Source organism: Lonchura striata, chromosome 13 (genome assembly GCF_046129695.1).
Source record: "Lonchura striata isolate bLonStr1 chromosome 13, bLonStr1.mat, whole genome shotgun sequence".
NCBI classification, from domain to species: domain Eukaryota; kingdom Metazoa; phylum Chordata; class Aves; order Passeriformes; family Estrildidae; genus Lonchura; species Lonchura striata.
Window position 1 is genome coordinate 14,771,954 of NC_134615.1, and position 128,246 is coordinate 14,900,199.

At 38.9% G+C, this 128,246-nt stretch overlaps 1 protein-coding gene and 1 long non-coding RNA gene across 3 annotated transcripts; both read left to right on the plus strand.

The window, feature by feature from the left end:
- The first annotated feature begins 14,290 nt into the window (after positions 1–14,290).
- Positions 14,291–116,538, plus strand: SMPD3 (sphingomyelin phosphodiesterase 3). Of its 2 annotated transcripts, none has more exons than XM_021535247.2 (8): positions 14,291–14,508; positions 80,726–82,348; positions 94,111–94,186; positions 100,450–100,605; positions 104,688–104,777; positions 105,585–105,648; positions 111,015–111,177; positions 112,009–116,538. In XM_021535247.2, the coding sequence occupies exons 2-8, from the start codon at positions 81,017–81,019 to the stop codon at positions 112,108–112,110; spliced, it is 1,983 nt and encodes a 660-aa protein (XP_021390922.1). In that variant the 5' UTR covers positions 14,291–14,508; positions 80,726–81,016; the 3' UTR covers positions 112,111–116,538. The 2 variants fall into 2 exon arrangements, with proteins under 2 accessions (XP_021390922.1, XP_077642462.1); XM_077786336.1 differs by lacking the exon at positions 14,291–14,508 and adding an exon at positions 64,281–64,302.
- On the plus strand, positions 31,299–41,139 carry LOC144247064 (uncharacterized). Its single transcript, XR_013340757.1, has 3 exons — positions 31,299–31,311; positions 35,590–35,658; positions 36,994–41,139. It is a non-coding gene; the product is annotated as an uncharacterized LOC144247064 (long non-coding RNA).
- Positions 116,539–128,246: the final 11,708 nt, after the last annotated feature.

Genomic DNA, 128,246 nt, shown 5'->3' on the forward strand with positions numbered 1-128,246 from the left:
AGGCTTCCAGCTTGTTGTGGAGGCAAAAGCTTTCTAATAATTCTTAAAACCCCACAACATTAATGCAGTTAAAATCATACTAAAGTGTACAAAAAGGCAAAATTCCGTTCTGTGTTAAAACTAGAAAAAATTCTATGTCAGCTTAGAAGTGACTCTCTTCTAGAGGGCACTGAAGTCTCAACTATTCTCAACTATTTAGCAATTCTGCTTCTAGATGCTGGGAGCAATATTTTACAGATCACAAGATGGCCTGGGACCCTACTGAAGGGAGGAGGTAAAGTGCTCTATTGGATTTGTGGTGGGAGACAACTCCATGGCATGTTTAACAAGCCCTGCAGAGCCCAGTCTGAATGAACACAGAACAGTCACAGCTGCAAAATAACAAGGAAGGTTTCACAGGAAGTATATAGAAAAGGCAGTCCTTTTGAAATTGAAAAGTGAGGATGTAAAACAAAGTCTGAGGTTCTGGGCATGATTTTGATCCTCCTTAGGCTATAATCATTGTAATACAACAGCACCAAGTTCTCAGATCCATATTATGTGAAAGATACCTACATTATTGTCTCGGTGAAGTCAACACTAGGAGCTTAAATAATGAACTTCTAAAAGAACTGCTCTAAGTGCTAATTTCTGTGAAGACTTCAGACCTCAAACCTCTTTTTTCATGATGTTTATAAATTATTCCCATTTTCTGCATATGAATTTCCCAAACCTATGACCTCATTTTAAGACACTGGAGAAACTCAATTAATTTCAGTTTTCTACTTTCACTGATAGTAAGAGGTAGGCTAGATTTCCTATTACATTGTATAAGCTATATTTGGATACATTTACCATGCTCTATAACTCAGTCTTTCATCTTGATCAAACAAGACCCTAGGAAGACCCCAGAAGACCCCAGGATTGGAGAAACGTATTAGTTTGTTATACCAAGTAAATTCAGAGTGCATATGAGCAAAGGGAGGGTGAACATCAAGGTGAACATCTTAATAATTTGTGAAGGTTTCTGGTTCTACAAGTAATATAGCCACTTATGTATTTGAAATTAGGTGTTTCTTGTGAATTCTTGTAGCAGCTGCTAAGATCCCTGCTGCAGGTCATGCATGACAGTACAAGAAGAGTAAACAAAATCAGGCATAGCTTGTCCCAGCAAAAGAAGATGGGAACATTTTGCACAGAGGTTGCATTTTTATTTTATTAAAACTTCAGCACTGTTCATGGCATTAAACCATTTAATTAATTTACTGGAAGATTAGTTTCAATACTATGCCTTTTAAAAGAAACTTAACCTGCAAGCTGAAGTGAGCAAGACAACCAGCATACTTCAAATACCAAAGTAATTCTTATTTAACAAAGCATATACATAATTCTAGAACAATCCCATAAAAATCTACTGACAGCAGGAACACTCTAAATTAGTCAGAATAAAAAGAGGAGTTGCTATCAAAAGTGAAGCTGGCAGAGTATTGTTTTTCCTATTCATCAGTGCTTTGACAAGAAAAACAAATCCATTGCAGATCACAATGAAATAGAAGTTTTGTATGTGTTCATGGAAGTATAAGAGGGAGCTCTTTTCTCAGGTATTCACTGTTAAATTCAGATCCAAATCCTTGTCTTAGCTGATTCAAACCTGCTGATAACATCCAAGCTACTGCCCATCCATCCAGACAGCAGGTTTGCCTCAGCACTTCCTTGATGATTTCATACCTGAACAGATCAGCAAAGAAACAAATACTAAGAGCTGCACCCTGAAAGCAAACCATTTAGAGATGAGAGCTCAAATGCAAACTAGCAAATTCAGAAAAGAGATTATATTTCTCCATGTGTTGTTGACAATGGCTGTTCTTAATTTTTGGCTCACAGCTAGTAATTTTCAAGAAATAATGAGAATTTGTTGTGTTCCAGCACATCTTCTGCACCCAGAAGCCATGAAAATACAATGTTGTCAAGATTCACACAGTAAGAAGGAATGAAAAGAAGGATATTTGGCAGAAAGATATTTGTCCTCTGAATTGCAAGACAAGCTATATGTCTCCACATTCCCTTTGTTAATAAATATGAATAAAAGGACTTGACAACTGTGCAGGGCTCCTTTACATATGTGGAGAGCATATAAAAACACACATGCTTTTTAAATTTTCTGCCTGAAACAATGTACCAAATATCAAGTCCTTGTACTTGCTAGTTCATTCTTAAATACATTCCATACCAAATAATTTTAAATGAGAGTGAAGGAAAAAAAACCACCACCAAACTTTAATTCTGTTCACTACCTGTGACTAAGAAGTGTTTCCATAGGACTCCAAGTGAAGTGTATTTCAACATTTTTTATTTTAGTCTCCTGATTGAAAATTAAATTCCTCTTGGGCCTCTTATTAGCAGATGATGCCTAATGACAACATTCTGGTGTTTTAATAACAACAAAAAGAACAGCTATCTTATTTAATGACTTATGATTGGTTCTGCACCTCTTCTATATTACCATTATATTAAATGGCAAGTAAATATATTTCTTGACAAGTTTTAATATTAAGTGACACTGGATTGTGCATAAATAAATGCAACAAATGTTAACCAACTAAGCAAATAATGATCCAGTGTCACAGCATACAGCTTTTGAGAATGGTGATTATTATCATGAACAGTTAAATAAAATAAATCCATTTTATCAGATTCATAAAATAGAGAAATGGTTAAGGTTGTATGCAGTGTCCCAGCTGACTTGCAAGAACCACTGTCGCCTCTTGGTAGCTTACCTCAGAAGAGCACAGCTCATGCCAAAAGGAAGAGGATCAGGCACAAAGAAATGTTTGGGGTTTTTTTAATGAGGAAATAAATGTGGAAAGGAGAATCAATAGTGTTAAGCTAGTTTAGGTTTGAAATGAAAGTCAGATAATTCAAAGTTAAGATTCTCATAGTTAGAAATTGCATTTCCCCTCTCCTGCCATGACTCTGCAAAGCACCTGCTTACAGGAGCTCCACAGCAAACAGATGAGGATCTTCTGCTCCAGAACCCACCTGTGAACTCCCAAACCAGAAGATAATGTTATGTCTTTTATTTGTTGAGCCTTGCTGGGATGCAAGGAAGACTGAAATGTACTGTTACAGTAAGAGGTGATACAACTTAATCCAGCTGGAGCATTTACCCACTGTAACCTTTTGTTTAGATGAGCTCTTGAGGGCTCAGGCTTCTCTCCTGGGTGAGTGAGTACTGAGCACAAATGTGAAGTGATGGTCTAGAGCAAAGCCTGTGGGTGTGTCTGGGCTTTGTGCAGAGGTCTGTTTGTAGAATGCAAAGGTTTCGTGCTGCCTGTCTTGGCTCTGAACTTCTGCTATGTTCAGCCCCTGAGGAAGTGACCTGGAAAGAATGAACTTGCAAGATTTGGGAAATAAAGATGCAAAGCACATAGCATTAACAAAAGCAGAACTGCCAGGTGGTAAATAAGCTTAATGAAAAAATCCTACATATCTTGACAAAAATCTTATGGACACAATGTACAAGAATAAACAATGAATATCCCAATGGTCAGTCCACCTCTTTTGGCTAATAGTGAGCCTGCTGTCATTAAGAACAAACTTTTAAAGTAAACCCTACACTAAAAGTTTTAAAGCCCTATTATATGAGTTAATGCTTCTTATCAGTTCTCATTCCCTCTCCCAGGAGAAATTATCTTCATACTGCATTCAACAAATATGCATAAGCATGATCTAAATTGTATATATTATTTATTTCTGCATAAGTTGCAGAATTCCCTTGCTTACTTGGGCACTCTAAGCATTTGAAAATGAAAGATATTTCACTCATCTGCCAAAATAGGTGACAGAACCTTTGACACCAATGATCTAGGGGGATGCACAACATAAATTAGGCAGGCCAGTTACAACAAATTGACAAATTGCTTTTACAAAAGTGCTCAGCCCCAGATGGTATACAGTAATTAGCAGAAGAGGTTCCTAGCACCTCATCAACATGAGGAAATTCAACACTGCCCATGTCACTGCCCATGGCAGGGGAGTTGGACTAGACAACCTTTAAATACCCCTTCCAACCCAAACTATTCTATGAGTAAAATTTTTTTCTAAAATTGAAATATTGTATAATGAAATGTCTACATTTTAAGTATACAATTTGACATTGTAAAGCTTGATTTTAGCAGGAAATATTCCAATAGCAATGGTGATTAAATGGCTTAAAATTTCTGGCACTTCTGCCATCATATCCCTTGAACTGTTAACTTGCTACTTTCCCAGAGCACATGTCTTTATGGAAACCATTAGTGAAGGATGGGACAAAAGTTTCCTTGGAGGAAATTGTGCCCCATTCCTCTTTCCCCTCACCCTCCTTAGCCCCTCAATTCAATTCTTGATTCCTATTTCAGTGAAGATACAATTTTTAAAATGAAAAAATCATTGAGGAGAAATGAAAAATGATTTAAATGGCTTTAAACAAAACCACGTTTCTGTTCATTCTCAATTTCACATCTAAATAGCTTGTGGCAAATGCTCAGCATAGATAAAAGGTCATAATCCTTTTAATAACAATTTCCCTGCTGCTTAAATTCATTTTATTTTTTGGTTAACTGAAGACATTTTGGAAAGTATCATAAAATCATAAGAACCAATTATATTGTTTGGTTGGCACAATCAATTTTTTATGTCACAGGGTGTGAAACTGCTAAAATGCTAAAACTGGAAATTCAAGGACAAAGCCACACAGAAAAAGAACTCTGAGAAATAAATTAGGGTGTTAAGTGTCATCTTCATATTCTTTTAGTTAGCATTGGAGAAAGGAAGTATTTAGCACAGAAATCCAGTCTGAAGCAAGTCTTCAGCCTTCAGCCTGAGCAGTGGTCTGAGGGTGAGATGATCTTGCACCTATTGTACAGTTTGAGGTACTTCTGCACCTATCACAGTGAGCACTTTCAAAAAATGCACTCAAGTGCCTGCAGGAGATAAGAGCAAGGAGCTTGGCAGTCCATCAGGTGAAAAAGAAATCTCTCGGATAGTAGAAACCAAAAATATTTCACTGGAGGTGAACACTATGTCATATCAGAAAAAAAAAAAAAAATGAAAAAACTCTCTTAAATTCTGAGTCAGCAAGTCACTGAGATGTCTACCAAATTAATGTGTTCAGGTTCACTCTTGCTCCTGATTCACCTGTTGCATTGTCCTTAGAGGAATAAAGGATTTAAATAATCAGTAAGTTTTTAAAACCAACTACCTAGTGGGAATATCTTAAATAAAAAATCATAAAACATGTAGCTCTAAACACTAAAATATTTCCTTCAAATCCTGAAAGAATCACACAATAGAGCCAACTAGAAAGATCACCCCAAGTAGCCACAAATATCTTCAAATTCTTGCTTGTGGATTTTTTTGCTTTGGTTTTCTGTTTGTTGTTTTCCACCAAGAAAATTAGAAGGAAATAGAGAAGCTGTTCAATTCTAGAATTTGTTCTGATCTTTTTGATTTGTTTTATTTCACAATGTGTTCATTTTGTTTCATCTTTTTAATATTTTTTCTCAGAGGTTTCTGTTTTAGCAGACATTGAATTTGTTTCATAAAGCTCATTAAAATTTCTCCTATTTATTGCAGTAATTTTTTCAATAGATAGGCAATATATGCCTTCAGTATGGACTAATACTTAATAAATCTTGTTTTAATCAGCTTAATTCTTTCCCTCGTCCTGTACTACTTAATAATCTATATTCAGATCAAATATTCTTGAAATAATCTGTTATTCAATGTTAATCTGAGAATCAAAGTCAATTTTTTTACTAGAACCTAATAAGGCAAACTGTTTATGGCAATTATTCAATATTAAACCAATTTGAATTACAAAGTATTCTGAAATTTCCCAACTTGGATGTCCAAATGTAGGCAGCTTGATCTACACTTAGGAATCCAAATTAATGGTCTGGCTTTTCAAAAATGCTAAGCAATTTTTTTTTCCCTCTAATAAGGCTTAACTAATTAAATCTAGCCCAAATTTAGTATTTTTTAAGGATTATGAAAGGGGAAAATACTTGGTTTTCATTTCACAAATAGCTTACAAAATTAATAATGGTATTTTAATGTTTTTATACTAAAAAGTGCCATGATAAGTGGCTTTCTATTCCAACATAAATAAAACATTAAACAAAACAGCAAAACTATCCATAACATCAATGGAGTTGTCTTCTAAAAACCAAAACATCCAATTCAAATGAATAATGAAAGGCTTCAGCACAGTTTTTACGCTTACAGTATTTACTTATAGATCATCTAATTTCCTCCTAAGGCTAATGTGGAAACTGGAAGCTGCTACCATACACAATCAATAATCCTCTTAGAAGCTTAGTGTGAGATACAGGAGACATTGCCAAAAGTAGTCGGCCAGAAATTAAATTCATTTCAGTTTTGTTGCTGTTGCTGTTGTTTTAAGCAGAAAGCAACTCAAACCCAGCATCTCTCATTTTGCTTACTGACTTTTTCTTGCAACGGATGATGTCCAAATATTCTAAAGCTTTGTCTGACTGGCTGGACCTTATTGACACAATTTGAACTTGGAGAAAAAGCAACAAAACATTTTGTCTGATGAAAGGCACACACATTCTTCCTAGGGACAGCAAGAAGCAGAGCCAAGTGGAATCAAGTGTACAAGAGGTTGCACACTTTAACTATTTTAACTGTTCTTAGACAATATCAAAAACCCCAATGCTCTGTGTGGATTGTCGTCTTGCACACTGCAAGAAAGAACCCATTTCAGGTCAACATGAAAAAATCCAGTTATGCAAAGAAACTTAACTGAACCTCTGAATTTAACTATAATGTCAGCAGTATTTTCCAGTTTGTGCTCTTGAAGTCAGGCCTAGAGAGCTACTCTTCTATAAGTGATCCAGCCTCACTCATTAAAATGATAACATTTTCAGAGAATTATTAGAATGGTCCACCATAAAATAGCTGCATCAGGCACTCCCAACGAATGAAGCATTCAAAAGCATTCAAAAGAATTATCTGTTTCCTCTAGAGTCACTTAAATGTCTAAGTTATTAAAATATTCATCCCAAGTGTTGAGTGATAGATCTGTAGGCACATTTAAGTTTTCCCACTACTGGGCCATCCAGAAAAGCAAACATTAAGCATGATTTGGAGAGATTTCAAGTCAAATATAAGAACAAATTCTTAGATTCACTGAAAAATTGTTGCTTTAATGTTATTTTTTCAAGCTTTGAACAAAAGCTCTGCAAGCCCCTTGTCTCCACAAGGGAAATTCAGACACTAAGAACTGAAGGAAAATAATCAATACAATGTGAGTTTTAAGGAGAATGTAGTCTATTAGTTGTTGTCTGTAATCTTCAAAACTTGGTAATGCTTTGCAAGGGGGGAGAACTGCCAAAAATCAAGTTAGGAGATTGCACATACTACTTGGTATTACTTTCAATTCTGATTAAGTGGCAAACCCAAAAATCAAGAAAGGACAAGCAGTTCAAAAAAATCAACATAAACTAGTAATCACTCAAAGTACAAAGGACTAATCAGAAAAATCCTTAAATTTAGTAACTGAGATGTAAGAGTATTTTGTGCACTGTGCTGATTCTGGCTTGCTTCTGTTTTTTAAATCAAGGTTCCTCTTTACTGGGGACCTTTATATATTATACAACTCCAGTAATGAAGGAATGTGTCTGCATTCCCAAGGATGGGCAGTGAACAAGAAGGAATACAGATGAGTGCACAACTCCATACAGAAAGATCAAAAATCAGAGACATTTTTATTTGCCCAGATAAATCTGGTCTGTAGTGTTTATTACATGTTATTAAAACTGTTCACACGACAAGGGTTGAGATGTCCTGATGTTTCTGGTTATTAAGACAAGACTAAAAGCAATCATCATCCTCTATTGCTCAATTGGAAGCTACAATTACCCTGGCCAGTAGGACTTGAAAAAGGATACCCATTCTCCCAGAAATCTGAAGCATAGTCTACTAGTCTGGATAATTACACTGCTTAAATTGCAGATCAAACCCTAATTATTCAATTTGCTGAGCAACAAAAAGATCTGAAGGTGGGAATAAACATTTGGCTCCTGCTTTGCTGTCTTTTGTACGTTCAACCTAGGAACATAAGAATGGATTGTGTGTCTTCAGCCTAAGCTTATGTGTTTTTCTGAGTGACTGTCTAAATTCACTTTTACATTTTCTTCCATTGGGATCTTTCTAGATCTCAAGATATCTGTCAGATGAGCCTTAAGATGAGATTTCTTAGACTTCTAATGTAAAAATAAGAGAAATACAGGTCAAGAGAGAGAAAAAAAAAAAGAAAAATTTCAGACTGCTTTCTGATGAGGTAAAAACAACTTACCTACAAACTTCAGAACATCTTGTTCCCTGAAGATATCCAGATACTGGATAAATCATTCACTCTCATTACCTTATAAGAGGTAACAAAACCTCTTACAATTTTGAACTCAATACATTTTTTTGGCACCAGATCTGTGATGATAGCTAACTAAGTTAAGTGTAATATTTCTGTTTTGAATTTAAACTCTGAGAGTTGAAAGAAATATGAGGTGAAAAAAGTACAAGAAAGTTGTTTTAATTATGCTATTTTTAACTCTCAACATTTTCTAAATGCAATCTGCTCTATGGAGTTGATTTCACCACAATTTATAGTAATGAAACATTTCAAGAGCACACTGCTTTGCAATAAAAAGCTTGTAGTTATAAGCACAACACTGATTAAAATGAAGGTTTTGGTGGTATTCTGAAGAAAGTTTTGTTGGGTTGCGCCCAGTAACTGAGAGGGGTTGTGATATTTTTTTTTTACCCCTGCACAGAAATAGAAATAACCTGTCATGGTTAAAAAATATCTCAGATCAAGAGTATTGCAATTTTTTTTTTCCTTGTTAGGGAAAGATAATTCTCACCCATACCCATAAAAAATTCCATCCATAAATAATAGGCAGCCTCAAGCTATAGTACCATAAATACCAAAAGAGAATACTCACTGTCAACTACCAGATGTCTTAATGTCTTAATCTATGGTAAGTTGCCTTCTGGTTGTGTGGTCCAACAGGTGAGTTAAAATACATTTTGTAAGGCTGCAATAGTGGTTTTGTACACTACATTACTTCAGCTCTTGATGGGAAGCTGAATTTAGAAGTAATTGCTACTCTCTTGTAAAGCAAATCCAAGTAATTTTGAAAGCCAGGGTTTATTGGAATTATTCTCATGGTATTTAGGAAGATGAATGAAATAATTGTACTTTTAAGGATTCAGTGTTTAATTAGCACACTTGTTTTACTAAACTAAGTTGTAGGGACATGCAATGTTTGCCTGCCTCTTGGAAACTGACACTTGAAATGCTACTCTGCTAGAGAAGTTTAAAAGTACAGCTGGAGATAAAGCAAACTTGCTTTTGGGGACCATGTCAGTAAAATATTTTTCGTTATCAATACAACACTATTAATGAAAAACCTACCTAACTTTACTCTCTGGATCAAGTTTTACCTTCTACTACCTTCAGATGCAGTTTAGTCATTATGAGACCCTTTATCCTTCCTTGGTGGCAGCAGGACAGTCAAAATAATCCATTCTCTTTTCTTTACAGCTGCCTTATGATGAACAAGACATAGATTTTTTTCCTCATAGAAAAAATGTTCCTGCTTCAAGTTTCTTTCTGTTCAGGTAGGCTTCACAGTGAGGGTGTCAGAAGCCACAGCATAAAGTCAGACTGGGAAAATTATTTTCCCACTGTGGATACTAATAAATGGAAGTATGCAATTAAATCATATAATATCTAAAAAATGTCTCTTCATAGCAGTAACAGAATAAAATTTGCTGGCAACAATTCCAATAACTACCCCAATACCTTACTGTTCACTGCACCTTGCTTTCTCTGCTTTTTTCATTCTCTGCTTTGATTCCTTTACCTGACATGCTTCCCAACAACACAGCTCAATTAGAGATACTGCATTGTGCTCCATTTCATTTCTGCAAACATGACAACTGTTGTCACCTTCTGTGAAGCCCACTTTATCACCTTCTTGGATTCTCCAAATCTGAGAGAACTACAGCAAAAGATTGGACTGTCTAATTAAAGCTTTTTAGCATTATTGTCTGACAGTTCCCTGTCATAATTCTGAAGTCTTGCACATTCACAACTTTTTTTTCCCTCCTGGTTTGTTGGCTGATGCTCTAAAATCAACTGCTTTCTCAGTTCAGTCTATTCTCTCTGTGCATTTGACATCTATGCTCAATCAGAGATAAACAAACCATTACAACTCCACACATAGAATCCTGTGCCTTGGTATCTCTTACTGATAAAACATTGAACCTCCAATGGCAAAATCATGAAAGACTTACGCAAGACACATCAAACCAGTTTGCAGTACTCTCTATGTGAATTGGAAGGTCTAAAAATAATTTCAAAGCCCTATTTAGATAGTGACTATTTAAGACCTGATCAAAGCTGTATCTATGAATATTTAAAACCAGTTGTATTTTTTTGCAAATACCTTGAATTTCTTCTTTTATATATCCTTTCAATTTTATGAGACTCTAACTGTATATGGTTGTGCCATTTATTTTAGTTATACCATTTGGCACAATCTCAGCTTTTCTATTCTGTTAACAACTTAAGAGAAATATTCTTACTTTATTCTGTCAACTTATTTCTTTGCAAGGCAAAGAAAATGCTGGCCCTGTATGGCTATAATTTACTGAGGATGAGAAAATGGAGGTAGTGAGGCTGAATCATCACATCTGCTGTACTTTCATTTAATAAGAACAAACCTTCGAAAGCATAATTGGGCAGTCCTTAGACAGAATGATCAGTGATCCTTCAGTATGTCTAATTAAATGTTTACTAAGCCCATCAATAAGAATTTGGATGTACAAAACCTTAAAAGAAGAAACACATTGTGGTATTTGTTGAAAATAACAGTAATTTTTTTCTTGCTTTCCTTCATAAGATAGATAACCTACTGAGATAAATGCAGGGATTTCATTGAAATTGGGAAGAAATTTAATCTTTTATCTGGGTTTCCCTGAATCTATCTTATGTGTGCAGGAAAATGGGAGTCACTGTCTCCAGGGTAAGCAGCTTGGTTGCTGCTGACAACAGCACACTACAGCTGCTGTTAGCAGAAACCAGAATCCATGAATCCAGTGATTCAGCTGTACTTGAATAGCTGATGGCTTCTTGTGTAAGATCTCAAAGAAATTTTCATATTTGATTTGATAAAGATGTTCCAATTTTATTTCCATCTAGAATCAAGTGTAAGTGCAAAAACCTTAACCTAGCCAGACCTAATTCCAGATTTGAAGGTAGTTCTCAGGAATTTCTATGAGACCTTGGCAGCAAAGCAATGTTTGTTCCTCTATTTTGGTGCCCAGAAACTTACAGTTCAGAATAGGGGGTATGAAAGAGGACAGTAGGAATGATGTGAGCTTTTGATTAACTAAGTTAATATGTATTAAAGTAACTTGTATTAAATTCTTTTAGGCACTAAATCTTTTGACTAAAGATAATTTGAACTGTGTTATGGTTTGAACTAATGTATTTAGATTATTCACAACCATTTAAAAAGTGGTTTTAATGTGTCTATATTTCTATTTTTCTTCTTTACAAAGCAGAACATGGTTAGTAGCTCAGCAGGACCCTTTCAACTAACAAAAGAACAAACTTGGCATCATTAAGATTAATGGGGTGGGAAAACAAAGAGCAGGGAGTAGTCGTAGCTGTCCTCCACATTAGCGCTAAAAGGTTTGCTAACTTGTGGTCTTCTAATTTGGGAGTGCCCTAGAGCTGCATAAACGCTTGAAGGTTTTCCTCATGCCTCATGCTTGCCTCAGCCAGGTCCTTTAGCAGGGCAGGGCAGGTTTCTACTGCCTCCATCTCAGGCAGTCTTCTGGAGAGGGAGCCCCAGTTGCACACTAAAGCCCCAGCCTGGAGGAAGTACATTCTATTATTATGTGAATGTGAAGGAGATGCCAAGTGGAAGAAATTGTTTTCTGTAATTTGTTCTTTACTATATCAAACCCACATCTTGAATAATCTCAAGAGTCATTATTCAAATTGAAGCATTTGCCATAATATTTTCATAAATACTTTCCACATTTACAAATGTGTTTCAGTCAAACAAAAGCTGTAATAAAGTAAATGCTGTTTTAAACTTATCTACTATACTTTGCTACAATTTTCTAATGCTGAAAAGTTCAGTAAGGTAGGGAACAGAATACGTAATTCTGAGCAGAGTGAGTCTTGTGGAAACACTGGGGAAGGTACTTCAGGAAGCAATTTAGCAGTCAGCATGTAGCAAAGATGAGAATAATTATCAAACAGCTGTATATATTCCAAAGACTTATGCTGTGATCAAGTTAGCATGCTGGTGGCATAGAATGTCGTATCATATCAGGCATCCATTACAACAGATTTGGCAGTACTTTAAATCCATGAACCACTGTGCAAAATGTGACATCAGTGTCAACTTCTCAGCCTTTCAGGATGGCTGCAGAAGAGATCTTGTTCAGTAGGGTGTGACTGTGTGATCCACTTGCTGTCTGGGAAATCTATTACATTTAAGAACTATCCAAGAAAGCATCCAAAAGTGGGCAAGAAATCATTGTAATATCTACCCATTGAATAAAAAGAAGCATTAAACTAACTCCTGCATCACTGATTTAGAATAAACCACATAGGGATGAAGACAATCCAATAGGGATGAGGTTTTGCTAAGACAGTATAAATAAAACATCACTCCGTTTATTTGGCTGCCCCAGATTTCTGTCATATTTCTTGAAATATGGCAGTACAGTAGCAAAAACTTTCTCCTAGATGAGGGCAATGCTTGGAAAACAGGATTTTACAGCATCAAAAGCAGGAACCTTCACGCAGCTCAAACATACTGGATCCCCCACACAAGCCTTCAGCATCTTTCAGTGCCACATAATTCACTGTGAGATGGGAGCCCAAACTTCTACATTTACTTGTTAACTAATTTTTTAATAATACTTGAAAGATTATTTTATTGTAGTCATTGGCAAAAGAGTAAATGAACTTCTAATTTAAAACTACACTAAATAATGGCTTTTTCTTTTGATGACCAGGTATATAGAAAATGCTTGGAAATACTGTATCATTTAATTTGTAAGTTAACTAAAAACACATCCTGCTTCAGAAAATTCTTAATAAGGACATGAAAAGCCCTGTATAAACATAGATATCAGAGATACCTTTCTATGAGCCATCTGCAACTGGATTACAGGCTTTCTTGCTACATTTTCTGCAGTGTTTTGCTTTTGATGAGGCACAGTCCTGACTCTGTTTAGCTGCTCTGAACAGCTACACATGTATCATTCCATATACAACATGTATCTTCTAACTTCTGAATCTTGGCGGGAGGAAGGGAGACAGTACAGCTTTCAGGATTCTCTCAAAGACCGTAAGAACTATACTATCACCTTTTTTTCTTCCCCAAAAAAACCCGACCAAAAAAAAAAAAAAAAGGCAGTCAAATGTTATGCAAAACACTCCCTATGTTAAAGAAGAAGATCCAGAAGGACAATTGCTGGGAGCAGTAAGTCAAGTTCAAAAATCAAGTTAATATGACTTGTAACAGCTCTGATGCTATTAGAGGTTCTCCAGTCTGAGCAGAAATATTGTACTTCTTATATTCAGCAACTTGGCTTTTTTCTTTTTTCTTTTTCTTTTTTTTTTTTTTTTTTTTTTGTTTTTAAACTAATGCTTAAGGTTCAGATATGTAATTAATTTCCAAGACAGCATACATTCAATTTGTTTTATATAGGCTTCAGAATAGCAGATTTTGTGCTTTCCTGTAATAAAAACAAGTTTTTTCTGCCCTCACCAAAAAAGCCCAAAAAAAGGACAGAACCAAACATTTTGGAAAGTCTCCACACAAAGCGCAGCGCCGCAGTGCCAACACCCCGGTGCGGGGCAGCCGCGGCCCCGCGGGCTCCGGGCGGGCGGAGCTCCCGCTCGGGGGGCGGCGGCTCCAGGCGCTCTCCCGGGGGGCTCCGGTCCGGGCAGCGGCGCTGCGGCCGCGCGGGCCCCGGCACCGCCCAAGCGAGCCGGCGCTCTCCGCGCTCAACGAGCGCCAGGACTACACCTCCCGGCTGCCCCCGGAGCGAAGCCACCTCCTCTCGGCGTGGTCACTGCCGCCCGTTCCGCCGGGCGCCGCCCGGGCCGGGGCCCCGCGGAGCGCAGCGGGGCGGGGCGGGGCGGCCGCAGCGCGGCGGGCGGAGCGCGGCCCCCCCGCGCCCAGGGGCGGGAGCGCGGCGCCGGCCCCGCCCGTGGCGCTTCGTGGAGCTGTTCAGCGCCCAGGTGCTGAGTCTCCCCGCGGCTTACGGAGGCTCCGGCGGCGTTTCCTGCTCACCGCTCCCCGGCGCGGCCATGGCCCCGGCGCTCAGCCGCCTCCGCCAGGCGTTCTGAGCGCCCGCCCGCCCGCCGCGCCCCGGCGTGGATGCAGCAGCTCCAGGCGCCCCTGGCTCCGCGGGGGAAGGCGGCAGGTAAAGCTTTTCCCTCCCCGCCCATCCGCATTACATCTCCGCCCGCCCGCCGCTCGGAGCTGCCGGCTCGGGGGGCTCTTGCCGAGCCGAGAGCCAGAGGCTGCCGGAGGCGCGAGTTGTGTGCAGGGAGCGAGCTCCGGAGGCGGACCGCGGGGAACAAAGCGGTGCGGTCCAGATGCCTTTTGAGTAGTTTCGCTATTTTAGTTTCCGGGGAGTGGGGAAGGGAAGAGCGGGATGGCTGATTAACTGCAAATATCTGTACTTAGATGTAGGGGGAAAATACCCCTAGGTATATTAATTTGCTCCTGGAATCACATTCCTGTTCTCATGGTTCAGCAGGGGAAAAGATTTGTTTGTCATACAGGTAAGATAGTGCTATAGCCAAGACTGCAAAATGGTTTCCTTGAGTACCCTCCTTAACTGTAATGCTTGTATAGATTTTGCACTGCAATGATTTCTTACTTCTTTCCGTGTGGATTACCAGCCCCACTGAAGAGCTAGGACAAGCAGCAGAAGGGCAGTGTAGCAGCCAGAGTGTTTCTGTGACAAGGTGTCAGAAAAAGAGAGGAAAAAAATCCACTGTATTTAAGGCCAAATGGCAAGTTGCATCCTACATGAAGTCATTTAGATCCAAGCGTTGTGCTGTTATGCCTGATGCTTCAGGCTTCCTCTTAGTGCTGGGTGATGAATAGGGAATTGAGCAAGCGAATTAACCATGCATAATCAAGCAGCAAGTGTTCTCCACTGCTTGTATGTGTAGTACCTTCTGTCACAGGATCAGTGAGTATTCCTGAGCTATCAAAAGACTGTTTCACCCTAAACTGAGTAGGATGCAACTGCATCCTTTGTGAGTTGTTGGTAAAACAGGTTAACTTACCCTTCTGAGAGTGGCAGGGGAAGGGGAATCCTGGCAAAACAGAAACTCAGCACTTTTCTCAGGTGTAGATGGTGAGAAAAGTTTAACCCAGGAGACTTCATAGAGTTAGAACAGAAACTTGTACTGTTTCTGTGCTGATTTTCAATAGAAACTGAATAACCAAACTAAGATTAAAGAATTGATTCCTTTAGAAAATCAAATGCAGTCTAATTAGAATACTCTTAGCACTTTGCCTTAACTTACTTTTGCCCTGTATCGAGAATTTCTTTGTGTATAATCATCTCCTGCTCCCCATGTTACTGTATCATTGTCAGAAGAAAAGAGCCAGAAAAACAATTGCAGGCAGCAGTAAGGTAAGTGTTTAAAAGCAAAATCGTGGGACTCACATAAATTCCCATAATATTAAAAGTTCTTCAGTCTGGACAGAAACACAGTCCTTCTCATTTTCATTGACTTGGCTTTTTTTTTTTTTTTTAATTTTTGTACTAATTATTAGTATTCAGATATGTAATTCATTTCTAAGATAGTGTGCATTCAATTTGTCTTATAGAGGCTGCAGATTGACAGATTTTGTGCTTTACTGTAATAAAAAGAAGTTGAATAGATTGAATGCAGTCTGACAATCATCTCATCCAAAAGCTCTCCTTCCAATATGCACCTTGGACATGCAGGGGCATAACATCTGGCTTTTAACAGTAGCCTTTTAGGGATCAATTGAGTTAATAATTAAAATAGTGCTTTACTGTAAAATTAAAAATCAATTTATGCACATGACTGTGTGCAAGGCAAACTTCCCCTCACACCAGCAGAATTAGATTTCCTGACACAGCTCCTCCCTACCTCTGCCTTTTAGTCTAAGAGCCATCGAAGCCTCAGAGCACGTGATCACTATGTGTGATTTAAGCGATGCTATTGAATTTTTTCCACAGGGAACAATTACTATAGAGTGACAAGTCAACCATTTTGATCTTAACAGATCCAGCTCTGTTTCGTGATGGTAACCATAGCATACTTTGCCTAACCCTGTCTGATTTTCTCACTGTAGCAGTTTGCTTCTAATTTAAAAGGACACTATTAAACCTTAACATAGATTCTCATTTTTGGGTAGGAATAAGTGACTTTATAACAGAAGGATGTTGTAGATATTTCAGCTATATATTTGCAGTTGCTGCTGCTGCAACAGCCCTCAAGAAGCCACTAAAATATGAGAAAAGCTAAGCAGCATGCCCTGACCACACCCCTACATTGCCATAATTCATAAACCAAGACTCTATGCTTGCTGCCACATTCATATTTCTACCTGGTCAGTTAGGACAAAGACAAAGCTGCTTTGTCCTAATGAAGCCAGTGCAGCATGCTTTTAATAGAGCAAACAATCTGGGCTTCCCAAAATATATTAAAAAGGACTCTTGTGTTTCCTAACATTGTTTATGCTAAAGGCTATTGCAAATAGAATATTTCTGCTAATTACTTGTATGTCAGCTTGGGCAATAAACAATCAATATTTTACTGATGTAGGATCCACTGCAACTTTCTGTGTCCAGTTATTATGCATTCAGCGCAGTAAATTAAATCTCAAGTTGCAATTTCTTTGTGGAAATGTTTATTTTAACTTCCAAAGGGGACTGCTGAAGTCATGGAAATGTTTCCATTACACTTCAGTAAAAGTCTGTTTTTCAAAAGGTCTTGCGCAGAAAGCTGACCTGGATGTATTTTTTTATTGTCAGAGACTCTATTATGATCACACTGTGGAGCAACACATACAGTAATACATTAAGAGTAGGGTTTTTTAGGGATTAAAAAAATTCTTATAAGGACAATCTGTACAAAAATGCTATAGTTAATAATCAACATGTGCTATAGAAAAGCAGAGACTTTTTAATTGCTGTATGAGGGAGAATACAGCAGGACACATACCTTTATATGGTATGAAGAATCAAAGTACTTTGTATTACCAAAACATCTTTTTAATATTGTCCCCTAGGTATGGCTGACATGGCTTATATATTTTCTACTATTCTAAAAACAGAAAAAATAATTTTATGTATTGTGTAATGCCAATTTTCTACTTGAATTCTAGCGATTCTTGGTGTTAAACATAACTAGATTTTACTTATCCCCATAAATGCCTGTAAATTGTTATATGATACTCCCAAGTCTACTCTTTAAAAGAGGCATTTAAATGCATACTGCAATAAGCAATTATGTACTGCTTCATTTTAGAAGAAAGGGCCTGCTAACTAAAAAGGAGCAATCCCAGTGACTTGCTTCAAGTATCAAGTAATGCTTTCAGTGATTTTTGAAGGTATAGCTTCTAAGTATTTGACTGTAGTGTTTAAGCATTTGTTTTAAGTTCTCCACAACACTCCATAACAAAGAAAATTGTAGTTGCACTCCAGGCATTATTGCTATAATCAGGTACTTTTATATCTCATAGGTCAAAGCCAGTCTAAAATCTGGGAAAATGTTAGACTATGATTGAATTGTGACATTGTTGTAAAAGGCATAATCTGTAGTTTGAGCTGACAGCACAATGCTGACAAGATTTGCAGAAATACTCACTTCCATTTTATTTTGTCTTGAACAAGTAGTTTCTGTGGAATGGGCAGTTTGGAGACAGTATTTACATAGAATTGCAATGAATACAAGATTTTCCTCCTTGTATAAATTCTACTCAGCTTTGTTTCTGGTGCTTGGGATGGGGGCAAGAAGAGGAAAACTATGGGACAGAGGGCAAGCTCTGCCCATACAGCTGTACTTATTCACTTGGAAGTCACCAGATTTTGGTGATCCTTTACTTGGTTGTGCACATACTGTCCTTTGAGGACTCTGCTGTCAGCCACTCAGCTTTTACTCTAAAAGGAGGCAGAATGCTGTCATACCTTAAAGAAGTGACCAGCAAACAGCCTCTTGAGTCAAAGCAGGAGTAAGTAATTTCATGATTATAGAAAATTTCAGTGAATATGAGGGAAACTGAGAAATCTCTCAGTCTTGAATCTTGTGCTGCAAGTTTGAGGTTTAACAAGCATATTTAAAGAACAGAAAGCTCACTCTGTGTGAGCTGACCCCAGTCTCCTCAGTGGGAGTAAGTGCCTGGGCAGAATGCCTGCTTCTCTGTCAGTGATGATTATTCTCTCTGGCCTAATACTCGATAGTTTGCATTCTTCACTCACCTGCTGTTTTACAGAGCAGAGGTGATAGGCCTGGACTAGCACCTGTTTGCAAGAACTGCACAAAACTATTTGTTCTGTTATTTTTCAGATTTCTTCTTTTGCTTTTTTTGGGATGTGTCTGGGGCTGCGTCTGCTATCAAAAAATTACACTTGGGGTATTTTAGATCTCATGCTACTTGTCCTCAAAAAATGAAACTTGACAAAATTTGCAAATACAGACATCTGAGGTATTTCACATGAAGCACACAGGACCCAATTATTGAAAATTTCTGAAACAAACAGAATATCCATTAGTTTCCATTTAAGATGGTTATACAGTCTTCTTTAAGTTTAGAACCAAGATGTCTCAGAAATTATAAAAGAAGAGTAATCTATATACAACCAATATTCCACTCAAAAGAAGTTTATCCTCTGCCTGTCCATTTATCTTTGTGCCAGCATAAAATGATTATTCTTGCTACATTTGCAGTAGAGAGTTTCTCTGGTGACATGCTTTGATATCTTTGCTTTGGAAATGCATTAAAACTTCAGCATCACTAATATAAAGCAGAAAAACATTAAACTGGCATCCTAAAAGTATGGGAAATTATTTTTAAAAGTGCTCTTTGTTAACATGATTCACACAGCATCTGTTGAAACTTGCACTTTGGAAAGTAATGTGTGACCTATGACACAGTTCAACTACAAAATAAAAACAAGATTTAACAATTTAGTTCAGTTTTCAGGTAATTAAAAATGCATATTCTTCATATAATAAGAGGATGTTTAGTCTAGAAATATGTTACCAGGGAAGAGGTTACAATTAAACAACATAGAAATTCAGATTTAAAAATGAATTACATCAATGCTTAGACTTCTATCACTGTCTTGTGGGGAAAAAAAACACAAGATGTACTATGAGGTCAGAGCAAACTGCAGAGAGCAGGTTCTGGGCTCTGTTCTGGGTAGCTGATGGCTGTCTCAAGGAGTACAGTTAAGGAAAAAAGTTTAATGTGGGTTTACTGTACAATCACACCCCCACCCCCACCCCCACTCCCTTGTCTTCTAAAAGGCATCAACTTGAACAGCATTCTATTACTGTTACATAATTTCAAAGTTTAACCACATATAGCTGCTTAAATCTGAAAGCTGAGATAATAAATGCAAGACAAGTGTTTTCTCTGAGGTACTTAAGATTTCTGTTAACTGCTGTTCCTCATCTATTTCAGTATTAAGAATAGCAAAAATACTTTTAAAATGACAAGCCATATCTGCCACTCAAAAGTACACCAGCTTCAATATATTTTAAAACTGACTCAAGTAAAAGAGAGATAATAACTGGATTCCATCTGTCCCTCTTGACTATTTCTAAATGAGTTAACATTGATTAACAGTTTTGCTTTAACGCAGGGTTTTGGTGATTTTTTTAGCTCTTTCCTACCTATACTGTGCTTCAAGCACAGTAGGAGCTTTTCAGTTTTAAGCAGGATGTCTTGCTTCAATCTTTTCTCTGCCAAAAGAAGAGTTAAATGATCATTTTATTCCTTTCACTTACTCCAAACATTGATACAGCCATGTTGGAAAAAGGGGTAAAATTCCATAGATTTCTTTTGGGTAACTGCATTGCAAAGAGGCTAGCAGGAAAATTCATGATCAGCAAGCTGTGAAACTTTGTTTTCTTACTTTACTAAGGAATTACTGCCTAGAGAAAAAGTAGAGTTTAACCCTTTCTGGGAAGAGATAATACCTAAGGAAAGTAAGTAGTTATCTGTTGAAAGGCTGTAGTTTTCTGTACAGGCTACTCTATACCTCCCATATTGCTAAGCAGAACTGTCATTGAAAACAATGAGAAATTCTGTCTCAGTGAGAAATGACAAATGAAAATACATCAGAATTATAAGTGTGCCCTGAAACACTTCTAATCTCACAGACTAGAAGAAAAAATACTCAGTTCCTGACTCCCTCATTACAGTTAATTCTGGGAAATCAGCACTGCCATACAGATGAGAGATCAAAGATTTATAGCTTTTCCTCTAGGAATTCTTCATTGAGCTTGAAGCTGACTCCATTGATGACCCTACTTGCAGAAAGAAAAGACAGGGAGAGCCTAGAAAACCCTACATGGACAGTAGTCTCTTATCCAAGCTAAGGAACTGGCAGCAAAAATTAAAGAAAGATAAGAATCTTGTTAATTTTATTATTTCTTTGTGAAGTAGTATGTGTTAGCAGATCTAGTAAGAGGATAGAGAGCAGTTGGTGTTCTCTTGTTGCCATGAGTCAGAGAAAAGAAGGATAAAATCCCTCTTGGAATTCCTTAGTGCCTCTTTGAGAGAGAGGGAAGAAAAGACCCTGACAATATGAATTCCTGAGCAGGTGGATACAGACACTGCTGGCACAGGCTGGAGATGGAGATCCTTGCTAGTCCCAGAGGATGCACATACAACCCCTTTTTCATTCAGGACTCTCATTCTCCTCATGACTTAATGCTTTTAACTATTACTTCTCACACTGTTTTTTCTTGCACAAACAAGTTTCAAATGTCACACCTAAGAGGAGGAAAAGGATTTTTAGTTTGTTTAGTTACTGTAGATAAATACATCCATTATGCCCATTCACTCCTTCACCTGGTGGTCTGCCAGCATCTACCTACAACTCTTCAAAAGGGCTCCATAACACAGCCACAAAGTTTTCCTTCATGCAATCTCAGTTTCAAATGCATGTATACTTCCCATAGAAGCTAGGAAAATCCTGACAGATGGAAGAACCAGTAAACAGCTTCAGTCCTGGAATGGCTTCATATTAACTCTATGTCAGGAAGAGATTACAGCTCTGATTTCATAATCTGCCTCTGAAGAGCTACTTCTGACAACACTGCAAAGCCCAGCTCCAGATTTCTCCACTCAGAACTTACCTATAGAGTCTTTACATCTGTGCCACAGCTGTTTTTACAGCATATATAAAGTCACTTCATTTAGTGTCTTACTGCAGCTTCTTACTTACATAGGTGAATGGAACAGCATGCGATACCCTATTTTTAAAAGTATGAAAAATAATACTAAAGTCTACACAGTGATGTTCCTATTACTTTAAGATGTTGCAATGAGCTTTTCTTGCCAGCTGGGTGTGACTTGCTCACAAAGTTTTGATAAAATGTAAATAATTTAATTACAATACAATGTAAAAACTATAATAAAACTAAAGCCACAACAGAGAGATTTTATTAGTCTAATATAAAAATTGAGGTTTTATTCACTTCTCACTTCTTTAACTATATTGGTGGAAATTTCAGCTGGTGTGTTAGCTGGTGTCTTAGGAATTCTCTTTGGTAACTGAGATTATTTAAAGCATGAAATCTTGAAATCTTGTGAGGCCTAACTTTTTTTTTTAAGAGGGAATTAATTGAGATTCCTTTTAGTTAATAGCATGCTAAGTAGTAGCTAGCTCCTTCTAGCCTAGCATGTAAGTAGATTTTGTTTGCTCTTAAAATACCCTTCCAATCACATTCTGGTGAATAGTTTTATTCTTCTGAAACTAGTTTACAAGTTATTTCAAGCAGAGTAAATTATCATAGGCAGTGTGTTCACCTAACAACAATGGCATTCCTTAATGTTCATGGTTTGAGCCCAGACTACAGAGCATATCCTGGCAAGAAGTGAAGTTACATTGTAGCTCACCAGTTTCCTCTGCAGCTTCCTTGGATTTGGATACTTCCTCTTCTTAGCCTAAGACATCTGTAGCTTCACATAATGAGAGAAAAAGTGTATTAGTTACCAGTTCACTGTTGAAGATTTCTGGACAGTTGCAAATTTCTTTGCCTCTGCTGGTTATATTTAATCATATGACTTACCATGATCACACCTGAGTACCTCACATAATAAGGTTTTGGAGACAATCTCTGCTGTCACTTTCCTACTGGAAGTCATGTTCTGGAGTTAGGGAGATGATTTGCCTGGGACAAAGACAGAAAAAAATTAATTTACTCTCATTGTCTTGTATGCTGCTGTCTAGAATGTTTTCACTTTCTGTGCACAAAGGAAAAAAAGGCCTGAGCAATGGCAGAAAAATACTGCATAACTTGGTAAAACTTTTCTGTACCACTGGAATTACTTATTACACTGCCATAAATTCTGTTATCTATGTAGTAGTGCAGCTTTTACTTTCTGTTAAGCCCAGAAGAGATGAATGTATTATGAACACATTTCTACCAACATAAGAGCATCACACTATGAGAAGACCTGTTTCAGTGGCAATGTTTAGTTTGGAAGCAGATCTTTCTCAGATGGACAGCCCCTCATGACAGGCATTAAATGACAGGTCTAAATTTATCCTGGAGGTCATAAGTACAGTGGGGAAATAAATCCATCTCACTAATTATGAGTTACTACTGTAAGCACACTCACATTTCTTTATTGCTAAGAAACATTATGTGTGGAAGAAATCTAGAAGATTACAAACAATGACATCTAACATGCAAATCAACTGGGAGTTTTAATTTTCTGGGGCTTCTTCATTGTGGATAGCTGCCAGCTGCAGATGCTTGGCTGACTAATTGGCACTAGCAATAAACAATATTTGAGTTTGTCCAGGAAAGGAGCAGAAGGTCTGAGAAAGGATTATCAATATACATTAAAAAGAAGAAAAGCTGCTATGTCTCTATTGAAATTACTATCTGTGTGGTTCATTTCTACAACTGAAAATTGCTCTAAACCCAAGTAGTTGTTTATAAAGCTCTCAACACTATCTAACCAAATCTTAGCTATTGGAAGATTATAAAGCAAGTATAGTGTACAAAAATAAACTGCTACTATAATAAGGAATACTATACTCTCAGGGCTTCATAAAGTAATTTTGCATCTAGACCTGACTGGTTTACAAGCAAATAGAACTTTTCATCAAAAAGATTGCTAGCTTGTTTAGCAATATGCCAGGCCTTGAGCTACGAGACAATCTATCCTATCTGTAACACTGATACCAGCACAGAGAAGTTATTATCTAACTTATTGACAAAAGGTAACAATCTTACACTTCTCAGGAGCTACTACCTGACTCGTGTAAAAGTGTTTAGATGCTTCTTGCAGTGATTGTAGATTTACTGTGCCACAACAAACAGAACTGGATTAGGCCTTCCTTGCATTCAGACATGCAATCCCCCAGACAGAATTCAGGGACAAGTTGTCAAATTGAACAAAATTACTCTAAAACTTTCAGGAAAAAGATGGAGTGGTACACAAACAACTTGCAAAGGAACCTGTAAAAAGGAGAATGCAGAAGAAAGCAACCATTAAGAGCCAATGATGGGATCAAGAGGATTGAAATGTAGGATATTCATGTGCAGCACCAGTTTTAAAAGTTTCTGAATAAAAAATTAAGAACTGATGGCATACTCACTAGGATTTACATCTAGTCTGAGAAGGAGAGATGTTAAGATAGTGAGTGAGCCAGCAAGACAGATGGCTGGTGAAGGAACTGACACTGCAAGAGCTGGAACATTCAGTAGGGAGGAAAAACAACAGCTATACCCATGAAGGGACTGCTGCCAAGCACGTAAGTGAAGTGAGCAGAATCACACAATTTCAACTGTTTCTATAAAAATGTCGATGATGTGCTGAACTGCAGGCAATGTATAGTGCCCCAAGCTGACAGTTCTGCATCAGCAGAGAAGCAAATAGACAAAGGAAGAATTAAAAGGTCATTACCTGAAAAAACAGCAGCAAATAGCTTAGAGATGTGAAAATACACAAGTGAGTAAAAAGAGATTTTACAAGTGAGGAAATGCCCAATAGGCATAAGGATTTAAGAGATAAATATATCACCTAGCATTCATTTGCAAGAACTACCTCTTGTACTCAATATGAAAAACAGTGTCAGAAGCTAAGGATTATGACATCACCTCACCCATCCTCCCCAGTTTAAATCTGTCTACTAGAAATAAAATAGTTTCCACAAAGCTTGCATTTCTCACAGCTACAGATTTACTATCAGTGACATTCCAGACATTCATAATAGTCAACTCCAACACCTGCATCTTGAAACCCACTAAATATTTGCAGTCAAGTTTCCATATACTTTCAAATATTTTTAGTACAATCCACTTCTTTTTACACACACACACACACACACACACACAAAAAAAAAAAAAAAAAAAAAAAAAAAAAAAAAAAGAGCAGAAAACCTGAAAAATCTGCCCATAACATATTGTTGAAAATTGAGGGAATTCAATGCACAGGGTTTAGGGGTCATAGGAAGAACAAGTCTGAGAACTGAACAGCTTTGCATGCACAAGGAGGTGTTGTGAGGTCTCATGAAAACTGACCTTAAATTTTGATACTATCATGAGGAGAAATAGTTCTGACAAAAAAGGAGGTTTTCTAAACCTCCCAAATGAGCACCTTATTAAAAAAAAAGTTTCAGTGTTAACTTTCAGTTAGCCAAGTTGCCCTTTCCTATTACTTTTCCTTATTATTTTCCAGCCCATTACTGCTGCAAATCATTGAGAACAAGAAGAAAAGTGCATCCTTCTTTTGAATTCTGTGATGGTGCTTCTGTATTTAGCATTACCACACAGACATACACTGAAGTACATGTTGTTTTCATTAATCGTGCACTGTATAATAAGTGTTTTAGCTGTACAGTTCAAGAAAAACAGCTCATTGCTGAAGAGAGATCTCCAGAAATTCTTTAAGCACTGATGAGTCTATTACCACTACTATAGTAGAAAAATGACTGTAGCATAGACAAGTAGAATATTAAAAAGCATGCCAAATTTCATACAGAATGTGATTATCTTTCTGGTATTTGGGAAATTAGATTACTTTTCAAGATGCAGAAAGATTTTAATATAGAGGCCAGGCAAACTAATTAAATAAACAGTATGGGATGGCTCCAAAACATTATAGATCACACATTAATTCAAAAAGCCAACATAATTATAAAGAACTCAAGTCAGGCATCAATAAAGGTAGTAGGGCTTATTCATTATTATCAGGAAAGGCACCTTTTCCCTGGTTTAAGAACTGTGTTGCTGAAAGTTTGTTGCATAGCATCAGAAAGATACAGGTAAGGTAAAGCGAGGCTATTCCTCAAGAGGGCACTGACACTTTATTCTGAGGCCATCATTATCTTCGAACAAATACAACATTGAGATGAAGAACACACAGATTACACTTGATCTAGAGGAGAACACGGGCGGAGGTTTCACCCTTCACCAGAGCACCTGGATCCGGGGGAAAGGGGACTCCGTGACCAAACCCGGTCACCCACCCGGTGAGGGCGCTCCCACCCTCACACCGCGCTCCCGCCCTCACAGCGAGGCCCCGCCCTCATGCCGCGGACAACCAATCAGAGCGCGCTCATCTCCGCCCGCGCCGCCGGGCAGCCAATGAGAGCGCGCGCGGCGGGAAAGCGGGCCCCGCGCGGCAGCGCGTGCGGGCGGAGGGGCGCGCGGTCAGCGTTTCCCTCATGGCGGGCGCGGCGCCTCCGGGGCCAGCGGCGGCTGCCGCCCTGGCGCTCCCCCGCTCGGGCGTGCCGCGGTACCTTGCAGGAGGAGGGAGAATGAGGGAAAAGCCTGGGGGAGCGCAGGGACAGCAGCTGAGAGAGGCCGGTTCGCGGGAGGCGCGGCCGCCGTGTCCGGGTGATGTCGTGGGTCGTCTCCTCCTTGGTTCGCTTTTTTCAGCGTTGTCGTCGTGGAAATAAACGCTGCTAAGCAGTCTGAAGCAAAAAGTGTTTCAATGGCAATAGCTTTATTAAGCAATGAAATGTTTTACTAAGTAATTTGTTGTTAAATAAGCATTGTTTTAATAGACTTTTTTTGGTCTGTCGGTGTGCAGATCCTCACCCAGGCTGTCCCGAGCTGCAATCAAAGCCTGGTTACAGTTCCTCTTCAAGGGGAACGTGAGGTGAGGCTCAGGGCAGATGTGCCCATTTTCAGGGCATCCCACGAGGGACCAGCCCAGCACACGAAACAGGGAGTTAGACAAAAACAGCACCACATGATAAGTAAATCTTGCAGGACAATGTCTTTCCTCTGAGAATGATGGAAGCACATGGATCTGCCATCCTCTCCCTCTTAAGTGAGTGAACCTGTAAATTGGGTAAACACTCTTAATCCTCCAGGCTAGCCTGGGGTGGCTCTTCTGTAAGCTTCCATCAGGTTTTATTGAGGCTTTAGGATCTTGGGATCAAATTGATTAGCTATTCTGTGCTGTGTTTGCTCAAGGGATAGGAAGGAAACATTAAATTACACCCATCTGAGGTTACTTGCTAATGAATAATGTAATTATACACCAGGGTATTAGAAGGGTTTTACATTTAATCCCATATGTTTTTGTTTTCTCTTAAGAATCATCTATGTTTAGATAAGCTAGAATTAGCATTGCCTCTTTGAAAAGTCTGTATTTGTGATGACAGTAAAAATAGTTTTTGTTAGGAAAGTAACATGTTTAAATTATCAGGGCAGGTGGCAGAAGTAAAAAGCCAAGCACTTCATGCATATGTTTTAAAGGTGAGAGTTCTTTAACAGATGCATTGAGACTTCTCCTTATAGCTCAAATCACTGCACAAAAATGATGGTACTTTTTCTATGTGGCAGTTCAGAGAACTAATGGAAAGTGACTTTCTGTTGTAACAACTATATGAATTGGTCAAACCTGTCACTTCAGTTTTACATTTGAACACAGAAGCATAAACAACTACTATACTGCTAAATTCTAATATCCTCAAATAAACTCCAGTAACAGAATAACTTTTATTTGTGTCTTTGGGACAAAGCATTGTGCTGAAGGCAGAGTTGTTGCCTTGGTATTTCATATTTTATATCAAAGTTCAAAGCTGGGAAACATTTAAAATGTGTAATTCAGGCTCATTTTGCAGAACACTTTATTTTAGGAAGTGAATTGTGGGGTATATGTTAAAGCTAAGTGATACCATTCCAGCCCACATAAATAGCAAATGGTTATGTTGTCTTTCACAACTGTATAAATTTACAGTTGGATGAATATTCTGGTTTTGTCTTTTTTTTTTTTTTTTTTTTTTTTTTTTTTTTTTTTCCTATGGTGTGTAAACTGGGATAACTTACAGACATTGAACCTGATTTGGTCACAGAAAGAGTAAGGTGTGAGGGATTGCTATATTTTCATTCAGGCCAGGCCAGCTCATTGTTCTGGCTGTTGTCTATTGTCTCTAGCAATACCTCAGGCTGATATCAGGGAGGAATTGGCAAAAGGAAGATGTGCTGGGTCAGAAAGACTAATATATAAATAAAAGAGGCTAAATCCAAAAGTGGATGGTGCCAGTAAATGTAGTAGTAGTAGTAAGCTTTGTGATTACAAATAGACTTACTCAGTAGATTTACTCTGTATGTTCTAGGTTGCCTCTTACTTTGTTCCTCGCCTGGTAGAAAAACACTGTCAGGACTCCCTTTAGTGACTGCAGTGTTGGTTTAGAATATATGAAAATGGATTTTTAAGAGCTGGGAGCCAATTTTTCAAGTACTTGGCATCTATAATTGGGGCAGGTTTTCAAATGAGGTTAGCACTGACTGTTCTGGGCTCTTGTGAAGGTTTGTCCTTTTTGATTTTGTGCCTAACTGAACTGATTTGTTGAAAATCTGGTCTCTGTGGCTAAGCATGACATTCTTAGAATGCTGTGAGGGCAGTAATAACACTTCCAAGATAAAAAAAAAAAGCTGTACAGCATCCCCCACTCAGTTCAGTACCCCAAAACTGCCACCCAAAGCACAGAATATGAGTAAGGCAGGGTTGTAAGCTGGCATGTGTTGCCAAACAGTTTTCTAGGATTTCACAGTGAAAACAAGTATGGTTTTGCTACTTCTGTTCTAGATGTGTTTATTTAAAGTAAAAGCTGCTGTGAAAGGAAGCTATAAATGCTAGTTATAAGAATGCAAAAATATCCTATGTGTTTGGGAAGCCACAAGAGGAAAATGCTTTAATTAAAATGCACTGTAGCTGTTGATAATAATTTTGTGAGTTCTGAGATAACAGCACTGCTTCTAGAGTTGTGTTGCTTCTGACCTGGGGCCAGGGATAAACATTTTGATTGTCCATCAGTGTAATCAATGCTGAAAATCCTACTGAATTTGATTTAGCACTGTTGAGTCCTATGTCAAAATAGTAGCAGTATGGACAAAATGAATATTTTGTGTTGGAAAAAATGTTATTTAAATCAGCCATGGGCCATTTTTTTACTGGCAGAGCTGTTACAGGGTGATAATATTGATTTATGTGGTCTTTTTGGCTAGTTATATCACTTACTATTACAGATTACTGCAGAGGATTACTATTTCTGTTTTCAAATAATTCATTTTATTTGAAATTAATTTAATGTCAATTTCTGCAATGCTTTGGCCTTGTCTTTGGTCTCTTAATCACTGTCTGAAGAATGAATTATTAATTGTTGCAGCTGAAGAAACACAGCAATAATTTTCTGTGTCCTTTTGAGGGGAAAAGACAAAAAAAACCCAACAAAAACAGAGCTTTATTTTTGCACGCACTGTACTACTTTTGTTCTGTACTTGCACAGTTGGGATATGGATCTTAAATAATCCAGGATAAGCAAACGATAATACTGCAATTTTCATGTAGGGAGTATGGGATCCCTGTCTATGTGCTAGGGTTGCATTTATAGAATAGTTGAGTGAACCTCTGACAAACAAATGAAAATAAACTGAAAATGACTACACTTGAGTTGATAACTCTCAGAGCAGTAAGAGTCAGAGACATTCACATAGAGGTGATAAGGGAAAAGAGATGAGCTGTTGTTGAGATACCTGCTTTGCAGACCTTTCATAAAATTGAACTGCAGATTAAGGCATCATGCTATTTCTAGCTTGCCAGTGCTAGCTGGAGTGAATTCTAGACTTTAGAAACATTATAATCACCATCTTATTCTAATTTATTAGAGATTGAGAAAACTTGCATGAAGGGAACTGCCACTGCTCTGTGAGTTCCAGGTACAATCCTATTTTGTTTCCATTTTGTCTGGGTGGTTGAATGGAGGTTGTATTTTATTTGTTACTTAACTGTCATGTTGTGTCATTATTCTGCTTTGGTGTCAATTGCAAGTAAGTTTAATGTTAAAGGTTTTGACCAGGTTTTGAGAAGTGTTCTTGTGTTCTTTGTTAGCCATGGCCACAAAGTTCTGGAGTTTGTTGTCCCTGTACTGTTGCATATGCACACACTAATAAACACATGTAACGGGTCTTCTGAAGTCAGTTTGCCATATAGAGTCTATATTTACTGATATCAGTTCCACATAGCAGCTGCTAATATTTCATCTTCTGGTTGGTATATTTTTTAGAAGTAGAACTTGTGCACTGAAATGGCAAAACAGAGCCTGTCCTACTCTGCATTTCCCAAGGCTATTTTCCCAGGCACATGGCTTGGTCACTGTGCTTTCTCTCAGTCCCTTATGGCATGTACATTGTGGTCACAGTGTAAATAAATAGCTTGGGAAAGAGTATGTTTAAAAAAAAAAAATTACTAATTATTTAGTGTGTTTAGTCTGTGTTGAAAAAAATCTCAAGGCTAAAGAAGTCTCACAACACTCACAAGCCTCATTTTGGACAAAGACTATTTGATGTGCTTATGATAAGACTGAGCATCCTTTTGTCACATTTTTGGAGTGGGTGGATAACTTAGGTCTGTTTTACACCTGTATCCCTTGAATGTCCTTCTCAAAATGAAAATTTGATTTGGTGAGTTTAGTACACTGATTTGATTCAGCTTGCTCCTTACTGACTTTGTGAGCCCATTATGGCATTATTACTCTTCAATTACAGGCATGAAGGTGAGAAGTGACCTAGTAATGAAGGGTGCACACCCAGAAAGGTGTAGTGACAATTTTACAGGAGGCAAAAGGTAAAAAATCTACCACATTGATATCTGCCAAAAGGCTGTTTGTCATAAGTGACTTTGAAAGAGTCCCCAGAAGGGCTTGTGCTGAGCATTGCTGTACTCTTGCTAGGATGTGTCTCAGGTACATATTTCTATATTTCTATAGTTTTTTCTAATGTCTACAGTTTTATGTACTGCACAGTACTTGTACAGAAACAAGGTCAAGCAGTTTGGGACCTTAATATTTATTTAACTTGTGAGTGTAATGTCTAAGCTACAGTTTAAAATAACATTGACTGAAATTTTCTGCTTTAGTGGTTAATGTTCTTTCAGTTTTGAAAAAAAATACTTAGTATCAAATGTACTCTAGAAAACACAGATATTCACTAGCATTGTTATTTAATTGTATTCTGTGGTTTAAGATATTAAAAACTAACTTTGTCTGCCTTTCCAAAATATCCTTTCCCTTGTGTGAGTAGAAGTTTGTGACAGTAACTGTTATGAGATCCTACAGGATACATTTTGAGAGAAACTGCACCTGCTGTAGGAACACTTTATTGAGGCAGTTGTGAATATGCTGCAGTGAGCTGAAGGCTTGAGAAGAAGCAGCAGGATAATAAGTGTCAATAGCAGGCAGAGTCCATGTAAGTTACATTGTATTGAATTGTTTCATGCTACTTCACAGGGATGTGTATTTTCATTCTCAGGGAAGAACAGACCCAGAGAAAACAGAATAAACCTGAACAGCAGGGAAACAACTTCTGGTACAGCAAAAAGTGAAATCTAAGAAAACTGATAAAAGCAGAGGCAAAAACTGCACATTCTTTTCACAGGATGTATCTGAAAGCTGAGGTCTTCTGACAGAGGAAGGGATCCAGTGGAATATAAATAGTAAAGCTGTCAACTGGCAGAGCATCAAGTAATAGTGAGTTTCATTTAGGTTCTCTTTTTTTCCTTTTATCAGTTTATCTACAAGTAGACATGCAAAGATACCAAAGTAGTCAGCTGCAGTGTGGTGTGCTGTGGTGCTGTGTAGCATTTTGGGGATGCAGACCCATGCTCAATTTCAAGATTATTAAAATCAGTGCTGCTACACAGTTTTAACTGCATCAATGCCTTGGTTTAGTTAACTGTTCAGGGCTGCATGAGGTGCCAGTGGCAAAAAATACCATGAAAACACATATAACAAAAGTGCACACCAATCCTTTCTGGTAAAGGTTCACAGTGGCCAAGTCAAAAGTTCCGTGAACAGATGAAAAATGGTCCTGCACATAGTTTAGTTACTTCTTGCCATTTAGAATATTATTAAATTATGAAATGTCATCTTGCATTTGAATTTGTCCAGCTTTCTGTTCTGGTTTGCTTTCTGGAAAAAATCACTGAAGTTTTCTAGGTGCTATGGAGACAGTGCTGATGTCAGAAATGCTTTCAGTGGGGGCCTGGAAAAGGGAAGCAGATGGCTGCAGTTGCTGGTGAGCATGGCTGGCTGTTGGTGCCTAACCCAGCAGTGGAGAGCAGCGCAGAATTGCTGAGCTGGCTCTGGATGGTGACTCACACTGGCAGCAAGGTGGGAGAGCCTGCAGAACCTGGGAGCTTTCCCCTGCTGCTGCAGTCACATTGTGCCCCATGGTGTCCCCACGAGCACAGCCACACCACATGGCTGTTCTGCCTTCGATTCATGCCAGCTCAGGTGCCTCTCATTTGCAGGCCTGGGCCAGATTACACTGTTTGTTCAACTCTGGGTTTTTTTCTGTCCCAGGAAATGATGAAGTGTATTTCTGGTACTTATGTTGTCCTGACCTTTATAGACCCTTATTTTCTAGGTGACTTCACAACTCATGGGACCTGATGACCCAGGGGTGAAGAGACAGTATAGGTGTAGCTTGAAGTGCCTCTGTTAATAAAATACATTCTTGGGTTTTTAAAAGTATTGAACTTTTGGGTAATGTTAAATGCTGTTGTCTTAAAAACTTAGCACAGTATCTTGCATTTAACTGGAGCAAAACCAGAAATGGTACCACCAAAAAAGCTTTCCAAATTTCAGACTTCTCCCACACTCTGAGAAGAACCTCCTCCTCTGTGAACCTTGAATCCAATTTTGTGCAGTTGACATCAGTGTAGAAGTCTGCTGCTGAGGTCATTGGCTTGGCTCTGGAGTCAGCTATGCTGTGTGATTCTCCTGCTTGCCTCTTCAGCACATGAGTGATGGGCCTTTGTCAGCTGATTAACTGTGGTCTGCTCTGGCTTATCTACTGTGTCACTTGATTTTAGTTTTTATTTTGAAGTATAGATGAGCAAAGAGTCTTGGTGGTTTACTTATCTGGCTTTCTAACAAGCCTCTTTTGTTTTACCTTGTGTGTAGAAGAAGTTGCTTCTAAATATTTCTTGGGGTCACCTTTCTTCCTTTGAAATCCTTTGAAACTCTTATTTGCTGTGATACCTATAAAGACTTTACAGTGGTTAAACAGTGCTTATTGTGATGTTCACTTGGATTTTCCAGTGACTCTGTTCAGTTGTCTAAAAATAAAATGAAATATTCTGTAAGCTCTTCAGAACAGAGACTGGCTTTTTGTACAAGTGTTTAACACAGCAGGGCCCAGAAATCCAGGCAAGGGTCTATAATACCACCTTGAGAGAGAAGAAAAAAAATGTTTCCAGGTATGAATTATTTTTTCATAGGAAGGTGCTTTCAGGGATCATTTTTTCATAAGGAAATGTGCATTAATTCCAAGAATATGTAATGATTTTTTATCAGGCTGACATATCTACAATGGAAAGATCAAGATTTTTTTATTAATGGTATTTAGGGCACCAGTAGCATTTCTGTGAGCTCAAATGGTCTTTGTGCCAAAATTATTCCACTGGAAACCTACAATTATTCTGTAAACTTCAAAATTGAGAATTCAAGATGAGAAGAGGTTGAGAATTTCTGCACTTGATGGGCTCAGGCTGAAAGCTGGAGAAAAAGAAGTTTGCCTTTTATGCATTCTGTCAGCTACAACAATGCTAACCAAAGAAAGTGTCATCTCCCTAGAGTCGCTTTTCAGACAAATGTGCTACAGGGCAATAATGAATCTTAAAAGAAATTCATGATCAGAAAAAGAAGTGTTTTGCATATAAATGTTTCTAATGGAGCTATGAGCATCAGTCTTTTGCTCTATTATTTTGAAAAATAGTATGTGAATCCTTGTAGCTGTTAGTAATTCAAGACATGGAAGGTGCTATTTATTTTTATTTGTGTTATGTTCCTTATAAAATATGAAATACCTCCTAGGCCAAAATTACTACTAACTCTTTGAGACTGTACAGAAATATTATTTATAACTTCAAAAGCTTAAGTTCCTAATGGGTGACTTGGATAAACTGTGATTAGCAGAGAGCAATTCCTACTGATCTTAGAGAAGAGTACTACATGTAAGTAGATCAAAATTTGTAAGGAAATATATTTCTCCAGCATTGTTGACCTAATGAATTTTTAAAGAACAGTCATACTTTAAAGCCCCAAGTAAGTCACTTAGATTTTGAAAATTTTTCTCTTAGTTTTTCTCTTTGTATCATCTGTGATTATTTTTAGGGCCTACACAGTGCAAATTTCCAGTTCATCTCTTTAACAATGGGGAGTAAACTCCCTGACTATATTTTATTTTAAGAGAATTAAGATCCCTGTAATTTACTGGAACCTTTATATTAGGAGTTGTTAATCAAAAGTCAATTAGATCAACATTAAAATAAAAAGAATGTTAGACTTTTTTTTCCTGTATTGCACAGCAAATTGATCACTGTTTTAATTGTCCGTCTTCATGCCACATCCATCCCAAACTCTGCCCACAGAATGTGTGATCAGGAAAATGCAACTGTGCTGAGATTCCACTGCCACATGTGATTGAAATGAGTTTTGACACTTCTTGGAAATTTCACAAGCACATATACAAGTTGAGTTCTGAAGTTTTTGGACCAAGAAAGTTTTTTACTGTTTGTACAAGTTTTTCCAAATTTGACTGTTGCAAAATGCTATTCTTAATACTTCTTTTTAGTAAAGCAGGAATAAATGGTTGGCTGCATTTGGTTGTTCTTGTTTGTTGTTATTCCTCCTCCTTGCAAAGCACATCTCCAGGGAATGACTATTACAGTCTGATTTAGAACTAAGAAGACTCTGATTTCAAGGTTTAATGCATGTCTGAAACTGGAGGAAGTGCACCTGGTGGATAAGATGAGCAGCTGGTTCTGAGTTACTTGAGTGTGAAGGCATTATTTGCTTTGCCATATGCAACTTGTTTATTACAGATCTGGATTCCAAAATAGTTTATTTTAACTAGGTTTTACTCTCCTGGACTATTTTGATGATTTTTTAATAAAAAGTTTTAAATAAAGGAAACAATAAATTAATGTCTGACCTAAATCTGCCTTCTGCTTTTGAAATCAAGTGGTCAGCCAGTAAAAACCTGCAAATAAGCTGGTATTGCACTCCAACTTTCAGAACCAGAGGAATTTGCAAAAGGTTAAAGGTTGCAAATATAAAAGTGCTAGACTGTATATGTGGACTCCAAAGATTTTGTTCTTCTTTGAAATACCTGTGGAACTGCTCTTTGTATGACAAATCTTTTATGTTTTTCTTAGAAACATTGTGAGAGAACAGCAAACACTCTAGAGAGGGGGAAGAGAATACATGGGAAAATTACACATGTTCAGTTTAGAAAACCACTTATAACTATATCAAAATCTACCAATATTTCACATTCCTGAATTTTTTCCTACTAATAATCACCAATTTATTCTTAATTCTTTACTGCTAGACACTGAGAAAGATAAATAGACAATGTTAAATGGTCCGTATTGATTCAAATATCTTCAGTGGTTTTTTTTATAGTCAGAAATGCAAGGGTTTTTTATGTGTCACATCACCAGAGGAACATTTTTCCTTAACATGTTATACCATTTCTCACTTTAATAGTTACATCTCATAGAACTGACAGATTTATATTTACTGTTCAATCTCTATAGAAAAGTAGAATTTACACGAGTTTCCTATTTCTAATCCCCATTTGAGATAGCATTCTGTGTAGCATGCTTTCTTTTCCTTAGTAAATCCTGTTTAAAAGATTTCACTGGCTTCAGAAATTAGTTCTGCTGCATTGTTAACTTCACAATTCTTCATTTTCATTTGCTGTAAATCTGACTTCTGAAAAAATCTGTTGTTTTTCAGACAAAGGCAAAATAATATAATTTTGTGCATGGAACATCATTCATACTATTACTCCTTCTTATAAAAATGGTGAGATTTGATTTTAATTAAGTTTTAGGGGAGTGAAATTTATTTAATTTAGATGCCTTTGTGTTAAACTGTGGTTGTTCAAAAGCACTGAAGAGGCTTAATATACTGTTAGTAAGATTTAGGGACTGGGAGATCTGGATTCTTTCCCTGATGTTCCTTCATGTTTTCTCTGTGCATCGAGTTGAAATCTTGCTTCCTTCTGCCTTTAGAAATCCTTAGAAATTATGCCTGAAAAATGTGCTGACTTATAGATGATACTGCACTGAATGTTTACCTTTGGATTTAGGTTTTTGTGTTCTGTGAGGCCTTGTGCTGTCCCCCTATAGGAAAACTGTTGTTTTTCAATATTCTTAACTGCCAGTCTTTTCTGAAAATATAAGAACACTCTTTAGATACACAGGTGTTTTTCTGTTCATGATTGTGTTTTTCTACAGTTTAATTAGAGCTGAATTTTTAAACTGGCATGGATTTATCAATACCAGTGACCTTTTCTGCTGGTATCTTCAGGAGAACAAGGACAAAGAAACAGGTGTTGTGGCAGAAAGTTCAAAATAGAATAATTCAAAGTAGTTTCAAAGGCCAAGGGAAACATTAAGGTTACACTTCTGTGAGGCGTAGTCAGCTTGTGTGGCTTTATGCAACTACAGCATAAAACTGTTGTGTGCACAGAATCTCAGCTAATCCTCTGCACTTTTTCAGGGCTTTTTTCCATTTTCAGATGTGGGTGCTTCTGTGAGAAGTGTATTTCAACTTTGTAAGTCGGAGTAAAAATAGTTGCTTTACAGAGGTCAGAGCAGTCTGCCCTGCTATGCCCAGAATATTTCTTGGATATGTTTGAAAGCAAAGAAGAGCACAACACTTTGGCTGTGTCTTTTATCACTTCAGATAATGTTTGAATTCGGTATGTTCAAATGTAGAACAGTTTTGTTTGGATTAGGTTTTGTCCACACCTAATTGCTTTTAAGAGATGCAGTTGCTAATTCACAGCACAGCTAAATGACTGCCAGCTCCTTACAGGGACTTGTGGCACCAGAAAGACATGCTGAATTTATCACAAGCACTTTATATTACTTTCCTTTGAAAAGTGGAGCAGTCTGTATTTGCTGTTTATATTTACACCTACTTGATGTCAGGTGGATGTTGATGTGTTGTTAACTCTGATGCTTGTTCTAAAGGCAACAATTAATTTAAAGAATCAGAACTCAAAATAGGAAGAACCAACATATTCAGGGAAAGAGAGCATTGTAGTGTTGCTTAAAAACTAAAGGTCATCTGATAAGACTAAAATTTGCAGTTTACAAAAGGTTACTCTTGTTTTCTGCCTTGTTTTCTCAGGTGAACTGTAATAGGAAGTGTGAAATATTATAGAAATCAATGTTTGTTTAATCCTTAAAGACCATTAGAATTATGAATACCAAGCTTTCGTGGAATTATGGTAAGGAATAATTAGTTTGCTATTCCTGTGTCCTATTTATAAGTATATGGTAAATGTCTTATAATGTATTTCTTTAGCCTTAATCCAAGAGAAAGTAAAGCAACTTCATATATAACCCAGTCTGGATAGGCACTGAAAATGTTACATACTTAGAAATTCCAATATTTTAAAAAATTTAACTAATATTAGTGTTGCTTTATAACAGAGGATACACTGAAGGGTAAGTGAAACTCAATGTTTCACATTGGATAAGATAAAGGGAAAACAAACTGGAAAGGGTATCCATGTGTAATCTAGTTTCATAGCCTGGCAAAGCAGCACCAGCCCGTTGATACTAATATGGTGTTGATTGTGACTGTTTGATGTAAAGCTGGGGATTTCCCTCTGTAAACCATCCTTTTTTGTAAGAATCAATAAGTAAGATGCTGTGGTTTTGCAATTTGTTTTCTCTTTTCAGAGTTGTGGGAGATTTGCACATTCTGTCATGGTGTGTGTGAAAGACTGATTTATGCATAGTTATATGGATTGGGCATATGCAATTAAATACATAACATAGATTTTAGATTTTTTTGTTTAGGTTTTTATTTTATTTTTTGTTATACTCTAAAACCAGTTGTAAGTAGCTCTTGTCAATAGGTAAATGCATCTTCCAGATGTGTTGGTAGACTGTGGCTACCCTGTGCTTTGAACAAAACATGAAAAAGAAGTAAAAATGCACATTAGAAATTTATATTTTAAGCACCATCAGAAGATAGGTGGCAGGTTTTTCTCAGCAGGCCTGCAGTTGAAATGAACTGCATTGATAAATTTTCAGAGTAGTTTACTAATTTCTGTTATTACTGCACTACAAAGCAAATCCTGTCATATCTACTGCAATGAACTAGTTTCTCTCCAGCCTTTTTTGTTTAAATCTGCATAGTGTTTATGCCCACGTCTTGTACCACTGTTCCTGGATATAATAAATTTTGCCTTTAGCATTGGAAGGAAGGCACATTTCAGAAGACATTTACTGTATTTATGCAGAATTACTCAATTAGGTATGACTAAGCCTAAATAAAGTGTCAGGTATTTCTGTCAATGATATGGCTCAGAAGTTACTTCAATGTAGGTTAAAAACAAACAAAAATGTGTAGTCTAGCTAAGGGTTTGGACTTGTGCTTTCATATTCCAAATGATGATATGGTGATATTTTGGTGTACTGTGGAAATGTGCTCTGACACATGGTCATCCATCACTATGAGTATGTGATCCCATAATAAGAAGTACAGAGATTAATGTTTTATTACAGTAGGTAGCTTTTACAATTACATATGTAATGAGAGAGTGAGCAGGGGGATTGCAAAGTCTCCATCTTTCTAGAATTAATATGGAAGTCAAATGACCTAAAAATGAAGAACATTATGATCCTGGAAAAATTAGCTGGCTTAAGTTTCATTCTTCCCCCCATCATGGCTCGTTACTGAGGAAAATCCTTTCCATTGCTATTTTGTACAAAATTATATTCGGCAAGAACAGAGAGTGCTCATATCTCCTAGATGACACTGAACCCTCCCAACAGCTACACAGAATGATTTTATCTCTGCAATGAAATATGTGTAGTTCACACTAGGGTTCTTTCACTATGGTTTGTAGTAGTGATGTAGCTCCTTTCAATAGTTGGTTCTTTGTGTTCTTCACCTTAGAAATTACTGATAAGATAGGAAGAACAGCAGGATGTCTGCTTGATTCTGCTTTCTGTCCTACTGTTGGGCTTTCTAAAATTCACAGCCATTATCTGGTATAGAAGGTAATTACTCCACAAGTCAATTAGTTTTCCTTAGTAATTTACAGTTATGAATGGTGGGAAAATTTTTCATGTCATCTGTTCATTTCCTCAAATTGACTTGTACTGGCTAGTTAAACCATGTTTGACTTGAATGTTGAGGAAGAGCAAGGTAAGGAAATCTACCCACAGTGACCAGAGTAATTTTATTTTGTTGTTTTCTTCTAATTCAACACTAGTTCTGGATATGATAAGCTGAGCAAGTGATATGTAGCTTTTAAAATCTGGTAATGGTCACTGAAAGCTACAAGATGAGAATTATATACCTGATTAGCCTTGATTTAGTCAGTAACAGACTCATCAATTTCTCCAGATGCAACAAGATAACTAATGGCCTGCTACACATTCTACAGCTGTCTCCTAAAATGTGAAGAGATCAATAGGCATGAAAAGGGTCAGGGAGTGGGGCAGTTTAAAAAAACCAGACAAACCCAGGAGCAATTCATATTGAAGAAGGGTCATGGAAAGGAGAGAGAAGATGATTATCCAGCCAGCATCACATCTTATCAGGGACACAGCACTAATGCAGCTAATCTGTATAAACCTATTATAGACAGCAACTAAAAATGGGGGGAGGCATGCTCCTGAAACCTGGGAGCAAGGAGAAACCCACCCCATTGTTGATTAGCTGTGGATGGTACTTGCCAATGTCAGCACGGTGCACTCAGTGGATAACTCAGCAGGTACCTTCTGATTTTATAGCTGACTTTTGGGAGGTGGGCACTGTGGCAGTAAAGCTTCTCATGTCTGTAGAGTGTCGCTGTATTGTCACTGTGCACTGTAATAGGAATATGGTTTAAGGAACAGCCCTAAATTTATTGAAATTGATGGATATTTTGTTTATCTGCAACTGTGCTCAGGTTGAGTCCTTTAGTGTCCCATTTTGTAAAACATTTCTTCAACTGTCTTCAAGCTTGTTGCTTTCACCCACTGATCTGCTGTCAGGAGAAAATCAAACATAGCATCTGTTTCTCATTGACAGAATTAATAAAATAGAAGTAGACAGGATACAGAGCAAGTATAATTTCTAAAAACAGCACTGCTGTTACGCATTATTCTTCCCCAGCAATGGAAGAGACGAGTTCAACTTGATATCCTTCAACAGCCCTTGAGGTGAATTCCTTTAAGTAAAGCTGTCGATTTCATCATTACATCTCAAGTTAATATCAGAAGTTCTAATGGAAATATATGTAGCTTCTGTTATCTGTTCTCTCACTTTAAGGAGAAGGAAAGGAAAAAGAGTCTGATGGCAGAGTTGCTAGATTGATGTCACAATTACCTGTTCCACTTCAGGGACTTGCATACTTGGTTGCCTGCCTGCTGTTAAATGTAACTGGGAACTTTAAAGGGCTGTTAAATTCTGTGGAGGTGCTTGTAGGGTTATACTCTAATTTTTCTTCTGCTCACTGCTTTGCTCTATGATGGTTAAAACATTTAGGAACATAGTTTGAACCATCTGTTAAATAGATTTAATATTAAATTTTGGAACTGACTGGATGCTCAAATCGTCAGAAAATGTTTTAAATGACATAGCAGCATATTCAGACCAAGAAGGAAGAAGTGCAGTAGAGAGTTAGATGCTTTTGAGAGTCTGTCTTTTAATTAAAAATCCTCCTCCCAAAACCATAATAGAAAGAGTGGAAAATTAAATCAGCTCACGTTAGTTAGTGCCTTACCACTAAATCAATTTTTCTGGGACCAGAACCACTTTGGAAGATGGGTATGAAACAATTTCCACTTGGAATTTTATTTGGATAGAGAGTTTGGGATAATTATTACAAAGTTACTGTGGATCTGTAGGGGAATAAGTCCATAAAAACTTTAGATTTACTGCTTTTTAAATAATGTAATTACTGTCATGCTATAATAAAATATATTAAAATATTTCTTAAAATATACCTTGTTAACCTCTCAACAATCCCAGACATTTTTTAACCAGTGAAATTAACATTTGTTTAGAGCAAATAAAATTTCAAGTTAGAAAGAGCTTATAGAGAGTTACAAGCTGTGCAGGATCATTTTTCATCCATTTTTCTTCTTTGCCACAGTAATTAGGCAAGTTGCCAGGCAGCACAGTGGAAAAGACATTTTCTTTAGTAGAATATTTTTTTACAGTCACTGCTGGTCACATACAGACATCTCCTGTATTTTTGTTCCTGGTGATGCTCTCTCCCTGGTTGTATTTTCCATGGGAAAGACTTTAGGTTATTAATTATTTTTTTCCTAAGTTATCTACAGGCTGTTTGGGGTTTGGGCCATGTCAGTTAGTAAGACAATTGCTCACTCTGGCCAGAGTGTTTCTGGGGCTTTATTGTCTTTGAGGTACCATGAGGATGCTTGATAGGGAGCAATGTTAACTAGGGTGCTGCACAAAGAACCTTCTGGAATAACACCTGCAGGAACTCTCCTGCAGGTTTTACAGCAATGCAAGACTCTAAGAATCCTCCTGCAGCTCAGCCACTTGCCTCTGTAGCTCCTTCTGATTTCCAGCATGAGTCTATTCAAGAAAATAATAATTTACTGCAGTAGTTCCTTAGCTCTTTGTTTTACATTGATTTTCTATCATTGTAGGACTGGCTGTGTTTTCAAGAATGCTTTCTTTGGCTGAGATGTTGAGAGCTTTTTGCAGACAACCAAGCTGCAGAGAAGGCTTTTTGTGTTCTGTCTCATTTAAAAGGCTGTAACACCATTTAATTCCTGTTATTGACCCATGGTACCTGAGATTTCCAGAACCTTTAGTGTGATTTTATGGTATTTGTGATTTTATTGAAATCTAGCCTACATTTTTTGTAGATTTGGTAGTGTCTGTTTTTCGTTCTGCTACTGTAGTTCAAGTATTAGTATATGAATAATCAAATCTGGAGTTGATTTTAAGAAAATCAGACTCTCAGCATTACAAATTCACTTAGTAGTTGGAGGTACATTTATTTTCCTTTAAATAGTTTTGAAGCCTAAGTTTGAGCTTTCAGATAAAAAAATGGAGTTGTTTGGAATTAAGTTGGTAATAAACAGATAGTTTGAGTTTAACCAATTTTCATGGGCTCCAAATGCATGACCTTGAAAAGATTTTGTATTGTAGGTTTTCATCAGCACTAGTAAGCTATTTAGCAGAAACCAACCTCTTCTCTTCCAAAGTCTATTGTGAATTCAAAACTCCTCTCCTTACTGCTGTAAATCTTTTTTTTTTACTCCAGTTCAGTGAGTTACTTAGCAAAAATACACCTCTTCTATTGCAGAGGCAGCTGTCTTTTAATGTTTATTGTGCCTTTTAATTGAGACTCCAGTCCCAGTTTGTGTTAATGTAGCCTTTTCAGGAGGATAAAACACAGAATATAAAGATTTGTGTTAGGTTTTAAAACTTTAAAGGCTTTTTGTGGGTTGAGCAAATTTTGTATTAGGTTTTAAGACTTTACAGGCTTGTTTTGAATGGAGCTAATTCTGCAACTAATTGCATCTAAAGATTCTGTGATGTTAGTTACTGAGAGAGCTCCTTCTTTACTTTCCATTTCTACAAATGAAATGCAAACATTTTGTGTGATTGCTGCCATCTTCCAGAAAATTTGTGCTTCTTTTTGTTTGTGGGGTGATTTGAGTGGTTTTGACCATTTTATATAAGCTTACAGCACTTGAAATCTTTTAGTCACAGTAATAAATGCCTGTGGTAGACTTGATTTCTGTACAGAGTCTGAATAATTGGGGTCTGAACAATGGATGTTGTGTGTATATGTGATTTGATGTACTAATACAATAAATAGTAATAATAATAATAATTATATGCAAGCTAGTGCAGAACTTGGTCTTGCTGAACTAAAGGGAATTAACATGAGGCTATAGAGGAGCCATTTTCCTGTGACTCTTAATTGCATGTTCAGTTGATATTTCAACTAATGTTCTTCCATTGCTTGACTGTGGGAGGGGCATGGCCTCATAAAGGAGCCACAAAATGGGTGACAAAATAGAACCACAGGGACAGGAATGCCTCCATTACAGAGGCTGTGCTTCCTCTGCCCTGTGCTGGCAACGTGACCCCAACTCTTCTGTGAGCTGCATCTGGAAATGCTGCTGGGAGAGGAATGGGCTCTGTAGTTCCAGACTGTTTTCACTCTCTTAATTTCTAGTTGTAGGCTAATTTCACCTGGTACACTTAAAGCTGGGAGAGTACCATTAAATACAGGTTTTGTTAAAAATTACTTTATTTCAAAATTTGCATTCTAACCATGGGATTTTTTTCATTAATTTTTTATATCTATTAGAATTCAAAGAAACTAAGTGGGGAATTGAGGACATTTTTGTATGCCAAAGAAAGTGATTTTAGTGTTACTACTTCTAAGAGAAGAAAAAAAATCTACAGTTAAAAATTTATTGCATATAGAAAACTACATTTGAAGTTGCAAGTAAAGAAGATATTTAAGATTTTGCTCATGGAAAATATAGCACATCCTCCACTACTTAGCTTCATGTGTATAACACACTATTTTACTTGAAGACCTCTGTTGGGGAGGAACAATTTCTCCTAGAGTATACAAATCTTAATATTATTGTCTGGCACACATCCTGCTGAAGGACCTGGGAAGTGTCAGAAGTCTGGTTACTCAGACTGAATTTTTTTCAGTTTTTTGCTTAGTTTGTAAGATCATATAACACGTGCTCTACAGGCATGTCTGTGTATACTATATACCTGCTGACATTTTTTTCTTGCAGAGTCTACCTTCTTGATATAAAGTGATCATATTGACTATAGAAATGTAAATTGAAAAATGGTTGTGAGCTACATTACTGTATTGAAAATACTGCTGTTTTGCAATCTAATCACAAAGGCTTTTCCTTACAAAAAAATAGGACTAATACTTGGATATTTGTTCCATCTTCATTCCTCCCTATAATTTTCCCATGTTTATAAATATGTTGCAGACCAAGAGTTGATTTTTTAAATCAACTTATGTGAGCCTTTCATGGATGACATTCTATTCTCTTAGACTGCAGCTGGCAAATTGGTAAAATGGGTCACAACAGTGGAAAATTGTTCATAGGTCCCAGATATCTGTCTGGTTGGTAATTGGTTAGAAGCCAGTGTGGCACTAAATTTGAGCAGGAACTGCATCATTTTCTTCCATGGCTCCTTCTGAGGAGCAGTCTGAGAACTGAGATGCAGCAGCAGCTGCTGTCCCTGTGGCTCTCAGCACTGAGGGAAGTTCACAGTTCCCTTCAATCTAAACCAGATCAACTGATACATTCTGCTAACAACTTTTTAGCTTGTAGTGACAGCATGTGTAGAGATATTTCCTCTAAAAATCAATCTGAAATGGAAGTCCCTGTTGGGCAGCTGATGCTCTGAATCTTTGCTGTTTCTTTCCTCTTCTGCCCCTGGCTTTACAATGCTGCAGGGAAGGCTCAGAAGCTTGGTCATTTTCCAGCCAGCAGGATGAAGTACCTGCACTGGAGCAGTTCCTTAGCTGTAGTTTCTGAGCCCAAGTTTGGTGTATTCTCTTATTTTACTGTATTAGCTGGAAGCTTTGTTCAGACTTAATAGATGCAGGAAGGACCTTCTCTATATAAAATGTTTCATTATGTAACTTATAAAATAAGTCTTCTATCTATGTGAAATGTAATCATTTCTCAAAATTGGTAGTCACCTTAAAAATTACATACAAAGCATTTTGTTATTTTAACTATGAAATACACAATTGGATTATTTCAGACACATGTGAACCAATTTAAAATAGAAAACTAATAAGTACTTTTCATTAAGTCTGTTGATATTTATTGACTGATAGCTATGTGTGAATACTTATATTTTTAAGGGGAAAAATTCTTTCAGGCTTTCATTTATTAAAAAAGAAGTTTAATAATCTTCATTTGTTTGACTCAGAGGTGGTTCTTTTTATTAGAGATTTGCTGTCTCATTTTTGAAAAGCCCATTGTTTGCTTCTGAAAGGTCCTTAATAGAGCTTTAACAGGAGACTAAATTTGAACAGCTAGAAATATTTGAATAAAAAGTTTGCTCATTCTCACTCTGGGTTGTTTAAATTTTGATCTTTAGAACTGCAAAAAGAAGCTTGAAGATGTCTCCACTCTGCCTCTGCTGCTACTTTAGCCATTGAAATTTTTCTCTACCAGCAAATTCTTGTACATCCTACTGATTATCAACATAATTATTATTTGTTACTCCACATCAGAACTTTACTTCTGAAATTAGATATTAGGAATCTAATTTCTTTTGACTTGTTGGGAGAAAAAAGTTATACGCTTAGATATTTTACACACAGTCTGTTCTGAAAATGTTTTAAGTACTAGGTTATTGTAATTCTTGTAATAACTTCTATTTGATTAAAATTATGTTGACTTATGCCTCAATGACTTTGAGTTATATAAATCTAATTTCTAACAATAGTCTTACTTATGCAGAAACAAGAGAGGACTGAAAGAAACCTTGAAACATCAAGCACCAATCTTACATCCTGTTTAAGCAAGGTTTTTTCACTCCTTTTCAAGGTCTTGTGCAACAGTGCATGAAGAAGCAGGCCCAAGAAACAGGCTGAGTTAATTGGGTCTTTTTCCTGAGGAAACTGTACTTTTGTTTTATTCATACATGTGAAAATAATGGATTAGCACATCAGACCTAGCTAATATTTAAAGGAAGAGTTCCAAACACCCAAGTTCTATCCATGTTTCCTAGTTGGGGACCAGAAATTTGTCACTGCTTAGTAAATTTAATGTGCAGGGAACTCATATGCAGTAAAACAAACTGTATGATTACATTTGTAACCATATCACTAATTCCATGTAATAGAAGAATGGAATTGTGTGCCTGATTGCACATGGGAAGTATAAATTAAAACAAAGTTTACTGCTCCAAATGTTTGACTGTTCACCAGCTGATGTGAGCAGGTGCTTTATGGCTGTGTCTTCCCAGCCTCTGCACAGCTGAGAAAAGCAGCAGTTGCCATTTCCCACCTCAATCCAGTTCCTGCTGAAGAACATTGTAGAAAAGGAAAGAGACCTTCTTGATGATTTTTTTACATACATGGGTTATGTAGAAAATATAGATTAACTGAAAGCAAAACCATTTGCTGAATAGGATTTTTTTCTGTTTATCTCCTGCTTTAAGAAAAAACAATTTTAAACCAAATTATTGAAACATCATAGTTTAATATTCTCAGAATTAAATATTTAGGGCTTTCATTAAATTTTTTTTTTCAGTTAATTTCTGAAGAAAAGTTCTAAAATCAAAACAGAATTATTGAAAATTACTGACTTTGAAATCAAATTAAGACAGAAGGGACAGAGATTTGAAAATTTTCCACTTCTGAGGAAATACTTAAGTATTTTAGACCTTTGGCTGTCCTGATAAAATAATTCCATAGAGAGATTTTTACATGAGGTCACAGAATAGAATCTTGCATATTTTGGACTTCTTTTAAAACCTACACCCAACTGTATTTCCAGATGACTGTGTAGCCATGACAAAGGTGAGATCAATGTCTGCTGAATATATCTAACTTCTGATTGTGGACAATTTATTAGTAGTTAGATCTTATAGGCAGTAATAATTTTGGCCAGAATTGTTGAATCACTTTCTTGGTGCTTTTTTCACTGCATGCTGTCTTCTGAAATCTACAGTGGGGTGTGTTTTTTTGGGGGAAGAATATGTGTGTTTGCTTTCTTTGAGAAATACTGTATTTTTACAAAATTTTAATTATTTTTTGCATTTAATTTCTCCTACAGCTTTCTTCATTCTATATTGTGTACTCTTTTTTTTTTTTTTTTTTTTTTTTTTGGCCTAATTTCTTTTCTTCCTGTTTGTTTTGCTCAATTTTGCTGTTGAAGTTTTCCAAAGATCTTTACAATAGGCACACGATTCTAAACTATTTTTTGTATTTGGGAACCCTAATGTTTGTGTATAGGGGATCATTTCATCTCTCAAAAGTTCACAGACATTGTGGGCCTGGGTTATCAATAATCAGCTCAGCCATACTCACAGTAAAATGTTAAAATTGTATTTTCAGGTGTTGCTTGCATAAAGCCAAATGTAATTACTAGAGAAGTCAGCAGGAAATGGAATTCACTTGCACATGTACCAAGTTCAGACTGACTGCAGTGATGAGCAGCAGGACTCTTGTATGTCCAACTGCTCCCCTGCAGAAAGTCTTAGAATGGTTCTAGAACCCATCATCAAAATTTGTCTTATTATTGCAAAGGTTGAACTTGTCCCATGTAGAAATGTCCTTAAATCATGGCTGGTAGTCCCAAGCTTCCTATTTTCTTTAAAGTCAGATTTGACCAAAATATTAGCAACCAGCATGGCTTTTTCCTTTGCTTAACCACAGGGTACAAATCTCAGGTTTTTAACTGCTGCTAATCTGTTGCTGAATCCCACTGAGGAGAAAAGGTTGCTGCATAATGATTTCCAAATAGTTCTTTAAAATTAGAAAGCAATATTTTTATTGGGAAATTATACAAAGTTCTTCTTGTTCTTCTAATATTTGAGAGGTTTGCATTAGAAATATTTTGTGGAACATTAGTTTGTCATGCTGCAGTAGTCTTCAGGCAGAAATTATGTTCAAGAACCATTAGCTTACTCATGTTTTTCTGAGGAAACACTAAACTGTTGGAGTTGGGAAAGTCACTTGGATTTGTTTTATTTTACAAATCTTTGCAAGAATTTGGTAATGGAATGCATTCTGGAATGTTTACACCAAGTAGCTGTGTAATCTTGATAAAAGTATGTTGCTGGGAGGATGTTTCTTCTTTTCAAGAAAGCTGTTTATAACTCTTGAATCTAGAAAGATTAGTGCATAAAAATTGACTTGTGGAAGCAGAGATATTTATAGGATAAAATGTGTGTTAGTAGCATTGCAGAAGCTTTTCCTTCCTTAAAGTCTTATATAGTCACATTATTATTATGTGTTTATATTTAATCTTCCCTTAGTAGCTGAGTACAGAACTATTTTCTCACCTTTGTTGTGCTGGTATTGCACACCAGGACCTGGTGTGAATATTCACCTGTGTGATTCCGGTTGATGTTGACAGAATAACAGAGCAAACTTTTTTAGGGCCCAGATCTTCAGGGAAGTGAGGAACATGTGTTCCTGACAGACAGGTCTGGGAAGGTGCTGCCTTCTGATGTGGCCAGCACTGGTGGAGTCACAGGGGCCCTCCATGAGGACAGCAGGATGTGGCTGCAGTCAGGGTCTGCAAATCTGAAGTAATTCTCTGCCACTAGGATGAGGGGATGTGCTGCAGTCTTCTGCTGAGAGAAGAGGGTGCTGAGCACAGTGCTGGAAATATCCATATTTGGCTGCTGAATGGGGGAAAGGGAAATGGATGTAGTTTAAAAAAAAAAAAAAGAAAAAGGATCCTGAAACTCCTGACATTAAACATTGTTTAGGAATATGCATATTGAATAGAGTGTGTTTATTTGTGAGATATAAATATTGTAAAAAAATGAAGATTTTAAGCCTTTGGGAAGTCAATGTGTTCAGATATCTGTGGATTTAAAACACATCTGCACATCTGCTGTTAACTTTTTTCTGTTATACAAAATGTTGAATCAGTAAGTGCCTCTGAAAACTGATTTGGAGAATATGTCTTTCTGTCTGGCTGATTCAGAAAGAGGCAGTTCAGAAGCACAATGAAAAGGAGTCATTGTTTTGTCTTATCACTTTTGTGCCATATGTTCATTTACTCAGCTGAAATGGTGACTGTATAAGAATATCCAGTCTTCTCTACAGGATTGTCTGGAACTGTGTAAAGGGTTTCTGACAGGTGTTTGTAGTAACTGTTGAACTTGGAACTCAGTTATACATTTCATGTTGCTTTTGCCACTTTTTTGCAAGAAATTTCAAAAATGATTGGAGCATATTTTGCTTCAGAAATGTTGATTGTAAAGCCTTGGTTACTGCAGTGCATGAATTTGGAATTTCTGAGAAATTCCAAATGGTTTTTCTGGAACCTGATGGTAGAACAAAACCATAGAGCTAAATGTCAGGAATGAGGCACTGATATAAAGTAAAACCTGTCATTACCTGATTACCAAAACCAGCTCTAATAGCCATGTTTTGGCACATACCTTTCTCATGCTTTGCTTAGCAAAGGTAAATATGTACACTCTGAAAATGCCATTGTTGCACAATTCTTTTTCAGCAGAAATCTGCTGTGTTTCCCTTGAAGTTTTCTCTTCAACAGGCATTGCTGAAATTTATGAGAGAATAGTAAATATGTCTCATGTGAATGATAGCAAGGCAAGCATACTGGTGGTAAAAATGTATTTTTTGGGTGAGGTTTATTATTTATTTATTATTGTTATTGTTATTTTGTTATTTTGTATGCTAGTTTTAAGTCTATTGTAACTGGAAAATGCTGAAGTGTGGAATTTCTCCATTTTGGCAGAAATTAGTGGCAGGGCTGAGTGATGCAGCTGGAAGTACAAAACAAATGTAATGCAATTTATTTGGCTTTGGTGACTTGCACTTCTCAGGAAAATCTGAGATGTCTATTATGTGTGACAAATGTGCCGGTGAAGCCAGGCTTGGAAACATAACTTTTAATTACTACAGGGAATACTGTACTTGATTTGTTGGGCAAGATTTGCCAAGAGCATAATGAAAATTGCTTTGTCATTTAATAGATGCTTAAAACATGCAGTGAGCTTGGATGAGATGTGAGGGATCTCTATTAAGGAAGTGGTTACTGTAAACTCCAGTGATGCTAGAATGCTAATACCATCTGCCCCTTTGTCTTCTGACTGTCTTATTTGCAAGATTTCTGTTTGTGTAGTTTTAGTGCTTGAATGTGCAGGGTCTTGTAGCTATAACAGTGTTCTACAATATGGGTGGGGAAATTATTCATGTACCATTTGTCACCTGACTGTACAGCATGATAAAATGTGGTTATTACTATTTTTTTTAGTGCTGATAGTAGTAGAACTGTCTTGTGGAACATTTGATATGTATTTATCAACAGGTGTGCCTAAATCAATGACAGAATCTTCTGCTTATATGGATCCCTTCTGAAGGCTTTACGATTACAAAGCATGTGATGTTTGATCAACTGGTGAGACATATATGCAGGGGATATTTATTAACTTTTATATGGAAAACTCTGAGGCTTGATACTAGATTTTTTTCAAACATTGTTGCTTGTTCTTACAGCACACTGTATAGTGTGCATGGCAGTTACCTGTGTTTTTTCTAACAGCATCTGATACACTATTATGAAGATGCTGCTCAGGAGCCTGAATATTAACAGCCACCACTAAAAGGTCACCTCTTTTTCTTTACTTAAACCTATGTAATTTTTGTTGGTTTTCTAGGAGGGAATTCTCTCATTGCAATTCTAAAATACATTAAGGTTTGGATATTGGTTTCAGTTTAAAATGGAAGAGCAATAATAGAAGGGAGGAGGGAATTTTTGAAGTCTAAATAACTGTCTGTAAAAAGACTGTCGAATTTCCAAAAGAATGGCTTGCAGAGAGGTCAAAAATAATAAATAACAGACTTAATAAAATAAGTACTTAAACAAGATTAAAGCAATAAAATATCTAATGCAAAGGACTGGTGATTTCTTTTAGTCATTCTGGCAGTAATAACGAATTTCTTATGGGAAGTCTTGGTTAGTTTTAGACATTGACATATACTGCTGTTCTTTAGGCAGAATTTGCTGGGTACAGAGAACAAATTAGATTATTTCTGTAAGCTTAGAGGTTTACTAATATCTAACTCACTATACATATTCTGAGTGATTTCACATCTAAGATTCTGTGAAGTGTTCAAATTCTCCAGTGTGAAGAATGAACGAATAAAGTCAGCATTTGTTCCTGAGTGAAAATCACTCTCTCTGTTCTCCAAGTGGCTGATTAAACTGGTATGGGCTATCAACTCCCACAACAAATATTCTTCTTTGAAGCAGAAAGGAGAAAACACCAGGTGCAGGAGAAAATAGGGCTTCTCTTCTTTCTGTGACTGTTAAGTAATGAATGATGACAGACACAGAAACTCAGATACAAAACTGCCATTGCACCTGTTGCTCTCCTGCTGTGGCATTTCAATAGTAGAAATACTATCTAGAAGTGTTTGAGAATAATTTTGGAGTTGTGTGTTTGCCTTGCTATCTCAGGATCCCACAGTATTTACTGTGGCACTTTGTTGTCCATTCTCGGGGATGGACGTCCTGGGAATTCTATTTGAGTCAGTAAATTCTGGAAAAGAGAAGCCCTTTCCAGCATCTTGCACCTGACCTTTCAGAAGCTGAGATTCCAATTTCCTGATCCAGATGGTTGAGGAAATAGAATAAGTCTCTACAGAATCTTTACAGATGCAAACAGTTCATTAATAATTCAAATTGCCTGAATTAAGACAGTCATTCCATTCTTTATTTGGTGTCTGAATTAGTGTAATCCTATTTCCTTTATTTCCTGTAATGCCTTTACCAAATCTTATTTTGATATAGCTTATGATTAGGCCATGCTATGAAATAACATGTGAATGACTTTGGTCATAATAATTTGAGCAGTGATGACTGGAATGTATTTGAAAAGAAATCTTTACATATGAAACTCAGAACAAATAGCTTGTAGCATTACATAATTATGTGCACTCATTTGCAGTTACATCTCAGGGTGACAATCTGGTCTAACAGTAATTTGGATAAGAACTTCCAGACATAACTAGGTCTTCTATTCAGTATATTCTATGCATCAGGTTTTATGTCATTTTGGTGCTGTTTAAATATTAGCTCTTTTAGCATTTAGTTTAAAAATTGTTCATGGTTGTTTTGTCTTAAAAATGAGTAAAGTTATTACTGTTGCAAATGAGCATCTCTTTCACTATGAGGTATTTTGAAATTAATCTTGCACTTCTGTTTTGGGCACTAAAGGTGTCCTCTCTCACACAGAGGGGTGTGAGAATCCTTAAAAATTCTAAGTTACAAAAGGAAGTAGGTGATCCTGTGAATTTAATTTAAATAGAATTTAATAAATTAAAATTTTAAAACTGTTTCTGGCCAAGGGGAACATTATGGAAATGAGTGGTAACACTCAAACTTTATGGGAAAAAAAAATCCAATTTTTTTAAACTCTCACTGTCATATAAGACATGATATGCTTAGATGGCAAGTTCATTCCAAAGCTGCTGTACAGAACTCTGTGTCAGTCAGCCAGAAATGCTGGTTAGCCCAGGCTGTCAAGCCTGGATTCTCACACTACAAGAAATAACAGCCCTGCAGAGTGAGCCTTATGAAGCTGAACTGAGCTGAAGTGCAGGCAAGATGTTCAATCAAGAGGAAAAGCTCTTAAATACTTATTTGAGATCCTGATTGGTTTTTGGCCATACCTGCTTAATCATTTTGCTGCCAATAACCTTTATTAGTGAAAACTGGGCTCTCCAGAAAAGTAGGGATTGTAGGTGCTAATCAGAGCAGGTTTGCATTTTTTTTCCCTGATAGTAAAAATGTAAATGCGCAAAGCTGCTTCAGTTCTTCATCTTGCAAACATTTCTTTGAAACATAGATAATTCCTCTCTCTTCTAGCTTGTTTTAATAAAGGGATTTTCTCTGAGAGGGAAAGAGATGACTGATTTAAAGTATTTACCTTTCTAATAGAGAGGCTCTGTAATGCTCAGCTGCAGAATTGACTTGCAGTTGGTTGTACTTTGGATTCTACAAAATGTAATGGTGAAGAAACAGCATAACATGAAAGGCCCAGATCACCCCTCTCACACCTGCAGCCATTAGAAATTCCATTTTTGCAAACATCAGGCACAAGCTCTCTGAGTGACAAGGCTTTCTGGCTTCTTTTGTCAGGTAGCAACTGTTAGGTTATGTGGACATGAATACAGAAGGATTTCCACATCCAGTAGTCCCACTGATGATGGTCAAAGCATTTTGAATGCTTTTGTGAAAGGTCAGCTTTGTTGGTGAGAATCAAGAAAGGGCAGTGGTTTTAGAGATCTAATGTTAGGGGAGGTGAAGTGGAAGAACTGAGACGTGGGAGGATCTTACAAGCAGCCAAGACACTTCTGTTAATTATATTGCTTTTTAATTTTTTTTTCTAAAAGCTCTAAGGAACTGGAAAAGAATGAAGTTGAGATTTGATTAATGGTTGCCTAGACTGCAGTTTGAAAGAAATTGATAGAGTACTTTGGAAATAGATTTGACTTTTAAAAAAGAAAGATAATCTGTTATTGCTTTATTTCTTACATCATCATCTGGCAAATGAGATACACTTTGAAAGAACAAAACATAGCTGAGATACCAATGTGACAGCACAACTAATTCACAATCACAGAAACTTCCAGAAGTTTCATCAGAATCACGTTCCCTGTTTGTTTCTGCAAGAAGAGGTCACACCACTCCTACATGTGTAGAGAGGCATCATATCCTATGGGTGCCTGCAGTGCCTGGAGTGTCATTCTGTTCAAAAATAAACATTTCCTGAGCACTAAGTAAACTCCTGCATATATAAAAGAGAAAGTTACATAAACCTTTACATTGCCAAGACTACTTAATTCACTCAGTATTTGTCATGGGATATATCATAGTCCCTGGGCATCCCCTTAGCATGTCCACTACAAGCAGTGTCTAATGAATTCATAAGTTATTTGTTATGCACCACGTGACACATACAGACAAGGTTAATCTGCATGCATTGTGATTTTGATTGTTTTTCTGATAGTCTTCTAATAGCTAGTGTTTTGTTTCTCTGCAAGTTATTCTTCTGAGATTAAAAAATGGAAGTATGAGGCATTCTTTTCTTTGTTTTAAAATTTAAACTGCCATTTTTCCTGTATATAAAATTTGATCTACTAAGATCATGACTGTTATTATGATGACTATTTAAACACTTTTCCCAGTTCTGAACATTCTGCTTTTCTACTGAAAATGATAATGAAGATATCAGAGTGAAAATTAAATTTAGCCTGTTCTGTCCTTAACATGACTCTAGTCAGATTGAAAATGTTGTTGATGTATATTTTTTCGTGAAATTGTTTTGAGGAGTATAGACATGTATAACTTTTCTTTATGAGGCTTTTGGGTTTGTTTTTTTGTTTATTGTAGTTGGTTTTGTTGGTTTTTGTTGTTGTTTGTTTTCAGTCCAAGTTGTGCTTCTGCTCTTTCCCCATGTAGGATTGTTGTATTTTCAGACAAACCCCCTCTTCTTTTTTTTCCCCCAAATCACTAGTGCTATCAGTCTAAATTTACCTGATCCTGAAGCTAACAAAAAACTCATATGACTGCTAATAGGAAAAAAAAGAAAGACATAGAGCCTGCAGTTACCATGCCAACACTGTTCCCTGGGGTGCAGCAACACAGAGATGGATGCTGTGAAATTAAGATCTGTGATAGGTAGGAGGTACCTGTGCATGTGACTGTGCACTGCTTGGAGCTTTCATGTACATTGTATTTTACCATTTGTATTTTCAATGGTATGCACTAATCTGGTCTTTATATTGTTCCCTTCACTCTCTGTATGCACATTGCAGTTTCCTATTTTTGTGGAATGAGAGAATTTGGTCTTTCAAAACATAGAGTGTATATAGTACGTTTCATGAAAAATGAATAATAAAATGGGTAAGATTTGATGAAGAAAGAATGGCTTCTGGCTTGAATTCTATCTAGAATTTAATTGTTTCTGTAAAGCAGTTGGAGTGCTACTCTACTCTCCCTTCACATGTGCACACTCTGTTTGTGGGGGCAATATGGGGATAAGCAAAATGCTTCACAGAAGATCCACTAACAAAACTCACACATGAGACTGGTGCAAGACAAAATTTACTTTGTATTTCTCTGCTTTTATGTGATTTTTCCATATTTGCTTACATCTGTTCTTTAGGTATTTGTTAATTATCAAAGACAAACCTCATTTTTCTTAATGTACTTGATGTGTTTACCTAGGGCTGTGTGATTCTATGAAGTTACAGCTTGTTCCTCACTGCATAAGTACTCCTTCCTTAGATTCAAGAAAAGGGTTCTGATCCATATTCTCTCTCCCACTCTGTGCTTTGTAGGTTGATGGGATGACAAGGGATTAGGGAGCATAATTCTTAGTCAATATTTAAGATGGTCATAAATCAATAGGACTTTAATTAGAATTGTATGTTACAATTCTACAATATTGTCCCATTTGAATGTTTTGATTTAGTGACTGCTTTGAAAACCCTTTTTTTATACCTTCACACTACTCTTCTTGAAGCAAAACCTTTCTGAGTTAAACACCTCAATTTTCTTGGTTTTTTCCTGCTGCTTTATTTATTTCTCCATCCTTCACTCACCAATACATGCAAAGCAGAGGCAGAGCTGTTTATAACATGGTGAGCTTGCCAGGTTGGTTTACTTGAAATTTTTTTGAAGATTGTGGATTGGTTATGTAAGCAGAAATTCTGTGGGATATTTTACTGACACTTTTTCAAGTCTCAGAGGTTACTTTGTGCACTAGAAATGCCAGTCTTGAAGACTGAGACCAAAAGCAGCAGAAAGCTCCTCAGCTCCTAAATTTAAAGTCTGTTTAGATTTTTTGTGGGTCATAATAAAGATTACAGTCTTTAACTCAATAGCAGCTAATTAAAAATATTTAAATTGCAATGTTTTTGCATACTGGTTTTTGCTGAGGTCACAAAGCAACAAAGTGTTATTCATGGTAACTGCACTTATATAATGTCCCAATGAGGTTTCCTTCCTTCCAGGCCGCAGCTACACAAGAAATGTTCAGCACAGCTGCAAGTGCACTTTGTCAGTGTTAATAATTAACATTCAAAAAGCAGCTGAAACAAGAACTCAGCCAGAAAGGTAACTAAATATATTACTGTTAGTTATGTGGAAGTATAAAAGGGATTAATATATGTTGCAATGACATTTTAAAAGCTGGTCTGCTACTGAATAGAAACTTACCAAATCAAAATATGTGGTTTGTGGTTTAGATCTACGGGGTGCAGCTATGTATACTGGGGACTTAGAAATTAAAATTAAAAAGTAACTGAGATACTAATGCATCTGAGTTCTGTCAATCAGTGGCTCCTTCTGGGAGGGTTTTTTTGAGGTGGCAGCTAAAGCAGCACATATTGAAACCTTTCTATTGAACCAGGCTCAATGAAGCTGTTCTGGACATCTGCAAGCATCATGTTCATGAGGCTAAAGTATAGAAAGGTGGATGAGAGCAGAAAATCTAATTAGGAGCTGCTGCACAACAGCTGTTACATCAAAACATAGCATAGATACAGGGAAAATACACAGATGAGGGACACTAATTTAGTATAATAAATGTATATTTTGTGTGTGATGCACATAATAGCCTGTCTTGGATATATGTCTGATACAGTCTGTCTTGGACTGCCTCATTTGCACAGTAAACGGCTTCCCTGTCACTCCTATGAAGAAGGAATTCCTTGAGCAATTGAGGCTAGCTCCTCATTTGTCTGCAAAATTTGACTGTGAAAACCATGGGAGTTGTAATTCTGACTTAACAAAGATTTTCATAGCCTCAATCCTTTCCTGTAAGACCTTATGGGTTAATTCATGCTGAAGAGAAGTGTCTGGAGTTATAAGTTACTAAAACTTACTCTTTTCATGTTTTTAAAAAATTCCCTTGAACAGATTATATTTTTCAGATTGTAGCCTGTAGGGGTTATATATTGATCAATGTATAACAGTGATTAAATTTTCCCTTGAAAATATCCATAATCATGTATAAACTTAGCAGAATTTTTCTTGTAAGCAAAAAAGCCTTTATCTCTGGTCTTACATCCTCAGTTTTGGATTTCTCTTGGTCTTTTAGCAACTGAATTGCACAATGCCTAATTCTCCAGTTGGAACTGGAGTGAAACTTCTGTTGCCACACAGAATGACCACTTGACATTATTCTTGAATGCCTGCTGATACCATATTAAAAATAACTGTTATTATGCTTGTGACCCAGTTTGGAGGAAAACTGCTTTTCAAAAAAACTTTCATTTGCTCATGTTAGTTAATGAACTAAGGAGGCCTCAAATGTAACACATTTGTAAAACAATTTGTATAAATTTACTTTCTGCAGAGAGTAATGTCACTTTTGAAGCTATGTTAATGGGAAGAGCCAGGAAACAATGGGACATGGCAGCTACATGAGTCCTGAAATTAAACTGAAATTTTAACCCTAACTAGTGGTTAAAGCAAAGGTTTTTGATTGTGAATCACACAAAATTAGCTCACAGAGGGTCCTTTAATCATGCATTGTCAGGCAGAGCACCTGGAAACATTATTTAAGTGGTAATTCTAAGTATGGCATCTACCTGCCTTGCACTGTACAGGGAATGAGTTTAGGATGCTGATGCATAAGTGAGGCCATGCCTCTGGATTAAACCCATCAGCCTGTCTGAATGAAGAAGTTACCCTCCTGACTGAAAGAGTTCCTCATGAATATTAACTCCCACTGCACTGGGAAAATACAGAGCAGATTACAACATCTAGTTAATAAACAGATGCCTTCTCTTTAGCATGTGTTACCCCTTATCCACTCCCGTTTTTTCAGGATGTTTTCACAGGATTGGCACTTGACTTCTCCTGCAGTGGATTCGTTTGTCACACGAAGAGCAGAAGCCTGGGGTTTGCAGCTGGGTCGTGCTGTGTGCTCGTGTGCTGATCTTCATCTGCTGAGCTTCTGCAGGCTCCAGTCCTGCAAGAGGGACTGCAAAGGGAGACTGTGCATTCCCAAATAAGCCTTGGTTTGCAGGGTGAAAGGGAAAATCACAAAGAGGGGGCTAAAAAGGAGCTGGGCACAGTTGATCCTAATCCAGGGCTGGCAGCAAGGATTATATAAAATATTACCAGCTGTACGACGCTGGCAGTGGGGGTCTCTCCCAGGAATCTCTTTGAATATTTAGTCAGTGCAGCAGAGTTGTGTCATTAGGACTTCCCAAGATGATAGTGAAGTCTGTTGAGTATCCCCATGCAATTCTAAAATCTGAGAATAAAATTGGCCTTGCTTAATTACTGGCCAAGCAAAAAAGCTAGAGTTGAACTGTATATCTGAGGAAAAAAATATTAATTAAGACTTCTATAATATGCTTGTAATTATCATGGGGAAGTAATTCTGAGTTTTGCTATGATGCTGCCTGACGGGGCTCAGTGCTGCTTGCTTCCTTGCTTTTGATATTAGGAAAGCTGGTTGGGTCATCCCTCCTAGCAGACCTTGACAAAATTAAAAATCCCCAAACTGAATATCTTATGCTGATGTTGTTATACTGGTAAAGAAGTAGCTGTACTTAATGAAGCAACCAGTTCTTCAAATTTTTTATTTTTTCCTTTTGAGAGGAATTATCTTAATGCCAGTGCTTAAAATTTCATTTTGTTAATGTTGGTTGTCAGAGTACTTGGAAATTTTATATAATTATCAGTCTTTAATGCTGTTGAACATGTTTAGGTGTGAAGAGCATAGTGACTGTATTAAAAAATTAAAATAATGGTAATGCAACTCATCCTGAAAAAAGGTGATCTACAACAGTCTCAACATAACCCATTGACACACTGGGTAGGTTTGGTCCTAGCATACAAGTATTTCAGTGCGTTTGATAGTGATAGAATTGTTTATAATGTAGATTTATTAAACTGGAATTTCATATAGCAATCTATCAAAATACACATCAATAGCTAAATTAAATATGAATTATTGTAGTGGAGAAAGAGAGAAGAAAATAAATAATGAAAAAATAGTGACAGTAAAAGTAATGTTAAATTTGAATGGGAGAGGTGATGAATTAATGCAGAACACAAAGTGATCAAGTAAGGAGAGGAGCAGTTCAAGTACAATCACATACAGTGTCTCTGCCATAAAAAGAATAACAAATACATAAGAGATGTTATTAGACATTTTCTGCTTTGTTTAGAGATTTTCTAAAACACTTCATCATGAATGCACAGAAACTGAAAGTGACCTTTGCAAAAAAAAAAAAAAAGAGCAACAACATTTGATCTGAAAACTCTCCTCAGAAGGTTCTGTATCAGTGTCTGTTATGGTGTGAACTACCAAGGAGAGCTTCTGCTGTGGGGTTTTTCTCCTTTATGTTACAGTTCTTTTCTCATATTTTATTTTCCTTGAAGCTTATGCCATGCAAGTGTTTGCACAGATGGGCAGTCAGGCATGCAGGGTTCAGTAATAACAAAGAATAATAGCATTTGACCTCTTTTGTCTGTACTGTGATAGCAACATGTATTCCATTAGCACTCTGATTGCAGTGCTCTTGTCAAGATTCCTGGTTTTGGCTGCTGGATTCTAAAAGCATTTAATCAATTGATCTTGGAAAGTGCAGAGCTTTTCCCAAAGTTTTTCCCATACTTGGCTGTCATCAAGTCATCAAGTGAATTTTTTAGCAGTTTGATTCAATCTGTAAGTAGAGGTAAGTGAATCAATAAATGTTTCATGATTTTTATTGAACTAGAGAATCAGGAATATATATGTAAGAGAAATTTCCTCTTTCTGCAATATTTGTTTGTAAAATTAGATTAATAATATAAAGATCTCAATAGGACACTGCATACCATCCTTGCAGTCAGTAACTAAAAGTATATTTTTTATTTTCTGGAGAACTTCCTATGCTGTATGCCCTGCACTTGCTCAATTTTTAAACTTGTGTAAGGATAGGAGGCTTGTACTATGCAAGTCACAGGTTGTTTATTTCTTTGTATTTTAAGAGTGTGTATTTTAAATGTGTGTGTAATAGCACATTTTTTTCATATATAACCATGTGCTTAATTCTACTTACACCATCACCATAATATAAAATATTATAGGAGAACAAATATGATAGGAATAGCCAGTGAATTTTTGAAATTACCAAAATGTGAAAGGCTATTAGTACATGGTGTGAGATCCTAGTTTAAATCTAGAGTTGCAATGTGACTGTTCCATACTTTGCAGCTGGTGCTTATCTGTGTGTCTGACAGCAAAAGCTTGGACTTCACTAACACACACCCTAACAATTTAAGTGTTATTTAGTTTATATATGCATTAACAAAGACCCTTTGCAGTTGGAGTCATTACTTTGCAATCCTTTTAAGGAGAACTGGGAGATTGCTGGTTCTCTGATATTTATCCTGTCCCAGCCTAATAGGGTAAGAGTACTTGGGTAAATGACAGCAAAAGCCTGCTAGCAGCCTTAAATAAGGATCAGCCCAAATATGAACAAAGAAAAAATATTAGAGAAAACCTGTGGCATGTGTATTTTGGGGAACTTTGTTATTAATACCTTTGCTCAGTTTTCTATAGTTTGGGGATAGGAAGTAGGGACCTCCTATCTCTTTAAGTGTCACTGCTTTAGTAAACTCTCACCTCTATCCAAAATGGGGGATTTTGCTTCCTCCTTGCCTATTTCTCTGAGTGATTTTACTGTCTTCTGCTGCATTTTGGAATTGTTTACACTAATATTCTCTGAACAGTGCTGTATACTGGAGAGGTTTGGGTTAAAATTTCCTTAATCCCATAAAGGACAAAAAGCTAACTGACCATGTTGATAGATCAGTGGGGAAAGCAGGGAAAGCAAACAAATCATTAAATAAATTACTGTTGTGGGCTGATACAAGAGGATTTAAATAAGAGATGCTTAGAGATTGTTTGAAAAGAAAATTATGGAAGCTCTGTGAACCCTGCAAAGCAAAGATGGAGACTTATTTAAGATACTGACTTCTAAGGAGATGAGAAAATCCCACCTTCAATGCTTTGTGTGGGGGGAATTCTTAATAACAAGAAACTTGTTGCTCTTTCTGTAGAGGAGAAACAAAAGACTGACTTGTAGTGTTGGAAAAGCCAGAGGTGTAACACTAACTCACTTCCCTGGTGACTTTCTATCAAAGACATTTTTAAAGGCATTTGAGCACCAAACTGTTCTTTGTGCCTTTGAAAAATCCTTTGTGTGAAAGCAAGGGTGATTTAGAAAGGCTTATCATTTGGAAAACCTTTGATAATGCCTCATACGGATTTCACAATTTTAGAAGAAACAATCTTAATTAATTCTTAATGGCAACCTGCTTACAAACTCACTCCTGCTCTCTCAAATGCATTCTTAGTGAAGAGAAGGCCACAGTGAATGTTTGGATACCTGATGTGGATCCTTGAAAAGGATGAGTTGGAGCAGTGTACCCTGACAGGGATGTGCACAAAGAGCAATAATTCAGATCCTTGTTGACTGTTACACAAATGTGTAATAAATCTTCCAGAATTCATCTCCATATTTATTCCAAACTGGATTTGCTGCTGATGCTTTCCTTAATGTTTCCTTCCAAGTTTATTCCTACCTTCTAGATCCTGCTGCCTTGGATCCTGGCTGAAGTAATTTGTTTCCTTGGCATCACATCTTAGTGTGGTTTTGTGTAGTCAGGGTTGCCTATTAGGTTGAAAGTTCTTACCAGTCTTGAGCTGCACATCACCACATAACTCTATGAAGGTTATTCCATGGATTATGAACAATTGCTGCTCCTGGGGTACAAACTGGTTTCCTAGTACTCATCAAATACCCATCTCCACACAAAAATACATCTTGGTGACTATTTTTAGGTACATCACGTCCAATAAAATGCCAGGTTTTTATGTATTTCATTTATTTTCAATAATCCTACTTCTGCTGCTGCAGATCTGGGGGAGATATGCTGCATTTATGATAATGCTTAATGACAAATCTAGCTTAATCTTCTGATTTCAGAGTTTGTTAACACAAACTGCATTTGAAAATGGTAATTTTCCTTTAGTGAAACAGCGTTAATGGGGCTAAAACTTGCTTGGTAGCTGCATGACATTTTAAAGAATTTTGTGATTTTTGTGTGCCATGTGGCATCAGTTTACAGTACTCAGTGTCCTTTTTAAGGAATGCAAGACTAGAAGGGACCATCTGGGTTACCAAATACAAAGCCTCACAATTTCAGGCAGGAAAAAACAGACCTGGTGCAGAAAGGCCCACAAAGTAATTTTCTTTCAAGTATCCTCCCTTGCCAAATACAATAATGTCATTCCCAAACCCTTACAACAAAGTAAAAAATATTTTTAATTAAGAAGAAAGAAAACTACTGTGTCAGGTTTTATCAAGGCCAGGAAGAAAAGCTGAAGTGTAATGAGTTGCATACAAGTTGAGAGAAAAGAAAGAGCACTTACAATTAACTGAGAACAGAATTCAGAAGAGTTGCAAATTTTTCCAGTTTACTTATTGCCAACTGCATTTCTAAAAGCAAAAATGAGCACTACTTGGCACACAGGTTGTGTATAAATCTCTTACCAATTTGGAAGGGACACCAAAGATATTGAAGAATGTTTGTCCAAAGCACAACCAACTATGATTCTGAGATACAAGGAACATTTCATTTTATGGGATAAATTATCTTTATCTTCAGAGAAATATAAACTAACAATTATGAATATATAGTCTAGTAATGCAGCTATTTATTGTAAGCAATTCTTGGTGGTTTGATTTAAAGTTAATTTTGAAAAACAGCATCTTTTGTTCAGAGAAAGGAACTGCATGCTACCATAACATTATGCAGATCAGCTGCCATTACAGTAGCATTTATTTTAATAGAAGGATGTTTTTCTGATGTGAGGGGACAGGCAGTTGTTTAGTTCCTTCTTGAGTACAATTCTTTTTTCTGTCTTGGAAGTGTCTAGTGTCTCTTGGAAGAGATATCCTTTTTTCCATATCTGTGAGACAGTGAACAGGTGTATGTATACTTAATGTATCTGAAATTTCTTAATCCACAGGGGCATGTACTATATCGAATTAATCTCCAGAAGAGAATTACACAAGAGAAATTCCTCTTCCCTGGCCCTTTCTTCTTCTCTGTATGCAGAAGAGAGAGATATTAAGGATTAAGTATTTTTTATTCTTTGCATATTATCTGTGATTAATTTTTTTTTCTTTGCTTTTAGGAAGGTTTAGTATCATAAAATAAATATAATTTATTACTATGAAGAAGTGTGAACTGAGAGTGTTAAATATACACAGCAGTGAGTCCACCAGTTTTTTCCTACAGCTTTTACATAAGTGGTGATAAAATAGCTCAACAGTTCTGCTTATCAATATGAATATATGCAAATACATCCAGGAAGGTTGGTGCAGACCTGCATGCTCATCAGTTCTTAGAGAAGAAGTCTTGGGTGAGCAAAGTCAGGAGTGTGGTCAGCATGGTACAGAGTAAATTCCCTCTTGAGGATGAAGTTTCCAGTGCTCCTGAGGGTTTTTGACAGGTGTCCCAGCTCCTGCCTGTGATCAACTCCTCTAGATCTTATTTAGAATTAGTTTAGGTAAAACTTTTCTGATTTGATTTTGCCTAGCAGAGATTGAAAGATTTGTTTCTATGTGTCACAATTAATTTATATAGTACCAATACTTCTTCAATTTACAATATTAGCAAATTACCTAAAAATGTAAGAAATTCCCTTTAAACATACTAATATACAATTAGAACAGCAGGAAGGAAAGTTATTTAATAACTTTGTAGATAGAAACAGAAATTGAAATTAAAATAATTAGGGTTACCTCATGTTTGCATAAAACCAGTGCACAATATAGGAAGTACAAAACACTAGATAATACATTCTAGAATGTTAAGAGGTAGAAATTTAAAAAAAAAAAGCGCATAATAAATAAAAAAGTAAAAAAAAAATATCCCTGTGTATGTCTCCAGTGTTTGTGGAGTTCTGACTTTCTTTTCTTCTTAATGCAAAATGTTTCTGTCAAGGCAGGTTCTTTCCAAACCCATACAAATAAATAGATTCAGATTCTGTTTCATCTCTCATGCATTGTGTAACTTCAATACTGGTAGGGGTTTTTTGCCTGTTAGTATCTACATCTGGTTTAAAAAGTGCCCTGTTGGATAAAAAATTCTGGTTAGCATTTCCAGTGCAAGAACATAAAAAAAAAAAAAGCTGATAAACAATACACACTCCTGAACATTTAAAAAAATGCTGAAGAGCATTTAACACAGAATTTCTGAGTGATATTGTAACAGCATTGTCCCTGTGCAAGGCAGCAGTATCCTGCTGGTTAAATAAGCAGCATTACTGCTTTGTTGGGAGCTTCTTGCATTATTTTTATGAATATAATATTGCTTGCTTCTTTTTTGTTGTTTCTCATTGTTTCTGTTGCTTTGCTATTTGCATGCAAAAGGTTATCTCTTGCTAAGTTCTCCTCTTCTGTCTGCAGGAGACAAGGAGCAGCTTACAAGAATCCCTTTGGCATCATTTAGTAGATTGTGCTGAGTGCTAATGATGTTTTAAATTTTATCTTCAGTATCTCCGGGTGTGATACTAAATATGAGCTGAAGAGTTTCAGCACACTCAGACTGAACAAACCTTCTCTGGTTAAAAATGAAAACTCCAGAAGTGACTGAGAAGCAGCTTCGAGCCGAGCCCTGCCCCTAGGAGATAACGAGAGATAACGAGGCTGGGATAAGTTGAATCTAACATTTCTGTTTTCCCTCAGTAAGACAGAGAAAGAATTTCGAATAATTAATTTATTTTTATTCCTTCTTCTATTTACTGTATTCCCACGTGCAATTAGATAGAATTAATTTTGAAAGAGTATTTCTGGATCTCTGCATTTGCACAATGGTCTCTGCTCTTTTGGTAGCTGAACTGTCAGCTGAGAAGCTGGTGAATGAGGGCTCACTTACCAGGGGCATTATGAATCAAGGGATGATGCAATTCTACCTGAAGGGTCTGATCTTTCTGGGCATGCATTTCTAAGAAGCCCTCAAAAAATTCAGACTGAAGGGTGAAGATTGCCCTACAAGAAACAAAGCCTAGCTGAAGGAATATGAGAAATTATTGTAGCCCTTACACAGCAGCAGGTAGCTGCTGCATGAATCTATCTTGCCCTTAGCCCTTAGGTCATTGCAAGTGATACTCTTCAATTTGTTTCTAGTGACAATTTACTGGAGGATTCCAGTGTGGGTCCTTACAGTGAAAAATATGAATATGCTGAAAGCTTCCAAGTAGTTCTTTGGAGTATGTGTATTTATTTGCTTTGTCAGAATTTGATTCGGGGGTGGGAGTGGGAAGCTGAAATGAATGCAAAATAAAGTAGATAACAGTATATGTCTTTATTGTGAAATAGTTATGGCTGCTGTGAGCTGCTACTCTTGATATGATCCGAGCATATCAATGCTATGCACTATGCTCAAGCAATGCTCTTCTCTATGATCCAAGCATAGCATCTTCCCTATATCCTGCATTTGCACTGACATAATGATTCTGAACTTAGGATCAATAAGCTGAGAGAATTAGTCATTATATATGAGTACTGTGGTTTTTTCCCAGGGAATTTAATCAGTAGCACCATACACAATTAATTTGAACAAATCTCAGCAAGGTACAATGGGATCAGGAGCAAGAATATATTCTTAACAGTCAGGCAACACCTACAATAACTGTTCAGATTAAAATTAGAATTTGAATTAAAATCCAAGTGATAGCCATTTGCCTTTAATGAATTTCTTGGAAATAATCACTGCTGAAGTACATATTAAGCCCTTTCATTAACCCCTAGAAGAATGCCTCTAAGTGTTGCTCCTTGGCTGAGATGTTAATATGCTAGTCATGCTGATGACCTGTTCACAAAAGCTGAATTACCAGCTGCATTTGCATTGATCTACAGATGAAGAGTGCTATTTCAGAGCTATGGTGTTCTCCAGCTACAACTGTATGCAATTATTTGAGTGATAATACAACAAACATTAATTATGTTGATGAAAATGCATCCATTTTTAACGTGATGAGTATGAAATATATGGTTTTATATATATGATGGGAAATCTTACACAATGAATAATAATTTTTTCATCAAAGGCACCAAAATAGACAGTTACTGCACTCATAAAAGCTTATAGTGAAGGGGTGAGACACAGGGCAAGAAATTGACTGATCTCAGTGGGGAGAGTTCCTTGAGTAGCACTGCACAGCTGACTGTTGCCTCATGAAATAAAATTGCCTATTTTCAGAGGACAGCTTCTCTTCTGATATGCTGACAAGCTGAGCTCATGGGTCCTGGCCAGGGAGGTGCCTCCCAAGCAAACTGTGCCTCGGTCCGAGGCTGTTGCAGCACAGAGCTCGGGCAGGACTGGCAGAGAACCAGCAGGGGCACCCAGAGGCTCCAAGGCTCCTGGAGGGGCAGGTGGCAGATGCAGGAGCAGATCTTCACTCTGTGCCTTTGCTCCTGCTGCTGGGGGGTTTCTGGATCACTGTGTGTGCTTGTGTCGTGCAGTGGGCAAGGAGGCAAAGGCAGGGTCTGAGCTGGGACCGTGGTGGCACAGATGTCAGAAATGGTGAAGCACACCTGTCTTGGTTTGAAAAGACAGGAGTCTGGGAAGGAAGGCAACCCTCTTGTGAAATGGAGAAGGTAAACTCCCTCTCTCTGAATTACTACAGTTTCAAAATTAAAAGGCTCTCAGGAAAAGATACAGGATTGGGAATAACAGTTCTTTACTAGGAAAAAACGAAATAAAAATTTTTAAAAAAAGTAATTAGTATAAATAAAACTAGTGATAGAGTCAGAAACTTGACACCCTGAGGAGTCAGGATGTTGGTAGTAGTCCAGTTAAATGGTGGCTGTTCTTCTTGGATTGGCAGATGAAATGCTGCTGAAGCAGTGATCTGTAGAAGGGTGTAGTTTTCTCTGAAGGTTTGGTGGTGGAGTAGTTGGGCTTGGTCTTCTTCTGGGACTTTACCAGAGAAGAAAGCTGCTCCTCTGGGAATCCAGCGAAGGGCTGTTCTGGTGTCTCAAAAAGTGCTGATTTTATGTAGTAGGAATGTTTGGCTCTTCTCTTTGGGTGGAGAATCTCACAATGGGATGATGTAACTTTACTAGTTATGCAGTGAGTCATTTGAGAATTAACAGAAGATATCTCCCCGGAGGGAGACATTGTTCTTGGAAGAGATAAGAAAACTGTCCAACCTCCAACAGATGGCAATAGAATACATGCTTATCTTATAAGCCAGGATAACACCTCAAGGTTTCTGAATCAGTGCTTTGTCCTGTGCTGCCTGCCATAACCTGGTCATTACTCTGGCCATGATGTTTATCCTCCTGATACAATAGAAGAAAATAATGCAAATTCTGTAAAGTTACAGTGTTGGGTTACTGTGGAGAGGTCACCCTTTGTTCTGGCCTGGCAGTCCAATTAATAGCAATGATGGAATTAACTGGCTCTTCAAGATCAAAGCTAGTGATGAGACACATCTCTGGGTCCTTCTTGTAATATTTCTCTTTAATTTAGCATATCTTGAAGGTAGGGTTTTAAGCCTAAAAGCAGGTAGAAGTACTATGTTGAAAGCAGACATATGCTGTATAAAGACAAATAAGTAGAAACAAGGTGTATTAGCAGCACTCATATGTTTGGTGCATTAAAAGAAAACCATGAAACAGAAAATGTTAAGCAGAGTTAAAAAGAAAGGCATGTTGTAATATTTGGGCTTCCTTCTGTGTGAATGGCAAAGTATTTTGTTGGTGATTAGTTTTTACTTCTGTAGGTATACCTTACCTGTTCCTGTTGGGGGAATTTCCCTAAAGTAATATTATTATTATTAATAATAATAATAATTCAGTTATACTCCCAGAATATGAAGAAATAAATAATTTTAAAGGATTTTTATAATGAAAAAAGGATGTGGTCACAGCACACAGGGATAAAGAAAGGGGACAAATATGCTCAATGCCTAGTAAATCTCTAAAAATAGGACCAATAGGTTTGTATCACAAAGCAAACCAATTGAGTCACACATCTTGTGTTGTGATTACTTTTAGTATTTGATGGGAAAGTTTCTTAGATTATCTATTTAAAAATAATTTTTTTTTCATTGTAAAAAACATCTGTAATGTCTATCCTAGCCACACCATATGAAACTGATAGATAGTAGATAACCCTCATCAGCTTCCAGCCTCCTTGTATGAGGCACAGGATCAAATAATCCTCAACTGTTCCTCATTCAGTATCACTCAAGTTCTTTACTCTGAGATTTATCTTAAAATATAGCAATGGTACTGATGAGTGTTAATCTGCTTTTTCAAATATTTTTCAAAACCTATCTCAAGATTACAAAACAAGGTTTTCTTCTGCGCCCCAGTGGGGAGGTTGCTCAGAACATCCATGCAGGGGTAGAAAAAAGAAAAAAATGTTAGAAAAAATAAAAATTACTTTTAGAAACTTCCCCTCAGAAAGCAAATAAACCTTTGAGTTATTTCAACTTTTCAAATATTTTACTAAGCCCAGCATACTGGAGAAATGGCTTGGGTTGAACTCCTGTAAAATAACCACTGTCTGTGCTGCCTGGAGTATTTTGGAGTTTGAAGTTCCTGATCTTTTTTCCTCTACCAAGTCAAGTTTTCCTTTGAAGTACTTCTTTCACATGGCTGTTGCCACAAATAGTATGAGATTCTTCAGAGACTGACTGATTGTAGCTGAGTTTGGCATTCTTGAAAAGCCACAGCTACAATCTGAGAAAGGGTTGGACCTGGCTGAATTGCTTGTTGCAAATCTGTTGTGTGGATTGGTGGGTATGAGCCACTGTAGGTGGACTTGGTGAAGAACTTTCAAAATAGGCTCCTAACTTAACATACACTGAGAACTGTGAAGTATTTTACATAAAAAGTCATGTATAAATATGTGTTACATAACCACAGCAAGCAGCTGTAATGGAGTTCTGAGGGGCCCAGGACAGGCAGCAGCCCACAGCCTGCCTGGAGAGATCAGTGGCAATTACAAAAGCAGTTGTTACATCAAAATGTGTTTGTCAGAGTTCTCACAATTGAAAAGAGGGATGAATGTGATAAAACAAGGCAGCTATTTGGTTTCCAAGAAATATTCACAAACATAGAATTAGTGCTTTTATTTGTTGTTCTTCTGCTTTGTTTTCAGATAATGTTGCAGCACAGAAAATACTGGGTTGTAGAAAGTGGAAAATCATTTAAGATTTTATTTTATGTAGAAAATGGAAAATTATTTAAAATAAACCTGCATTTAAGTTACAGTTGACTTCAAAGAACACCTCTGATTCTGTAGGAGTGGGTTTGGAACGGAAGTGAATTTGCTTTGAATTTACTTCTATTCATGCCTACCTTTCTTCTGTTAGTTGCTTATAATTTCATTGGCGTATCTACCAGCGGTGTATATAAAAACATGGTATGTTAATGACATAATTACTATGCCAAGCAGCACATGAAGGCACCTTGACAGGTTTGTGGTTTACCAACACTGGTTTTACAAGATTAGGTTGGAGCTCTCCAGCTGCCTGACGTGAGTTGTTTACTCAGTCTCTCATAATGCTGAAAATGAAATTGTTACCAGCTGAGTGAGCAGCAAAGTGTTACCATCTTCAGTGCTTACCAGTTGGGCTTCTTTGCCTTAGTGAGCCAGTCATAATTTTCAATTAGTTTAAGGATAATAAATTCAGAGAGCAATTTTGATCTCAGCTACAAAATTGCTTGTTTAAATGCTTAAGACAGTTGGAGATACAAAGGAGAAATTATTCATACATAGGAAAAAAAAAAAAACAACGGAACAAAAACTTTTTAAAATTTAGTAGAAGAGATTTTTGTCTTTGGAAGACTGAAATGACTGGATCTTGCATGTAATGACCTTACAGCTTTTGGCCAGTAGTCCAGTCCATCCCAACAGACCAATAATCCTTTTAAGCAGAGTAAACAGAATAACCAGCTGGTAGTGCCAGTGCTCTGTGCCAGCTCAGTGACCTCAGCCCAGGCCCTGACCAGCCTGATAACCCTTACCACAAAATGCAGCAGCAATATTTAGGGACTGTGTGGTGGTTTTGGCTGTAGGATGAATGAATGTGGCCTGTAAATGAAAGCTTCTGTTCCCTAGGAGAAGGGATGGATTTCAGAGTGGCTGTGCTGCTGTGGCTCTGGGGCAGCACTCTGCCACTCACACCTAAGGCAGCTATGGCTGCTGATCAGATGGAGTTTTTGTCCTTTTGTGTGAAAGGTTTGCTGTTTAATTGCATAGACCTAAGTGATTTCTTCTCACCTGTAGCCAAGGCACAGTGGAATTTGAAGTTGTGCTGTGTTTGCTGTACAATATAGTTTTATGTCACTCACACAAGGCCTCAGATCTCCTGATTTAGCAGCTTAACACCTGTCAGATTCATAGAATGAAGTCAGAATAAAAATCAATGTTCTCTTTTGTGAATTCTCTTCACTAGAGGTAATCCAAAGGCTTTATTTCTTCAGTTTTGCTGGTGCATTTACTGCACATAACAATAATTACCTGAGATAAAAATCTACTGTACTTTGACTCTAGTTGATAGTGAAGCTCATTACACCCCCATTATAATTATTACCCTCTTTATGTATATCTTGTTAAACACTTCAAAAGCTGGCATCCAGGGAATGCTGTTTTAAGAAACTATTTAAATTATCAGGATGAATTATGTAAGATATTAGAAGTACATTCCTTCTACATCACTTCGAATCCTAAAAACTTTGGGGTGCATAATACTCAGAATTTTACAAATAATATTATTCTGTCTAACAGTTCTCTCACACTTTCCCAGTATGCATTTGCTTCACTAATACAAATTTATCTCTGGGAGCAGTCCTACTACAGGCAATATAAAAGTAAAAGCTGTGGCTAATAAAAAAAGGGTATCTCTGCCTGCAATGCTCAAGTGTAGCACAGGCTAGGGGCAGCCAGCAGAAATAGAAATGCAACTGATAGCTAATAAGGATAATTGCAAAAACCTCAATCCCCAAACATTTATCAGTTTTATCAGTGAAGCTGTACCATTCAAGACATGTACTCTTGGCTCTTGGTATGGGACAACTTCAGCTGTGCAGTGGGGATCAGTTAACCCACAGCCACAGAGATTACCACTGTCAGAAGTGTTGCTTTTCACAATTTACACTTTTTCCTTGGCATTTCTTTGGCAACTGTTCTGTGACATGCAGGAGATAATGCAAACTTAAACTGAAATATGATTTTCATTTCAGTGCTGAAGAGCTTCACTTCCAAGAACAGCATTCAATATATGAAAGCCTGCTTTTCTATTAAAGACAATTGAATTTTTAGAAATGTATTTCTGCTCTGCAAAATGACTCTTAAAAATTAAATTCTGAAGTGAATCATAGGGCAAAATGAGTTTATTTAATAGCAGGACAAGACTATGTTGGTTTAGAAAATGTAGCAAAAGTCTCTACAGTTTAGGCATTGCTATTGACAGTTCTCTGTGGATGTTGTACTGTTTAGCAGTTGCATGAACCTGATAATTTACACAGATATTTTACATGCCTGAGGATGCTCTTTGTAAATAATGGACTGCAGAGTTAGTCCAAAAAAATTAAACAAACTTGACAAATACATCAATGCAGGTCTTGTAAAACCAAATCCCTGTTTAACTCACTGTGGTAGAATTGGTTGGGGAGAGTTTACTTAAACCAACCTTTTGAAAATAGTTTGTTGCTTGTACTGTGAATATGCATCAGAGGTATGGTTAAAAAAAAAAAAAAAGGCAATAAAAAAAATTTCTGACCATATTTGGACCAAATTTTATTGTACTTCATTTTTTATCCCCCTAGAATAGCAGTATATCTCCCTAGTATTTTTTTGCTCCCTAGTATTTTAGAATTTTTTTAAAACCATTTTAACAGTAAAGCTTACCTGAGTGAGTAAAAGAAGCAATAAGATCTAGGATGTTTGCTTTGCATCCTAAAACTAATACTAAGTTGTTTACACTGGAGGCAGGCCCAGGTCTATTTTGGAATCATCACTTCTGATTCTCTACAGTTTTGTTATTTGGACTGAGATCTTATTTAACTTGTCTTATATTCAACTTTATGAAAAGATCATGCATGGAATGCCATGCATGAAAATCTAATCTGGAAACGCCACACGTTTGTGCACACAGCTTCTGGTTGTTTATTAGGGAGCAGCTGTTTCAATTAAACATTTGACTTTTGGTCACAATAAAAAACTAGTAATAGTTTGACTCAGTAGACATTTTTAAAAGCATATTAAATATTTAAACAATTTTTTTCCTGCTGATGGCTAAGAGAAATGTCTAGTTACTTCATTTGTTGGTGATCACATAAGAACACTGCAGAAGGTATTTTTAGATGCAAGCAAACACTCTGTCCAAATTGCTTCTTCTGGATATAGGAAACTTTCTGATTTCATTCTAGTTCCAAGAGTAAATAAAAAAATGGGGTGTAAAATGAAATATCTGTATATTGCTCTGACCTTTAAAATGCATTTAATAACAGAAAAAAACAACAAACATTTGCTGTATTTTTAAGGAAATAAAAGTCCACAGAATAGTGAGGTGAACTTTGTATCCCTATATACATACCTCACTAAAGTAGCAGCTCATTTGCACTTTTTCCTTGTTTTTATTCTTTTAGATTTTTGCCAGATTCTGTTACTGGGTTATGTTACTCTCTTGATTTAGAAGTGGTAGAATGCTGGGTATTTAGCATAGCTTCTCTTGTTTCTTTTCTAAATATGGACCACTTTGATTAACAGCAGTACAATTTTGATATTTCAGGTATGTTATGGATTGAACATACATTTGTATACTACAAAAAATGAGAGTACCCTTTATTCTTGTTTTTCCACAGAGATATAAAAGCTTCTGGCTCAGAAATAAGATTCCCCTCTCCCTATCCTACCTCAAATTTTGTGTTCACTTTTTACTATCAAGTCCTTTCCCAGCTCATGCAAAAAAGCAGTGATGTCTGAAGACTAGCAATCTCTGAAACCTGGAACCTGAAATGTTGAAAGTGTCAAGGCATGAGCCAGGATCTGTACTGCCAGCAGAAAATATGGGAGACTCTTGGGCAATTTAATGTAGAATGCCAGAAACCTGGTTCTTATCAGGAGATGTCAGAAGACTTCAAAGGTTGCTTTGTGGCTGAACATTGCTCCCTGTGCTGTAGCAGTGAGGAATCCAGAACAGGCTGAGTGTATTCTCAGTTTGTCAGGATGTCTTGGAAGGTAGAGAGGAAGGATCAGCATTTTCTGCATAATGCAATGGCTAATAAAAAGTGAAGGAAATTTTAGGACAAGTGGGAAACATATTGCAGTCCCTCTGTTTTGTGTACTTGTGAAAGTCAAAAAGATTTTTTTCAAGAATGCCATTTTGGTGGCAAGCACATTTCAAAAGCCATTGCAGGATTGTGGTGTTCCACCCTGAAGGGAAGGGAAGCACCCAAGATTTGTATATGCCCGTGGTTGAAAAGGAACCACAAATATTTGAGGATTTTAAAAAGACAGTTTTATTGGTAAATTATACACTTGGCATGGAAATTGGTATGTTAGTCCCTTATCTTCTCATGCAAACATAGGGGTGGATTTTGAATAAAGGGTAGAGTGAAAGAAAGAGGGAGAGACAGAAAGATCACCAGTGCTGGCTCCAGCACCCTGGGATGTGCACACCAGGGCTTTGTGGAGGTAGGTTTTTACAGCTAAGTTTTCCCTACTATGGAGGTAACTTTCTCACTTTCTGTGTGAGCTGTTACAATGTTCATTCTCCTGGGCATGTCTGGAAATGGGTCAGAGCACTTTTTGGGTCTGGGGTGGTCTTGTTTCCCTCTGCTGAGCCAGCCTTTGGTCCATGTCTGCTTCTTGACCTCAATCCCATGGCTGTGCTATGCTGTGCTTATTCCCAGGACCCAGAACAAGGACATTTATCCCAGAGAAGTACTGCCCTACCTCCCTTGTGGCCCCTTCTCCATCCCATCCCATTGTTTCTCTCAGCATGTCCTTGCCAGAAATCCTTGTTGGCTCCATGGCTGTCGGTGTTGGAGACCTGCAGTCAGCCCCTTGCCCCCAGCCCTCTGCAGGGCTCTCTGTACAGATGTGTAGCAGCAGAACGTCGAGTGATTGTCACTAGATTCTTGTCATGGGTCTTTTTAGGTGTCCCTGTTCTCCCAGAGCTGCTCAGCCTAACAAGGAGGAATGTGTTTCTGTGAAGTAGCCAGTGAAGCCTCATAGTTAGAACAGCCATGAGGCTTCCTGGAATAAACCTGGAAAAAACCTTCTCTCCCCTTTCTTAGGCGTGGTTTTAAGACAAGTCACCCCATAGATCTTGTGGTTTTAAATAATTCATTCTTGAGTATTTGAGAGATTGGTAGCTTTGTAATATCTGAGATAAATTTAGCTATGCTTTATGTGAAGATGGCAACAAGTGTTCTTTTAGAGTGCTAAGTGATTGGATGGGATAATTAAAAAAAATCACATATTGCTTTCTGTCTTCTTTTATGTGCTACTCTGTAAAAAGAAAATATGAGAGGATTGCACACTTTAGTCTGCGAGTGTATTGCAGTGACATGAATTTATATATAAGTAAAATATTTTTGCTTGAATTTCCTATCACATTTGAAAAGCTGCAAGTGTCAAGTGCTCTGGGTTAGTTTTTATGTTGGTGATATTTTTGGGTTTTTTGTTTGTTTGTTTGGTTGGTTTTTTTATTTTTGTAATGAGAATTTTAATAGTTGTGTGTTTAGCTGTATGAAAATATGCAACAAAAGCACTCAGCCTATCTTGGAGCAATTGTAAAAAGCGAGTTTGGATTCTTGCATTTTGGTCAGAGTGGCTTGACATAGAAGCAAGTTTTGGGGGCAGGACTTGGTATTTATGTGTTAAGTTTTGAGCAATACTGTGTTTTTTATGATTACCACCATACAGTTGGATCTCTGGGTCCTGGGGAAATATGCCTTTGTCAGTAGAGCTGGAAACTGTGAGTTAAGGAGTCTAGTTTTGGGGTTTCCATAAAAATTTATCCAAGTTACAAAGGCTCTGCTTCTCCAAATTTCCATAAGTAAAACATGAATAAATGTATTTCAATTTTCTTTATAAGGGTAGCTGTGTTTTAATTCAGGCACATTGTATTTTAATTTCCTTTATAAAGTATTTGGAGAATTGTAGGTAAGCATTTTTTATAGAGGAACAGATATTTATTGGCAGGAATTTGTCTTGGATTTACTGTAGGTTAAGGTAACTTTTCTTTGGCACCTTTAAGAACAATTTCAATGTTGAAAAAATATCCACTCTAGGGAAAAATGATTACTTTATACTTCTATTGAGCTGTCATGGAGTAACCAGAAGCCTGGAGGCTCAAAGTGTTGCTTGAGAAAGCACAGCTTTTCATTTTACAGGGAGTCTGTGCCCCTGATAATTTATGGGCAAGGCATGGCTGCAGTCAGACCTCTGTAGGATTTAGATGGTGAAAGATGAGTAGGGAAAATTTTATCTCCACTTCTGTCTTGTGCACCTAAAGCCAATATTGTTCCATCTCACTGGGTTTTGTTAAACAAACCATCTACAAGGATCAGATTTATTTAGCCATTATTGAATTACTCCAGCTCCTGTAAAATACAAGGCTAAAGCACACTAAAAGGTGATTTTGTAAATAGAGCCCATTCTGTTTCTATTGTATAAACAGAGCTTAGTGTCACAGATTCATATTTTTTTAGGCTGCAGTTGTCTCACTACTGAAGTTCACCAAATAAGGTCTCAAAACAGAGTGTTTAGCTTTCCAGGTGCTGAGTGAGATCACCAAGTGGTCTGATGAACTTTTTTTGTCTAAATCTTGCCTGATAGCAAAGCGTTTCTGAAAACTTAGAGCTCTCTGTATTTGCAGTTATTTTCACCTATCAATATGCTATTGATTCTACTTCTTACCAGTTCCCAAGGTCATAAATAAGAATTGATAATTTGGAAATATGTGATTGTTCCCTGTACAAGAAGAGACAGTTCTGCTGATTAGGAATTTTTTTGTATGAATTCTGAAGTATTTACTTTAAAAATGCATTCAAATTTATGTTTTAATGTCCTTGCAGATCAGAAGTGACATTGGTTGCTGTTACTTAGTTTGCATAACCATGATATTTTTAGAGGCATTTGTGGCATGGGCCCTCTAAAATACAACAGAAACTGTCAGTGTGCTTCTATTTCCACTGAAATAAAAATAATTGAAGAAAGTTTATGGAGTCCAGATTTTTAGATGAGTCTTCATGCCCTCCAGTGAAGTACAACTAAATGCCCTTGTAGAAAGTTCCCACATGGCTTGTCTTTGATTAGTTAGCTGCTGTTCACAGGCTGGCACTGGTGCACTCACAGAATGCACAAAGCTTTGGAGGTGTATTTCAGAATTTGGAGCTGTACTGGTGAAGTTTTTTGGGTTTGGGTTGGGTCTCCAGGGAGCAATTAGTACAGCTGGTGTGTAAACACAGCATTCACTGTTGGGAGTGCAGTTTGTGTGTGTGGGGTAAAGAATAAACCTCTCCTAGGCTTGAGAGATGTGATGTGGCCCTTCTGCATTTTGACTTTGGATGTAAAGTTTGAGCAAGTATAATCTCCTGTGTCAGGGTAAACCCAGTGTTGCTTGCAGGAATATGAAATCTGATTGTTTTCTGCAATAATGCAGTCAGCTTCAATTTTTCATCCATTTTGAAAGAAAAAGGGGACAAAACTGACATGTTTTTAACACTTTTCAATGGGTTATAATTGTTAAGATCTTTTTTTAACCTATGTTTCCACACATTAGGATAATTGAATTTATACTTTTTTAAATTAAGTTTAAAACATAATGTGATTTATTTAGTTAGCAGAAGGTGTGTGGGTATTGTTTTTGGCCTAGGAATATGATCTGGGACTACCAAATTCAGACGAGTTGCTTTTGGAAACGAGAATCTGTTGCCATGGCCCACATAACTGTAAAGCTCAGAGAAAGTTTTACTGTGTGATCACAATCAACTTTTCAGCACTTTGAGAGAAAAAGCTCCCATTTGGGGTGGGGAGGTATGCAGGCCAGTTTCTCTGCACCTGCAGCCAATCTTTTGTCAGATGAAGGGGATGACTCCCACTCACACTGTCCTTTGTTACCACAGGTACCTTGGTCACTGCTGATCCACTGAGTGACCAGTGGGCTCCTAGCCCTGGTTCAGCTCCCTTAACCTGTGGTTAATAACAGCACCAAATCTCCTTCAACATACAGCTTTTAGAGCCACACAGAGAGAGGCATCACTGACTTTCCAAGGACTCCTTAAGAAAATTTAGCCCAAGTGCTTGATCCCCCCTTGTGCAGAACACAGATTGTATCATCACAAGTCTACTCCCTAAATATGCCAGAGACCTGAGCAGCTCCCTGGACTTGTAGGGGTGCTTGGGGTTGTTTTCTGCAGACATGTGCTTAACTGCTGACATCTCTGCTATTCAGGGAGACTTGTGAATTCACACTTCTTAGTCTTTTAGTTTTTACAGGTTAGGTCAATTAAGTTAGACATCTTGTTTGTACTGATTCTTGCCTGTTGGCTGCCTATGGACAGAGACAAGCTGCAGAGTTCAGACAGAAATTGGTAAATGAATATTGCAATGGCAAGTCTGCGAAAACACCGTCCTCCTTCCCTTCTCCTCCTGCCAAATCCTTAGTTTGAATGGGTTCTGCTTTATTCATCAGTACCAGTGATTCACCAAATTCAGCTTCTCATACAAAAAGAATCCATGTTTTTACTAAGTTTTTACAAAGATTTTCCTAAGCTGTAAATTGTTACTGGTTTAAATGGAAGTTAAGCTGAGCCAGTAAGTTCTACTTAAATTCCCTTAGCCTGCATTGTGAACTCCTTCATGGAATGAGTCCCAGCCAGGATGACTGGATTTCATTTAAAACATCAGGCTGTGAAATGGTCACAGGGGAGCAAGAAAACATCTTCATTAGAACCACTGACCCCTTGAGAAGGCTGCATCTCTGTAATTACAGCCATGTAATCAAGCATGGAAAGCAGTTCATGTGGTTTTGGCCTTTTGGAGTAGGTTTTTTTTCCAGAAGGTTAGTTAGCTGTTGAACTAGACTCTAATTAAAAGCATGTATAAGAATAATCAGGGGAACAACACTGAATAAAGGAAGGAAGATTTTATGAAGGGTGTCTGGGGAGAAAACAGATGAGAACAATGAGGAAAGCAAAAATTAAGTTGTGGTTTGTCTAATAAGCCTGAATGACGTGAGAGACTGAGTGAGAATTCCCTGTTACCTCAGATCTTCATTTCACCTGTGCTCAGTTACAAACACTAATTTTTGCTGTTTCACATGGTGTAGTGAGACCATTTTTGTAAGATTGTTTTCTCTGATTCAAATTACAATGACAATAAGTAAATCAGGTAACAAAAAGCCACAGGCTAAATAAACTGCTTTTCTAGAATTCATTTTTATGTAAATATTGCTACAATTTTTGCTGGAAACCAGCTGTCAGGATTCAAGAAACACTAATTCTAATGAATATTTGTAAATAATGATGTGAAGTTACCCATAGGGTAACCTTCCAAATCAGCCACTGATCGGCATTTTTATCCTGTTTTTAAATAATAACTGTTCTGCCAATGATTTACTTATAGTTTTAAAAATACAGCTGATATTACTATATTCTTTGAAGAAATTTTAGTTGTCTGAATTTGAAAGTGTATTTTCGTTTCTAAACAAAAGGAAGTTAAAACTTTTCTGACCATTTCTAGACTGTCCTCATAACACTATTATTGCAAGATTTGTTGTTTTTCTTCTGTTTCTCCTATCACTTGTTGACTTCTATTGTCCTTTATTTAGTTTGCAAGCAATGCTGGAGGTAGAAACATCTCTTTTGATCTATGATGCCTCCATCATACTTCTGGGCATAATTATAATCATAAAAATCTTTGAAACCATTCTGCCTGATGTCTTGTTATCACTAAAGTTGAGATGTTCTATACTGCCACCATAAAAAAAATTAAATAAAGTCTATTTTTAGCCTTCAGACACTCACAGAGTAATAAAACCCACCAAACAACACCACCGTTTACGTCTTTGTAGCATACAAAAATATCTGTTTCATTGCAATATCTTAAATTCTCCCTTAATCTCCCAAACCCCTATGAATAAAGCATTGGATTACCAAGTAATACCCTTCATCACAAGGAATTAGGCACTTTAGCTTTAGGCTCCATCTAAACCATTGCATTAGGAGAGATGTGACTGACGTCATGTTTTCCAAGTTCCTGTTGACTCACATGGTGCCTTCCCTCACCCCTTAAGATCTTGTTGAGATAAAATCTGTCTCTCATGACCCTCTTAATTCTCTTTTTTTGGGGTGGCTTTGAGGCACTAGCGTGCACAGGATTTTCTAGCAAGGAGTAGGAAACTTAGTTCCTGTTTGTGTGTGTGCCAGCGAGTCTGTGCCAGAGCTTCGTGATTGCTTTCATCTGGAAGTTTAGTAAGTCACGATAATAATTTCCTTGCAAGAAGGGGGTTTTTAATTAGGACTTTGACGTGTCCGTGTCTTCTGTCTGCAATATGCAAAAATTTAAAGGACATCCAGCTAATGATACCCTCTTCACTTTTTTCCAGCTATTATATTTTAAAGCTTGCTGTGGTACCAGGGCTTTTGTACTTCTGTGTCATGAGCAGTGGGAATTCTATTAGAATTCATGGAATAAAATGCATGGAATACAGTTATTGCCTCCTCACTTCAGCAGGCTGTCAGTGAGAAATGCAGTTGGCACCTGGTCAAAAACCCTTCTGATTTTGAAAGATACTCTCCCTTTTTAAGGCAGAGGAAGTGTAGGAGTCACCAATGTGGCCTTGAACCATCATACAGCTTTTAGTGTTTACAAAGAATCATGTTCTTGCTGAAAGTTTTTAAAACAAACCAATTTGCTTCATGACATGTGCTGTGCAATCTTATCCCATGGAAAGATTTGTGATTGCATTAATTTTTCTTCAGTTTTTACAAATACACAATAGTATGTTGGATCTGCAGTAAGCATGAATTCCTTTTACATAGTATGTCTTCACAATCTGGATAATTGCTTTTGTGAAGCTGTTTCAGTTGGGTGTTTCATAGTTTGCTGGACAGCTTCATCTTGTAGATTTATTTTGTAGATTATTGATACTGCAGTCCATAATCAAACCAGCAAGAGTTGTATTGAATTGATTCTTTTTTTTAACTTCAGCACATCACCAAGCAGGCATTGACTGCTCTATCTACAAAACTGTCCCTTAGTTTCGTGTTCCCCAGGGAGCTGTAACATCATGTCATCATATGCTCAAGGAAACACCTATTGAAGACCTAATTAGACATTTTTTTATGGATCCATTGTGCTTTTGCATTTTCTTCTGGTCTGTTATTTTAAAATAGTAAAAGTCAAATTGACCTTATATTCTGCAACACTGCTACACCTTTCACCAGGAAGGCTGTCAGCCTGGAGGTTGGAATAGAAGGCTTGCAGTTTGTCCTCACTTCACAGATCCCAAACACGTTCTGTCTACCCTTGGCACTGCTGTAAACAAGAATCTTTCTGGTCTCTTGAGTGATTATGTAAATAGGGCTTTTACAAAGCATTTTAAGTACCCAGTAGAACAGAATAACTTCTTTAGAGTTCTTTCTTTTCTAATGGTAATTACATAATTGGATGGGTTTTAGGTTATTTTTTCCTATCTGATGTGTAGGTGCTAGAGTCAGTTTTTGAGCATTTTTACTGAAGGATCCTAAAAATCATCCAGGAAAACAAATCTGCCAGGCTCCCCCCTATTATCAACATTCCAAAATGCCTTTGGCACTGAGTAAATGCCAAGCATTTGTTATTTGGCACTTGACTTGTCCCTTATTTCTTTGAACTCAAACATATTGCATAAGATTGGTGAAGTTATGCTGCGACAATAATTGAAACAAAACAAAAAGCCCCCCAAATCCTCCCTTGATCCAACCTTTCCAATTTCCATCTAAATACACTATATGCAATAAGTCCTTAATTGTTGTGAGAAAAACTCAATCTGTTTTAAACTTCCAATAAATGTTACTTAAACTTCCAATATTTTTTGTCTTTTGTTTCTGCAGGTTTCTGTTTTGCCTCTGGAGAGTTTCATTATGGCAGCTCCCAGTGAACAATGACAACCTTTGACAAATACAGATGCCAAAAAGCCAGACGAAAACAGTGGCCTTGTTTCATTTTTACTCCAACACAGTGAAATGGTGCTCTTAAAGTTTTGTTATTGACTCTCACTGGAAAAAAAATCAATCTCCTGACCAGACCTTTTTTCCCCCCAGCCCTCTCCCAGTGTTCTTGTGGATGCTTGACACAGTGACATCATGTAGTAGGCCCTGAAGTGTTGTCATAACTGAGTTGCAATGGTTTTATACACTTCTCCATTTCCCAACAGCTTTCTGTCAGTTCTGCATTCCTTCTCCTGGGGCCTGATTTTCCCATGTTACTGGCTAGCAGACAGGCTCGTGGGCTCTTTTGTTCCAACCACCTATGAAAAACGTCAAAGAGCAGATGACCCATGCTATTTTCATGCACTCTGCATCATTATTACCACTCCCATCTACCTGGCACTCTTGGTGGCCTCTCTTCCTTTCGCTCTGATTGGCTTCTTGCTCTGGTCGCCACTGCAGTCAGCCAGAAGGCCCTATATCTACTCCAGGCTGAAAGACAAGAACCACAGCAATGGAGCCACACTGCTCACCGAATGGAAGGCTGCAGGGAGTGGGAAAAGCTTCTGCTTTGGCAGTGCCAACGTTTGCCTGCTGCCCGACTCTCTGGCAAGATTCAATAACGTTTTCAATACACAGGCCAGGGCTAAAGAGATTGGCAGGAGGATCCGAAATGGGGCGAGCAGGCCACAGATTAAAATATACATAGATTCTCCTACCAACACATCCATCAGTGCAGCGAGTTTCAGCAGCCTGGTCTCCCCCCAGGCTGGAGATAACCGTACTGTTAATGCTGGCATCAAAAGGACAACATCAATGGAGTACAAAGGAGACAATTGTGGCTCAAACAATGGAGAGGAGAACAGAGAAGATAAAGGTGGAAGTGGAGAGCCACACGAGGGAGAAGAAAACACTTGCATTGTCCGCATCAATGGAGAGGAGAGCGGCCACATGTCAGACACGGAAGCAGACACCGTCAATGGTCAGGCTCGTGCCAGTGGCCCAGCAGAGCCCTCACTGGAAGGTGATGCAGAGGTGTCAAAAACACCAAACCACAAACAGAAGGAAGGAGATTCTGGGAGTTTAGACAGCTGCTCTGCCTCACGAGAGTCCCTAGTCAAGGTCCGTGTTGGAGACGGTACAGTGGACCAAAGCACTGTCAACAACAAGCTCCTCTACAAAGCCTCAATCATGAAGAAGACTTCAGTGCGGAAAAAGAAACACACAGACGAGACCTTTGATCATGAGATCTCTGCTTTCTTCCCTGCCAACCTGGACTTTCTGTGCTTGCAGGAAGTGTTTGACAAAAGAGCTGCGGAGAAATTGAAAGAGCAGCTCCATCACTATTTTGAATACATTGTCTATGATGTTGGGGTCTACAGCTGCCATGGCTGCTGTAGCTTTAAGTTTGTGAACAGTGGTCTACTTTTTGCCAGCCGCTATCCTGTTATGGATGCTGCCTATCACTGTTACCCCAATGGAAGAGGAATGGACTCCTTGGCTTCCAAGGGAGCCTTGTTTCTCAAGGTAAGAGCCTTTTTGAAGCTGTAAATATTGACTCTGTATATGTGGCAAATTACAAAGTTACATTATTTTCTCATTTCTTTAGACCTCAACAGAGGCAATATTAAGATTTAGATTTCCTGATATAACCTAATGGGTGATAGATATCATTTTTATGGGATTTATAACCTGAATACTGTGTTAAAATGATGAATTTGTCTGAAACAATGAGGGACTTTTGAAGGTAGAACTCAAGCATAATTTCAAGACTCAAAATTTGAAATTATTTTAATGATATTTTAATTTTTTTCTTTACAGAAATCTCTGCAAGAAAATGCATAAATTCTAAGCCTCATAACATGAGTACAGTACAATGAGCATCACTGTTGGAAACCAGCTTGTGCTCATTGTGTGTTTGCTTGGCAATCAAAAGACAATCAAATGTCTAAATGTCAGTATAATAAAGCTGAAGGAATTGCAGTGAAATGTATGGCTACTGTGCTCTCTTGCTTGCAAAAGAATTAGTTAGGAGAGATATGAAGAAGAATTAACAAGACAAACATGCCTGGGACACTGGGGAGCACAGAGCTTTTTTGCGTTATTAACACAGTTTACATAAATTAACTAATGGTAGAGAGAACAGGAAGCCTGGGGTTGTATGTCTGTAAATCATGAAAAGCAGATAGTCTGCATTTGCTTTTCCAAGACCTAATGGCTGTTCGTGCTTAACTCTTGAGAGTATCTGGCTGTGCTGTTTCTAACCTGGAAAGTGGGCTTTTCTAAATTGTGATTAATCAAGAACCAAACATTTTTTTCTAGAGATCCAAGTCTGTAAATTCAAACCTAGAAAGATCTGAAAATGTCTGGAATGCTGAATTTCAGATTTTATGATTTAGTCACAGTTTGGAATGGGTTTCACTAACTAAATCCTGAACTTCTTTTCTAACATTGGCAAAGTACATCAGATGCTCAAATTATATGTACTTCTAGTCACAAAACCTCAACAGAAGCCATTAACAACCATTAAGAATATAGACTGTGAATAAGGATCAGTGGGAGGCTTTGTACTCCATTTGTAGTTTTTAACCCAAGCAAAACTTTTTGCTACTATAACTTGTGTAAGAAAACCCCCAAATATTAGAATTTTGGTTCTGATAATAGTTCAGTATTTCATGTACATTGTTATAAACAAAAGCCAATTTCTATCTGAATACAGGTTTCCAAAAACTGGGTCCAAGCTCTCTATGCTGCACTCCTATGTGTTTATAAAGAGCAACAATTTATTTTTCATCACAAATTGCTGCAAGCAAAAAAGAAACATAGATCTTGTGCAGTGTAAATATTTCTGGGGTCACAAAGACTACCCTTGAACATATGCATATATTGGGGATTAAGAGATTAAAACCAATCTGTTTTTAACTGCCCATTGCTGAGTCATTGATTTGCCACCCTGCTAGGCAGGCTGCAATGTCTCCATTTCTTTTGCAGAAAATTAAGCCTCTTTTCAAGATTCCACTGGGAAGATGAACTTAATTATGGATCCAAGTTGTTAAATAACGTTACAGTTGAGCAGGGAATAGAGGCCAATTATGATAACGTTCCAAAGATGACTCCATTCTTTTGAATATGACAGAGTTCTGCCCAGCCATAAGACTGATTTTCCTCCTGTCCGTGTCATTCTGATATACCTTTTTCATACCTAAAATATTTTCCATTCTAAGTTAAGTCTATCTTAACATTATTTACTTCCTATCTTAATTGTACATTAAATGACCAATTGTACATAGGTAATTTCTTTGATGACAGCAACAACATAGAGTAGGAATAATTATTTAATTTTGTCTTTGAAATAAAGTAGGTTTAGAGGCTGTTTTTCTTGATGTGGTGCTTAGTCAGCAACTGGGTGGGTGTGGACTCCAGAGACAAAAACTACATGCAGAAAGTAAAAGCCTGGCTGTTTTTGAAGCCAGCAGGAATCAGTGCAGTAACTTCAGGAGCCTCGAGCTGTTCCTGCCAGGGGGTGTTGGAGCTCTGGGGGCAGGTGTTGTTCTGGCCAGTACTCTGCCATCCCAAGGGACAGCTCATCTCCCTGCTACCACGTGGGCCTTTTACTGGCCCTTACAGAATTTTCAATGTCCATAATACCAGCCAGTCCTACACAGAGTTTCTCTGGTTGTAAAGAAAGAGAGCCTTGCAGAACAGGAGTGTCCCAGCTGCTTCTCACCCCATAGGGGCATGGAGTTGAGCCTCTGTCCTATGCAAACCCTGGGATTTAAGTTCCTGACTCCTGTGGAATGCTGTGTTCCCATTTCTGAAGTAGAAAAGGCATTAATTGAGTTTTGTTTTGGAAAGATACTTGTGAAGACTGTTCCTCTTGCACAGCTTCCATCTCTGAGTAAAGGAGCAGTTGCTCTCTGTGCTGGTTGAAAGCCAAAAGTTGTGTAAAGGAATTGAGGGAGGAAGGCTCATATGTTTTGAAAATATGGATAAAGCCAGTTAATGTTTCCACTCATGGGGAGGATAAAACCTTTATTCCAATTATTCTGAACCCTAAGAAACACTCAACATCTAAATTCAGAAGAATGTTCAGAGAGAGAATCTAATTATTTTTTAGTAAGTACAATTGTCTCCTTACTACAAATAGAACTGTTAGGGAGATAAAATAAAGGTCTCAGAACTAAATATTTAAAGAAAGTTGAAATAATTCGAAAATTACAAAACTGCTTTGGGGGACTCTGACACAAAACAGGTCCCTACTGCCCTGGTACAAGTGTTTTGCACATTTTTTCATTTTAGAACAGGCTCTGTTTCCAATGAATAAGACATTATTTTCCATTGCCCTTGTCTTCCCTGCCCTGTCTTCACTATCTAGATTGTAAAGTTCAGGTAGTGATTTGGAAGGATTTGAGAGATTTGCTTAGTCATACAAAATTATTTTACCTGAGAGACTTACAGAGCTCAAGGATTATTATTAGTAGCTGTAATAACAATCAGCTCTTACCACTGCTTTTCATTCTTACATCTCAGGGTGCATAATGAAGAAAGGTCAATATCTGCTTAATAGAAGGAGAAACTAAAGTACAGAAAGGTAAAGTGATTTGATTGTGGCTTAACACCTAGGGTGTCATAACAAAGGAGCCAAGTTGGAAGTAAATTACAGAGGCTTTTAGAACAGTTTCATGCTACCTAGCAGCTATCTGGAGACTCATGCAAAGGAAGTCTGCTTCTGTTCTTCTCCTAAGGATGTCTGCCACAAAGGGTAGACATCAACATACTGCTGGCATTTTCCTGACAGAGATCAGGCTGGTTTTTCCATTTGTAGAGGCTGGTTCTTTCCAGGTCAGATGAAGACATGAGGATGACGTAGTTGTGAGGAGCCATTGTGTGAAGTCCATTTTCTGCAAAGAGGAATAATTTGCATTTGGCACTTGGAACTCTTCAAACTCTACCAGTGCTTTTTGTCTCCAATCTGAGAGTCTTATTGGGATGTAAGAAAAACACGATCACAGAAAAAAATAGCATATAGGAAGGGGGAAATGTCACACCCAAATGACAGTTTCATGTCTGAATTGTTAAACCATTGTTCCTAGTTGCCACTAAAGACTCAGAGAAGTTAGCAAATACATAAATCAGCCAATCCATTTTCATACTTTGACAGCCTGGGCCCTTGGGAGACTCTGCCGAGACTCTCCGTTCTAGCGTGGCATTTCACATTAATTTAAAATGCCAAAGAGAAGAGCCCTGGAGTCTCTTTGTAAGTTTTATAACTTCCATTGTCTCTGCTGCTGCTCAGCTGCAAACAGAGGTGGGCAGTGGGCCTGGCACAGCCCCTGTGCTGGTGACTGGCACTGAAAAGCTTGGGCAGGTCTGTCTGAATGTGGTGCAGACTGCAGGGGTCTCAGCTCCTCTGCAGCTGCAGCTTTGGCACACACATGATGCCAATGTACGGTGGTTTTGATGGATTTAAAGGGAGTTATAAAATATGCATCCTTTTCAGAAACTGGGAGTTGATTTTACAAATCAGCATTGTCAAATCAGGTTTAAAAGGTGTCAATGAGTGCTGAGTGGAAATTGTGTAATGCATCACCTGTCTGTAATTTACTAGATGGTTTAAAAATGTCAACATCCCTCTTTAGCCAGAGGATTTAGTGTGGAGCTTTGGTTACTCTGTGCCAGGGATGCTGTGTAAGTTTTGGACAGTAGTGCAATAAAACTGGAAAGCATCCTAAACTTGATCTGGTGAGTTTGTCCATGTTTTTCCAGTGTAGCAATCTAATAAAAACTCACTTTTTCTGACAAATTTCACCTCTCTTATCCTTAAATTGTAAAAGTTGTACCAGTAATGTAAATCTAAGCCATCCAAGAGATGTAGATGCCCAGTCAGAGGAGGGAGGTGAGTGAAAGGGGCATCATTTTTAAAATGGCTGTTGACTGAGAGAGAGGTTTTGGAGGCTTCTTCCTCCCAATGGGGCTGGGAGATACAGAATTATGGTGTGTAGAAGACTGTGCTTCCTACTGTTCCTAGTAGGAAACTATTCTGGGTTTTGGCATCTGCCAAAAGAGTAAAATTTAGCAAAAATAAGAATTTTAAGTTAAAACAGAGTATGTGAGCATAATGCAAAACTGCAGTCTGATGTGGGAAGTTTGAACAGTTAATAGTATTCTTCAAAATGAAAAGGAAAAATAATGTCTTGTGGATTTTGCTAGATTTCTGGAAGAAGTTGTGCTTAATTAATATTAATTCCTAAGGTTATTAACAGATTTACTTTTCAAATTCTCTGAAAATGAAGGCTGTTCTCAGGGAGTACAGTAATTGTGCAGAGAACATGTTATTATTCATTGCTTAAAGGAAACCTAGCAACCTTTGCTCTGTGTGCAAAGCTTAACTTGTTTTCAAAAAAGCTGATATGGTGGTAACAGATGGTAGAAGGAGCAGCAGCTCTGATTGCAAAACTGTTTTGAAGTACATTTTTTACTCTTTTCTCCTCTCAAGGAGCCTGCTTTGTGTGAGAAAATGAGGGTTCCCTAAACTCACCTCTGTGATTCTTGTTTTTAATGTTTCTGATACAGATTTCACCTGGGTCATTTAAGCTGCCTTTGCTGTCCCGAGCCAGCCCCTGTGAGCTGTGCCTGGAGCAAAGGGGCAGCTGCTGCAGCTCCACGCTGGGTTGAGGGGAAGATTTTGGACCTCAGGATTGCACAGAAAATGGAAATGGCTCCTTTCTGACCCCAGTAAAAGAACACCTAGAGTTTCCAGTGGTTAGATTTTCTTGCCCTTGATCAGTTGTCCAGTACCTACAGTTATCCCAAGATGCATAAAAGAGATGTCGAGTGCTGCTCATGAATTTGTTTAGATGACTCTAAAGCTGTGCCATTTAAGGCAGGAGGGTAACCTAAACATTTTCCACATGCTGAGTTTCTGCTGTAAAATGTTAATGCAGGAATTGGATGGAGTCCAATAAACTGAGACTTTAAAAAAAAAAGAACAAAAAAAAGACTATACCATAGTACTGTACCATGTTCCTTTACTTTGATATAATTAATGTTATTAACCATGGTCCTTTCCCCCTTCATTAATGGGGATAAATAAAAACTGTTGTGCAGAATGAAATACCCATTTGAGAAAATGTGAGTTGTGAGCTTTCTCCTCTTCAGAAGAGGAAGAGCCCTTCATTTGTGGCACCAATTTACAGCCACTTTCCCTCATATGTATGCTTAATGAAGCTTTGCCAAATAACAAACTCTCTGAGTCCATGGAACAGTAATTGTTGCACATGGTAGGTGGGAAATATAGGATTCTGAAATAATCAAGTGTAAATGTAGCTAGAAAGAATTGCAGAGCACCACACAATTTTGAGCTGACTTCTATAACATATTAAACTTCTTTAATATACTTTTAAAACATGTTTATTATAATAAATTAGGGATTTAACTTATTTTTCTTCTTTAAGAGCTGCTACATATTTCTCAAGGCAAAAGGCAGAGCTGTTAAAGGATGGAAAATAAGATAGATATTTTTGCACCATGTCTAAGCCAACCAAAAATACATCTTTCTTGGGAGCTATGACTAATCTAAGTCATCTCTGTGGGACAGGAGTGTTTGAAGTGGGAATGGGAGTAGCTGCAATTTCTCCTTGGCATCTTCTCTTAACAGTAACAGGAATGAGGACTGGGACAGTTTTGCTGTTCTAGTTAGATTCTTAATGCTGCCTCTCCTGCTTGTATTGGAAATTTGCTGAAATGGGAAAAAAGTCCAGGAGTGGTTGATATGATTCGGAAGATTACAGAAATGTTGTACTGGAGGGAAAACAAATTGTGTTTTCCATTTCTTTCTTTTCCCTTCCTCACTGTTAGCTCATTATAATTGCACTGGATTACATAATGACATCCCCAGTGCAGAGGAACAGGGAGGCACCGAGCACATCCCAGGGCACCAGCCCTGCAGTGTGTGTGGAAATGCCACTCCCTGTGCATGTACACCTGCTTTATCATAGCAATTCTGCTGAATCCCAGGCTCTTTTTAAGGGAGCTTCCCTTGAACTTAAACAATATTGGCTACATATGGTAAAATGAATATTTCTGTGTAAGTCACTGTCACATCGACTGTAAATCCTGTTTCTATTCCCTGCACTTACTCTCTGAGGTGTTTTATTTCCAACACAAAGAGATACTCAAGGCCCCTGTGCAGATGTTTCTTTACAAATGCCATGTTCATACTTATGTTTTTAGGGAGAGAGGTTTTTTAACTCCCCAGAGCCTGCAGGTTCTTTCAGCCTGGTTAGTTTTTCTTCATAATATGTCCATCATTAGTGTGATTCCTGCCATGACTGTGAATTCATTTCCTGTAGAGTTCTGTACTTTGGTGACTTATCCTCTTCAGAAGAGCAATGCAGGGAGCAGTGCTATGGCTACATTTATTTCAGTAGCAAAATTGACACCTCCATGGTCACCTAAGTGGATGAAATGGAAGGTTTTGCTCATTTACAGCCCAAGATGTGACTAAACTACACTGGTTGAGGCTGGAGCTGGGCTGTGGAGATCCCAATTTACCTGAAGAAGTCTCAGTGCTACAGGCAGGTTATTTACCTGTCCCAGCTCTGGCTTTATTGGCCTCATGGAGATTCTGGGCTGACAGACTTTGTGAAGAACTTTTGCCATGAGTATGCCAAAATTTAACTCTTGTCTGGCTTGCATACCAGGATTTGCCCCCCCTGAAGGGAGAGGCAATCACATATGCTTGGACTTGTATGTAAATAACTCATTTGTTTTGGAGCGTACACATTTAAGAAACTATTTTATTTTTTGAATGGCTCCCTCCTGGCAATGTGAAACTTCTAGAAAATGTCACTAAAGATTCAATTCTCCTCATAACAAATGTTTTTGATTTATGTACATATTATCGGTCAGTATTTGAGACTCAAGATTGGTTCTTTCATCAAGTGAGATTTCTCATGCACAATTCAAATTTTTAATTAAAGAGCATTTCCTTCAAAACATTTGATGCTTTACCAACACAGCAATGACCTGTCTGAAGCTGTTTTTCAAGGTGGTAAAGAAAATTCCCAGTACTGAAGTAGCATTCTCATGGGTTTTGTTTAAGTATTTGTTGATGCTTTTCTTGACATCCAGATGTGATGGAATTGTTTGGCACTCCTGGAACAGATGTGTGTAAATATAAACTCTTAAGAGACAAGGTATTTATCAAGTTTGCAGCTTTGTATACTTACTGTGCTAGCATATGGGAAACATGAGATGTACAAGATTTTCCAGTTAGCCTAGGAAATTCCCATGATAGTAAGCAGTGTGATTAAATTTAAAGTTATTTTCCCTTGCTGTAGCTCTAAAATTTCAGTTCTTGCTACTCATTAGGTTTTCCCCCCGTCAACAAGAATCTTTCTGCCATAACCTTGTTGCCTTGATTTCTTTCATGAGCCATTTATTACCTGATACCAGTCTCAGTGGAGGGCAGACCACTCCTCAGTCACGTAGGACAAGAATTTGCAAAACAATTCTAGGAACATCCCCAGTCTTGCAGAGCACAGTCCCAGCGTGGTGTCTCCAACAGATTGTACTAATGTGCTGTGGCATTGAGATGAAATCTTTTAATAAAATGTACTTGATGTCAAGTACTTTTGAGTGCTTGACACAGCCAATACTTGGAAAACAAAAATTCAGAGTGGTCAGTTTTGCACTTACTTATTTCATTTGCAGGCAGGGGACAAATATAAATATGCAGCAGCAGAAAATGGCATTTGGATTCCAAACACACCCTTAGTAGGATTTCTCCCTTATGGGAAAAATTCTCTTTCCCATCTATAATGAGCTTTTTATATCCCCCTCCAAAGAGCAAGAAAAATGTAATGGTCAGTGGTGTAATAGGGATCTGAATCCACTCTTAGCTTCTCAATGTTTGACTAATTTGCTTATTGCAAATCTAGTGAGAATTTGAATAAATTTGGCATATACCAGCATAATTGTGAAAAAGGCTAATGTTTTATATGGAAATTATATAACTGGACACTTTATTAAACCACAAACAGGTTCTGTCAGTTTTAATTTTACTTCTAGATTTTATCACATACATTTTTTCTCCTGTGATAATTTTAAAATAAATATTTTAAAACATTGTGACTTTATATTTAGACATTTTCTTCCTGTACATTTCCACACACAAACAGGAATGGTTCATGGCACAGCCAAGACTGTATGATGGATTTTAGAAAGAGGTGCCTGAAGTAGGGCCCTGCAGAAGAATGATTCAATAAATGTGTTATTGACACACAGCTACCAATGCAGAGCAGCTGAGGTGAGCTTAAGTCAGGCTTATGGTGACAGAGCCACTCTGGCTTATTTGTTTCCATATATTTTCTTTGTAAATGTGACTGTAGATGTTTCTTCTGTGTCAAGCAGCTAAAATGATATTTGTGAAGTGCTGACCTGGTGTGGTGGAAGCAGAGCCTTCTGCCAAGGTCCACGTTGGAGGCTGAGCTGAAGGCTCAGCCTTGTCCTCCTGCCACGTCGCTGCCCCGGCCATCAGCACCATCCAACACAGCCTGGAAAATGCAGCAGCTGAAATAGCTCCTTGGCCACACAAAAGAATGTTTTCATGTAGAATTATAGGGCTGGTACTATTTCAGAGGTCAAGTAGGTTTCCTGTCTGCAAAACCCACACTCCTTGTCCATCTGTGAAATACCAAATTAGACTGAATACATAGACTTTTCTTACTATTTTATTTCAGATTGTATTTAATACAGTAATGCCTCTACTGTAGCTGGGAACTGACTGGGAGGATGCAAGGGTATTTATTTACTCTTCTAATAGCTGTCACAAATATTTGCCTCCATTATGATTATACACCAAATATACTCATTTTAGTGGTTGCCGTCACTACTGTCTCTCAAAAGAAACTACAAGCCCCTGAAAGTTAAAAAAGCTGGAGGAAATGTGAAATCTGGGAGACGAGCTGCTTTGGATGCACTTCCATGCTGGCACTTTCCAAGGAAATTCTAATTATGTTAATGTCTTCAGCTCTTGCTTTTGAGCTTTATTTTTTCATTAGCAGGGTGTTTATGAAAGCCCCTCTGCTTTCCCCATGTGTGGTCAGCAGAGCCCTGGGGCATTTGCTGTGCTCAGCCCCTCCCCACAACACAGCCAGGCTTCATCCTGGGCCATTTCTTACAATCCTTTGAGAGCAAAAGATCCTGAGTCCATCTCAGCACAGATCTGAGCACACAGGCACACTGAGCAATACACATTTATTCATGATTAATGGAAATTAGTATGATCCAATGCACAAGTTGGTTGTGTACAGGGCCTTGTCAGACACTCCATTAAGTCTGCACAGGAAATTCTAAAGCCAGTTTGAGCTGACTCTTTCTATCAATTAGGCTATAATTTATGTTTGGAGGTTCAGCTTTTACAATTAAATTTTTTCTACTTCTTGAATAGAAACACTGGAATGATTTTTAGTCAGTAACGGGATTGATTAGAAGGAGCACATTCCTGCTCTAAGGCAGAACACTTTATGCAGTATTCTCATTCCAGAGTGGTGATGTTGAAAGTTGTGTGACACCCACACTTGAAGTGCTCTGCTGCAAGAAACGCTGCACATTTGCAAACAAGTGGAGACTTTTTATAGTTTAGGGGGTTTTTAATAGCGTTGAAGAGAAATCCTGATTTTGAATTACTAAGTTTGGAAGATATGGTTCATTCGCATGCCTGTCCTAGACAGCAGAGGAAATAAACTGTTTTTCAGTTTTCTACTGGAATGGCTTATGTTGCATGAAAAGTTGGAAAGCTCCTTGTGCTTCAGCAGTGACATTGAGCTGTTCAGGCAGGAGGGAGAGGTGTGTGCAGTGCAGCTCCTGCACCAGTCCCTGCCCATCCTCTGACACTCTGCAATCTTGGGGGCTCAGGAGAATCTCCTCCTCTGGGAGTGGTGGCTCCTGTGTTTGCCTTGGCTGCCTCTGCCTCCCTGAAGCAGCTCAGCTGAATGGGAACAGCAATAAGAACACCCTCAGTATCCATTTGTAAAACTGTCTAAAAAAGGACTGAACAGACTGAGGACAGAATAATACCAGTTGTTTATTACCTACTCCCCTAACTGGCACAAACCCTCAAAGCTAACAAAGCATTGTTAAGTACAAATGACTTCTAAATTCACTTACTGCAAAGCTGCCTTTTCAGTTATAAAATATATCAGCTAGTTCTTGAATAGTTGAAAAACGAGAAAACCAATCAAGCTGACAAAATTGTGTCCATATGAAATGGAGCTATGCTTGTTATTTAGAAGTGTCAGATAAAATTTGAGCCTAGCTTTGTGAAGTAGAGTCACCTGTGGTGGTGTTTTCTGAGCCCTGGGTACAACTTTCCTCTGTGGGCATTTTCTTTTATTCATGCAGTGTTGCCACATAAAATGTCAACAAGAAAACCATAGACTCAAACTAGTTTCTTGCTACAATACAAAACTTATCCACTTCTGACTGGGAATTCTGATTTGAAGCTAAGTCTTAAACTGCCAAAATTCTCAACATAGTTGAAAACCTAAACCAGAACTTGATTTTAATTTGCTTGTGTGTCTACCTGGAAGTACATTTTTAAAGGATTGTAGCTTAAGATATAGATGAGGAATTATATTACATTCCAGCTTCCCTGGAAGCCCTTCCCCTTCTGTGTGTAAGAACAGGAGTCCACGCAGCGTTTTTTGTCTGCTTGACAGGCATGGGGGCTGCTGCTGTGAGCTGGAGGATGCAAGCACTGCTGAGGCACACCAAGGCCTCCAACACCTTTGCAGAAGAATGTAAAAAATCCATAAAAATCCAAAACTTACTGTGGAATGGAGAAAACATGATCAAACCCAATATTTATTTAATATTTCATCCTTTTCCTTGGCATTTTTCCTTTTACATTCTAGTCATACTCAGGCAGCAAGAACCAGGCTGCTGGTAAGACTGGCTTAAAAGGCACTTGAGTGGTGGGCCTGAATTGTACACAGGAATGAAAGCTGGGACAGGGAACAGTGGGACTGCAAAAACAGGAGAAAGTAACATTTTTTGATGTGTTGCAAAACAAAATCAAAACACTGAACATGGTGATGTGCAAAGGGTCAGTGTGCTCCCTGGCCACAAGCCCCACTAAGATCAGTAAGCCTCAGTGTTTGGCAGTTTTTTCTGGTTTCAAATTAGACTTGTCTGGAAAGAATGGTAAAAAAGGCTGCACAGATGGGCTTGGAAGTAGAGTTGTATGAGCTCTTCCATTAATCACCTTTTTATTTCTTCCCTTCCAGGTGCAAGTGGGAAGTACACCTCAGGACCAAAGAATTGTGGGATACATTTCCTGCACTCACTTGCAAGCTATTGCAGGTACTGTCCTAAGATTCATATTTTTGTCACTATTTTCAGGCCTGTGGTGGTAATTTTGTGCACAAGAGCAATAGTGCAAAGAAGTGTAGACAAGTATCCCCAGCCCATCACATCTACAGTCTCAGAGTAATTATTACGAGGCACAAACAAAAACTATCCCTTGGGAACTTCTCTTTGCTCCCTCTTAACCAAATACTGCTATTTTAGAAATACATTACTATCGTTGTTACTCAACAGCATTTAACAACCCATACTGTGAAGATCAGCATACAAACAAAAATTGCTTTGTACATAACTGGGGGATAATCAGAAGTTACATGTTGGGACAGCAATTCTAGCTGCTGATTTCTGGTGGAAAAAGCCAACATTCTCTGGCTTTTGACCTGCAAACTCCATTCATAAGTGACTAGCAAGTTATTATACTCACTGGAAAATTCTCTTGGTCGTATGTTTAAAAGCAGCTCTGAACAGTAGGTGTAGTTATAAAATACAAATCTACAGACCTTTACTTTGAGTATGATCAGCATTTTATTTAGCCAGAGTGTTGGATACCCTTCCTTCATTGACCATGCTGTGATCCTTGTGCTGCAGGGAGCAGGACAGCTCTGCCAGGGGGGCTGCTGCCAGCCAGGGCTGCAAACCTGTGAGAGCCCCTGAGTTCTGGGGCTGCTCTGCCTCCATCCCTGCCTCAGCCACACGGAACAAAACTGGCAGTCCCTCGAGTCCATTAGAGACACTGCATGGTCCTAAAAAAGATTAATGAATTTTTCAGCTACTTTTTAACAATGTAACATCCTTCTCTGCTTTTCTATTTTTAACTTACGGTAATGTACTGTGAGATTGCTGAGATTTATTGCTGTTCCAGTTTAGTTTAGTTTTTTGGGTTTTGTTTCTAGTTTTCAGTCCTGTTCCTTTTTACTATCTAGTCCTGTATTCTCAGTTAGTCCTTGATAACAACATTATGAAGTCCCTAAAATATTAAAGAGGAAGAGAGGGGAAGGAAGACAAAAGGGGAAGTAATGTTCTACTTTCAAAGTCAGCCTAAAGTTTGTTCAAGGGTAAAACAAAACATTTTATTTTCCTGCTTTGTATTTTTAGGCTTATCTGGTTCAAACTACATTCAGCTAGAGCAGACAATGATTTAAGAGTCTGTCCCTAGATATATCGTATTTGTTTATGTAATGAAATGGAAAACTAAAGTTTGTAAGTTTGGCAGAGCTGAGCTTTCTGATTTGCATCATTTGATTCACAACATTCATGCATTAAACAAATTATACAAACCCCCAGTTTAACGATGTAAAGATGTGTATCTATAAAAACAAGCAGTGTTTAAAAGGTCAGCCATTTAAATCATCTTGTCACACGTGGCTGAGTGCAACCTGGTTTCCCTTCTAGGATACGTAAACTTACACTTGACAGTTCTGATATTTACATAAGTATAAAGTGAAATGATCCAACTGCTTATGATCAGGGGCCAGCTACTAATGCTTTTCTCAAGGTATGTGCTGGCTCAACTCTGCTCTGAGCAATTAATATTTGCTCAGACCTGGCCCTCAACTTTTTCAAGAAAATTTAGAATTAGATGTAGCTTTTCTTCTCAGGTCTCTGCCTGGTACTCGTTGCTGCTATGAAGAAGCTCTTTATTTCCATTGTGGAAATAGTTGCATTTCAGTGACAAATGAAAGGATCCTTTAATGAGATTCGATGTAATTATTTTGCAGGGCTGTTAATTTTACATGGCTCTTTTATGTCTGTTGATTAGTCAGTGATTAATGTTCTGGACAGGTTTTGCTGCCTTGAATCCACCCACATCCCGAGGCCTGTTGAGTCACGGTTCTCAGACACCCCACCAAGCCATCAGGACAGAGTTAGCCTCGAGCTACTCCACCCCAACTGAAGTGATGCAGCCTGCTGGATGCTGTCTCATGACCTGCTCACATCCCTGTTCTGCGTTCAGTGTGAATATAGCCATTGGCAGCCCAGCTGCTGGGAGCCCAGACTTCTCTGGCCCCTGTTTCAGGCTCCCAAGCCTACACAGAGCTGAAACAGAGCTGAGAAAGCTCTCTCAGTGTTTGAAACTGTGGTGGTGCAATTAGGAGTAGCTCCAGTGCTGAGCATCCTTAGGCAGTGATCCTACAGCTGTAGCTGCAGTATCAGAGCCTATGTGTGCCCAGCAGGGCAGCCTGTCCTTGCCCTCCTCTCAGCTCTCAGCTGTTGTTGGCTGTGCTGTGCTCAGCTGGGGACCTGACCCAACTGAGAAGGAGCCCAGTAGAATAAAAGGGGACTTTGGGTTTTGTTCTTACTTTGGTTTATTTTATTTCCTCAGTCTACCCTGGATTGGGTTACAAGTGTTACAAGTGCAGGGGTCTGCACACAGTCAGGTGTGACAGTGCAGTGAATGGAAACCCTTGGTTTGTGGCTTGGAGACTATTTTTCCTTGTGATTAGGCTTTACATCCTACACTTTGCAAGGTTTTTTTGCTCTTCTTCCCCAGGTTCCCTGCCAATATATCCCATGCTGCACTGCCTCCAATAGATCTTTTAATTTCCTGTGACTAGGCCTGTATGTGCTTTGTCCCACAGCCATAATGCTCCTTCCAATGTCTTTCAGAATAGGATAGAGCAGTCAGTGTATAATTCTTTCCTGAGTTCTAACTAAAGCCAGGGTTTCACTCAAGGGTTTCCAAAGTGAATGGAAAGGGCAAGTATGATTATTCTACAGTGAACAAAGGTGAAGTATTTATTTATGCTGGCTGAAGTTTCCCATATTACCCTTTCATCCTTCTACAAAATTTGAAGCTGAAAGGAGCTTTCAGAGAATTCAGAAATGCTGGCTGCAGGAACCAATCACGACACAATTATGTGCATTTTTCCAGGCCAGTTACTGAAGAAAAGAGTGCAGAGCAATTAGCACAAATCTGTATTCTTTGGCCAATCCCTGGTGGCAGTCAGATCACTGATTCTATCTGAATGTTTAAGATGTTGAACCTTTGCTGGGAGTTACTAACCAGTTCTCCTCTGTTAGTATTTACTGAACTGTTTGTTTCCCTGAGTGTGCTGGATGCAACTTTGGCTTCTCTTCTACTTGGGTGCCTTGATGAGTTCACTTATCTTCATCTCCAAAGTTATTGATCATTGGGAGCTGCTGAGATTGGGGCCTGAGTAGTGACTTTTGCATGTGGATACAGGCAGTACCTGCTGAGAGCTGCAGTGAGCTGGATAATATAAAGCTCAGAAAACAATTACATTCAAACCATTCATTAGAGAGATTCAGTAGAGAGATCCCATCTTGTGTCCTGGAAGTGTGGCTGGCTGTATGCCCCTGCTCCCAGTGGTGCCCTGAAGGGCAATTACTCCTGTGACCCCCAGTGGGGATAGTCAGGGATGCTGGGCTGTCACAAGTCCACTCTTGGCTAAAGACAGATGGAAGTCATGTTCCCAGAGCTCCAAGGTTTACCTGTGAGCCCTGAGGTTAAAAGCTGTACAGGGCTGGTACAAAGGCTCAGCATCCTCAGAGAGAGGTGTATTCACTATGCAGTTAGTGCTTCTCTATAACAATAATGCATCTTACCAGACTCAACATCATTCTGCCTGTGTGTCTCTTGTCATTCTCAAGATTTTTCTGTTGGAAAATTTTACCTTTTTGTGTTTCAGTCAAGTGGGCTTGCTGTATTTTTCATGCTGATCTGGGACAGGTTGCTGCCTGAGTTTTATGCCCATGTGGTAATGGGCCTATTATTTTATTTCTCATTTGGTAAAGCCATGCCAGATGGATAACACACAGAAAATGAGTGAAACATCCCTGGCCATTCAGGAATGTAAAAGTGCATCTTAGAAAATGAAGCAATTTATGTAATTGGGACTTGGTGGGGAATGAGATTTTACTGCATTCTTGTCAACAAGCACCATGCTTAAAAGTTCCTTGTGAGGAAAAAATGGCAGATCAGAAAAAGTACAGCCTAGGGAGAGGAGACAGGAGAGGAAGATTCAGATGCTGCGAAAGGAGGACAGTCCATGAATTTGAATGAGCTTCACCAGGAAAGAGAAAGCTGGGACAGCTTCAGGAGGAGAAAGCTCTTGTCCAAGTGTAAATACCTGATGGGAGGGTGCAAGGAGCATGGAGGCAGCCTCTCCTCACTGGGGTCCAGTAATGGGACAAGAGGCACTGGGCACAAACTGAAATGCCATTTAAACACAGGAAAATGGTTTTTATTGCAAGGATGACAAAGCTCCACAACAGGCTACCCTGGGGTTATGGAGCCTCCAACTATAGAGATTTTCTAAACCTGGCTGGACATGGCCCTGAACAACCTGCTGCGGGGGATCCCTGCTTGGGCAGAAGGGTTGGGCTGGATGAGGACCCTTTCACAAGCTCACACATGCCATGAATCTGTAATTTCTCCCCTGTCTTTAGCTAAGCAGGGAGGATCTGTTAGTCACGCACACCTTTTGTAGTGAGTGTCACCTGCTCCAGGCTCCATTTATTCCACATGACCTATTTCCAGTGCTTTTGTTCAGCTCCATCTTCACTGTGGGGCTTTCTTGTGCTGTCCTTGCAGGGGCTTTCCCAGGCTGTGTGAGTAGGGCACAATGGGAATCTGAGGTACAAGTAATTAGAAACTGTAGGTTAGGGAATAGATCTAGGAAACATATCTGCCTTTATATTACAGCCCAGCTAGTAAAGGTTTGTTACGAATAACATAAACAGAAGGAAAAAAAAATAGTTTCTCTGCTGTTGGAATTACCAGCCTGAAGAGATGAGTCAGTGTCAGAATCTATTTAAAACCTTCTTTACCCAGTCATGGCTTTTTCAATATATCTTTTAATTATTTAGCATTGTATCAAATAATCCTTGGTTGAACATTTCTGATTCTTTGTTGTTGCTTTAACACCTGCCTGCTCACCCCTGCCCCGAGATGATGTTGAAATTCCAACCTTTCACAGGGTAATAGTGGTAGGAAGGTGAAGCCCTAGTGGCTGCAGCCTGTGTGTGCTAATGCAGTGACAGTGCTAATGTTGCAGAGCTCACTATTTAAGAGTCTCTAAAGAGTCCTGGTGACAGATGCAGTTGAGATGAGTGATTAATAAACTGTGAGGGTGCAGGCTTAAATATTCACCATCTCCACAGTGGCCTCTGAAAGAAGCTCTGGACATACATAACTAAACAGGTTTTACAAAGTAGCAAATGATGTCAAAGTAAAATTCTACTCAGACTAAGTAATTTTGGGCTTGCTGCTTTTCCTTCTGATTCTGCCATTTGAAAACAAATGTTTTATTTTGAAGAAAAGTAATGTTTTTCTTATTTGATGTATCTTTAAAAGTCTGAAACAAGCAAAACTGTAGCTGTTAACCCTAGAGACAATTAAAAAAAAAAGGAAAGATGATATGGTAAAGAATTGTTTCTAGAATGTATCTTTCTGCTCCTTTGTCCGTATCAAAATGATTTGCTGTAATCATTGTAAGAGAGAGACAATAATAATTTCTTGTTAGACTTCATGCCACCTGACATGCTTGAAGTTGTGTGGTTAGTTGCTGTGATTAAAGAGCTGGCTTGTGTGTCAGATGGTTCCATTTGGCAACCAATCAATCTCAACCCTTCCATGCAGAACAAGGCACATCCTGGCATAAATCCCCAGAACTGATGAAAAGAATCCTGTTCTTTATTTCTGGATTTCCACCTACCTAAACCTGTTTCCAACATGTTCCTTTAAAAAGATGAAAAAATACCTCCAGTTTAGGTATTCTCCTCTTGACCATAAATAGAACCCTTCCTCAGATGGACTACTACATTACAAGTAAGCTAAATGTACCATTGATGTGTGTTTACTATTTACACTTGAAGGGCTATTCCTTTTTAAAAATTAGAAAGAAAAGCAAGATCAAGTGATTTACCCCAGAACATACTGTCTAGTTCTGTCTGAAGTAGGATTTTAACTCTGAATTCCTGATTACAGATGTAGTGCAGTAGATTCTCCTATGACAAGAAGCATCATTGTTTTGGGTGGTTGTCTGCAGCACAGGGAACTTGTCCTCTCATTTCTTCAGACGTGCCTGGTTGCAGAAGGAGATACTTAAAATCACCAGAAAGTGTGAGTCCTGATGGAGCTCCTAACAGGCTCAGCACTATGAGTGCTCTTCTGGCCACACCATTTCTTATCTTGCAGCCTTTTTCTCAGGATGTCTGCCAATAGCTCATATGTGGCTGAGTAACATTCTAACAGGAGGCCTTACTCCTTGTTTTGGTTGTTTGCTTGTTTGCTACAGGAGACACAACTGTTCGATGTGAGCAACTGGATATGCTTCAAGATTGGCTGTCAGAATTCAGAAAATCTACCTCCTCCTCCAGTACAGCCAATCCAGAGGAGCTGGTGGCTTTTGATGTACTCTGTGGAGATCTCAACTTTGATAACTGCTCCTCTGGTAAGATAAGGTTTGAGTTTTCCTGGTGTCTACCAGTCCTGAAAAGGAATAGGAATGTTCTTGATCCCTGTGGATTATAGCAGTATGTGACGATATACTAAATTGTGACTGGCTTTTGCTAGGAAAAACTTAATTGCTGCAGACACTTCTAAAATAGGTATGAGCTTTAAGTGTGAGCTACTCCCTTTGGCTCATCCCATGAGCTCTGTGGAATTATTAAGCATGATGGGTTTTAAGGCACAAAGAGCAATAATTTGTGACTTGTGGTAGCAATAACGAGGACAGATCCAGGGGTTTAGCTTTACTTGAATTAGGTAGACATTTACTGCTCAACAGTTCTAGTTACTGATGAGAGACATGTATGGGATTTTTGCAGAGAAAAAGTAGTAAATTGATGCAGTACTTATATGCAGACATAGAAGACTAATGCTGTAGAGAGAATTCAACTTTGCTGAATCAGCCTTGGAAAAAAAAATTAACTGATGCTATGTACTTTTGAGTTTTTTTAAGAAATTTGTTTTTTTCTTTTAATTGGATGCTGAGGGTACTAGAAAAAGAAATCCACAAAACCATAATTAATGGGTGGTGAACTCACACAGATGGGAGCTTTTTCCAAACATGAATATTATGCTGTGTAACAGTTAAATTGCCAGTGTGGAGCGCAGAGCATTGTGTCGGTGCATCCTTTGTGCCTCCCTGCTCTGTGCAGCCCAGCAGAGCTCCCTGCTGGGCTGGGGCTGGCACATGGCTCAGAGGGGCTGGGGGACACCCTGAGCCTCTGGTCCTGGCAGTGGCTCAGAGGCTGGGCTGAGGGGCCACCACTGAGATGCTGCACACAGAGCACGGGGCAGGCACAGGGAGGGGCTCATCCCAGGGACACTGCCCAGGGCAGCTCAGGCTGCATCCCAAGTGGGATCCAGCAATTCAGATCAGGGTTTGTGGATGAACAGGTGGATTGGGCAACAGCACCCAGGGGATTCTGTAGTTTTTATAAGTCTCGGGTAACTGAGATAGAGAGCAACAACTGTACCAGAAGCAATTTAAATAACAGCATTGTCTGAGCTAAACCCCCCACCCCCAGACTGTTACCTCTAATCTCATTACTTGTATCAGACACTTGAAATGGAGGATTTTAGCAAAATTTGGTAGAAAAGACCACCAGCTCAAACCCCAGCCCTTCTGTCACTCGTTTCCAGGTCTCATGTACAAACAGTAAATCCATCACAACTTAGGCTCCAAAGTAAACTCAGAATGGTCCCAGTGCTGGCCCGTGCTCACACTGGTGAGGGGAGCAGGGATGGCTACAGAATGCTGGAGTCAGACAAACCCTTCTTAGGGTGAAGAATAATGCAGCAGTGGTGGTGAGGTTTTGAGGGAATAGAGGAAGGAAATGGTCAAGGAGAGATCTGAATCTGCCCAAGCTGCCCCACAGGAGCTGCAGCAGTGCTGGGCAAGGCAGGCTGGGGACACAAGAGCCACATCTGCTGTGATTTCACTATTTCACTTGCACTGTTGTTGGCTGGATGGAGTGGCCTGGAGGCAAAGGTGTCCATCCAGGAAATAAACAAGCTGCTGCAAAGAAATGGGAGACTGCCCAGTCAGATCACAAATGGAGAATGAATGGGCTCTGCAGCACCAGGAGAGAGAGATGGGAGTGAAGCTGTGAGGCAGAACATATGGTCAGGACTCTTCACCTGAGAAGTGTTGGCACTCTACCCAAGATCTTTCACAAGAAGCACAGACCATAATTAATGCAATTCTGAGCTGTCTTTTTAATGAAAAAGCAAAAATAACAATTTGCTTTTGGAAATAATAGTTGTAAACATTGCAACTACTGCTAAAGAGGACTGAAAAATAGGTTATAAAAATTAATTTTCATCTTTGCTATGTTTGACATTTATATCACCCTCCCCTTTAAAATGCACCCAGCCTGGAAACTGGAATTAAGCTGGCTATTTATTTTTCTTTATTTTTGGATTGCTTTCTTTCCATATGTACTAAGCAAGATTAATGCAATATTTTAAAGTTCTCTCCTCCCTTTTTACATTACTCATTGTTTTAGGGACATTTGCTAGCATTATAGGTTAATTGAGTATCTTAAGTTTTTTTAAAACAATAATCAGCTTCCTGTAATTCTCTTTGTGATTTTCTGTATCCTTTCCCACAAACTGATGCAACAGCTAATTAATGTTTCAATGAATATCAAGCTTCTATTCTTAGTTATATTGGCAGTACAGTTTTCAAAGATCTTTAGGTCTATGAATGACCTTATGCTTATGACAAATTTTCTGGAACTCAGTTTTCCCCTCCAGCTTTACAGAACATTATGGCAACATTTGTACAGGGAATTCACACTTAGTGGGAATGTTATCAGAAAGTTCCTTACTGTCATGTTGCTTTGGACTGACTTATGTAAAAGTCTATTATGGTTTTAAATGTTTTAGCATAAGAAAAAAAGCCTTCCAATCAGATGGGCAAAGTTTTGTGTCATCAGCTCTGACTTGTCATGGTCCCACTGTTGTAGAATAATATTTTTTAATCTATCTTGGTTTTGAGGGAGATTCTGTAGACGTATGATACAACAAGGGAAAACTTGGATAAATGAAAAATGGCAGATTTCATCTTCTACTTTTCCATAAACATTAAACAAACCAATTGGCTGCTCAGACAGAAAGAGCAATTCTCTGTGTTGCCCACATGGCAACACAGAATTTAGGGAGGGTCAGACTTCCAGTCATCTGCTACAACTCCATGATTCCCTGAAAAATTAGTTTTTCAATCTCCTTGCAGTTCTGAGCATGTTCTCAAGACTGAGAGCTAGGTGGAAAGATGTAATGAGCCAGATGAACTGTCAGTCAGCTGCACAAAAACTCTGAATAACAAAATGGCAAACGAGCTGACAGCTGTGAGCACAGCACTGCTTCACTCCACCTTTTTGTTCAGCAGGGAGAGCAGCAGCTCCTTCCTTGGCAAGACCAGCCTTTTACAGGAGATTTGTTGTGATCCTTGGTGTGTGAGCTGGGCTCTGAGAGACTCAGCTCACAGTTCAGAGTTTTGTTTTGGACTTTATTTCCCATTTTCACACGTGCTCTTGGCATAGACAGGGGCAAATACACAACAGCAGCAGCTCCAAACTGAGGTGAATATTCTACCAAGAGAGAGCCTTCGAGTGCTGCTAAGGTGTTTTAGCCTTGTAAAAGCTGTAAGTGCCGTGAGGAAGTTTTCAGGAGCTTTTGCAGGTTTTTTGCCATTCAGCAAAGGCAAACTGCAGGTTCCAGTTTCTTTCCCAGCTATGGTTATTGTGTTGATAAGCAGCACACACAGAACTGGAACCTGCTGGTTTGCTCAGGGTTTGAAATGCTGGTGTGTGCAATTTTGTGGATTTCTTACCAAGTGATCCTAGGAGCTTGATGGGCTGTATGCTTTCAATGCAAGGAGCACTGTAGCAACTAGGAAGAATTCAATTTAAAATTTGATAGTCATGCTGATTATGTTTAGAATGGCTTTAATGCTGTAGATAACATCCCAAGCAAATTATCAATCCCCTGTCCTTTCTCTGATCTGTTATAACTTGGAAAACATTCAGTCAGTGAATTCTTCTAGAGCAAAGAAAGCCTGATGTTTTCTCTTCAGACTTGAGATGTGTAACTAAGCCCACAAGCAGGCATTTCCTTCGCCATTGGGAAGCCAGCCCAGCTCTCCTCGGGGTGTTCTGTCTCAACAAGAGTTTTGTACTGTGTAAGCAAACAATGGCAGTGGCAGAGGGAGGAGGCACACCGAAACACTTCCACTTCAGCTTAGAGCTGAAAACTACCAAAAGTATCTTCCGCTGAAAAGACTTTGTAAGAAAGCATAGGAAAGCACTGTTAATAGCAAGCATTTGCTGCAGTTTCTGACAGAGGCAAGATCCTGCTGTGCAGGAACGCTGTGGCTGAAGTGACTCAAATCAAACCCGTGTATTTCGGATTCTACTGAGGAGAAACGAGGGCTTGGTGCTGCTCCTGTGGCAGAACACAGAGCTGTGCACATGTTCACAACCAGGAGCTGATGTGTCTTTTCCTGGGGTTGTTCTTTCCCTGCAGAGGACAAGCTGGAGCAGCAGCATTCTCTGTTTACACACTACAAAGACCCGTGTCGAGTTGGTCCTGGGGAGGACAAGCCTTGGGCAATCGGTAAGACTTCTCCAGCTCCCGGGGTGGGGACACCTCCCTTCTGGCACCCCCAGCCTGCTCCAAGCAGCAGCTGCTTCAGCTGACCTGCAGGAAGAGTTTGGTGGAGGACAAATGTTTATAAGGGGTATTTCTAGACCATAAATTTCACAGACTTTAACAATATCTTGTAGAATGATAATTAAGAACCAGAGACCTTGAACTGCATTCCACATTCTAGAAGTCATGCATCATGCTACTTGAATGCCCTCCCCAAATAGTCTCTTTAAAATAATCTCTAGATTACTTGGAGGGGAAGGTAGCCAATTTATTGTTTCTGTACTTTGTGCATGCAGTGAAAGTCTGCAGCTTCTGCTCAGAGTCTTCCCTTTGGTTCTCAATAAATACTGTCAGTGAGAATGTAACAAAGCAAATCAACTCCACGAGTTTGTAAGGTTTGTATTATAAAAGATTTATAGCAACTCTGAGATATTAATACCTCTTGACACTCAGTTGAACTCACTGAAGTTTTAGAAAAGGAATTAATACTTTCTCCAGAGGAGCTTTAATAACTGAAGATACTAAAGTTAAGTAGAATTTTGAAATAACCAGGCTTTACTCTGTGGCAGGAGAAAAACAAATTAGAGTCATGGGGGCTGAGAAAGTGGAAGTGTGGAGACATTTGCAAGGTGTCAGGTAGGAGGCAGGTCTGGAGAGAGGAGTGAACACACTGCAGACCCCTCCCTCCCACACCTGTGCCTCTGCAAGCTTCCCAAGAGGCACATCCCAGGAGTTATGCTGGGACATTCACATCTCCCTTTCTGTTCACAGGTACCCTGTTGGATCCTGAAGGATTATATGATGAAGAAGTGTGCACCCCAGATAACCTACAGAAGTATGCAATTCCTAACCTTTCCACACATTTTAGACAGTTCTGTAAAAAAGCAAGTTCATTGCTTGCTGTTTAACATTTCAGATGTTCGGACTGAGAGGTATTTTATGGACTGAAAACAAAACAAATAATCAAATTTTTTACCCAGGAGTGTTTGGGGAAGAGGATAAAAGGGGCAGGAAAAGAGACTTTCTCTAAGTCAAATAGGGTTGGCTTCAGTGGGTGGAAGGATGAGAGAGCTGCAGGCAGTGTCTCTTTGTCTCCAGAGCTGGTCCTGTCTGGGCAGCCCCACAGCACAAGAAACCCCAAGCACTCCCAAAAACAGTACATGGACAGCTTGTCTGAAAGTCTCTGCAGGCAGCCAGTTCTGAGGTCACAGCACTGCAAAGGGCAGCCAAAAGGAAATGTAGTTTTTCTTAAATAAAAACCCCACAAAGTTTAAAACACCAGCCCCAGCCCAACAACTACTGAGTTACCCATTCACTGCAGGGTTCAATACACCTGAGAACACCAGCCCACAAACACAGACAGGAACTAAACTGCACAGCAGACAGAACTAAAATTATGGCTCAGCATCTCCCAGTGATCCTAGTGCAGCATCAACTCTAAATTTAGAGTGTTTGATACTGAGAAACAGGTGTCTGTGGCTTGAGCTAGGGAGTTATGAGAAATACAAAAAAATCTTAAATAGCAGAAGTCTTAAGATAAATTTCTTAAATAACAATTTGTTAAATAATATGCCAGTGGAGAGAAATTAATAAGCTTTGTACTTTTTAGAGCAGCACTTAATGAATGTGGCAATCTTTTTGTCACCTTCTCTAGCATGAAGACAAGTTTACTGTGCTAAATAAATACCTCAGCATCATGACTAACAGATGTTAGTTATATATATATATATAAAAGATGTTCAACTATGCATTACCAAAATATATACTACAGAGGTAAAGGTGTTTAAATTAAGAAGTCAGTCCAGATGTTTCTGTTGACACACATAATGGAAATGGTACATATAGGAAGTTGATGTAATTACTCACCAAGCACAGTACACTTCATGGCAGAGATGGACACTTGGCTGAATGTATTAAGTGAGGCCACACCCTGAAAATTTCTTTCAGTTTTGAACAAAGAAATTGAATTCTAGGCATCAAGTTTGGCTTTAGTTTACATCCAAAATAAAAATTTTTTGCAGTGAATCCTGCTTTGCACATTTCAGAGATTACAAATTTTCCAGACATTTCTATTCATATATTAAAACCAATACTTCAGTACATGTGAAAGGGATTTCTGGAAAGCAAAAATAAGGTAATTTGACTCTACAATCAAGTTTGCTAATGCAAACCTGTATGCAGGTGTAACATTTTATTTTATGCCTCCAAGAGCAGGTTTGGAGAATTAAAAAAAATCCCAAAACCTAGCCCCCTTCATTCCCTAAGAAAACCAAACCAAGCCAAACCAAACCCCAAACAAACCCTGTGTTTTAAAGTGGCCTCTTCAAACAATGTGTCACAAAATTCCTTTTGGGGTATGATGTTTTTTTCCCTGAAGAGTTACTTGTGTTCAGCAATTACGTTCCACTGACAAATACATGACTGATTAAATAGGGAGCCATCAAATAATCAATAACAAATTAAGAATATTACTTCTGCTACCTCTAGGCATGCACAGCACCTCTGGCTGTCACAACTGAAAAATAGCCTTGAGTGCTGGGAAGAGAATATACATAAAACTTCTTGCCTGCTAAGGTGGCTTTCAATTTTCTGCAATGTGTTATAGTTCTTTTGCACTGATGAAATAACCTATATGAGAATGTAATTTCCCCTGGCTCTTTCTGCAGCTCTGCAGGCAGACAGGGCTCTGCATGTGCATTCTGTACTGGAGAGCCATGGTTTCCATGGGAGGCCGAGGGAGCCTGTCCTGCTGTCTCTGCAAAGGACTGGCAAACAGGGAATTTGCAAGGAGATTCCAGGAAATTTAAAGCAATTAATGGAATCTGGGCTTTAAAGACCTTTAAATGTTAAATAGCACAGTGGCTGTGGGGCACTATCTAGCTAACAAATATTGTTCATATACACAGCAAAGCAAAGTACTGCCTAGAATTGATCCATTCTCAAATTTTTTCATAATAAACTTTGATAAAGCTTTACAGACATTTAAATTGGCAATGTCAGCTATCCTGAGAAGTATTTCTTCATCAGCACTCTTCTTTGGTTTATAAATAAAATTAAGTATTTCACACTACTAAAATAAATAGGCCATAAAAGCAGCAGAACATCTCGTTCTTAACTCTGTATTTTGTGTTAAGCACAGTGTACATAAACCATCAAACTAGAACAATAGACTTGGTACAAATAATGAGCAAGTCATTTACAATTATCAAACAATTAATTAGCTAGATGTAACAACCTGGGCCCTGCCAGAGTCCTGGAATCCACACAAGATTCTGCTCAGAAAGGCTTCAAGAATTGCACACAAATAATCCCATCTCACAGAGATGACTGTCATCTTTAAGTTAAGCACTGGAATAAAGCCAGTTTTATCTCTGAATCCTGACCAGAGGCAGGCCTAGGACAGCACATTCCAGCATATCTAAGAAAAAATTTAAATGTGATTTTTTTTTCTAGTCTCCTCTGCTGGACAGGGGCTCACAGTTCTGGGCTAAAAGCTTCAATACCAGTGAGAAAAGTCTTCCTTAGCTCAGGTGCTCCTGGCCAGAATGAGAGCTGGTCCCTCGAGGTTTGGGATGAAGGAGTTTTGTTTTATGGCTCCTTTGCAGTCACTGCTCTTGGTGCTCCTTCACTGCAGCTGGGTCAGCAGCACACAAGCCACCAACACAGGGACGGGGCTTTCACACTCCAGTTCTGGGGCATTTGGGACTGAAACCCTGTCAAGAAAAACAAAGTTCCAGTTATTTCATTCTCCTTTTCTTTGTATCCGATGAATCAAGACAGTTATTCGGATAAAATTGGTTTAGCTGTGCTCAGTCATGATTAGAAATGTTCCCTCAAATTGTCAGGGTTTAGCTGCCAGCATGGCTGAGCCACCTGTCCTGTTCTTGTGTGACTTCCTGGAGAGACAAAGAGCAAACCCCTGTGCACAGAGAGGTGCAAGTTCTCAGCAGCAGCACATGCATGCACATTTACAATTTGCTTCCCTCATGTATTTGAAATTAGTATTTCCCTTCAATTAGTTAAGTGAATAGCAGCACTCACAGACTTTTTAAAAGACATAACTGAAATTGAAACAAATTAATGACTTAAATTAATGCAAATAAGTTTGCTTTTTTTTTTTGCAGTAGTGCTGCAGAGCTAATCAGCAGTTTCTTCTATTTTGTTACTTAATTAGCTTTGCCAAATATAAATACAATTTTTGAAAGAGGTCAGTATCATCAAAGAACTTGCTTCCTTGAACCTAGAAAATTAATCTAAGGAAGTGAATAATTTGCAAGAGCTCTTTGGAGAATCAAAATGGAGTGCAGACAATAAGTTAATTTTATATGAGTTATTTATTAAAACAAAGCAACACATAAAAGAAAGTTTACTTTCAACACATAAAAGAAAGTTTACTTTCATAAACTGATTACAATAAGCTCTACGAACTTTCAATACCTCCCTAAATCCAAAGGGGGTTTAAGAAAAGTTCTGATCAAATGACTACACAGTCAGTTTTGTCATTGTTATCTGCTGCAGCACATCAAGTGCACCTCAAACATACCAATTGGCCCAAACATAGAGATTATAACACTACTCAGACCTAATCAGCTGCAGCCAATGCTGAGTCCCCTCTGCCACCACTCAGGTCCTTCCAAAATCCCAAAACCTGACAAAGCAACCATCTAAGTCTCACACATTAAAACATATCATGAGTGCTTGCCCCTTGTTTTTCCTCCTTTCTGTACTCTCACTTGTATGCATTAAAAAAATTTTTGAACCCAGCTCCATAAAACCCATCCAAGTCTAGTCTTAACAACCAGGTGATCAAAAAGATTTTTTTTTTCCCCAAGGTGAAATTAAAGACTTTGTGCCTGCTAGGGCCCAAGTTCACGGCTCAGTGTTTCTCCTGCAACAGCTGATGCACCTTAATGGCACAATCAACTCTTGCAAGGGAAACCACAGAACCGTGGGCTCAGGTTTTGGCAGGTGAGTAAAGGAAGGAGATTTTTGAGGAGGTGGTTTTGAAAGTTTGCATTTTAAGGCAGATACAGCAAAACCACAGCCTGAGCAGCCCCTGTCTGTGTGGGCTGTGCCACCCACCTGTGCTGGACTTGCTGCCACCCTGGGCACGGGCGGGTCCCAGCCCGGCTCTGGCTCACACTGCTGGGGCTGCTCCCCTCGGTGCTGCTTTGGCAGAGCTTTTAAATAGGACACAGGAGGGTAAAACAAGTTTCCCCCAAAATCCAACACAACAGCAAAACAGCACAGAACAGCACAGGATTACTGTAAGAACAGAGTGACAGGGACCCTTGTGGGGTACCCGGTCCAAGGTCACATTCAAAGCTGGGCTCAGTTCAAAGTTAGATTGAGTTGCTCTGGGCCTTAACAGTCTTCTGCTTAAAACCTACAGGTAATGTTTAAGCACCCAAAATAAGTATTTTAATGGGAGAGCAGCATCTTATTTCCTTGAACACAGGATTGGTACCTAGAAAACTAATTCTCACTTTTGAGTGCTTCTGTTTGTGGCCTTGGGCTGGGTAATCTCCTTGCAAGGTGGGGGCAGTGCTAACACACCTGCTGAGTAACTCCTCCATGTGGAGGAGTTTGCAGTGTCACAGACCGGAATCAAGTAAATTAGGCTGTCATTTCTAGTGAAGGAAGAGCTTGGGGTCTAAGACACAGTAATCTGATGCTGATTAAAACCACCCACCACGTACCCAGAGGTGTGTTCCTGCAAACCAGTCCTCAGCCATACCCTGTCTGTAAGGCTGGATGTTGTAATTTCAGGAGTTGGTCTGATCAGAAAGGAGAGGTTTGTGTCAAAATGCTCAGGTTTGTACTAATACAATCCAGGAAACAACTTCCAGTTTCAGCAGTGCTGGAAATCAGCAGAGGGGCTCTGAGCTGCCTGACAGCACTGACAGCAGGTTCCCCTCTCAGTGTTTGTTCTCCTGCCTCAGTGGAGCTCCAGGACAGCACCAGTGATACCAAGCCTGCCATGAGGCTTTAAGAGCACTGTCAGCAGTTAGAGCAGCCTCACACTGGAAATCACATTTGGGAAAATATGTGCTTTACAGGTTTAACAGTCCTTTGGGACTACGATTATCCTCACCAGGGATTTGGAGAGACCCCTGGGTAATGCACAAATAGCCAGGATGAGCAAATATTTAAACATTAAAACTTGCTTTGTTTGTTGTTTTTTTTTTTTTAATGAAATAGGGTGCTGGAAAGTGAAGAAGGAAGGAAAGGATACTTAGTCTATCCCACCAGCAAGAACCATGGTTCCAGTCAGAAGGGGAGGAAGGCATCACTGAAGGGAAACGGGAGGAGGATTGACTATATGCTCTATACAGAAGAAGGTCTCTACCTGGAATGGAAAGTGGTGAGTTTCAGAGTAGCCAAAAAGGCTGTAACTTGCACAACACACTCTCTGAATGGCACTGCAGCCTGTTCTGCTTGGCTTAACACACATACTCCTGGGAGGACCTGTTGCTTTGCTATTTTCCACTTCTGCATGCAGGTATCATGTTTGTAAAGCTACTACATAACAAAGTTGGCTTTGAAGATTCCAGCAGCAGCACTAATAGATGTACTGCTCTTCTAAAACAACCAACCAACCTTGATTTCACTCCTTTTAAACTTTTGCCTAGCTGTTTTGCCTGATGCTTTTCCTGTGCCTGCAGTCTGAATATTTTTTAATGTTTTCAAGTGTCTGGACATTCTTTAATGTCTGTATAAACCTACTGAAGTTACAACTCTGCAGTATGTAGGCAGAAGCTAACATGAGGGAGTACCTAGAGAGAAAACTTGTAGGGTGCAGTCTGCTTCCTAATGTAGGGCCTTGCCTTGTACAGAGCTCCATGATGAAAACAAGGAGCTCATTCACATCTCTATGTACCATCCCTGCACATGGATCACCTGCTGCAGCACTGCAGATGAGTCTGTCTGGAACAACAGTGATGTTACTGTAAATGGAAAGGGAAGGTGTAACAGATTTCATCCAGACCAGCTCAGCTGCATGCTACCAGTGCCTCACCTCATCCTCTGCAGCACACTCCATGCCCAGAGTGGCAGTTCTCCATTAGCCCAGCCAAACCAGGCTGGCCCACACCTCTATAATACACTAAGGGAGTTCAAAGAGGCTGAGTTCTGATGTGTGGAATGACAGACAGATTTTTCGCCTTCTTATCTTTCTTTTGTTCTCCTTCTGCAGGAAGTGGAAGAGTTCAGCTTTATTACCCAGCTGGCAGGCCTGACAGACCACCTTCCAGTAGCAATGCGTCTCATGGTGTCTACGGGAGAGGATGACCCCTAAAACTGACCAGCTCTGAGAGATTAAAAGAGGGAAACATGAATGATATTCCAAAAATGTCAGAGGATAAGAATGAACTATTCTGGTGCCACGTTAGGAAAGATGACCAGACCTGACCTGGGCTACTCCCAGAAAGTACCAACAATGTGGATCTAAAAAGGGAAGAAATGGAAGGGGCTGTGGCCAAAAGCCACTGTCACAAGTGGCTCAGGCAACAGGGCAGGCCTGTACTACAATGCTCTCACTGTGGACCGAACGGAACCAAGATGGAAGTCCCAATTCCTTCTGAACCAGTGCCATTCTTACTAAAACATGTTTTTATACTAATATATAGCACAATTTAGTTTGTACTTAGTCTGTGAGTTAGTGCCGCTCAATGGTTTTTTGCATCATTTCTTTGTCTAACTACGAAGCCGCAGCTTTTTCTCTTTCTTTAGCCTGTGACAGTCGTAGCTCGTGCTTGCAGCAGCCGCATGCGCCCGCACTGCATGCACCGGAGAGAACCGGGCAGAGGAACCGGGCAGCAGGGAAGGGAGGGACAGACCAGCCCCAGCCAAAACCTCCTGGGACTGGAACCCTTCTGTCAGTACAGGTAGACCTTAAACCAAACAACTCTCTTCAATTTGCAGACCAGTATCTTCCTGTCTGATTTAAGGATAACTAAAAGATTTGGAATTGAGACTTCAAGAACACAGTCCCACCCTCATTCCAGCTGTGTTCCCACTGAAATTATGAACTGTTTTGTCTGAATGATGACTCCAGAATCAGGCCTTCAGCTTTCTAAATGCAACTTATTCCCTTAAGATGAAATAGTTTCCCTGTAATGTTTTTTCTTTCCCATGTGTGGGACGGTTCTGAATTATGGTATGGAATATGTATGTTACTGTAGAGTGAATAGATTCCTGTAGTACCATTGGTAACACCAGGGCCAACATTCTGCCTTAGCTAGAAAGGGTAAATGGGAAATGAATTGTAAAATGCATGTTAGATATAGAGGAAAAATAAACATTTTGGGGGGGAAAGGTGTAGAACAGATTATGATTGATAAGGCAGAATAACCTGACAATTTTCTAAAGGAATCAGTACACTTAAAGGGGAAGTGGAACGTGGCCAGAAGGAGAGTAGAGAACAGAATTGTGACTCTTGGCCTTAGGTAACTGCTTCCCAGGAACAGAGGCTGTTTTGATGTCTGTGAGACATGATTCTCCATTTGTTATGCACCCACAGACTTGAATGGGGGTCTTGCCATCTGAATCACGGTTCTTTCCATTAAAGCTCTTCAAATGTAGGGCTCTCCTCTGCCATCTTGTCCCCATGACCCAGACTCTGTAACCTTAACAAAAGTAATGAAAACCTGAGAATCAGGTCCATAATGAGACTTGGCATTTTTTTAGGGATTTAAGTTCAGAGGGTTTGTGTTGTTGGGAGAACAATGAGACCCCTTCTGTTTTAACCCTCACTTAGTTTATTCTGCCGACTTCCTGTTCTAGTTTAGTTTTATTTCCTCTTGCATTACAAATACCCTGCGTTAAGAAGAGTTAACCCAATATTAGATGTACTCCATTAAGTAACCTGTTTTAGTTACGCTGCCCACAAACTCCTGAGGACGCTCTTGTTTTGGTTTAGTTTACACTTGCTGTGAATCAGCTTGAGCTAAATCAGAATAGATCTAAATTAGAAATCTCAGTCTGCACAGCTTTTGGAACTTGCTTAGTTAGCTACAGTAAACAACAGAACTTGTACTTAGATCTGATTTTGCAAATAGTGAAACTCGTAGTAGTCATGAGAGTACAGGACTAACAGTATTGGCTAATTCCAAGGAGGCAGCAAGGCCACTGCTCACACTCTCCCTCTGTACCTGGTCTTGACACATTATGCCTCGTTTTCCAGTCCTGGGGTTCCTTCAGCAGAGACTGCCTCTTAAAAGTGTACTGTGCCAAACCGTGGGCTAGTCTGAAGTGTAACCCATGGGGACTCAAAAAATTGAACCAGACTCAGTTCCCCTTTTTATAAAATTAGGAATTCAAGTTTACAGAATCAAAGACTTTAGTGTACTAACCCTGTGCACCACCAGTTTCCCACTTTGTATGTCCGTCTTTATACAGAGGGTGCACATATGTGCAGTGTGTTTTTCGGGTTTCTTATTGCTCCAGTCAATTCAGAAAAACTTGTATCCAAACCAATGCTTTTTAATCCTGTTTTCTACCTTGCTTGTATTTTATTAATCTTTTTTAAAAAACCCAAACAGTACCAGTAGCAATTTGTGTGCTGTCCAGCAGATATTTCTCAGTAGTAAGACTAACTACAAAGTATGGTATTTTTAATAGTTTTCCTAACAATGTAAATTAAAATTTGATATCAATTTCACCAAGTATCAGTTGCAGGAGCTGAATTTGACACTGTGTGGGATACAGACATAAAACTACTGCCAAACAATGTTACATTATTTACAGTAAAAGTACCATGGTCTAAATTACTTTAAAATTCTTTCTGTGGCTTTGTGCTGACCAAAAAATCAGCCACTTTCATCAGCTTTTGAGATATGCTGAGAAATGTTTCTTCAAATCTGAAGTAAACTGTTTTAGATTTCAATGTTCCTAGTTCCTCAGTGCTAAAGAACTGGCTAGTTGTAAAATGTTCTCTTATACAATACACACACATTTAACCAGTGTAAGTAGTTCTAATGTACTGTTTTAGGGATGTGGCTTTGCAAGGGAGTGATGCTGGGAGGTGCAGCATTGTGGCATCACTGTACAGATGCTCCTTGGTTTTTGCATTGATCCTGTGCCTTCTGCTGCCTCAGCAAAGCTTGCAGGGGTCAGAGAGTGTCTGTAGCAGTGAGCTGGAATGAACAGGCTTCCCCTTCCACGACAGTGACCTCCAGGAGAAAAATGAGTTTTGCCTAAACCACTCCAGCCACCACAGTTCCATCCAACACCCCACAGAGAATCCACTCAGACAATGCCTGTTCTGGCACAATATCAACCATCACAGGCCTTAGGCAGCCACTATAGAATAAAATATTTGCATTAAGAAAAAGGGGGGGTGCAGGGCTTGGGGTAAAGAGACCATGCCCAGGAGAACAAACCCTGGAAAGCTTTTTCAGATGTCAATCCTACTTTGCTTATGGATAGCATGACACAATTTATAAGTAGAATATTATAAGAAATCAAGTTAAGCTTAGTCTACTATGCTTATTCCACTTTGTACTGGGATTTCAGGCATCTTCAAGAACTGATAAGACTATGCTTGGTTTATTACCCGCCCCTCACCAGGGATACTACAGACAAGTGTCATCTTCTTATAAAAGCTAGATAAAACATCTGTTTCTCATGTTCTGTTTGCATTTTCCAACAGCACTTGTAGAACAAGTGAACAAAAGGCCCAAAGAGGGCAGTTGAAAACCAAGCATTTCCAGGAGTTTTGAAGATGTCAGGCCCTGACAAAGTCGGTAATTTTAGATCACTTGAAAAACGCACCCTGGAGATGGAGCAACTGAGCCCAGGGAGGTACCCCCAGCCTCATGCTGGGGGAAAAGGCACTTGACTCATTCAGGGGTGCTCAGTTTTACTCCATCCCAGCCTGGACACTTGGCAGAAGCTGCCTAAAACACCCAAACAGGAACTACCAGAGCCTGGCTCCAGGAGAAGCCTGCAGCCCGAATTGTGTCCTGCTGGCTGCAGAAGGAGTTCACCTGCCTTGTGCCAGTACCAGACAAAGTTTTATCCCAGAAACACTCTCAGTTAGTCTGGCCAGACCCTCAGGCCTACTTGTGGGTAAGACAGTAAGATTTAAGGAACACAGAAATCCAGTAAGGATTTTTTTTAATGGCCTTTGTTTGGTGGTCAGATGAAGTCAATCTGACTGTCCCCAGTTTGGTGTGTGAGCTGCCCTGGATCACACAGCAGCACAGCAGTGTCAGCACATATCATCAGCTCAGAAATAAACAGTTTTGTCTCCTCCTGGCACTACAGGTTGAGGACAGAAATACAATTCAAGCACTTTGAAAACCTCCCAATTTTATCCATTACGAGGGTCAAATTGTTACTGAAGGTCTCACTTTTCCATGCCATTTTGTTTTAAATATAATCTTGATGCTTTTAAAGACTTGTATTATTGCTGAGGTTTAGAAGTCCTGTAATAAGAATAAACTTTTTTTATTTCAATGATTTTTCGGTATTGTATCCTTCTGGAACCTAATGTTTTTATATGGTAAGCACACACCTTCTGACATTTTGTTATAAATGTATTAAAAAAAAGGAAAAATTTAAATATTTTCATTGGTTTCTTTACCTGGAAGAAAACCACAATCACAGACCTGATAAAAACAAGGTATTTTAAACAATATGGAGGGGTTTTTGTCTTTTATTGGTGCTGAAAGGAATAACTGGTTGATGCAAACAAGGTAATAAAATTTCAAGGCTCAAATGATTCTGTGCTGTCACTTTCTCTGGTTTTGTGATGTGGAGTCTGATGTCACCAACACAGATCTGACTCCAAATCACAGGCTGGTGGGTGGGTGAAGTCCAGCTCACTGTGGTACTCCTGTTGTAGTAAACTTGCAGAAAACACAGGATGAAAGAAATTAGTCCTTTAAACTCCCCCTTCACTGCCCAACAGCCCCTGCACGGACACCCTGAGCAGTTTTCCAGGGGTGCAGCCTTGCTGCAGAGCATTCCCCGTGCATCTCCCACCATGTCCCTGCTTCAGGGGCCTGGCTGCAGAACAGGGCAGGCTGGACACCACAACAGTGATCAGGCCCCTGAGCTCAGGGAGAGCAGGTTTTCATCTCTGTGCTGCCCAGTCAAAGATAAAAGCCACACATCACACCCCGTGTACAATTGTTGATTTAACAGAACAATGTCAAGAGAAAACAATCCATTTAACCGGTTTAGTCTTCCCTAACAGTCCCATAAAAGCCAGCAGGGAACCCCTCCCTGAAGAATTTATTTTTTCCACAAGCAGACAGGATGAAATCAGTGGATTTCATGCAAATGAGGAAGGAAAAGGGGAGTGCACAAGTTTCTTGTCATTGCCTCAGGAAGGCACCACCCCATCCTGTGAGACAGGACATTAGAGATGGTTTTCTGCAGCTTTCTCCATTGCTGCACAGATGATTTTTGTCTGCATTCTGATGCTACCACTGCATAATACTTTGACAGACTTGATTTTCCAGTGGTAGATTCCTAGACTGCCTCTCTTGCAATACCTGACCTATTTTCTCATTGCTGCAGTAGGTTATTATGTGAGCACCTCATGAGTGGGTTCCCTTCTATGAAGTGCTAAGGAACTACAAGTTAAAAACACAGTAATTTCTTGGATATTTGCATATTGCAGACAGTTACAAGAACAAGTACAGAAACATGCAGCTCCTTCCTCTCCTTGTGGCAGGAATTGCAGTGATGAACTCGTGCCCACATCTGCCTGTGGATCAGCACTGGAACAGCACTGCCATCTGCCCCCTTGGCCATTTTACAGACTCTCTTGGCCAAGCACAATTACTGAAACACAAACCTCCCTATCCCACTGAAATTCCTGCTCAGAATGCTGCTAAAACCATTATTCTTGTAGCCCTTTTCTTTGACTATTTTTAATACTTTGGTGTAGCAATTCTCCTTATTGTATCATATTGAAGTGGCTCATCTACATTTTCATGACCTTTCAGAAGATTATTCTAGATTTCCCATCTATCACTCCTAAACCTGTATGCCCATTTTCTTCCATACTTTCCCTGATATTTAGGGAAGCCTCCAAGAAGCCACTTGTTAAATCAATGTGTGGGGCTTGCTAGAACGACAGGCAGGAGAACAACAATCCCATTTTTCATATTCTACATAATGGTAGATTTAACCACTGCTCCTTACAACCATTAAATGTGGACAGGAAGAAATATGCATTAATTGAAGGAAAGATTAGAAGAAAATGGGAGGAGAAAAAAAAATCTGAGAAAAGTTACACAAAAAGATGAAATCTCCATCAACATTCAACTCAGGCTGTCTATTCCTCCTTCCCAAACACTCTCAAAACTCCTTCCTGAGTTTGATAAATATTTAATACCATTGTAGATCACATGAGCTCCTGAGGTTGTGCTCAGCCACGGATACCTCCCCTGTGGTACCAAGAATCATATCTGAATGGACAACTAATCAGAAAAAGAGATTAACTATAGTAGAAAAATGCTACAGCTTTCCTGTGTGCTTTAAAGGATAAGATAATTGAATATAACCACAAAATAAAGGGGCATTTTCCACATGTTCCTATTAACACACCAGCTTTCAGCTGGCTCCTCTGTCTGTAAATGGTGGAATTCCTAGAAAACAGCACCTGCTTACTCTGCCCTTCTGGAAGTGTCTGTAAGCTGATGCTTCACCTTCTGCTGCTCCCAGAGGAGCATCTCACCAATTCACAGAGTGCCCACCAGGCCAAACCCTCTTTTCCCCTTTTGTAAGTAAACCTTTGATGTCTCCAAAGCCAAACCAAGCAGAACAACTTCAAAGTGCTACCAATATCATGGTATTCGGTAGCCAGGTGTGTCCGAATATCCTCTGTAAACACTGTAACAAAAGCCTAAATCTCCATAGAGCTTTCAGTGTTACACTACAACTGATACAGCAGCGTTTGTGCCAAGCTCTGCTGAAGCTCCTCAAGCCACAGCAATTTGTGTCCAAAGCAACCAAAAGCCTTAAAAGTCCCATTCCTATTTGCAAATGATTTGACCCTTTCCAATCCCAGCAACAAGATGCGTCAGCATCAGCGTGCTGAGCTCAACAGGGACCTTGATGTGCTCCCGAACGCTGGGCTGCCTTTAGGCCACGGAATATTGATATCCCTGCCCGCCCTGAAATGGAATTTGCCTCACAGATACACACATTAAACACTGTATTAGCTACTAACTGAGAAATCCTTCTGCCTAATGAGACCAAACGGAGGATGGTGGCCAAGACACTGCGGCGTCAGCCCAAGGAGCCAGAGCTGCCTGCAAAGGACAGAGTCTGCAGGACAGGGGGGACAGACCCCACAGATGTGACCTGGGACCCACAGATGCTGAGCAGGATGATTCACACAGAGTTCAGGATGCAGCTGTGTTAAGAACTGCTTTATTCCACAACAATACTACTGCAATTTTAAGATTCTGGATTCAGGGATGTCCCATCCCTGGAAGTGTTCAACCTGATCCAGGAAATGACAGCCTGTCCATGACAGAGGGGCTGGAACTTCATGGTCTTTAAGGTCTCACATTCCAACCAAATTCCACTTCTGGGATTCTGTGGATTCAAACAACTGAAGTTGTTTCCAGTGCTGCCACAGCATCACACGGTGCAGTGTCTGCTCAGAAGCCTCTGAACACCTTGGTAGTGTGATGTGGGAGTTTAGAACCTAAAACTCTGCAGTGTATTTGATTACACCACAGTGAACAGAAAGAGATGAGCATGATGTAGGGAAGATGACATCTTTCCACATCAAAAGTAACAAGGTACCTTTCTTCTCATTAAAAGGTTTGTGAACTTCTAAATGAGCAGAGGATTCTGAGTTTGAACACCCAGCCCCACTACACTTTGGGTAATGTCCTCACTACCTTTTCAGACCTACTATTGTTACCTTCTTTGTATCAGGTTCTTAAATACCTTCTAAATGCCAATTCATAATTTTGAATATCCAACAAAATCCAGCTGGATCTTTATATTTAAAACACTTCTCCTGAGGTTAACTGCCACACTACCACCAGCTCCAGCAAAGCCAACACAGAATGTTTTATATTACTTAGTAAGGACATCAGGGTGTCAAGGAACAGAAGGCAGCTGCAAGGTCAGCAGGGCACCAACCAAACAAAAATCATAGGCCTAGCATGGTGCTAAGCATTATGCTAAATATATTTCTAATGAAAGGTATATCACACAAGACAAACTAATTCTCAGTATGTAACGTGGTCTATTATCTCAGCCCCAAAATCAGACTGTTATGAAACAGGTATTTAAAATTCTATTTCCTCTTATTCCTTGCTTACATTTAATTCCTCTCCTCCACATTTGCCAATGGAGTTTTTTATAGCCACAGCAAACTCAAGACTTTTAACCAAACTTGTTTTGTGTTCCACAATAAACACATAAGAAGGACTTCGTGCTGCAGCCACTTCATTATAAATGTTCCTGAAACTCTGTGCCACTTTTGAACTCACAGCGAGATCCTTTCGCCCACAGCTGACCTCAAGTGTCCTTTCACCTCACTGCAGAAACCTCACCATGCTGCAGCTCTGTTCCAAAGTCAGAACAAATTAGAAGCTGTAAATTCTGCATTTATTATGCACTGGCAGAAAGAAACACTGGGTCTTGTCAAGGGCTGGGCAGTGGCTCCACACCCAGTATAACAGGTCCTTGTCCATGCCTGGATTCCTGGGCTGACAATTAGAAGGTTTCTGACCACAAGACCAGGAAAGTTCAAAACTAGCTTCCAAATCACCACAATGGAATGCAAAATAAACAAAAAAAAATTCCTGTCTGAAACCCCAATGCTTTTAAAACATAGCTGAATGTATATTTACAGAGAGCCTATGCTTGATCAGAGCTGCAGAAAAGGATGATACAGAACAACCCAGAACAACCCAGCTTTGGTTTGAGGACAGGGAAAGTACAATATTTCTTCTGCTTCTGGGTTATGCTTATTTATAAAGGAAGCATAATTATCTGTTTGGGACCATCAGTTTATTATTCAAAAAAACCCAAAATTTCTATTTTTAGTCATGTTTTAAACATGGACAGAACTGGAGCTTACAAGCAGAAACTCTTGAAGTATGAATAGCTGCCCGTCAAGGCTCTGTGTGAGAAGACTGTACTGAAAGCAAAGGGGGCAGGGGAGAACGGAAAGAAAAGGAATGGAAGATGATAATGGATCTGCAGACATACTGCAAAGATAGAACATCTAAAAATATTTTTAAAATGCAACAAATAAAGTTAAGTACATTAAGAAAGATTAAATGGCCCTTAATTGCTCAGGAAACATTCCCCAGAACACACACTGCTGACTAGTTCTGTTGGTGACAAGCATGACTACACCTTGCCTTTATTTTTAGACTTTTTTTTGTTAAATCTTATTTTAAATGTAATTATTTGATTAGCTGTTGCCCAGCCAACCCAGGGAATGCAAATACAGACTGTCTCAAAAGGAGAGTCACAGCTCTCAGCTTCTAGGGGAGGTAAACAATGGAGCAGTGTATCTCATTCCCAGCTAGAGGCAGGGACACAAATGGAATATTCTCCCTGCAAGCAAAAGGATATGGGCAGCAGCATCCAAGAAAGCAGCAGGAAGCTGGCACTGGATGTAAAGCACTGCATTGATCTGAACAGATGATCTCCTGTGAGAAAATCCCAGTATTTATTCAGGGCCTGCCTGACTGGCACAGGGATACAACAAAAATGGCACCATTCTAAATGAGGACACATCTGCCATCGAGGGTGCCTCAAAGAGAGTGGGATAAACAGCACCTGAAAGGGCCACATCACATCCTCACCAAAACCTCCCACTGCTGCTCTGGAACAAGGAACACACTGACAACCATTTCTGTACATTAACACACCCACAAAGGGGCACCAGGACCCCAGCCTGGGCACTAACCTGGTTTGGGAAGCACTGCTGGGATGGTCTGAGGTGCTGGTGCCTCTCTTGGAAAGGAAATGCTGCTTATGCCTCTACCCTGCTGCTACATTTATGTCAGCTGTGAGCATAAAAAAACCCCTCAGCCTGGCAACCCCACACATGGAGGAGACTGGCCTTGAAGTGCCTTGTATCTGTGACAAGCACAAAAGAAAACACAAAAATTAAATGTTTTGTCACTACAGACCCATGAAACCTGTCTCCACAGACAGAGCACCCTGCTACAACAGACATAAAGACTGTTTTGTATTGAAATATGAAGACACAGTCTTTCCTAGATATTTCTCTTCCTTCTTCCCTTTTTGAAGACTTTTTTTTTTCATGTATATTGCAGGGTACATGTCAAGATAATGCAAGAAAAGATAAAAACCTAACATTTAACATAGAAGTTGACTTCATTTATTTTGCTGTGCAACACAGAAGGAACTGCTAGTTTTTGTTGAGCACTAGTCAGTATTAGCAAAAAAATGAGGGGCTATGGCAAGGCAGGAATGTAAGCCCCTGAAATCTAAAAAGAAATTTATTTAATGCATGAAGGAGAAGAGATGCAGCTTCCCTAAGTTTCATACAAAACAGAAACACATACTAAACCATCATAATGCAATATGCCAGCACAGTTTTCAACACAGGGCCATAAGGTATTAACACACTGCCTCGAGCAAACCCTCCCTCCTCTGGCACGCTGTCCTGGACACTCAGCATTAGTGCACTCCAGTGACACACAGGCTGCATCAGAGAGCTGCTGTAACTGCTGTACCACACCTTCCCACAGCTAAAGCCTCTTCAGTGCATTCAGATAAAGCTTTGAGTTTGTGCATCATTTCCAGAAGCATAAACTTTAGATGAAATGTACTTCTAGGCAGAAAGAGCTTTTGCTCAAGAGAGGTTCAAGTCCCTAACTCTGGGAGATTTCCTGGCTTGTTTTCCCATTGTCAGCTCTGCTCTGCTCTCAGGACCAGCCTGGCCAACAGGGACACAGGAGCTGCAGGAAGCAGAGGTGGGCACTGATTTCAAGCAAGGCCAAGGCTCAAGGAGAAGCAATGCCCACAGGTCACTCACGGGCCCATCACCTAAACTCCACTGACAGAATGAAACTACTTGAGCTGGAGTCCAAAGATGATTGCTACTCAATAGAAACAGGCAATGAGAAGCATTATGGGAAACCCTTAAACAGCTTCAACTCAGGAGGTAAGAGACACAAAAGACCAGGGCTGATGTAAATGAGCAGGAACATGAGCAGCCAAAATTAAAGCCACTGCCTTGGCCCTCAGTAGCATGTCCCAGCATGCCAGGACACACACTTGGCAAAACAGCCAGCAAAATTACATGGTCTGAATATTCTCTTCACACCAGTTAATTACTCCTGTGTGTTCTTGGTTCCCTCAGGCTGGAAGTCACACAGATACACACTTAACACACAAACTTTGGTTTCTCAAGTGCCACAGTTGCTCACAAAACACAGCAAGCCTCTTGGCCAGCTGCACTCTCCCTGTGGGCTGGCAGCAGGAGCTGTCACATCATATTTTGGGTAGGAGACAGCCCAGGGATCCACAGGGAGGGGTAAGGAGAGGTGTCCATCCCCCCTGCAGCTCAGCCCCTCAGGACCCAGTGGGAAGGGGCCTTGGGGCACGATGGCAGCTTGGGGACATCCCTGGCCCAGAGTCCCCCGAGTGCCAGTCCTGTGGAGCTTCCACCCCACCTGAGGGTGCCTCTTCCTCCATCATCAGCCCCTGGGCACAAGTGACTTTGCTGCTGCCTGTCAGGCAGGCACGAGATAAGACAGGCAGATGCACTGTACAGTGCCTCCAGCATTCCTAGAAACACTGCAGCAGCAGGGACAGGGCATTTTGGAGTGCTGCAGTGAAGGCTGCTTGTCTCTCCCTCCCACCTCATTCATCACTGCAGCTTGATTTATTTGCTGATTGTCAGGAATGTGAGTAATTGGTTTCTTAGCTACCCTAACAGGCAGCCAGAAGGTGCCTTATGGGAGAACAGCTACAGCAGAAGCAGCAGCACACTCAGTAACCTGCAGCACCCACTCCTCCCAAAGCACGAGTACATCACTTCCCCAAGGGAGTGGTGTGCAAGGCAAGAGAGAGCAGAGGCTGTGGAAAATGACAGGGGTGAGAGGCACAATCCACAGCAAAGGGGCTGCTGCAGCTCATCGTGCAGCTGCACTTCAGCAAAACCCTGAGAAAGAACCAGAGGGCACACAGCCAGCCTTGTGTAACTTAAGGCCAAGATACCCTGGGACTGTGCCCACACCTCTGTGAAGAGCAGCCAGACCTGCAACTGCAGGGCTTTCCCTTGGCACACAGGAAGATCATCAGCTCTCATTCATTCCTTAGTGCCCTTGTCCACAAAAGAGGCATCTTCAGGGCTCTCAGATCCTAGACAGAATCCTGCTGGGGGGGAAAAAAAGTGGGTCATCTTCATGACAGCTTTTGAAAACAAAACCAATGTTCTATAGCTTTGTAAATACATATATATATATATATATTTACTTATTTATATTAAATACGTAACTTCTTTAGAATATAAATATATTTTACACATGCGTTAAAACCCAGGTGGTTTTAATTACTGAGCTATCCAAGGATTTACTGCCTCTGAGTCTTTATCTGCTGCATCTTGGTCAAACCTCATAAGGCTGCATCTGAAATCACACTGTGCTAAGAAAACAAATGATTAAAGCAGAGCTAGGGAGTCAGGGGATTAGTCTATTCTGCATGGCCTTGAGCAAGTCATTTTTAGCTCTGAGGCTCTAATCTTATAGTGAGCCTGGGGCAGATGAAACACACACACACACCCACACAAAACACACTTAGTTTTTTTCTCATCCAAAAAATAGATGACAATACATACCTCCCTGAGAAGCATCTTAATCACTAATCTGCATTAAATGCTTGGAAATGTGAAGTATTATAATGATTAAGTAGCAAGCCAAATTAACATTTTGCAATGCTATCAGAGTCAATAAGGTAGAATGACAACACAAGCACCCATTGTATTCAGCTCACAATCATCACTGGAAAAATCCAAACTCTAGGAAGCTCTAATAGTCTCTTCCCCCCCTAACAACCAGCTGTAACTACAAATAGAATACAAAAGATGAGTGACTAAATGAATTAGTCCTGAACTGCATCCTCTATCTTGTTAAATGCAGGAAGCCCACACAGAGCAATTTCAAAGGGACTAATGAAGGAGAAAAGCAAGCTCCAGGATCTCAGGCCTTGAACTGCCTAGCTTTCAGACAAAAGATACCAGTTCTGCAAATAAAGGAACAAATCTTCCACCTGCTATGATTTAGAAAACACCCTTTAAAATGCAAGACTTGTCCTTCATTAGAGCCATGACAACCTCACTGTCCAAGGAATACTATTCACTCTGTATTCAGCATAAAACATCTCGTTGCCTGCCTGCTTTAACAGTAGATGCAGGTCTGGGTTATATTTAATAGCAGCTGCCACTTTTTGCACTGGTTTTCCACTTCCATGCATGTATGTACAGTGTATCTCATAACACCACAAGTGTGATTTGCATGAGACAGCTGCATTGCAAGTCTCTGCATTTTCCTGATTTATAATGTGCTAGAAATTTAGAAGTGGGTTCTCAGCACCCTCTTGTGGAGCTGTGCTGTGGAAACCACCACACCTTAGCAAAATTTCATTGCAATTCATTACTACAGAACAGTTAGTTCTGCAGTAAAGCCAGAATTGTGAAGTTAAATGTGAGTGGCAACACTTTGTGGTTTATTATGATTTTTAACACCTGACTAAAACTTGTGTCTTGCATTCAAAAAGCTGTCCAGCTACACAGTGGCTCTATTGCAATATCTGAACTGTAATACTGTCAGTTCAGTGCTAGCACAAGATCCTGTTTCTATCAGAATGTGCATCTCTGCCCGCAGGCCTAGTCAGGATCACAGCTATTGTCATTTAGAAAAAAAATTGCCTGTGGTGGCAGCACTAAATAAATTCCTTCCAAGACAAAATAGGATTTTTGCTCTGCTTATTAAGATGCCCATAGCCAGCAGCTCTTCCAATTCTGAACATCACTGCAATGCTTCTGTCAGGTCTGGGAACAAATGGGAGGCTGACTGCTGCTCCTGGGCAATGTGTTTGTTTGATAAAGTGGCTTTCCTCCCCCAAGTGCATGCCTGCAGTAAAATGCCCCATGGAAGAGGACAGAGATAGAAGCAGTCTCATATTTTGTTCTTGCACATATATATAAGAAATGGCCAGTGTCCCTCTGTAAGCAGCTGTTTTCCACACAATTTACTGATCACATCAAGTTTTTAAGCCCAACCTGAAGAATTCACCTAAGTCAAGAAAGACTGATAAATACAATAAATAGTCCTCACTACACACACTTGTGGTAAGGGTTTGCCTCAATAGCTCCCAACACTTTTAACAATTTTAATTTTAAATCCTTAAAATACTTGCAGTGCCTGTCTCAATGTACAAGCCAAACCAGCAAGCATTAGTGATGTTGGTAACATTCACAGTGAATTAGAACATGCACAAGGTTTCTAGAGCATATCCATCAGATTTTGCTCTTCTAAAAAACCCACAGGTGCTAAAATATGCTCAGCATTCCATGCTTCCAGTGCTGGGTTTTCAATTTTTTATTTTTTTTTTGGTAGCAGCAATGTAATTTCTGCTCCAGGTACACTGAAATTTAAGATGTTCTTCCTTATATGCACACAGCACAGCCCTGGGAACACAATTCTGCAGATGGCTGCTACTGCATCCAGCCTCTGCCCTTCCCTTTCACTGCAGCCACCCCTGAGAACCTCTACCCCAGGTCTCGTAAAACAAAAAGGGTTTAACAAGGATGCCCCTCAGTCACCATTCCTAATAGCCACTGCAGGGACCATGTAATTTCAACATGTATGTAACACTGATATCAAAATACATTCCCATCAGTGTGGATTTCTTCCCTTTGACATTTTAACAAATTTATGTTGTATTTTTTCTTAGGAAGTACAACTCGGGCACATCCATAAAGAGTTATCTTTGTGAACGCTAATACTACACAGTAAAATACTGTGAATTTAGTTGTGGCTTTTTCCTATCTTACTTTTTCAAACATAGATTCCAATATATTCCTATTAGTTTTGTGTTCCTGATGGAACACTGTACTCTTTTGCTGGATCCAGAATGACTTGTGCAGTTAAATGCCCTTTCAGAAGCTATTCCTATTGCAGAACAAGAACATGGGAAAGCTCATGCTTTCTGTGTCAGGTCAGACACAGGAGTTACAGGACATAGCCAGAAGAGCAGCTGTACAATGCCAGCCTTTTTCAGCCTTGCACAACTGTGCCTGTGCCCTTTTAAAAAAACATAAAGCCTCTACTATTTTTAAAGGCTAGGCCATATTACTGTTCCCTTTACAACTGCATTATGTACAGCACATAACAGATTTGCTACCATACTTTCTGTGGGCTAAGCACACTGTATCAAAACGAAAACAATTGTTTCATGAACAGCAACCTATATATTCCAGAGAAGTCTGAAAGAGATGACAGATTAAAGTTAAGCATCTTAAAATTGCAGTTTTGAAAAGTGAAATTCACAGACCTCATCAGGTGCTTCAGGGTTTCTGCTCATTAGGAAAATGGATCTAAAAATGTTGGAATATTTCAGATGGCTTGTGGGTCTATAAACATGATCACATCGTTAGGAAAAAAAAAAAAAAAAAAAGGAAGACTTTAGACTTTTAACTCACAAGAATGATGTATGATGGTGACCAGGAAAGCAGAGTAGGGGAGGCTCCTGCTGCCTCTTTATGATAGTCCTTTCACTTTGCTAAAGCTGCTGCTCAGAGGAAATAAGAGTAGCTTTGGTATTCCTGTTATCCCTGTGGATGGCTGACATAATTTGAGACTGGCAGGACATTGATTTTCTATCAAAACTTCAATAGGTCACACATGCAAAACAGATATACCAATTGATTGCTCATCTAAAGCAAACGTCATTTCACACAATGCCACTGCAGCCAATGTGATCTGGAGAGCAACTAAGGAAACCTCAGTAGTGGACATGTGCTACTGCAGAGCACCTTACAAATTAGCCAAACTGGCAGGTTTTATTTACATCTCTGATGGAATGAGTTTAAGGCCACAATCTTAATCATATATTGAATATTACGTATCTCATAAAGATTTGCTTTGTGCCCACAATTCTTTTCTTTCTAGTCAGACTACCATCAGTTTGTCACTTCCAATAATTTGAATATATATTTTCTAATTTCCAGTCACAGCTTTCCAGATTTTGGTCACTTTTTGGCACAGGATTCTTCAGAAACGTAGCATCTCAGATAATCAGCTGCAGCAGAACATCAGTGCACCACAGCTTGATACCCTGGCCATTTCAGCTTAGAACCAGCCACAACTTACACAAGTCTGAGAGCAGCTAAGCTGTTTCCTTCTCCCTGTTAAATGTACTAATATACATATGTAGCTTGACTTGGGATTTCTTTTTGTGCAG

Coding starts and splice junctions, on each gene's coding strand:
- SMPD3 (XM_021535247.2), top strand. CDS start 81,017: ATGGTTTTATACACTTCTCCATTTCCCAACAGCTTTCTGTCAGTTCTG. Junction 100,606..104,687: donor CTTTGATAACTGCTCCTCTG/GTAAGATAAGGT, acceptor CTTTCCCTGCAG/AGGACAAGCTGGAGCAGCAG. Junction 111,178..112,008: donor TCTACCTGGAATGGAAAGTG/GTGAGTTTCAGA, acceptor CTCCTTCTGCAG/GAAGTGGAAGAGTTCAGCTT.